General features: G+C 40.7%; 2 pseudogenes; one reads left to right on the top strand and one right to left on the bottom strand.

The window, feature by feature from the left end:
• Positions 1–16,822: 16,822 nt before the first annotated feature.
• On the bottom strand, positions 16,823–17,387 carry LOC147418745 (uncharacterized; annotated as a pseudogene).
• Positions 17,388–42,567: 25,180 nt separating this feature from the next.
• LOC147418746 (chlorophyll a-b binding protein CP24 10A, chloroplastic-like) lies at positions 42,568–110,827 on the top strand (annotated as a pseudogene).
• Positions 110,828–144,179: the final 33,352 nt, after the last annotated feature.

The following is a 144,179-nucleotide window of genomic DNA, read 5'->3' on the forward strand; positions in this document are numbered from 1 at the left end:
TTTGGTGCTACTGACAAAGTGTTGGCCTTCATCCAGCAATTTGATGCGGCCTTTGGGGACGAGGGCTTCACAGAGTCCTCCAAGCTACGCCATGTAGCTATGCACTTCCAAAAATCAGCTCGTCAATGGTGGGCTAGCCTTCGTGGCAATGGAGAAGCCCCAAAGACATGGAAAACTCTATGAGTTTCCATCATGAAGCAATTTCTTCCAAGTGATACTAAAGATAAAGTTCTTACCGAATGGCGCGGCTTGAAGCTTCTCTCTCATGAGTCTATCAACAAGTATGTAGAAAAGTTTTGGGATTTACATCTCAAAGCTACTGTCTTTCAAAAGATAGACTTTGCCGGGCAAAGACAACAATTCTGTGCGGGATTACCTGAAGAGATGGCCGAATACATCAACTCTCAACGGCCCGGTACTATTACCGAAGTAATCCACCACACCATGGTTGCTTCACGCATCAATTTCCATCAAGGGTCTAGACGTAATGTCAAGCCCATGGAAAACAAAGATAAAAATGATGCAAAGGGGAAATCCAATGCTCAAAATAATTCCCAAGGCACTTCCAACAACAACAACAACAATCGGTCCAAGGAGAAGGGAGTTTACAAAGGTAAAAACAAACTCTCTCCTGAAGAGCTTGAAGCTTTTCGCAAGGACCATAAATGTTTCAAGTGTGGGGAGCAAGGACATGGCTATCGTTCTTGCCCCAAGAAGAATACTCGCAATGAGACTCCTAGGGCCTCCACCATCGAAGCTCCAAAAGAGGATGCTCATTGCAAAGGATCATCACTCTCCTATGATTGGGGAAAGGTAAGAGAGCATGATGCCTTCATCTTGTTTGACCCTGGCTCTACTCTCAACTTCATATCAATAGAGTTGGCCACCAAGTTGGGCATTCAAGATTTTGAGATGGGAGATATAGTAACAGCTGATGTAGCTTTCAAGGGACAACAAGCCTCCGTTACTCCCTTGATTGGGAAGTTGAGGCTTCATGTACAAAGCTATGTTGACAAAGAAGATTTCTTCATCTCTCCTCTCCAACATCAGGATGTTATCCTAGGGGCACCATGGTTTGATCGCATGGCTACCAACATGAAGTTCCCTGAAAGGAGAATTTACTTCACCTACAGGGGAAAGAACATGTATATAGATGCTAGTGAGAGTGGTCGGACTATTCCACTTGTAAATCCTCTTTCTTTTGATAAATCAATGAAGAGCTCAGTTTCTGCGTACATGATTTATGTCAAAGAGTCTCTAAAAGCTAATAATGTTTCATCAAATGAAAATGATAGGAATCAAGAAGAGTTAGACTTGTCTACTTTTCTAAAAGGATTCCAAGATGTGTTCATCAATGATATCCCTATGGACCTACCTCCAAAACGAGGGGATGATGACCATTGTATTGAGCTCCTTCCAGGAAGCTCACCGCCTAACAAACCTCCTTATCGAGTCTCACAAGCTCAACAAGAGGAGATTATGAGGCAAGTACAGAAATTGGTAGACAAAGGGATGGTGAGGCCTAGTTCCTCTCCCTTTTGTTCTCCAGTCCTTTTAGTGCAAAAGAAAGATGGCACATACCGTATGTGTGTGGACTATCGAGCACTAAACCATATCACTATCAAAAACAGATTTCCCGTGCCTCGGGTAGAAGATCTGTTTGATAAGCTACAAGGCTCTACCTACTTCAGTAGGATTGACCTTAAGAGTGGCTATCATCAAATAAGGATAGTGGATGAAGATATCCTAAAGACCGCGTTTCGCACAACATTTGGTCTTTATGAATATCTAGTCATGCCTTTTGGCTTGACTAATGCACCAGCTACTTTCAATCGTCTCATGGAGAAAATTTTTAGACCATATCGTAAATTCACTGGAGTGTTCTTTGATGATATCATCATCTACTCCAAATCTTTTGAGGAACATAAGCAACATCTCCAAGTGATTTTTCAAGCCTTGAGGGAAAACAAACTTTTTCTCAACCAAAAGAAAAGTGAATTCTTCCTTCAAGAGATTCAATATCTAGGTCATATTATCTCTCACGATGGTATTCATATGGATCCATCAAAGTTAGAGGTAATAAAATCATGGCCTAACGCAAGGAATCTACATGAGCTAAGAAGCTTTATTGGTATGTGTGCATACTATAGACGCTTCATAGAAAAATTCTCTCAAGTAGCAGGACCACTTCACGACTTAACAAAGAAGAATGTTAAGTTTGTATGGACTGCTAAGGAGAAAAATTCTTTTGAAAAACTCAAAGAGAAGCTTACTTCCCAACCAGTCCTCGTGCTTCCGGATCTCTCAAAGCCATTTGAGGTCCAATGTGATGCGTGTGGTGATTGCCTTGGAGCGGTTTTGCTTCAAGAAGAGCATGCCATAGCATATGAGAGCCGAAGGCTCAATAGTGATGAACGAGTCTTGGGCATTTATGAGAAAGAGCTTTTAGCTGTTCTACATGCCCTAGATACATGGAAGCACTACCTATTGGGGACTCCATTTATCCTACGAACCGACCACCAAAGTCTCAAGTATTTCATGACGCAAACCAAACTTTCCGACAAACAAATGAGGTGGGAAAATTTTCTTTCGCAATTTAATTCCATATTGCTCACATAGCTGGTAAGCACAATCAAGTTGCCGATGCACTTTCACGATGACCAAAAGTAAATGCGGTGTCAATAGCTACTCACAATGATCTATCCTCTATGATAGATGAGTATGCTACTGACCCTGACTTTAGAGACATAATGTCAGCCCTTGCTTTGGGGAGGAAAGAGGAACCATTCACCTTGCAGGATGGTTATCTTCTCCACGGCAATAGGCTATGTGTTACCCATTCCCTTCGTGAGAAGGTTATGTATGAATCCCATGCTCCTCCATATGCAGGGCATAGAGGTATTCAACCTACTCTCCGAGGAAGCAACCTGGATTACTCCATCCATTGCCTATTCCAAATTCACCATGGGAGAGTATATCCATGGATTTCATCTTTGGATTACCCAAGTCTATCCATGGGAATACAGGAATATGGACAATAGTCGACAGGTTTAGCAAGCAAGCACATTTTATTCCTGTCAAAAAGACTATTAAGGCACATCAAGTGGCAACTCTCTTCATATCTCAGATTTTCAAACACCATGGATTACCCACATCCATCGTGTCAGATAGAGATCCTAGAATGACCAGTAATTTCTGGAAAGGTCTCTTTGAAAATCTAGGAACAAGATTGAATTTCTCTTCGGCCTATCACCCACAAACGGATGGCCAAAGTGAGATAGCCAATCTTACGATACTCGATCTACTCAAGACTTATGTTACCGAAGTAGATCAACGCTCACAATGGGAAAAGTATTTACCTCTAGTAGAGTATGCCTACAATAATACTGTACATACTTCTACGGGGAAAGCACCTTTCGAGATCATAGAGGGAAGACCTAAAAGTCCCTTGCTACTCAAAGTACATGGGAAGATCTTCGCCGCCGATGAGTATAGCCGTGACCTACAAGAATATTTTCAAAATATTAGGGAGGCTATAGCCATCTCTCAACAAAGGCAAAAAGCTGTTGCTGATAAGCACATAAGAGCCTTAATGCTCAAAGAAAATGATTGGGTCTTACTCAAGTTTCCTAAGGCTCGATTAAGGCAAACGACGGGCAAAAATCCTACGGGCCATCAAAAGTATTATGCTAAACTAGCAAAAAGATACTATGGTCCTTTCCAAATCTTGAAGCCCATTAATGAGACGGCTTATCAACTCAAGTTGCCCAACCATTGGCTTATACACAATGCCTTTCATGTAAGCCTACTTAAGCCCTACAAAGGAGAGCCACCAACTGAACCAATTATTGAAGACCCTCCCGAAGTTGAAGACCAAGAAGAGGTGCTACAACCCGAAGCTGTCCTTCGGCATGAAGACAAGGTACTACGACATGGTAAGATAATCCGACAGTGTCATAATAATCAATATCTAATTCTCCTAAATGATTTTCTCATATTAAACTGATCATTTAATGTGGGGAAGTGCCAAGGAGAAAAAGCTAGAATATTGGTTAAGCTAGCAGACCAGGCCACAGTAGGGATCCAAAGGAGGGAAAATAGGGATCCAAAGGGGGGGCCATCTGCAAAAGAGCCATGTGAAACAATGGGCCAGAAATACCCTAAGGTTCAGCCCATTAAGACTTCCAAAATGCTAAGGTTCCAAAATTCAAAGGTTGTGTCCAAAGGTCAACCCTAGGGAAAATTGGATGCTTAGTGTGTGCCCTAAAAGTCTTTGCACATCCCTACATGGGAGGGGGCGAGCCCCAAAGGTAGGAGATGAGAGAGAAAGCCACACACACACACACAGGCTCCCTTTACACAAAGGGAATGAGGGACACATGTCAGCTCCCTAGGCCAGATGCCCACAAGGTGTGCCCAATTCCTATTGGAAGACCCTTGAAGTGGACCAATGAGAATTAAGCTAGAGTAAATCTAGTTTAATTAATTTAAAAACATTTAATAAAAGAAACCAATGAGAATTAAGTCTCCTAGAAGACTATTGGGCAGTCTCCCAAGGGGTCCAATGAGCATTCAGGAGCCCCATGGCTTGCATGATTCCTATTGGCCAGGAGGCAAAGGAGTCCAATGAGAGTTTAGTTTAATTATTTAATTACCTGAAGCTCTCACAAAAGGGGAAAGGGGGACACATGTCAGAAGGCTATCACTTATGCTGCTTAATTCCTATTGGCTTGACCTGGGGAGGTCCAATGAGGCAAAAGCCAGACCTATTTAGCAGCTAGGGCTCGCCCAAGAGAGAGGGGGGGCTGATTTTTGCTTGGCATTGACACACACACACTCACACTTGACCATGTGTGAAGGAAGAATACTCTATCTCCTCCCAAGCTTTAATGGAGAGCTCATCACCTACTCCAAGCTTGTGAGATAGAAGCCTACATCAACACTCTCTTGGCATGTGGATGCAAATCCAACCAAGAGCCAAGCTTCAATGCATGCTCATCTTCTCTACCAAGCTAATTACTAAGCTAAGCTATGCTAATATGAGTGATTATGTGAGGAGATGTACATCTTTCTCGTAAGATACTTCTTTTTCCTCTCAATCTACTCTCATACCCTGCTAGCTCTCACCATCTTCGAAGGTGTGTGAGGTCTTGGGTCTGAGAACGGGGATAATTCAAGTTGTGTTTGATTAAGTGTTTTGCTTGGTGTATGAAGCTTCCATCTTCATTGCACTAGCTAGTCTTGAAGGAACACAAAGAATTGTATTGTACAATGTCTCTCTTGATGGGAGAAACCATAATACAAAGCCTTTTGGAGGGGGGACCGGCTCCATGCAAATCCGGTCCTCAACTGTTGTCAATAGCTTAATATCTCTCTCTTTTGAAAGTATTGTCGATGCTATCTAACTAGGTGTTATGCTTTTTGTTGCTCTCTCCACCCAAGCACTCTTGTAATTCTCATTAGGAATCTATTCTAATGAAATGCCCACTATGTTCATGCTAATTTCCGCTACACATAAGATTTTAGGCCATTAAATGTTACATTGGTATCAGAGCTCAAGGTTTCTCTTTTCTTGCTCAAGAAGGGAGGTCCTCAAGCTAGCTACAAATGGTTGGTATTATTAATTGCCTGTGAGTAAGTAGAATAGGGATTTTTCAGCCTTGCAGTGCGCCTGCCTTTGTGCAGTTAACGGGGCATCACCGTCGAGAGCTATGGTCTTAATAGTGGAGTCCTACGGGGCTTGCCTATGGCTTTAACCACTATTGAGCTATTAGAAGCTTGACAGGAGCCGGTGCTGTCTTGGTGTCGAAAGACCCTCTCTTCTATTCCTTGCAATTAATGGTATTCGAGCCGCGGGTACAGTAGCTTGAGTGCTTTTTCTAAAGGGGTAAAGAGGAGTAGCAACTAGGGCTTGAAGTGCCAAAGTACACCTAAAAAGTTTACACCTAAAAGTTGTTAGAATGGCTGACAATAGTAAAGAGAGTGGAATTAATGTTGATAACTTTGATTTTGCTCATGAGCAAGCTACTAATGATGCTTCAATGCTTGTTAACTATCTTGTTTCTAGGCTTCAACAAGCCATGGGCAATCCATCTCTCCAAAGTGAAGTGCAACGGCAGCTCCGTGCTCACGGGATTCTCCAAGCTCATCACCATGACGAGAGAACACCTAGGAAGCCTCCTTGTGAGACTACCAAAAGAGGTCTCTCTCCGATTCGGGAAGAAGAAGAGAATCCATATGAAGGGCTCAAGAACTTACTTCTTGATGATGCATCTCCTTCCCAAAGGAGAACTCAAGAGCCTCCACCGAAGGAACGAGAAAGAAGCGAGTCTCCCGCCACCTCGGCGGAGATGGCTCCACGAAGACGGCGGGCTAAACGCTCTCCATCACCACCAAAGCGGAGAAGACCATCACACTCTTCTCCACGCCATAATTCAAAGAGGGATGATAAAAAGCAAGAGAAGAAAAAGGCGAGAAAGAGGACACCCTCTTCTCCATCTTCTTCATCCTCTTCCTCTTATGAAAGCTATCGTGAAGACGACAAAGATCAAGACAAGAAAAAGGTGAGAAAGAGGTCACCCTCTTCTCCACCTTCTTCAAATTCTTCATCTTCTGAAGAAAGTGATGGTGCAACTTTTGAACCATCGAAAAGAAGAGGCCATAGGAAATCCTATGCCGCATGGAAGAGGTCGTCCAAGCTGAAGAAATTCAAAGAGGGAGGGAAGAGCATCTCTTTCCTTACCTATGATGGCACCTTCGGTGCTACAGACAAAGTTTTGGCCTTTATCCAACAATTCGATGCGGCGTTTGGAGATGAGGGCTTCACGGAGTCCTCTAAGCTACGCCATGTAGCTATGCACTTTCAAAAGTCCGCCAGACAATGGTGGTCTAGCCTACGAGCCAACGGTGAAGCTCCACGAACATGGAAGGCTCTAAGAGCTTCCATTATGAAGCAGTTTTTGGCCACCGATGCCAAAGACAAAGTACTCACCGAATGGCGAAGCTTAAAGCTCTCTCCCAATGAATCCATCCACAAATATGTAGACAAGTTTTGGGACCTACAACTCAAAGCTACTGTCTTCAAAAAGTTGGATTTTGGAGAGCAAAAGCAACAATTTTGTGCGGGCTTAACCGAAGAAATGGCGGAGTATGTCAACTCCCAAAGGCCACGTACTATATAGGCGGTAATACACCATACTATGGTGGCCTCGCGAATCAATTTCCAAACGGGGGGTAAAAGAAATAATAAGCCCCCGGAAAACAAGGGTTCCAATGAGCCTAAGGGGAAGGACAATGTCCAAAAGTCTCCTAAGGGCAATTCCAACAAAGCTAAAGAGAAGGGAGTTTACAAAGGAAAGAATAAACTCTCTCCTGAAGAGCTTGAGCGTTATCGTAAAGATAACCGGTGTTTCAAGTGCGGCGAACAAGGGCATGCGTACCGCGCTTGTCCCCAAAAGAACAACCGCCAAGATCCTCCTAGAGCTTCTTTGGTTGAAATCCAAGAGGAGGAGATTCATCAAACTCACCACAAAGGATCTCCTCTATGCCATGCTTGGGGAAAGGTAAGAGAACATGATGCTTTTATTCTCTTTGACCCTGGTTCTACTCACAATTTCATATCTATGGAGTTAGCCACCAAGCTAGGCATACAATCCTACGAGATGGGAGATATCCTACCCGCAGACAGTGCCTTCAAGGGGCAAGAAGCTTCAGTCACTCCCTTAATCGGGAAATTGGGGCTTCATGTCCAAGGCTATGTGGACAAAGAGGACTTCTTTATCTCTCCTCTCAAGCATGAGGATGTAATCCTAGGGGCACCATGGTTTGACCGCCTGGCTGCCCATGTTAAATTTCCTGAAAGGAGAATCTCCTTTAAGTTCAGGGAAAAGGACATGTATATAGATGCTAAGGAGATGGGTAACACCATCCCCATTGTACATACACCAGCTTTCAACAAGTCAATAAAGAGCTCTATTTCCGTGTACATGATTTTTGTTAAAGATTCTCAAAATGAACCTAATGCTTTAGCAAAAGAAAATAAAAGCAACCAAAAGGAATTAGAGTTATCCAATTTTCTCAAGGGGTTTCAAGATGTCTTTATTGACGACATCCCTTGTGAGCTACCTCCTAAACGAGGTAATGACGACCATGCAATTGAACTTCTTCCAGGAAGTTCACCGCCTAACAAACCTCCTTATAGAGTTTCTCAAGCTCAACAAGAGGAGATTATGCGGCAAGTGCATGAGTTAGTTGAGAAGGGCATGGTTAGGCCTAGCTCATCTCCATTTTGCTCACCTGTGCTATTAGTGCAAAAGAAAGACGGCACATATCGTATGTGTGTCGACTATAGAGCACTAAATAGGATCACTATCAAGAATAAGTTTCCCGTTCCACGGGTAGAAGACCTATTTGATAAGCTACAAGGATCGACCTACTTCAGTAGGATTGACCTAAAAAGTGGCTATCATCAGATAAGGATAGTTGATCAAGACATTGTAAAGACCGCATTTCGTACTACATTTGGTCTTTACGAATACATTGTCATGCCTTTTGGCTTGACTAATGCACCAGCCACATTCAACCGCTTGATGGAGAAGCTGTTCAGGCCTCATCGAACCTTCACTGGAGTGTTCTTTGATGATATTATCATCTACTCTAATTCATTGGAGGAACACAAGCAACACCTCCAGGTAATATTTCAAGTTTTAAGAGAGAATAAACTTTATGTTAATCGAAAGAAAAGTGAATTTTTCTTGCAAGAGATTCAATATTTAGGTCACATTATCTCTCAAGATGGAATCGAAATGGATCCATCTAAGTTAGAGGTAATAAAAGGATGGCCTAAACCAAGGAATCTTCATGAACTAAGAAGCTTTATAGGTATGTGTGCATAATATAGACGCTTCATAGAAAAGTTCTCACAAATTGCGGGACCATTACATGACCTAACAAAGAAAAATTTTAGGTATACGTGGTCTGCTAAGGAGAACAATGCTTTCGAAAAGCTTAAAGAAAAGCTTATCTCTCAACCTGTGCTTACACTACCGAATCTCTCAAAACCATTTGAGGTCCAATGTGATGCTTGTGGTGATTGCCTTGGGGTTGTTTTGCTCCAAGAAGGGCACGCTATAGGCTATGAGAGTCGAAGGCTCGACCCTGTTGAGCAAGCTCTAGGCATATACGAAAAAGAACTCCTTGCAGTTCTACATGCCTTAGACTCATGGAAGCGCTATTTATTGGGGACTCCTTTCATTCTGCGAACGGATCACCAAAGTCTTAAGTACTTCATGACGCAGACCAAGCTCTCCGACAAACAAATGAGGTGGGCAAATTTCCTTTCGCAATTTCATTTTCATATTGCTCACATTGCTGGCAAGCATAATCAAGTAGCCGATGCACTCTCAAGACGACCGAGAGTGAATGCGGTTTCCATAGCAACTCACAATGATCTATCTTCAATGATAGATGAGTATGCTATTGATCCCGATTTTAGAGATGTGATTTCAGCCCTTGCATTAGGGAAGAAAGAAGAATCATTTACTTTACAAGATGGTTATCTTCTCTATGGCAATAGACTATGCGTTACTAACTCACTACGTGAGAAAGTAATGTATGAATCTCATGCTCCCCCATATGCGGGGCATAGAGGGATTCAGTCTACCCTAAAGGGAATTGAAACATATTTCTATTGGCCTACCATGAGAGTGAACATACACGAGTATGTTTCCAAATGTGTGGTATGTCAAAAGACAAAATTTGATAGAGGGAAGCAACATGGATTGCTTCAACCCTTGCCAATCCCTAATTCACCTTGGGAGAGCATATCCATGGATTTTATCTTTGGATTGCCTAAGTCTATCCATGGGAATACGGGAATATGGACAATAGTAGACAGGTTCAGTAAACAAGCTCATTTTATACCTGTCAAAAAGACTATCAAAGCCCATCAAATGGCAACCCTCTTCATTTCACAAATTTTCAAGTACCATGGCTTGCCAATGTCCATAGTGTCGGATAGAGATCCTAGAATGACCAGTAATTTTTGGAAGGGTCTCTTTGAGAATTTAGGAACAAGGCTAAACTTCTCTTCGGCCTATCATCCACAAACTGATGGCCAAAGTGAAATAGCTAACCTAACCATTCTTGATCTACTAAAAGCCTATGTAACGGAAGTAGATCAAAGATCCCAATGGGAGAAGTACTTACCTTTAGTAGAGTATGCTTACAATAACACTGTACATACTTCCACAGGAAAAGCACCTTTCGAGGTAATTGAGGGAAGATCAAAAAGTCCCTTGCTACTTAAGGTACATGGGAAGATCTTCGCTGCAGATGAGTATAGCCGAGACCTACAAGAATCTTTCCAAAAGATTAAGGATGCTATCTCTATCTCACAGCAAAGGCAAAAGGCTGCTGCTGACAAGCACAGAAGAGCCCAAGCCTTTAAAGAAAACGATTGGGTCTTGTTAAAGTTTCCCAAGGCTCGATTAAGGCACACGACGGGCAAGAATCCTACGGGCCACCAAAAGTACTATGCTAAACTAGCAAAAAGGTACTATGGTCCCTTCCAGATTCTTAGGCCAATCAATGAGATGGCCTATCAACTTAAGTTGCCCAATCATTGGCTCATACACAATGCTTTTCATGTGAGCCTCTTAAAGCCTTACAAAGGAGAGCCACCTCAAGAACCAACTATTGAAGACCCACCGGAGATCGAGGACCACGAGGAGGTGCTGCAGCCCGAGTCCATTCTCCGACATGAAGACAAGGTATTAAGAGGCGGTAAGACTATCCGACGATATCTTATTAAGTTTAAGAATTATCCTTTTGAAGATGCTAGATGGATGCAAGGCATACAATTAAAGGATAACCTAAACCTTGTCAATGCTTACAATGCTTCCCAAGAGTAAGCAAATGTACAAAATGTTAAAAATGAACAAAAATTTTTGTCTTATAAGACTCTCTTTTTCTTTATTTGTGCACAAAAATGAAGTAGTATGCATGCTTAGATCAAGTTTGCGGAGACGACGTCTCCCAAACACCAAGTAGAGCTTGTCACTCTACTATGGAAGACTGATAGGACTAATGTGCAGACATGCTTGCGGCAGCCTCAGGCTCTCAAGCGCCAAATGGACTAGTCATCCATTATGGAATGATGTCGTAGGGTAACATAGGGATCCTCTACCCGCTAAGAAAAGGACTCATGCATATGCTTTATCTTCTCTACACCATAGTCGAGGACGACTATGATTTCAAGAGAGAGGTAATGTCATAATAATCAATATCTAATTCTCCTAAATGATTTTCTCATATTAAACTGATCATTTAATGTGGGGAAGTGCCAAGGAGAAAAAGCTAGAATATTGGTTAAGCTAGCAGACCAGGCCACAGTAGGGATCCAAAGGAGGGAAAATAGGGATCCAAAGGGGGGGCCATCTGCAAAAGAGCCATGTGAAACAATGGGCCAGAAATACCCTAAGGTTCAGCCCATTAAGACTTCCAAAATGCTAAGGTTCCAAAATTCAAAGGTTGTGTCCAAAGGTCAACCCTAGGGAAAATTGGATGCTTAGTGTGTGCCCTAAAAGTCTTTGCACATCCCTACATGGGAGGGGGCGAGCCCCAAAGGTAGGAGATGAGAGAGAAAGCCACACACACACACACAGGCTCCCTTTACACAAAGGGAATGAGGGACACATGTCAGCTCCCTAGGCCAGATGCCCACAAGGTGTGCCCAATTCCTATTGGAAGACCCTTGAAGTGGACCAATGAGAATTAAGCTAGAGTAAATCTAGTTTAATTAATTTAAAAACATTTAATAAAAGAAACCAATGAGAATTAAGTCTCCTAGAAGACTATTGGGCAGTCTCCCAAGGGGTCCAATGAGCATTCAGGAGCCCCATGGCTTGCCTGATTCCTATTGGCCAGGAGGCAAAGGGGTCCAATGAGAGTTTAGTTTAATTATTTAATTACCTGAAGCTCTCACAAAAGGGGAAAGGGGGACACATGTCAGAAGGCTATCACTTATGCTGCTTAATTCCTATTGGCTTGACCTGGGGAGGTCCAATGAGGCAAAAGCCAGACCTATTTAGCAGCTAGGGCTCGCCCAAGAGAGAGGGGGGGCTGATTTTTGCTTGGCATTGACACACACACACTCACACTTGACCATGTGTGAAGGAAGAATACTCTATCTCCTCCCAAGCTTTAATGGAGAGCTCATCACCTACTCCAAGCTTGTGAGATAGAAGCCTACATCAACACTCTCTTGGCATGTGGATGCAAATCCAACCAAGAGCCAAGCTTCAATGCATGCTCATCTTCTCTACCAAGCTAATTACTAAGCTAAGCTATGCTAATATGAGTGATTATGTGAGGAGATGTACATCTTTCTCGTAAGATACTTCTTTTTCCTCTCAATCTACTCTCATACCCTGCTAGCTCTCACCATCTTCGAAGGTGTGTGAGGTCTTGGGTCTGAGAACGGGGATAATTCAAGTTGTGTTTGATTAAGTGTTTTGCTTGGTGTATGAAGCTTCCATCTTCATTGCACTAGCTAGTCTTGAAGGAACACAAAGAATTGTATTGTACAATGTCTCTCTTGATGGGAGAAACCATAATACAAAGCCTTTTGGAGGGGGGACCGGCTCCATGAAAATCCGGTCCTCAACTGTTGTCAATAGCTTAATATCTCTCTCTTTTGAAAGTATTGTCGATGCTATCTAACTAGGTGTTATGCTTTTTGTTGCTCTCTCCACCCAAGCACTCTTGTAATTCTCATTAGGAATCTATTCTAATGAAATGCCCACTATGTTCATGCTAATTTCCGCTACACATAAGATTTTAGGCCATTAAATGTTACATCGACAGTATCTTATTAAGTTCAAAAATTATCCTTTTGAAGATGCTAGATGGATGCAAGGAGTACAACTTAAGGATAGTATGAACCTTGTCAATGCTTACAATGCTACATTAGAGTAAGCAAATGTACAAATTTCTTTTAAATGACTCATGTTTTTGTCTTATATGACTAGTCCTCTTTTTAATTGTGCACAAATTTAACTAGTATGCATGCTTACAATCATGTTTGTGATGACGACGTCTCTCAAACACCAAGTAGAATTTGTCACTCTACTTTGGGAGAATGAAATGGACTAAAGAGCAGACATGCTTGCGACAGCTATGTCTCCCAAGCACCAAATGGATTAGTCATCCATCTTGGAAAGATGTCGTAGGGTAAAAAAGGAATCCTCTACCCGCTAAGTACGATTGACTAATAACTAAGGCTTTATCTCTTCTACCTCATAGTCGAGCACGACTATGATTTCAAGAGAGAGGTAATGTCATAAAATCTAATATCTAACCAACCCAAATGATTTTCTCATATTAAATTGATCACTTAATGTGGGAGAATAAACGGGAACAAGTGTTAAGATATAGATATGTGCTTATAGATCTATCTCAACACGGGGCCAATAGTAAAGGGGCCCAAATGGGAGATGGTTTATCAAGAGCAAGGCTAACCAATGGAGCATAAGACCTTAGGGTTAGCTTCATTGAAGACCTCCAATAATGTGTGTAAAAGTCCTTTGACCTTAGGTAAGCTAGGGCTGAGCTTGAGGTGGGAACGCGGCCCAAGCTGAAGGTGCTTGTCGTGCTTGAGGTGCTTGTCCTGCTTGAGGTGCTTGTCATGCTTGAGGTGCTTGATTAAGATGCTTGAGGTGCTTGTCATGCTTGAGGTGCTTGATTAAGATGCTTGAGGTGCTTGACTGGCTCCATGCTTGAGGTGATTGACTTGGTGCATGATTAAGGTGCTTGAGGTGCCTTGAGAAGCTTGCCTGAGATGCTTGTGGGAACACCCCCTACTTCAAGTGCTTTGTCATGCTTGATGACTAAGGTGCTTGAGCTCCTAAAGTCAAAAGCATCCCTACAAGAGGGGGGGCGAGCCCTTTTCCTAGGGATTAGAGACAGAGAACATACACTCACACTCACAAGGGAAGCCCCAGCTTGAAGAGGCAGCAAGGACACATGTCAGGTCCCTACCCATGTTACCTTCATGTGTTGCTTGAAGCCTATTGGCTACGCTTCAAAGGGGTCCAATGATAAATTACTTGAATTATCTAATTGATTTTGCATTTATCAAGTCCTCTCTCTCAAAGGGGAAAGGAGGACACTTGTTCCAAGGCTACCCATGTTGCTTGTAATGGCTCCTACTTGTGATTGGCTAGGCTTGGAGGGGTCCAATGAGCTTCAAGCATGAGCTACAAGGGGGGTTCGACCCAAGCAAGCTAGGGGGGTGCTTAGGGGGTATACTCACCCACACACACTCACAAGCACTCTCATTGTGTACTATGCAAAGTGCAAGAGCTCCCTCTCCTTCGCTAAGCAAGTAGAGGTTGAGAGCCTACACGAACACTCTTGGCTATGGAGTGCAAATCCAACCAAGATCCATGCTTCAATGCTTAAGCTTGCCATCTCCTTCTTCTTCATTACTATGCTATTATGTATGCTAGCAACAAGAGTATGATAAGTGAGGAACTAATTCTTTCTCCTACGAAATGTTTCTTCTTCCTCTTCCCTACCCTCATTCTCTGCTAGCTCTCTCCACCTTCGAAGGTGTTTGAGGTCTTGGGACTGAGGCTTGGGATAGTTAAAGCTTTCTTCAAGTTTATGTTATGTTTGTGATGCATGAAGCCTTCCATCTTCATGGCATCACCTAGGTCACAAGGAACACAAAGACTGTATTGTAACAAGTCTCTCTTTATGGGAGAAATCATAATACAAATGCCTATTGGAGGGGGGACCGGCTCCACATAAATCCGGTCCTCAATTGTTGTCATGTTCTCTAAACTCTCTCTCTTGCAAAAGTATTGTCTATGCCAAGTTAACTAATTGCTATGATTATGTTGCTATCTTCAATTATGTCAATCCGCTATGCTCACAAAATCATTTCTTGAAAGTACTCTCATTAAATTCCGCTACTATCACATATTAAGGAAAATTCCATTACACTCTCTCTCTCTCTCTCTATCTCTCTCTCTCTCTCTCTCTCTCTCTCTCTCTCTACACAGGAATCCCTCTCCCTATTATCTATAGTATAGATTATAACTTGTCCATGTTTTCTTCTCCATTCAATATTAAGATTAAATGTTCGTGTGTTTAATGCAGGTATGGATGTTGATGAGTTTCTTTCTTCTTTGTCACTCTAGTAGAGGAGGTGGTACAAAGAGCGTCATCGCTCTGGAGCACCATCACGTCGTTCCACTCCTGCAGCATCTCCCTCTGTTTCTGAGCATTCTGCACACTCTGAACCTTCGGTGTCGACGAGACAATTTTCACACTCGTCTAGGCACAGACGCTCTAGTGGTGGCAGCGGGAATTGCTGTGGGGATGCCACCGCTAATGCCTCGATACCGCCTCGTGTTCGACGAGGCTCTCTACCTTCCCCTTCTTTGTCGGCCTCCACACCAGCCACAACATTGCCATTTACGCCAGGTTTTGCACAGCGATGGGCCGTTCCTGGCTACACACCACTAGCTACTCCTCCGGGAGTCACCCCAAATAACACTCCTCGCTTCAGGGCCCAGACTCCAATGGAGACACCTGACGTCCGTACCCCCATCGAGACGCCGCTAGAGACCGCTTTCAAACACCCAGGTTCACGCGTCACAGGTGAGAGGGCTTGCCGTACTCGATCGACATCAGCGGCATCATCATCTTGGATGACAAATGCACGAAGGTGATCTCTCTCATGCGTGGTCTTTGCTCTCAGGTGTTTAGACACTACATACTTAAACACCTAGAGTGAAGTGCCAAATGAACTAAAAGAAAGAGTCATCAGCATGCTGCATGACAAGTTTCCCGTGTCAAGTCGGGATGAGCGCTTCAATGAAAACCTGATGAAGGTTCGAATGCGTGAATACTGCAAGCACAAGCATTCTGAAGTACAAAAAGCAATAAAACATGGGTGGAACAGACCAGATTGGCTAGCCAAAGAAGATTGGAAGAATGCGAAGTGAGCAGCGCGCGAGAATCCTGACAAGTAGAAGCAACAAAAGGAGACAGCCAAAGCAGGAGTAGAGGCAGGGAGCTCGCACCACTTGGGGAGCGATGGATGGGCATCGTTTGAGGCCAATTTTGTAAGTGTTTTTGCATTGCTCTTTAGGTTTGGTAGTTACATCTATTTGTACTTTTAAATTCTAACATAATGGGTTCTCTGTACGTTTTGAGAAGTGGTCGATGACAGGACGTGACTGTCAGGACACCGGCAAGGTCGGACTAGACAAAGGCAGGGCCGGGCTAGGTGGTGTGGAATGGGGAGTCCAACTAGGGAAAAGGGCCAGGGGCTTGCCTATATAATGGGTGGTTGGGTGGTGGACTCTTATACCCTAGTTTCCCTTGTCTTACACTGATATCAGAGCTAGGGGAGAAGGAGAGGGAAGCATGCATGGTCGTGCGTGAAAGCAAGGTCTCTCTCTCTCTCTCTCTCTCTCTCTCTCTCTCTCTCTCTCTCTCTCTCTCTCTCTCTCTCTCTCTCTCTCTCTCTCTCTCTCTCTCTCTCTTTGGTAATGGAAGCTCCGACAGGAAGGGGACGAGCAGCAGGCAAAATCGAAGCTATGAATTCACGTTCTTTCTTTCTCTCAAAATTGAAGTGTTCTTTCTCCCTCTAGAAATTGAGGTGTTCGCGGGATGCAGCCCCTGCAGACTCGAAGGGAGATGGGTTTGGTGGGAAACGGTGCTTGCGGGGAGGGAGGCCGCCGGCAGACCTGCACCAAAACCCAAGATGTGGGTGTCTACGACATCGCGGGGCTGTGTGCGGAAATTTCTGTCACTGTGGGGCTCCATGTTGAGCAACCCAATTTGCCCCAGGCCTAGTTCTGCTGACGGGCGCGAGGCCGCCACCACTACGCATGCAAGTAGGTATTTTTGAGTTTTTTTATTTATTTGGTGTTCTCTCCTTGGCCGCCCACGATAGGGTAGAGCCCTTGATTATTAGGATTAAGGAGGGGTGACAACGGCCGGCCCCCCATCCTCTTCTTCTGTGCTTCGACATGACCGTCAAGGCACGCTCTTGCAGAGTTTTTGCAACATCGGCAAAATAAATAAAAAAATTGAATGTGCCGAGCTCCATACTAAGAACCTCGGCTTCGGCTCAAGAGTGCATGGGCAATGGAAGATTTTCAAATCTTTGCAAACTGAACAATTTGCAAAGACAATTCATTGATAATATGGCTTCAATCTACCAATGGTATCATGATATCAAGGGACGTAAGGTTTCCTGTTACCCGCCATCGCCAACAAGGCGAAGCTATGATTTTCACGCCCATCGCTTCATGTCAGACGAAGGTTTTGAAATAGATGTCTTTGATGGCCGGTAAGTACCATGACTTGGGGATTAATGTTTGCGATTAATGTCTTATCTTCATTTAATTTTTTTTTGCTAAAAGCACGATTTGAGACTCTTCCTTATGATAGAAAGGGATTACATGGGAGCAAGGCTCGTCAAAGATGCTCATGGGTATGGTTTGTGTAACACCACAAGAGCATGGCAGTTGCTCACAAGATTCCCAATTATTTGCAAATCGGGCAAGGCCCTTGGCAGTACGAGGTCAAACAGTTGTGAACCTTGATTCCAACTCGTTCGATTCTTACAACGCCCATTTCATCGGTAGGTGTACTTCATGAGGTATGCAATTGGTATTTATTTATTGCACATATAATTTTGTTTTTTCAGCAAATCTACAAGTAAACAAGGTCGATTTTTTGTGCATGAACGACAAGGTCGTCTCCCTTTGCTATGACATCTGTCGTCAATAGCATTTGTTGGCAATGAGGCCAGACAGAGTTCTACAAAGCAAGCCTTCAATTTCTACATCTTGCATTGAAGCTGGTCACGTTTGGCATATGCTATGAGCATACACAATGGGGAAGGAATAGGCAAGGTGTTTGCAGGTGGATTCAATTTTGCAGGTTATGGCCTTATGTACCAGACGGGTGTATAAGACATATGAGGGCGTCTGTGCAGATATGGCTATGGGCCGTTTTGGAATGAGTTTTCCTCCCAACTTTCGTGACAACCGGTTGCAGCAACAACGACCAGGTTAACCAAGTTTAAATTTTTCTTATTTTTTCCTGTTTACACTTTACTTGGCAATTATTGTCATTGTGCAAAGCAAAGTGCTTTGGCAATTTTATATGCAGCAAGGCTTCTGGGAACTGGCAAAATAGGGAATATCAACTCACCAAATCCCTACCAGTCTAAATTGTGCAAGGCACTTATGGTTTTGGTTCTCATGGTTGAGGACATCACTCTCCGCAAGGGCTTACAATCCTTCATGCAAGGCATGCTAGTGAAGTGACTTCAATTCTGCCGCTTCATGCATTAGGCTTCTGCTAACACACTCGCAACTCTGTCAAGGACAGGGTACGGATGGATTGTTGGTTGCTATCAACACTCAACAACACTAAAAAGAACCTAAACTTTTGACTAGATACACCGGGAAGGTGCCCCTTTCAAGTCATCCTCATACAGTCACGACCCTACACGGTAGATGGTCAAGATTTGACTTGTGTTTTCTATTGCCTCTCTGGATGAGAGCGTCATACAGACAGATTGTGGTATGCTTATAGGATAAGGTGCAATTCAGGCATAAGATATCTAAGAGCACACATTCTGGCCACAGGTTCTGCAAATTTAAGGAAAGTTCCCCAGCTCAACATGCTCTTCTTCTCTCTCTTTTTCTTATTTCTCTCAAGAATAATGAAAACTTTCTAAGAAGCTTTTCATACATGTTTTGTTTGGGAGTAAGCATGAGCCAAGGTGCTCTAACTCTCAGCTAGAAATGGCCCAAGATGCCATTCACATTAGTTTTCATCGGTTTATCGATTGAACACTAATTGTCGTAAGAGCTAGGAGCCACATAGGCTGGCTAAGAGCCATTGTCAGATCTTGGGTAAGACGCAACTCTCGCCATTCCTTGGGTGATTGTTCTTAGGATCGAACAGATTTTCCCAGTGGAGTACACATCGAACATCTTGACGTCAATGGATGAGCAAGAGTCTTGTCATTTCGAAGGATTAGGGTGTCATTTTTGCACTATATGTTTCTAGTGCGGCGCTCAAGTTGAGTTTTTGATACTCTTGCACTTACATCAGCTGAGCTATACCATGGAGTCTAGAGGCAACAAACAGTTGAGACAGCATAACTATTGATACGAGCTAGGCATCTCACTTGTGTGGATTTCTTGCTCTCTCTATAGCACTACGAGTGTCTATGGCATCACAGTTTTGGGGTACGACCCAACGGGTGCTTACTAAATCACCCCATACGCATTGAGGATCACAATTTGATCTTTTATACTTTCAAGGAAAGAATTTAGCAATCTACCACGCGATAGAGGGAAAATTCAACTTTTTAAGTTGATTTTCATCATTCTGTACACGGTTAACTAAGTTGGTTATCGTTACCTGCTAGTTGCGCAGTTCTACAAAGGGTCCTACCAAGGCGTTTGACTACGTAGCTTCTACCCAATGGGTTTGGATTGTGAAGGCAACACCCAGGGTTTCTAGTGCAATGTTGCTTGTTTTTTTCACAGGTAGACGACGTGTTCCTCTGTATTTAAATACGGGTAAGTGAACATTCAGTTCAATCTCTAGGTACGCATCTATTGATTTGGTGTTATTCCATTTTTTAGTATGCATTGCTTGGATTTTTGCAAGTCGTTTAAATATGCTTGAATATTTCAGGGCCATGCCAAGGGCATGTCAAAACAAGTATTTTGGGCCGTAGTGTCCAATGTACATTATGTTGTTATGAATCCACTTGTAGGATTCGATTTGGCACATGTTGTCACATGGGATACAACATGGTATGGGGACTCAAGGAGTTTAGTTTAGCCAGTGTGGAGCAATGAATGAGGGTCCCTTGTCGCAGAGTGTTTAGAGTTACCTCCACACACACGTACATCTTGTACTTGACGGATGTTATTTTTTACACATCCTCACATGAGACATATTCCACATGGGGAGAATATGAGTCTTTGGACTGACACTGGCGCCATTATTTCAATTATGTGTCACGACAAAGTCCAACTAGGTGCTGGTCAAATCTGTTTTCTAGACCATTTTCAACACGGCGTATCAGGAGTAATTTCAGTGGCCAGAAATTGTCGGATACTTAGAATGACTTGTTCACGTACAAGTACTCCTAAACAACATTATAGATGGCTGTTTAATACATATAGCAAGGCTCTAAGTTGTTAATGAAAAATTTTCATGGTTTGTACCTAGAAGTGATCAATGTTTCACCTTCTATTATGGTTCAGATGTTTCAGTAAAGCCGACACATGATTGCAATTGAAAGTATTTAGTTTCAAACCTATTTACATTCCTTTTTAATGTGTGCTACGTGCATCACATTTTCCATAAGTATTGGCAAGGATCACCATGGATATACAGGTTCATATCTTGTTTTTGCTAAATGCATGCACACTAGGAGTTATGGGCCCTAGTGTTTAGCAAAGGCTGATTTGGAACGGCATGCATATTCCTCAACTTGTTGATTATGAAGCCTTCTGCACTCGGTGTGCATTATCTCAATGAGTTTACTTTTCGGCCTACCAATCACCAATAGAAGTCATGGCTCGGTTTGAATGCTTGTGGATCTTCCACGTTAACCATGAAGGTTATTCAGCCTAATTGTTGATTCCTCAGCAATATGGTACGATATTGTGATCCCCGTGTACTTGCCATCTAGAACGACTGGGTGTAAATCGTGGGGGAAACACACCTCAGTACTGTCACTTATCCAAGGGGATATGCAGATTACAAAGTGTAATCTTGTGCTAAAAGGATATGCAAGTGTGTACGTTAGCACCACGCGATCCAATTAGTAAGCATTTATTGCTCTAATTGGAGTTTGCTTATAAAGTTAAAGCATGGTTGTGACTAGGTGTAGTCTCTTCATGTATAAATCAAGTTCTCAACGTTGAACACTAGTGATGGTGGGGTTGTTTACTACTAAAATTGGAAAACAAGTCAAGGACTTAAACTTGGATGATGAGTATGTTAGCAAGTTACTTTCATGGAAAGTGAAAAGAGATACTCATTAGGGTACATCTTTGTGTGATAACTCGTTTTGAATACTCATGTGTGTTCTAAATGGAGTCTACACACAATGATCGGATAGGAATCGGTAACACAAGCTGGTTTCTAATGGACAACAATGTGGAAAATCAAGATGTTACTCTTGGTTTCATTGAACCTCCTGCTAAATCGTGTTCCGGTCAACCAAACAATTGGATCCATGAAGGATGCCACTTGGGAAACCATTAGTGTTCTTAAGAAGAAGTTTTCCACTTTTGTTTTCAAGGACAAAAACTCTTCTTAAGGAGGGAGTATGTAAGGTCCTCCTCTTAGCCTTACACTTGCTGAAGTATCTAAGCCATCGACTTTCCGAATACGATCGAGTAAAGCACCCTAGCTACCCACCCACGAGATGCTTTCGGTTTTAACCATGGGAACATGGGTATAATCAATGCAATGTTATCCATGAGACGCTTTCGGTTATCACCGTGAGAATGCGGATATAACCAATGCATGGGATATTAGCTTGTATAAAAAAACAAAGAAAGAATAGGGTAAGGTGAAGAAGTAACTTGTTGAAAAAATAAAAAAATAAAAAAATCCACTAGTTGAAAGTAGCTTGTTGAAGAAGCCACTTGTAGGAAAAGTAGCTTCATGCATAAGCCACTTGTAGGAAATTAGCTTCTTGCATAAGTAGCTTGTTGGAGAATCTTTGAGAAGGAAGAAAGCATATCAAAATATGTAAAGTAACTTATCACGATAAGTTAAAGGCCTTATCAAATTAAGCTTAAAAGGAGGCCTTCCCTACTCATTAACACTTTTTCTCTTCACTTCCCTACATTTCCCTACGCTTCACTTCACTTCATTTCTCTACACATTTTGATAGTGAGACATGAAAAGCCAATGCTAATCCACCTTCACACACACACCTACACATCCCTCTCTCCTCAAGAGAAGCCATAACCATAATCCAAATTACCATTACTCTCTTCACCTTCTCTCTCTTAATCTACAAGCTTTCCATAGCTTGAATTTTCTTAATCTCTTCTATTCCCATAGCCAAATTGGTGATTGTCTGAGAAAAAATAAAGCCAACATCCATTGCAGTGAAGGAAGCATCTCTTTTTCAAACTCAAAGGGTGAACAAGTCTTAGTGCAAGGCAGAACAGGGAAAGCTCCCCTGAAAGTGGTCAAAGCCAGTCGTTTGGTTAAGGGGTTAAAGAAAGGATTGTCAATTTTGTTATAAGTCTCAATAAACCAGAGACAAAATCAGAAGAATCAGAGCCTGAATGGCTAAATGAATATCAAGATATTTTTCCAGAGGAATTGACAACTCTTCCACCACCTAGGGAATTAGTACACGAGATCGAGCTCATTTTTGGTGCCCAACCAATAGCAAGGACTCCCTACAAGATGTCACCTTCCGAATCCATAGAGCTGAAGAATCAGTTGACTCAGCTTTTGGAACAAGGTTTCATCAAACCCACTGTCTCTTCCTTGGGTGCTCCTGTACTCTTCCAAAAGAAGAAAGATGGAACGTTTAGACTTTGCATAGATTTTCGAGGCCTAAATCAGTGCACTGTCAAGAACAAGTATCCCTTGCCTCGCATAGATGAGCTGCTTGATCGACTCGATGATTCCAAATTTTTCACCTAGATTGATCTTAGGTCAGGCTTGGGATAAAAAGGGAGGATATTCCAAAAACATCTTTTAACACAAGATTTGGGCATTATGAGTTCACTGTCATGCCTTGTAAGGTCCCCGTCCTAAAAGACCGGGGAGACTTGATAGATAGCCTTCCTTAATTCTTCTTTTCCGTTGACGACACCCTACTCCGTTTCCACAAAGTAGAGATACGAGCAATAGAAGAGAGGAATTCCTCTATCCATCGTTTACGTGGTTATAAGGATCATACACCACAAGCCAGGTCGATAAATCTAAGATTCCAATGAAAGCTATTTCTTAACCTAAAGTTGAAATCCCATTGACATATTTACAATCCATAAACAACGCCTTTTTCCTCACGTTTAAGAGGCACGGCCGCCATCCATAAACCATAAATATAATAAGAGACTTAGTCTAAACTAGATAGTAATTTGGTGTCACGTAGATTTGGGTCATCTCGACTCTTGGCACAATGAGTCTTTAATTTGAGGGAGTGGAGAGTTTCTTGACTAATCGAGACCACCCATCCTTGACTGGAAACCTGAGCCAGCCCCCACTTTCCACCCCACATGCACACTTTTTTCCACACTGTTTTACATATATAAACAATGTTCCTTAATTAATTCCAAACACAGGTTCTTTTATACAGTCCTTTAACAATACCAAACAATTCAAACAATGCTAATGAAGGCAGCCCTATTATTCAGCAAAAACAACTTTTCCAATTTCTCATGATTTTGCCGCTACCCGTGGACTTTCTCTATCTAACCAACAGAGCCTTTGCAAAGGATTTATTCACTAACCGTGATTTGCGCAACCTTCCCATCTCGCTAACCGCGAGGCATCCCGCTACCCGCGAGACATAAAAGAGAGCCGATAACCTCAGCTTAATCTCCGCTAACCGCGGTATCATCTCGCTACCCGCGAGAACAAAATATATCCTTTCAACAATTCTTCTCATTAAATGATTCATCAAACACGATCTACCAATTCTTCATATCAATCAACACCCACTTATCAAACAATAACAATTTATTAAGCAATAATAATTCAACAAACCGTAACAATTTATCAAATAGTCCTTTCACTAATCTATGAAAACATATGCTTATTTCATGTGATAGAATCACGTTTCTTGGACGGTTTAAGGGGTTCCTATGCTTACCTTCCCAAGTCAAACATGAATAGCAATGCAGAATTATAAATTTGTCTTACTGGATTTGGAGCGCGTGCGGTTAACTCCTGTGCTAGAGGTTGGACGGCCTCGACTTCTTCTTCGATTGACGCTTCCGCATGAGCTACGTTTGGAGTTGACACCTTTCTTTCTACCTTCCTTGGTGGTGCAACGGCATGGGCGTCCTTAGAACTTCGCGTTACACGCTTTGGAGCCATAGCTTCGGCATAGAGAAAAGAAAAGCGCGTTGTTGGAGAGAGAGAATGTGTGTTCACAAATCCGGTGACGGTACATCGACGATTGGAGATGGAGATGGCTTGAAGATGAGAGGTTTAGGGAGAGAGGCTTCCTCCGGCGAGTCGTTGCGAGAGAGCTTCGGCTTTCGTAGATGTGTGTGTTCAAAGTGAGAGGAGAAGGGTCCTTTATATAGGCCCTAGGGGGTGCTAAAAATACTGAGAGGTTTCAAGAATAGGAGAGGAAAAAAGCTCGCGCGTCGTCGCGGCTCTAAAAAAAAAAAAAAGATTTTTTTTTGTTTTTTTGTTTTTTTGTTTTTTTTGTACGCGAATCCTATGCGTGATTCTAAAAAGCTCTATAGTTACAAGTTCCCATTCTATTTTGAAAGAGAGAAAGAAAGAAGTATCTTAATTTTGACTCACCTCTCTTTCTTTCCTAAAAATACTATCTCTAAGCTTTTTCTTCACACATAGACTAGGTTCCCACATAAACTTATTGTTCCACATAAAGAAAGATCATAAATAAATAGATTCTGAACCCGATTTTTAATCCAATTGCTCTGATAAACTCATGATGACTCACAAAATCGAGAATCTCAATTACTTTGCAAAATATCTGAAATGATTTATATGAATAATTGCTGGGTACATTACATGCCTTTTGGCCTAACTAATGGCCCTGCCACATTTAACCGTCTCATGACCGACCTCTTCAGGACAGAGTTAGATGATTTTGTTCTAGTCTTCATTGATGACATCCTTATATATTCAAAGACTAGAGAAGATCATGAACGGCATGTACGCCATGTCTTGGAGATTCTCAGAAAAGCCCAACTCTATGCCAAGCGTAGCAAATGCTCTTTCTTTGTAGAGAAGGTTTCCTTATTGGGATACATAGTTTCAAAGGATGGTCTTTCTCCCGCTAAGGTGGAAGCTGTAGTTCAGTGACCCATTCCCAAGACTGTTTCAAAAGTACGGGGATTTCTTGGCCTCACAGGATGGTGTAGAGTATTTATTAAAAACTATTCCCTCATCGCAGGCCCTCTCACTAAACTCACTAAGAAGGAGGAACCCTTTATCTGGATTTTGGCCAATGAACCTGTTCTCAAACTTCCAGATTTTCAAAAAAACCTTTGAGGTGATAGTGGATGCTTGCATACAAGGTATAGCTGGAATCCTACAGCAAGAAGGCCATCCCATAGCTTATGAATCACGACAGTTCAGGGTTCATGAGAAGAATTATCCCACCCATGACCTCGAGCTACTGGCTGTGGCTCATGCCCTCAAAAAGTGGAGACACTATCTTCTAGGTCAGATGTTTGAACTTGTTACTGACCAAAAGAGTCTCAAGTGGATTTTCACCCAGCCAGATCTGAATATGCAACAAAGGCGATGGGTTGAATTCCTACAAGAGTTCACTTTTGAGATCAAATTTAGACTAGGCAAGGAAAATCAAGCTGCCGATGCTCTAAGCCGACGAGTAGTGGCCCTTGCCATTATGCTAGTCCATTCAACTCTACCCGAAGAAGTTCAAAACGCCTTCCATACTGATGAGCAATTTGGTCCATTGATCCAAGAAATCCAAGCTCAAGTTTAGAAAAGATATCTAGAAGGCTACTCTATTCAAGATGGACTCTTATTCTTCAGGAATCGATTGTGCATACCTACATTCTTAAGGATGCAAATTCTAAAGGAAGCTCATGAAACTCCCCTTGCAGCTCACCCAGGTTATCACAAAATGTTTGACTCTCTTAAACATAATTTCTACGGCCTAAGATGAAAAGGATACCTTAGAGTATGTTAAGAAGTGTTTGGTATGCCAAAAGGTGAAGGCTGAAAGAGTTAAGATTCCTGGAAAGCTACAACCATTGGACATACCTACAATGAAGTGAGAGTGCATCAATATGGATTTTGTAACAAGGTTACCCAAGACTGTTGGAAATTTTGATTCAATTTTTGTGGTGGTGGATAAACTCACCAAAGTAGCTCACCTTGTCCAAGTCAAAACCACTGCCTCTGTAGCAGATATTGCTCAAATTTTTGTAAAAGAAATCATTAGATTACATGGAATACTTGCTAGGATAATCAGTGATCGTGATGCCAAGTTTACCTCTAAGTTTTGGAAGGCCATGTTCCAATCCTTAGGCACTCAATTAAACTTAAGTTCAGCCTATCATCCAGAGACAGATGGACAAACTGAAAGAGTTAATCAAGTCATAGAAGATATGTTGAGATCATACTGCAGTCAGCAACCTCATCTTTGGATCAAGTTTTTACCCCTAGTGGAATTTGCTTATAATTCTTCCTACCATAGAAGCCTAGGAATGTCACCATTCAAATCTCTTTACGGACAAGATTGTATCATTCCACTCAGAATGGCCGACCCAAGTCTCCCAGTACCTACAGCAAAGAATACACTTGAAGAAATGGATCGTCAAAACAAAATAATAAGGGAGAACCTTAAGAGAGCAAGTGATAGGCAAAAGAGTTATGCTGATTTACATAGATCCCCCCTGGATTTTTAAGGCAGGAGATAGAGTTTTCCTTAGGATCAAGACAAAGAGAAGTTCACTCCAATTGGGAAAATACAAGAAGTTAGTATATAGATATATTTTGAGAAGGATAGGGGACCAATCTTACGAACTCGCTTTACCCCCTCACTTGCATGTGCACAATGTTTTTCATGTCAGCTTGCTAAAAAGATATGTTGCAGATCCCCTTCACATCCTAAATGACCAAGATACTATTCTTATTACCCAAGAAGAATTCCAGATGGAGCCATAACAAATTTTAGACATGAAGGAGCGGAAGCTACGACATTGAACAATTCGGGAGGCTTTAGTCCAGTGGAAGGGCTACCCCATTGAAGATGCCTCTTGGGAATATTGGGAACACCTTACTTCTCAGTTTCCTCATCTTTTTCATCAGGATTCTCCTCTTTTTTGTACTCAAACTAAACCATGTTAGCCCATGTAACTACAAAATCCAAGGTTCTCTCTTACTGAACTTTTGTAACTGATCTTTTGCTAAATAATAATGAGATTAGCGTTTTCCTTTACATCTTGTGACTTGGATCTGTGTATGGAATTACAAAATCAATAAATAGATTTAGCTAAGTTTGAAATTATCTCAAGGACTTCTATCAAATACAAGATATAAGAACTCAGAACCAATTTCATTACTCCACTAAGAAAAATCAGAGAAAGAAGGACTTAAGACAGGCACCAAGATCTTAGAACATGGTGAACTTGTTAAGGGATATAACAAAGATACATTTTCTAGAGGTCAATAAGCCCATCCATTACATGAGCACAAAACCAACTATCACAAGCAGGGCACATATTAGGCCTCTCATCAATAGGAAAGATTCGCTCTGAAATTATTGCACTAATCTCTCTAGTATGAGGTGTGAAGTTAAAGGGCCCTCTAAGTGGTAAACCAAAATGAGGGTAAAGATATATCTTTTGATGAGGAAGGAATTGAGCAAACGAAAAGACTCGTTCTAAAAAAGAAAAAACCTCGATGCATTGACCTCATCACGTAGTAATACCGAGGACCCAAACCCATAGCTTCAGTAACCATAGCCAAACGGACATTATTACGAAAGTGATCCCAACCCCAAAGGGTCACCCTTGTTATATTTTGAAATGTCCGCCATTTGGTTTGAGCTACTAAAGTTCCCAAGTGAGGAAATAGCAGGCGCCCATATCGCTCCACAAAATCTCTCCTCACGGCTTCACTTGTTTGTTGTAGATGAGGAATGGCTATAGATAAAACAAGCTCTTGCCACCGATCCATAACGTAAGATAATGAGTAAAGAGACAAACCTAAGGAATTTTGACAAGGGATGGAAAGAAAAGTGAAAGACAAAAGGAATAATACTTGAAGAAATGAAAATAAAATGCACCTTATATAGGCTATCCAGCCAAGGAAGGGTAAATTAGCGTTACCCAGAAGTTGAAAGTGTAACGCGCGAATTAAGATTTTCCAGCTTCCTTATTTATTTCGAGCTGAGGAAAACTCTTTCTTTTTGTTGGGGAGTTTGTAAGGTCCTCCTCTTAGCCTTACACTTGCTGAAGTATCTAAGCCGTCGACTTTCCGAATACGATCGAGTAGAGCACCCTAGCTACCCACGAGATGCTTTCGGTTTTAACCATGGGAACATGGGTATAATCAATGCAAAGTTATCCATGAGACGCTTTCGGTATCACCGTGGGAATGTAGCTATAACCAATGCATGGGATATCAGTTTGCATAAAAAAACAAAGAAAGAATAGGGTAAGGTGAAAAAGTAACTTGTTGAATTTTTTTTTAAAAAAAAAAATCCACTAGTTGAAAGTAGCTTGTTGAAGAAGCCACTTGTACGAAAAGTAGCTTCATGCATAAGCCACTTGTAGGAAATTAGCTTCTTGCATAAGTAGCTTGTTGGAGAAGCTTTGAGAAGGAAGAAAGCATATCAAAATATGCAAAGTAACTTATCACGATAAGTTAAAGGACTTATCAAATTAAGCTTAAAAGGAGGCCTCCCCTACTCATTAAACACTTCTTCTCTTCACTTAGTTACATTTCCCTACTCTTCACTTCACTTCATTTCTCTACACATTTTGATAGTGCAAGCTTGATAGTGAGCCATGAAAAGCCAATGCTAATCCTCCTTCACACACACACCTACACATCCCTTTCTCCTCAAGAGAAGCCATAACCATAATCCAAATTACCATTACTCTCTTCACCTTGTCTCTCTTAACCTACAAGATTTCCATAGCTTGAATTTTCTTAATCTCTTTTATTCCCATAGCCAAATTGGTGGTTTTCAAGCAAAGGGGAGCGGAAGAGATCCGTTCACGTCAATACACTTGCCGTTACTCTTCCAAAGGAGGGAGAAGACCCTACGATCTATACATTAAGGTTCCGAAACCTTAAGCCTCTTTAAGACACTTGATTAATCCTCTCCACTATAGTAAAGGTACGCCTAAATCCCTTCCTAAAGAAGAATTTGTTAATCACTCATACACTATTACATGCATATTTTACGATACACTAACAAGTCCACTCTTAGGAACTTTGCTATTTTACACTACCATGCATAGAAGGGTTTTACTCTTGCATAAGCACTCAAAGGAAGTTTTGATTAGTTGCCAATGTTTTGTGTGTATCACGCATAGATCACACCCAAGCAAAAACTCATTATAGAAAGCATATGCATTGTTCATTTCAAGTTTTGTCTACTTTCAAGTTTGTTTTGCAAATTCGAAGGGGGGAGTAAGGGGATAGCTTCACGGATGTCGTGACCATGTTTCTTGAACATAAAACTCCCATCGCTTCCATGGAGATGCCCCATGGATTGCAAATGATGAAAAGGAACCAAAAATGGGATTCATCGAAGTCAGGGATAACTTAAAACTTACGTAGAGACAAAACCTTAAACTTCCATGAGACTCGTTGTTTTCTTAAGGTCTTGTTTGAATAGAAAATTAAAAGGAATTAGGAATTAAGGGTTTATAACTCAAGGAGCTTAATCTAAAAATTTATACCAGGATTAAAAACTTTACCGAGAAGAATGACGTGGATAGCCCTATCATAACATAACGATTTGAGTGTGAACTTGTCTTCATTGTTTGGAAAAAGACCGGTACAGGTGTTTACCTGTGGGATACAATGGGGGATGGTCCTTTTCGGCTAGGGCTGATAACCATTGGTCTATGTTTGAGCTCAGGGTTCATTCATTGCCCTAGAAATGAGATTGAATGGGAGTGTGTTCCGGCCGGGTGGATGTGACTCGCAGATGCGTCTGAGAAATCGGCTTAGTCCGGGTAGGCCTGATGCCGACGAGAAAAGGAGGAAGGAAAAAGGATCCATGGAGGGATCATGATAAGGGAGGAAGGTGTGATTTAATTAAGGAACTCTTCAAATTGTTTGGGAAAAAAGAACCTTGGAAAGGCTAGGAACCAATTGGGCTATGTGTCATTTTCTATAAGTGCATTATATTCTGATTGCATGGCAACCATCCAATTTTTTGAATTCTGTGCTTCATCAAAAGACAAAGGTTCCTCAACATTATGTAATCTAGACACAGCCAAAGCATAACAATATGATGCATAAGATGCATGGCAAGATCCTGAACGAGTACGACTAGACAAAGGTGAAACCAATTTACTATCAAGCAATGTATGCACCAGCCATTTTGCCATACCTCTAGCCTGCTCTTTTCAGCCCTTTCCTCATCAAGTACATCATGTACATCTGCATCAATAATAGGTTGATCTATAATATTTTTTGAAATCCCCATAGGCTATACATTTGCCTCATTGGAATATACATTTGTATTTCCACCACTGAAAAGAGGCAACAAAATGTCATAAATGTCATGTGAGCTTATATTATTGTGTCTAGTACATGACAGCAAGGACTGAATAGAATCTTCCAAAAACACTACATCCCCTGAAACCAAAATATTCTTTGTTTGTGGATGATACAACCTGTAACCTTTGCTTTTAGCACTTTAACCAAAAAAAAAACATTTGACAGCCTTATCATCCAATTTTTTGCGCTATGTTTGTGGCACCAAAGCATATGCCAAATAGCCAAAAACATGCATGTGATCAATAGAAGGCTTTCTATCATGCCATGCTTCATATGGAGTAATAGACTACAAAGCTTTCATAGGACACCTATTGAGTACATAAGTGGCACACATGATGGCCTCAAGCCAAAAAGAATGCCGCAAAACTTGACTTTTGACCATACATCGAGCCATTTCCATAATTGACCTATTTTCTCTCTCAGCAAACACCATTTTGTTGAGGTGTATAAGGCACTGTACATTAATGTTTTATCCCACGACTAGCCATAAATGCATTAAATTCATGAGACATATACTCCCCCCCTTGATTGGAACGGAGGGTGCCCATAGTACATTTTGAGACATTTTCAGCCATAGCTAGAAATTGTTTGAAGCACATAAAAACTTTGGACTTCGCTTTAAGCGGAAATACCCATGCATGCCTGAAGTAATCATCAGTGAAAGTCATGAAGTAAAGGTAATTTCCCGAGGACGGATTTTGCATGGGCCCACAAACATCACTGTGCACAAGCTGAAACCTGCATGTGGCCCTAACTGAACCATCCTTTGGAAACTTGAAATGCTGCATCTTACCCAAAATACATCCTTCACAAACATGTTTGACAGGTGCTTCAAGAGGCGACAAAGAAGCAACCATGTCGGATTTCTGCAAACGCAACAAAAAAAATTTAGATGACCAAAACGTGCATGCCAAAGTTTTACATATGAAATAGCCCTTGAATCAACAATTGCATTTCCAAAACTTTTTCCACACTTGTCCTACAAAGTTGTCATACAAAGTGAGCTTATACAGCCCATGACACAAAAGCCCAGACGCAACAATTTCATCACCAAAATTGAGATCATGAACTGTACAGCTGTCATCCATAAATTTGACTGCAAGTCCAAGTCTAGCAAGTGCAGATATAGACAAAAGATTCTTCTTGATCCCAAGTACATAAAGTGCATCAACACGTGTGAAAGAACTGCCATTTGCAACAGTAAACACAATCTTTCCAACTCCTTGAACCGGATAAGAGGCATTGTTGGCACAAGTGACTGAATTCCCAGGAGGGACAAACTCGAGAGAGGTGAACATCTCATGATGTGAGGTAATGTGCTTTGTAGCACCACTATTGAAATACCACACATGTGAATCTGCAGCAACTGACATGCATGCATCATGGACAGTAGGATTGTAGGTACACCCTGCAATAAAAGCCCATTCTACATCAACATCAGCATCAGAGTCTCATTTCACAGAAGACTCAACAATGGCTACATTCGTAGTGGAACTTGCATTTGTAGTGGAACCACACTCTTTCTTCTTAGCCTCTTTGGCCTTCAACTTAGGACACAACTTGATCAAGTGATCATTAGCTTTACAAAAATGGCAACGCATCTTCTTTTTTCCCTTGTCACCATAATTTCCAGACGAATTGCTGCCAGCAGAAGCATTAGAAATAGACGTTTTGCCACTCGTAGCAGAACCATAAGAAGTGGTTGCATTGTTGTTACCACCCTTTCTTTGAGAAGTAATAAGAGCCTGTTCAATTGCATTTTGTCTAGTCCTTTTTTTTTTTTTGGAAAGTGGCTTTTGCAACAGCAATGTGCATAATGCATCAAACTTGACAACTTCAGGATTTCCTTGGGTCATAAGTCTCCAAGTACTAGCAAAAGTCTAGAATTTGGTAAGGCATCAAGAACAATCTGCACAAGGGAACTGTCTGAAATGACTTCACCTGCAGAAATAAGTTGCTCATTGATATCCTTGACACCAACAAGGAAAGTGTCCATATCATCTTCCTCATGCATAATCTTCGACTCTAGCTCTTTACACAGCAAAGCAATTTTAGCCTCATTGCGACTTGCATAATGACCAGCCAAAATATCCCAAGCCTGTTTTGCAGGTTTTGCTGAATGAATGTGAGGAACAATGGTGCAATTCACAGACAACGCAATCAATGCATGAGCCTGCACATCCTTTACATCCCAATGAGATTGTTCTGTCGTAGGCAAAACAACTCTAATAGCAGCAATCCTTGCAGCAAGACTTGCCACATCCTCAACATCGCTTGCATCCTCAGAACCAAGACATACATCAATGCCCTGCACAATATTCTAGATGCCCTTTGACACAAGAACATGCTGCATCATGTAAGCCCACATAGGGTAATTGTCCCCATCCAATCTGTCCTCAGCAGCAAACATCTTGAACACATCTGTGTTGTTGTTAGCCATGGTAAATGTTGTCCCTGATGTAAAAATTGCCCAAAAAGAGGAGAAAATAAAGCGAGAACAGCACGTGCTATATAGCACAAACCGTAGAAGATTGTAAGGCACCTGTTATGCAAAAAATGACACTAACAAAAATTATGCACAAAATGATGAAATAGCCTATGCAATACTGCCTGTAGTGAAAACGGAGGCCGAAATGAGTCAGAATAAAAAATTTGAGCAGACTAAGCTCTACACGCTATCTCGAAATATCTGTTGACCTATGAACGCTTGCCAAAGCTCACTGAAATCGGAGAAAATGAACAGGCATGTGCTGGAGCTGCTGACGACTAAGCCCAGGAGGACGAAACCTGGTCTAATACCAATTGTTGGAATTAGGGTTGCAGAGAAACACACACAACTTGAAGAAGACAAAGGAAGCTCAAGGCACACAAAAGAGAGTCTCTTACTTAGTGTGCAATGGCAAGATAGATAGCCCTAGGGTGATGGGCGTATATACAATGCACGGGGGAGAAAACCTCCTAAAGAGGGAAAAAATGCCCCGACGGTCCTAGTGTGTTCACACACATCACTACCACGTGTATATGGTAACAATTCCTCGTTAGGATCCAAATAAATCAGGGCATTGTACTTGTTAATCTTAAAGAAGGTCAAAATATGCATAAACTTGAGTAGGTTCCCACTTCTAATTGATTAAAAAAAGAAGACATCTCAAAACTTGAGTCAGAGTAAGTGTCTGGCACCTCTTCCGCTATATTCATTAAAGGTCTCCCTTGGTTTACGCTCTCTTATGTGGATTCTCTACTTCTATTTACTCCTAATGTGCCCAAATTTTCCATCACTCTAACAGATCTTAAGTTCATACATGGACTCAAACAACTTAATTGAATAGATACTTCAAACCTAGAAAGATGCCTTTTCTTTTAGGTATAGTGCCTCCACTCTGTGTCTAGCCCTTTTTCTGCAAAGATGTGATTTCCTGCACACAGCACGTCAAACCTTATGTGATTCCACAATTGTTAATTTGAAGACATAAAAATATCAAAATTTTTTGAAGGTAAATAGAGAAATGTGAAGCCTTATTCTCAAAAATAGATTTCAATGGTGGCCATTGGCATTTGGAGAAGGATCCAATATTTTTAAAAGAACAGGAAATGGTTTGAAGGATGCTTCAATAAGAGATTACAAAGCCAAAATATTGCAGCATATGCTCTATCTACATGGACCATAATTTGCAAAACAAGGACCCATTGCAACACATAGAAGTCACCTTATCAAGCACAAACTCTATTTTTCATATCAACAAGAAAGGGAGGAGGACAACGAAGAAGCAACACACTAAAATGGAGGCAATTTAAGAGTATGAGATCAAAGAACCAACAACAACCACCTTGTTGAACATCACAATCATTCCAAGGAGGAGACTCTTTAGATGCACCATATTGGAGAGTTAACAATTTGGGAATCAACAATGTCTTAAAGATTTGGCCATATGGAAAAATCTAGACGATTTTTTAAGGCCAAATCCTTTCACAAGGTGGTACTTGAAAAGCTATTTTGAGCCATGCTCTCAAAACTTTGGATAAGATTTGGCCATGTGGTCAAAACATAAGATCATTTTTAAAGTGGGAATTGGAAAACTCTCAAATTCACTAATATGGTGTTCCTTGCAAAACACTATCATTTTAGCAATATAATTCCTTGTTTTGCAAAGTTGCTTTAAGTCTCCTTGCAATACATTCATTTTCACATATATTACCTTGTACAGTTACAACATATGTTCATATAAATATTACAACATCGGGATTGACACTTTATTTCCCCTTTGCCACATAATCATTTTACTCATCTATAAATCCTAATTCAAGTTTCCTTTTAACTATGCTAATATCTGTGTGAGATCAAACTTGAGCTTGAAAATTTTCCACTCTTTTATTAGACTTCCATGTGACCATGATCCTATAACATGACATCTAGGAACCTTGGCATCGACCAGCATTATTAGAAGCTTCATCACCCTCGAGCCCCTTTGCCTTTAAGCTATGTTAATATTTGTAGCTTTAGCTCTTTTGACTCAATTTAAAAGTATAACTTTCAAACAGAGCAAAATGAAAAAAAATTAATATCACAAATGAGTCCAAAAATGCCCAAAACCCCTGGAATCTCACTACTCCTCTCCTCGCACCATACAGAACAATGCCTCCAGAGGCCTTTCTTGGCCATACTGAACCCTCCGAGTGTCCAAAGGACAAAGGATGCATATAGCCAGTTTTTTCTGGGGGGTTTGGGCATTTTAGACTCATTTGTGATATCAAAATTTCTTCAAATAATATAGCTTTAAGTTACAATTATTACATATTGTATGCTTAATAGATTTTCATACAAAAAGAGACCTACAGGGGATAGGAAAGGTGAATGTGCTTGGGTCCAATATGCTTAATAGATTTTCATACAAAAAGAGAACTACAGGAGATAGGAAAGGTGAATTTGTGAATGCAAATAATCCACATGACACGAGGATTTGGGTAATGAGATTCTAAAACTACCCCCTATCCTATTGTGCAAGCAAGGCATAGTGTGGCACCGAATTGGTGTTTTGAAAATAACCCACATAGCACAAGGGTTGGGGTAGTGAGATTCTAAAACTACCCCCATCTTGTTGTGCAAGCAAGGCATAGTGTGGCACCAAATAGGTCTTTTACTAATATCTTGTACATATGAGAAAAACCATAGGAATTTAAATAATAAGGTCACTCAAGATCTTTTTGCATGGTGTGTGCATGGAGCCAAAAAGACGCGATGAGGGGGGGAGTGACAAGCTCTATGATGCCCTTTTTGCGCAACGTGGACAAGACCTAAAATGATGCAATAGTGGGAGCGACAAAGTCTCTGAGCGTCTTTGCACACGATTTAGAAAAACAATATGAATCCATTAACAAGGTGATTCAAGGTTCTTATGTGGTGTGGCCCCACAGAGCTAGAACAACGCAATAGGAGGGTGACAAGCTCACTTGACATGACAAGCGCAATGTGGGAAAGCATTTGAACGGTGTGACAGAGGGAGGAGTGAAAAATTCACTGAGTCCTTTTGCGCACAATGTTGGTACACTGCCAAAATGCGACGAGAGGGAGTAGAGTGACTGGATCATTCAAGCCACAATCCTACGATGTGGGCATTGATCCAAAACAATGTGAGAAAGGAGGTCTTCACGTGTGGTCCCAAGTTGATGTAGATATTATGTACACACGTTATGAGTGCAAGCCCTTGATGTGGTGCCTAGAAGTAGAGGGTAAGTACTGAAAAGTAGAAATTCAAAAAAATAAGAATTAGTCATTAATACGTGTCATCAGCACTATTTGACAATAAATATTTTGTATCTTCTAGTTTAATATTGTACAATATTAAAATAGAAAAGAGTACTTGTACATCGGGCGTAGAATATGATGTTATCCATAAAAACAATAGTAACACCATCAAGTATAGGCTAGCCAAATGAAAGTGACATTTAGACATTTTCTGCTAGAGTAGGAGCACAAAAGCTCAAGCTAGAGGAGACAAGAATTCCATACTTTTATATACATGTCAAGTGAGTATTGGCCTATTTCTTAATCCATGGATTACCAAAAAGCCATTTTTTAGACGTTTTTGGCCCTAATGGAATTATAGTGTTTGGGGTACATTGAGTGTATCTAGTGGTCGGTAGCTCTAAACAAGCAATTTCTCCATTGACACAATGGTCTACCTTCCAAAACCAAGACAAATCTTCCTTACAATTGTTTTGCTTGATTTTCAAATGGTGCACTCTATTGTCAAGTCATCAGGTTTTACATGAGCTCAAAACAAGTTTGGAGGCTTGTTTTCTCATTATGAGGAGCACGCCATTGACTACACATGAGGGATGTGAGAATGGAAGCAGGGTTTCAAAAGTTTATGCCTATTTTCATCCTTGTAGTAATGCATGCCGATGGGCATGCTTACAAACAATGTTTATAAGCATACAATAAATACCTATTATTTAAAACAATTTCAAGCACTATTGTTTGTTGTTTGGGTTTTAAGATTTTTGGGTTCGATTTGGTCTAAGAGTCATACTCTTAACACGTTTATACCAAATTTATGCATGAATTCTTAGTAAACTTATGATTGAATGTTACCTCTAGCTGGCATGCCCATCGGTGGCGCATGTCTATAGACAGTAAAATAAATGTGTACCCTAAACTAGAAAAATAGTTTTGAAGCTACTATAGGTGTGCAAATCATCATTTAGGTTTTAAGATTTGTGGATTGAACTTGGCTTAGGGCGCCCGTTGGGATCCATAGCAAATTAAGTCATGATTTCATGTTACCTCTAGGCATGCCTGTCGATGTGCATGCCTAGAGGTAGTAAATATGAGTCAAATTGACGACCATCTTGAATTTGTCAATATATTTTTAAATTTTTTTATTGTCTGGACATCATTCATAGAAAAATACATATTGAAAATAATCTCTAATCATGCCTATCTACATGCATGCCTAGAGACAATGATGTTTTGGTTATGTAGAGAAGTACTTTTCTAGTTTCATTCATAGCAAGCTTTTGATTGTCTTTTGCCTTTAAGCATGCCTATTTCCATAGCAATAAATGTAGTTCTCTTTCTCTCTCTCTCTCTCTCTCTCTCTCTCTCTCTCTCTCTCTCTCTCTCTCTCTCTCTCTCTCTCTCTCTCTCTCTCTCGCATTAGCAGGGAGGTGGACGATTAAAGAAATTCTAAGGTGATCCATCTACTTGCATCTCCAATGCTCTCTCTCTCTCTCTCTCTCTCTCTCTCTCTCTCTCTCTCTCTCTCTCTCAAGCCTGCACAACCGTGGGAATCGGACCTTGCAAAGCTAAGAACTCTCTACAATCTTGATTGGTGTCAGGAATGATGCTAAGGCTGCCAATTGTTTGCTCTCTCGAAGGAGCCAATGTCAGAGAGAGATTGCTAGTCGGGGGTTGTTGTTGACACAGTACAAGGAGTGCTGGGGAAGGTGCTATGGTGGGTGCATCTTGTGAGGTGCCATAGAGAGAGAGAGAGAGAGAGAGAGAGAGAGAGAGAGAGAGAGAAGACAAGGCTGCAAATGAGCACACATAAAAGAGAGATATCACTTAGAGTTATTTAGCCTTTATAGTCTTCAAATACAAAGAGGTGGCTCTCACTTGGTCGCCCAGTTGGGCTGATCCCAACAATCTCCCCCTTCAGCCAAACTTGGCATAATCTTCATTGCAGTGCCCCCTAGAATTAAAGTCACACTCTCATGACACACATACTTTTAGGTTTACTCCCAACCACGAGTTTCTGGTATACTCATAAACCGTGAGTTTTAGGTTTTGTCATGACCAAGGGTTTGAGGTGTACCCATAACCTGATGCTACCAAGATATCGTTCCCTTTCTTGTAGGTGGAGGTAGGCGTAGCCGCCAAAACACGGAGTTTTTGGTTTACTCCCAAACCCTAGAGTTTTTGGTATACTCTAGTTAACCTCGGGTTTAGGTTTACCCGTTACACACTAGGTTGGTAACCTAACAGGACATAAAAGTGTCCTTTCAGGGTTTTGAAAAAAACCTCCAAAACCATAGTAGATCCACTCATTTTGTGAAATCCTGTCATGAGGTTATAGTTCAAGGCCTACTACACATGGAAAAAATAAGAAACTTGTAAAATTTCTCATCTTTTGGTCACACCAAGCCTCCAAAGTTGATGGACTAGTACATTTTCATCAAAACAGTCATTTCTTACGTTTTGTTGCATAAAAATAAGATTAGGGATTTTTGTAGGACTTGAGATAAATTCCCTAGTTAACTTCAATGGGTTGGTGATCAGAACATATGATTGCTTCTCACTCAGTATTTTTTGTTTTGCCAAAAGAAATAGGTACAAAAAAGTTGAATTTTTACCATTCTGCAAAGCTATCATCAAAGTTTCTATAGCCACGCTCAATACAAATAATATATGCATGTTTTCTTAGTTCTCTATTGTCCTTTAGGTTCATAAGGAGCCATGGAGCATGTCAAAAGAATAATACATCTCTTACCAAGGGGAATCTTGGGGACAAAGATGAAGTGCTAAATACAGCAAACATGAAAAAACTAGGTTCAACATTATGAGTTGTAGAATCCCATAGAAACTATTCAATATCTAGCCAAATTTGATCCTTATGACTAGATATGGTTACTACCTACAAAATGCATGTAGTTTTCACAAGAAACTAAAAATATTGAAAAAGCTATACTTGATATACTAGAATGTTTTGTTTTCTTCTATAATTGAAAAAATCAACCATGGTTGTCTACTATGCAAAATAGGGTATTAGGTGTCCCAAAACTCAAGGAATATTAGCTTTATGCTACAATATGCGACAAAAAATCAAAACTACATTTGGATATCATGAAAGCCACCAAAAAAATCATAGAAGAGCTAAAATTGGCTAAAAAAACAGGATTTGACAATTTTTGTAATTTGGTCATAACTTACAACTTTAACATTTATTTCTCCCTAGAAGCATCAGGACATGTTGAGGACTATTAAAGATAGTTCTCTATCATTATAGACCTCACAAACATGAATTCTAGAGTGGTATAGTTGCAAAAAGTTGAAAAAAGCCAAAAACAGGACCCATTTTTTCACACAGTTTAGGTTGTGAAATGTTGTGCAAAGACAAGGTTAAAGATGGAATTGATATTCCAAAAAAATGTCGAGTTTTTTTCAGCTCATAAGACAACTTTCTAGATAGATAGCATCTCAAAATCCATTTTGAAACTCTTGACATAATTCAAGGAAAATGGTCACTTAACAAGACATACAAGTGTCCCATTACCAACCTAGTGTTAACCTCATGAGATTGGGATTTACAAAACGAGATGGGGCTTTTCAGAGTCGGCGATGGAAGGTCTTACCACCGTCATCATCATAATCGTCGAGGCAATGTCTAATCCCATTACAAAAATATCATCATAATCATAAGGGAATGGCTTGAGGGGTTGGTTTATCATCGTACATCATCAAGCATAATATAGATCATCTCATCATCATACATGTAATCATTATCGTCACCACATTCTCGTGAACCTTCTCTAAGATAAAATAAACCCATTATTTTTTAATGATAGAAAGACTTTCATAAAGTTTTAAAAAAATTGACGTGCAGCCTAGAGTGATGCCAGTGTTTACGTCAAAATGTGTGTGTGTGTGTGTGTGTGTGTCGCTTTGTCGTTGCTTGCTATGATCTCCCACCGCTTTGCCTTGGACAGTCGCCCTCAGCCATCCCCTTTTGGCCGCTTGAGTATTGAGCTCCCGATCGGGGTCGCTCACCAACTGCCCCTCAGAGCTGCTACAGCCTCCTCCTTGACCTCTTTGTTAATTTTCAAATGGGCTGTAACAATTTTAGCCAAGTCACCCTAGAACTCTGATAGAACCAGCTGTCTTCTTTAACAGGGCGAGTGACTTGAATGGAAGAATTAGCAATGATCTTGCTCGAATCAAGCTACCGAAGTCTGACGTTGCTAATTACCACACCAATGAAGGTGGCTTTGTTGGTGGGCATCTTTTCCGCCATTCGATCACTTCAGGCTTCTTGAAGCCCCGATGAATTTGGCAAAAAACTCTTGTCAACGTGGCGTGAAGAAAGCCAAAGAGAGTGGGAGGGTATGGTGAATGCGCATCTGCATGAGGAATGCTGCAGCTGATGTGCACGCAATGCTAGCGCAGCTGAATGTGTCATCGCCATAGCTCCTTCTCCACAAGGACAAACTCTCGCGTTTCCATTTCTGCTGCTTTTGCCAAAGCTGTGATACCTGTTGCTGGGGAAGGTGCTATGTTGGGTGCAGCCTGTGAGGCTCCATAGACGCGCGCGCGCGCGCGCGCGCGAGAGAGAGAGAGAGAGAGAGAGAGAGAGAGAGAGAGAGAGGACAAGGCTGCAAATGAAGCACACGAAAAAGAGAGCAATATCACTTAGAGTTCTTTAGCCTTTATAGGCTTCAAATACAGAGAGGTGGTTCACACCTGGTCGCCCAATTTGGGTTGACCCCAACAGGGAGGCATGCAGTCATGAGGGAGGGGGGAGACTGGGGTGCAGGTACAAAGGCACACCGAGGTGCAAGAGCCGGGGTAGGGAACTCATTTTTAATACTAATGAAATTCATTTTGGTTGGGCTTCTTGTAGGAATTATAAATGGGGTCAATGATTGCGCATTCAAACAATGGTTAAACAAAGCTCTCAATACGCTTCACCTTCATGGACCCAAATAAACAGCAGCTCCAAACAAAAAATAGGCTAAAGCATACATTTGCAAGACAATAACCCCTTCGTGGCATTCAGTATGTTCTTGGGGCCATGTCCAACATAAGTACATGATTATTGAAGAGACTGGCTCATAAAGTGGGTTGGTGAAGATACTAATGAAGTTCTCACAGATGTTTTCCAGAGTCATTTTGTCTATTATTCAGTGGTTATAAATGGTCTCAACCTTTGGCCGAGTAAACCGAGTAAATTCTACTGCAAGTGACAGTGACAAAACAATGAAGTGACTATAGTGGCGTTGTTGCCATTAGGATTGAGTAGATAGAAGACTACTCACAAAAAAGAACCTACAATCTTTAGTTAGTACCAAAAACTCCATAAAATATTCATGTAGCTCGTGGGATCTATAGTGTACTGAGTATTACGATTTTGTTCATGAATTGAATGCACACAGGCATGTGTTCTTGAAGGAAGGTGCGATAGGGGAGGAGGCAATTGTGGCAGAGGAGGAGGCAACTATGGTGGAAGGAGGCATCTAAGACGAGGGAGGAGGCAATTATGATCATGGAGATGGGTGAAGTGGGAGAGGAGGCAAGTGCAGTGGGAGAGGAGGCAAGTGCAGTGGGGGAGAAGGCAACTCTGGCACATGGACAACATAGGAGTTCACAGGGAGGGCCAGGGTAGAGATACACAAAGAGTGGCCTTTGAATTCTAGGATTCCAGAGAGGAGTGCACGCCAGCATGGCATGCGCTCATAGGTGTGTCCAGTTTAATTTCTAATGCTTCATTAGCAAAGTATAGTCACATGCAACAAAGAAAGAGAGAGAGAGAGAGAGAGAGAGAGAGAGAGAGAGAGAGAGAGAGAGAGAGAGAGAGAGAGAGAGAGAGAGAGAGAGAGAGAGAGAAGGCAGAACACTCGCATTTGTGAGAGAGAGGGAACGAGGGACAAGTGGGGGAAAGATGGAATTGGAGCAAATAGGGAGTGCATTTGTGGATCTCTATTACTCCATCTTTGACACCAACATGCCATATTCTTCGAGAAAAACACCAAGGAGATGCACGAGATGGAGCATCGATATTCATGGTGGTCAAGAGCATTATAAGTTGGATGTGCTACTATATGGGTCAAGTTTTGTGAGGGTTACAATAGGTGCTAGTGAGTTGAGATGGGAAAGTGATGGGCTACTAGCAAATGGGTTTTCTACAAGAGGTAGAGAAAGTGGCTACGGGAGGGGGTGGTGCTATACTACCTGTGAGTGATAACAGTGATGCGGCTAAGGAAAGAGAGCACCAAGCCTAGAGGAGTTCATATGTGCTAAGAATCCCTCTCATCAACCAAGTAGACCGTGCATACTACTATATGTTCGCCCCCTTCAATGTCTCTCACCTTATTTGCATGGCCACCAAGAAGGTATCTACCCGGTCCTCCTCCGAAAAGAAGCCGTGGTTTCTTGGGGTTAGGGGAGGTGGCAACATTGTTGATCCTAAATGGCTTGATAGATTGCTCCCCGATGACTATGAATTTGATCCCCTCTGACATGGAAAGGATACAACGGCCAGTGACGGTGAAATTTTTGTGGTGGGGCAAGCATGATATGGAGTCCCCTATCTCCAAGCTAGAGCTCAACCTAGAACATTATTTCCATTATCTTTTGGAATTTTGGTTGGTACTCAATCGTTGTTGATGCAATAGGTTGATAGCAAGATATGGGGTGATGACTCCTTTGACACTAATTCCCAATCTATTGAGTGGCTACCCTCTGTCTCACAAATCAAAAACTTTGTGAATACCATAGGTCTCCAAGGATTCTTTGACTCTCTTGCATTTGTTGGTGAATTGAAGAATGGCAAGTAAATTCTTGACTACTCTAATTTTGAGAGGTTACAACTCAAAGAGATCAATGATGCTCACCTTGTCATGGTCACTATGGCCGCCTTACTACATAGCACAACATGGGTTCATTCCATTTTGATCTTTGCCTGGGTTGTAGTTTGTTCAAAAAATCTCGCTCGGGCTATGGTAAGACTCCCACACCTAAAACAAGGTCCCAAAGGTCTACGTTGCTTAGGTCATTGTGCATATGGTCTCTGAGGATATGTCTTTGGTTTGGATTCACCTTGGTTAGCTATGAACATCAGAGTCCCTTGACTTAGGGTAAACCCCTCGCCTTGATTTAAATTGCTCTTCATCAACTCTAAGCTGTAGAGGAAGAGATTGCACTTTCTTGGTCATAGGTTTCCATGGCCCTTAGTGAGTAAGGATCATTATGATGATAATGTCCATGGTGTTCCTCCTCGTGAAACATTTTTATTGGCACTAAGATCTCTCTTCACGATATTTTTTTGGATATACATACCTCACAATTGCTTGATTATCTCCCGATAGTGGGGGTTGATGGCCTAACACTAGTCTTGGTCTTTCTGATCCTGGTTGCAATTTCATTGGTGCTGAGGCATACCTCAGTGGTGGTGGTGTTGGACTATTGGGTTGATACTAAGGATTTGCTGGCATATTTTGGACTTTCCTTAACTTGTCCCCAATTATTATAGCATTCCTCAGTGGAATTATTCATCCACTTATTTTCAATAGCACACCATTTTGGCTTAGGATATGGCTACAACAACATAGAGCAATGTGGTGTTGGATGATCTCCTCCACAGGTTAAGCATCACCTCAAGGGTGGTATCCTTTGGTTTGGAAATCCCAACTTTGGCCCCATTCTTCTCACGAGCTCCTCCACAAGCTCTTCAATGATCATTGATGTTTGTTGGTGCTGTGTTGTTTTCGTAGTGCTTGGTCCACTGGCCACTGATCTAGAATTTGTTGATCCTACATCCACATCCCTTGATGCTTCTTTGTAATTCTGGAAGTTGTCCATTGAGTAGACAAATTTCTTTGTAACCTTGTCCAGAATCATACAAATTTTCAAAAGTAAATTGTTATTGCAGTGTTCGTTCTTGAGCCCTTCTATGAACAATACTACCTGACGATCTTCCAGAGATTTCTCATGTAGTGGAAACTCTTGATGTATTGCTTGAAGTGCAAAGAGGCTTCTCAATATTTCTCTCCCTCTTTTTGTTCGAAGGAATGAATCTGCAACAAGGTATTGTGCTTGATTCGCCTCATGGAAAACTCTTCCACAAAATTCTGAAGTAACACGTCTATATTCCCATATTCTTCTTTTTTCAAGGTTTGGAACCAAGTGAGGGTAGTGCCTTCCAAGGTCAACCCGAATCCTTCAAATAGGATGTGAAAATTCGTGACATATTCAGCTCTCAATACTTGTTTAGAAGAACTTGAGTGTGCATGGGGGTCCCATGATCCCTTATATTTTGAAGCCATGCATTTTGCAACTTGGGACGGGTGCATGGGTCTTGGATCATTGACATACGTCATCATTCCAGGAGTTCCTACGAGAGATTCCTCATATGGGGAGGTCGTCATTCTAGGTGTGGATCTATGTTTCTCCCTTGTATGAACATTTGGTCTTGCCCTCTCAATATGATGTGGTCTAGATGACCCTGTAATGGTCGTATAACCACCTTTGATATGCTCTATTTTTGATAGGCTATCTCTTCTCATCCATGGATCTTGAATCTTCGTTCCTGTCCTATGGACATTCTCTACATGGGGTGGAATTTATGTGTTTTGATCCATGAAACTCACCTCTTTCTCAATCGAATTTGTAAGGGTTATTTGATTCAAATAGATGACAGAAAACAGTTCTCCCTAATCGGAAAGCCTTTCCATTAGCATATAAGCGTGCCTATACTCATGCCCCTTGCAAATTAGTCATTTCCCCACGTCAAGATGGTAGACATACATGTATATCCGCTTGTGGGATGGGTGTCTAACCTCACTCATATCTTATTGCAGACATAGCGACCGGGGGGATTCACCATGTAAAACTTACCGCACCACGTAAGTGTAGGGGAGGGGGGTTTTTTTACAAGTTACATAAGCGTATAAGTTAGGGGTAGTCCCCCAATAATTTATCTTCCAAGCTTAAAGATAAGGGAGGGGATATCATATTTATGGGATGGGAGGGGGGGGGAGTGAGAAAAGGGGAAAATGAGAGGAAGTATTTGTGTTTCAAAATCATGGCTTCCCAAAAGAGTCTGCCCTCAAACTTGTGAGGATGGGAGGGGTTGGGCAGCATAGACGCCTTGGAAAAAAATCTTCATAGCACGCCCATGACATGGCTTCCAGCTCACCAGAAGGGAAGCTTATCCACCGCTCCATGTGACAGACGATCAAGAAGGCGGAATGCAGGATTGGTCTAGCTCACTGCGGTGCATGGCCGTCTGGATACGTCTGACAGAGGCCTTAGATAAGATAGGGGTATGATAGTTTTTTGCATTGATTGTCGTATAAGTGTAGAAAGGGGAGTCATATTCCCTAATATGAATCGTATATAGGGGTTTTATCAAAGTTGTCCGCTCGCAGGTGGCGTCCCATTTTGTATATAGAGTGAATCCCCCGGGCATAGCGAGAACCACGAATATAATTTTCAATCATGGGATGAAGCCAACTCAACTAGTGCATAAAGGCTACAAGAGTTTGTCAATCTCTTGGAAAACAACAAACAACTCGCATCTAACTCAGGCTACACTCAAGTGACTGAAATCACCAAAAGTCAATCACTCATCGGCAAACAAATCACATCTGTTACAGCATCAAATGACATCCAAACATAACAAAACTTCTAGGACATGTTTATAAGAGCTAAGCACACATGCTTATGATCTTAAATCTCACTTTAGGTCAAGTGCAAAACTCGTGATTATTAACAGCAGTGGATTTTTGACCTAGTCGTTTTCGACCCAGAATGCATCTAAATGCTTAGCAATGATGCCCCAATACCCCGCTATGCTTAGTTTTTTATTTTGAATTGTAAATTCCTACTTATGATGAAATTAGGCCGTGGGTCGACGATGCCAAAAGCTATGAAATACCATGAAATGCTTACTTCAATGCGTAGAGCTCTTACTTGCGGTTGCAACGCAATAGACATGACTGCAATGTGACAATCGGGGAGGGAGTAGGAAGCGCGAGAAGGAGAGAAGTGAGCGTCGTTAGCTCACGCTGTGTATTTCATTATCCAAAACTTAATAATAACTTTATAAAATTGGCTTTTATACCTTAGCCAAGGTTTTTAGTGGTCAAAACTAATAATCTGGGAGCTCTAACTAAAGACAAGTAAAGACAGGTTGATACAATTTGGAAGCTTGTAGCCCCGGCTCATCAATTACAAAGTTTATCCGGAAAACAGGAGTTACAATATTCTTGATTCATCAAAATAATAAATGTTTTTACAATGAGAGCTCCGAAAAATGATATCCGAGTTAGCTTGTTGCTAACATTCCCCCCTCCTCGCGTGTGTCGTCCCTTGACACATCTTTATGGGCTGAAATAATCTTTGGGTTGACGGCTGGTGAGGTGGTCTTTAAGTGCATGTAAAGCTTTCTTATATCTGATCTTTCTTTCTTTGTCTAGAACCTACAAAAATTGCATAATGATTTTGTTCTCTAGCTCGATGGCGGAGTAGCCTACAAATCTAGAAGTTGGGTTGTTGATCACTGGCCCAAAAATCTTTGTTCGCGAAATGTAAACCCTGTGTAGAACGTTCTTCAAACGACAACATATTATGAGATGGCAAGAACATGCAACGGGCGTAGAAGCCATAAAGGACTTCTTCGAAAGGTTGGCCATTGAGGTCGTAGCATAGACCCTTATTGCCCTCGAGGAAAGACATCCACGGTGCTCCTGCTTGCTCTGGCTCATGAAAGGCTTCAATGCATGTGAATAGCATTCGGCAAATTTTATAGAGCATAGCATATGAGAGATCAGGGAGACTTTTGAAGAATGCCATGGCACCCGTTAGGGTTTTTCCCATGTATTCCTCAGTCGGCATTCCCTTTTCTGGAGCTGGCAATCTTGGATAATTCGGCCATGTAGGCCGCTTTTTTGTGATTGCCTCATGTGCTTGCCACGTCCTTACTCTTAGTACATGACAAAAAGTCAAGTCTTTTTGAAGTGCCACAGGTGCTCTTCTGAAGAGAATCAAGTATCTAGAATTCTTGTTCAGCCAGCTCTTTCTCCACATGGGGTGGACTTCATCTGCGTCTTCTACTTGCATATCTTTATATAGTCGTTCCTTGACCTGTATTAGCTCTACCTTGATCAAGGGATATGGCAGTGATGTTAATGCCATTGTGGATTGATTTGGTTGGGAGTGAGTTGAGTGACATTGACAGAATGAAGAACTCTCAACTCCCAATACATCACTGCTTTCATTGCTCATCCGTCTCCTGGGCAACCTTCTCCTTAAGTGCATCTTCTTCAGCTTTTGAGAGTTGGACCATTGGCACTTCATCTTCTTCTGTTAATGGTACCTCAAAGCTATCTTCTCTGCCTAGCCCTTCTTCCGGCTATGTTTCATCTCAGTGAAAGAGACTGAGGGAATTTCAATGTGGGATTGTTCTGATGTACCTCTTCTTCCTGCATCTCTTGTTGTCCATCTCGTAGTAGCTGATTAACTCTCTTGCACTCTGCTATCTCCTTGAGTAGCTATTCTTCTCTTTGTGTTTTGAACATTGTAACCATCTTTGGTACAGTAGATGATGTTTTGGGCACCCAGATTTGAATCAGCTTGTCCTTAAGCTGTGCTTTTGGTACCCAAATTTTCCTGACTGCTTGCATGCTACTTGTAGCATTTGCTTGTCGATAGGAGGGAGAAGATTGATTGCTTTGTGGTTTTCTCTGTTGGTAACTCCCTTTCCATTTCTCATTGCTTGATGCAATTAAAACAATGAGCTATTCGCCTTTAGGTGATAGCTTGAGCTGATTGGTATCCCAATCTAGTACTGCCTTGTATGTCCGCATCCATGAGATTCCAAGAATCATTCATGTGTTCATCTAGTAAGCATACAAACTGATGAGGACATGAACATCCATGTACTATCACATTTAAGTTGACTACTCTCAATGTTGGTGTTGGGTTCTTGTTGCGTCCTTTGATAGTCGTTATTCCTGCTGTCAAAGATTGACTTTTTGCTTTCTTATACGTGGAATAATTGACTGCATTTACTCGAGCTCCTGTGTCGACCAATGCATTCGTACTATGATTGTCCAGTTGTACTTTGATGCGAAGTTCCATCCCATCTAACCATTCATCATCTGTTGTGACACTGCATCTTTCTGCAATTCCCATTGTCGGTCATCTATTTCCAGAGTGTTGATGAGAGCAGCTTTCCTTTTGAATACCAAATCCAAGCTTCTTCTTGGGCTTCATCAATAAGCTGCTGTCATTTTATCTTTCTTTGCTTAGCTGCATGCATCCTTTCTAACAATTCATTGGTTAGTGGCAAATCGTACTTCTTTAAATGACATCCACTAATCCAGTTAGCCATTGGTTCACCATCTAGGGTGGACAACTTAACTGCTCAACTTGGAGATACATCTTCAATGATAAACTATTCGTTTCTTTTTTCTTAAACTTGGAAATGTGTTGCTTAAGGAAATAGACTAAAACTAAGTCCCCTTTTTTGAAGATTTTTGTAATTAGAGGGGAATCAAAAAACTATTTTTGTTTCCGCTTTTGTTCATAGATGTGAGCTACATCAGTTAGCCTCTGCTCATCTAGCTTTTCTAAATCTTCAAGTGTCTCTTTGACAATTCATGTCCAGTCCACTCAAGATCCTTAGCTACCCTTAGTGTCGGCAATAGCAATCCTATGGGCAGTATTGGCATCAAGACCATAAACAAGGTTAAAGGGTGTAGCGTTTAAAGTTGTTTTGAATGAAACTTGATAAGCCCATACAGCAGCATGGAGATTCATTTCCAAGTCTTTCCTTCCTGAACTAACCACTTTATTCAATACCGAGCTAAGAATTTTATTTGTATGCTCAGCTTGTCCATTTGCTTATGGGTGATACGGAACTGATTTGTTATGGATGACCATAAATTCGTTAAGCAGATACTCGATTACCTCATTGAGGAAATGAGTTCCCCTATCAGTGACTATTTCTATTGGTAGTCCATATCTTGTGAACACATACTCATATAAGAATGCGGCGGTGGTTCTGGCATCATTCTTTTGAGTTGCTTAGCCTCGGTCCACTTGGTCAAATAGTCCGTAGCTACAATGATATATTGAGCTTGGATTCTATAAGCAGGTGGCTGTATTGGCCCAACAAAATCTATACCCCATTTTGAGAAAGCTCTAGCCCCCATCATTGGTCTTAAGGGCATGCTATCTACACGAGTTGGCATTTTTGCTTGTTGACAAGCATCACACCTTCGAACATACTCTTTGGCATCTAGAAAAAGTGTTGGCCACCATATGCCTTCCATTAAGATTTCTCTTGCAGTGGTCTCACTAGAAAAGTGACCTCCAGCTAATCCAGCATGTACTTGTTCCATAATGGGAATACATTCGTCTTCATTTGCACAAAGACTCAAGTGTTGATCTTTACCTCTCGATGCAGTTGGTTTTCGATAAGAGCATAATCTCTTGCTTCAGTTTCAATTGCTCTTTGACGGCATTTACTCATATCCTCAGGAAATGTTCGGCTTGATAAGTAAGAAACTAGATAGTTACTCCACTTAGGAACATGCGACATTTGGAACAATGTTACATAAGGTATGGGTGTTTTTTTTTTGACAGTGAAGACAATTTTTCACAAAAGAATGAACATCACTCCTCATAGTTGGCCAAAATACTCCAAGTCTCAAGATCCGTTGCACAGTTTGGTCTTCCGCAAATTGAAGGCCTACTATGGTAATATGTCCTTGACCTAGGTATTGGGCCGAGGGGATTCACTCTATATACAAAATGGGATGCCACCTACGAGCAGACAACTTTGATAAAACCCCTATATATGACTCATATTAGGGAATATGACCCCCCTTTCTACGCTTATACGAAGACAATCAATGCAAAAAACTACCATACCCCTGTCTTACATATAAATTTTAGGTCTCACATGATCTAACTGAGTAAAACTAGCCAGAGAGCGTGTAGCATAGTGACTGGCAATGTACTAAAGAACCTCTTTTGGTGATAACTAGATGTACCCTCAATGTGTCTTAGTTTGACTTTCAAACTATGTGCCCATTCAACCTGCACTCTAGCTACTCGTCCAATTCTTACGCATCTAAATTACTCAAAAGACATGGTTATAAAGTTATGTTAGGTTCTCCATGTAACTTTGCATCTATACAAACTCTTTAACTATAATCACAAAGCAAGCAATTGACACAAGGCAGTGTTAGTTTCTGCATGTATCTTTGTAGCTATTGACTCACAAGTTCGAGGGAACACTTTTTTGGGAAGCCATGATTTTGAAACACAAAAACTTCCTCAGCTTTTTCTCTTTTATCACTTCTCCCCCCCCCCCCCCCCCCCCCCCCCCCCCCCCCATAAATATGATACCCCCTCCCTTATTTTTAAGCTTGGGACATAAATTATTGGGGGCCTGCCCCTAACTTATACGCTTATGTAACTTGTAAAAAAAACGCCCTCCCCTGCACTTACGTGGTGTGATAAGTTTTCCATGGTGAATCCCTTGGGGTATTGGGTCTTCTCCTCAGGATTAATGCATAAAAGCAATATTCCATCTCGATTTTTTGTATAGGCTTCCAGGTAGTAGTTGATACATAGTCGATTGCTCAATTAATCCGATTGTAATAAGAAGTGGTATTTGTGAATCCACTTGAGCTATGGTCATCAATGATACCATGTTTTTTGACCATTAAGGTATCATTTCTACGGAGAATAGATATTCATCTGGTAGATCATCGTCTACTCCTTTAGGTGGTTCTCCTCAAACAATCCTTGACAAATGATCTGCTCTTTGATGAGTGGTGCCCTTTTTTACAACTACAGTGAAATCAAATTCAAGAAGAATGATGAACCATCTCACTATTCTTCCTGTGTTGCATGGCTTGTTGACCAAGTACAATAAGGCTTGGTGGTCCACGAAGAACACAAATTTGTTAGCTAATAGGTAATGTCTATACTTTTTCACGACATAGATCATTCCTATTCCTTCCCTCTCGGTGGTGATATAGTTCTTTTCTGCCATGTTCAACTGTCGGGTAGCATAAGAAATAGGAAAATCAATTTTCTCGTCTCCTGGTTGAGCTAGTATACACTTGATGGCAAAATTGGAAGCGTCTACATGTATGTGGAATATCTTATTCCAATCTAGTGCTTTCAATATTGGAGCTGAAGTGAGAGCTTGCTTAAGCATCATGAAGGATTCTTCACACTCATCAATCCATTCAAAGTGTGTAATCAAGTTGTACATGGGTTTTGCAATTATAGCGTACATGTAAATGAACCGTCTGTAATATCCACAATGTCCCATGAAGGCTTGAACCCCCTTGACTGTTGTCGATGTAGGCAAAGCAGCAATACCATGAATTTTATCCAGGTCAGTAGCTATTCCATTTTTAAACACTATATGTCCAAGAATTTTTCCTTGTCTACCCATGAATGTGCACTTCTCAGGATTTAAGCAAATCCTATAAAGTCTACATTTTTCAAATACTTTTTTTAATTGTTCAAAATGATCAGCCCGAATTGATGAATGTACACATAGATCATCCATATATACTTCCAAGAAATTCCTAAGATATTCTTTAAAATAATGGCTCATCAATATTTGAAAAGTGGCAGAAGCATTGGTTAACCCAAAAGGCATAACCCGATAGGCAAAAATAACCCATTACGTTGCAAAGGTAGTTTTATGATGATCTTTTAGGTCAACCAAAAGTTGATTGTATCCCGAAAATCCATCTAAAAAACTGTAAGCTTCTTTTCTTGAAACTCGTTCTAAAATATGCTCAGTGATTGGAAGAGGAAATTTGTTTCTAATGATAGCTTCATTCACTTTCTTGAGGTTGACACATACTCGTAATTTTCCATTTTTCTTGGGTACTATCACAATTGGAGACACCCAATCTGTGTGTTCAATTTCACAAATGAATTTGGTTTCCTTTAGCTTTTCAATCTCTTCTTTGATCTTCCTGGAAAAATTTTCATTATATGTGTATGGCCTTTGTCTACTTGGTTTCGCATCATCTCTCATGGGTATGATATGTTGACAGATTTCTGGATCCACACCCTTGAGATCCTTACAAGACCAAGCAAAGATATATTGGTATTCCTTGAATAAGCTTAATAGAATCTCTTCTTCTTCTTCCGTAAGGTCATTTGCAATGTAGGCTGGTCTAAGCTCTTCTCTTGGTTCGGCAAGATCTATTTTTTTTGGCGTTTTCAGGTCCTTCGTAGGACTCGCCCTATTTTCGTAGTAATCTGATAGGTAAGTTCGACTATGATTTTTCGATCTTGGAGAGTATGTATCTTGTAATGGGATGGAACACTCATTACATCTTTACCATCTTCTTCAGTGGTTTCCATTTTTGTTGTATATATCTCCTTTAGAGATTTTTTCAACTCTTGATATTTCTTTTTTTGTTCAACTCGTGTCATGGTTGAACCCTTGTCCTGGTTTTTAGGTTTTGCTTGAGTTTCCTTTCTCGTTTTTCTCATTGTTTTTGACATTTTGGATTTTCATTTGAAGGATATCTACCAGTGATTTTGTCCTCGACACAATCATGTGCATCTATCTGCATCAGGAGCTGTGTTCTATTGGAGACTGATGGCATAGGTTGAGCTTTCAAATTTCTAGTGTCTATTTTTTGTCTATACCATTTTTGTCTTCTCGGTTTCTGGTTAGGAAAGTCAGAAAACTTTTCCTCCCCTCCTTTCATGAGTGTCTTAGCTCACATGTTTTTTTTCGGACCCCGAATCAGCTGAGGTAGCTGAGTGTTCTTCTAACTCATTTGTTGCATCATATAGAGGTCTGAAAAGATTTGTTGAGCTTTCATCAAGTCCTTGGATTCATGAATTTTGTCTTCAATGTGAAGGGTTGAGATTATTTGGATGGGAATTATGTCATAGCCGTCCTCATTGCAACGCTAGAACACGGCGCACAAAAATCGAGGCAAATATTGACGAAATAAAGTTAGTTTTAAAACTAAAAAGCGTTGAAATAGGCCTCAAAAGAGATGTCGGCATAAGTATCGATATATTATGCATCGAAATAAATTATGAAATGAGCGTCGAAATACGCAATGAAATAACTACGATAATATTATAGCATATTGTGACGCCTCTATCGATGTCTATATCGATGCTTATACCGTACTCTATACCGACGACCAAACCTGCAAATTTTTTTTGGGCAGAGAGGGCTGGGAATTGATGTTGCATGTACTGCAACAAAAGAAAACAGTCGTCTATACGCAAAGGAAGAGTGCACAAGTAACCGCACTCCACCTACAAGCTAACACTAAAGAGCGAGTGTATGGCAATTGGAAAAATTGTAAGAAAAACATAAACCATAAAATCAAAAGCTTGATCATGGCATAACGCCATAAAGATTTTATCACCATAATTAAAACATGAGTCAAAAACTGCAAAACCACAAACATAACCTGTTTGCCATACCATAACCATTACCATAACTTTCTTGTCATACCATAACAATAAAAAACCTTACCATCATTGCACAACCATAACCATAAGCATCACATGATTTCCATACCATCATAGAAAAAACATAACCTTAACTTGATTGCCAAATCTTAACCATAACATCTGTGCCATACCATAAACATAACCATAAACCATAAACATAAGCACCACAAAATCGTTCATATGCAAACAATCACTGAATGAGAAGACCCTCATGGTAATGCCTCCTAGTCAACGTCCTCTCCCTCCTCCTGCTCAGCTGGGTCAAAAGGGCCACAAGTCCATGCTTGTACCCATACTTCTCCTCTCGGCGTGTCCGAGGACGCTTCACGACAACTTTCTGCAAAATTATGGTTTAATCATCATTAGATAAAACTTCAAATAACATATATATTTCAATAATTCAAAGCATACGTATAATACTTACAAACTCATGTCAAAGCGTATCATAGCCTCCACTCCCAAAATGTAGTCCCGGGCGTAGGGTCGGCCGTAGTAGGTCTAGAGGGACCTGCTACCCAAAGGTGTTGTGCCATCTCGATCTACTCTAGTGTGAACTGAAACAAAAACGAGCCCATCTGCTCGGGTGACATGCTGGCCGGAGTGACAGGAAACTAAAACTAGGAGAGTATGGCTCATCTTCATCGGCCATGGCTAATCATACACAAACAACACCCACAAAATACGTTAGTTTATAGAAGAAATGTTTAATCAATACAAATAACAAATCAATGAAGCTGCTACACAAATGAATGAATCTAAAGTGTATTGTAGGCTAATAAAAAGAGTTTTACAAAAGAGTTCCTAGCAAAAATCATTATTTAATCTCTCATCCTCTATGAGATTCGATGAACCAAAGATGTCTCCACAACTTTTTCACAATGCTGCAAAAGTACAAATGTATCCACGCATATGTCCACACCCGTCTAGAGTTTACTTGAATCAATACACTCTTGTCTTTACGCACACTTTCATTAGGGCCGCTGGTAATAATTTTGAACCACTTGACATCAAAGATAAACATATCAAACTTTCTAAAGCATCTCTTGGATTTAGCCAAAGTATTCAAGCTGGCTAGTCTCTGTATTCTCATCCTGGCACTACTCCTACTTTCTTGAACAAAGCTTGCCCTAACACCACTGTCGAAAGTGACCCTTTGTTCGTCGTCGATCCGTTGCACTCTGAAGTGTTTCCCATGCGACCACAAAGCTTCATATTTGTGATACTGCAGCCACAAAATTGAAACAGATTAAAAGTTATTTAAGCAATGTGATCGTGCGGAGCTCAAAAAGGAAGTTGTGAAATATACATGCCAATCGCAACCCCTTGACATCTCCTCTTCCTCTTCAGTAATCAACACTCCATTCTTCTTTGCCTCTGAGATTGTCACATCTAACCACCGCCTAGTTGGAAAGTCAGGCAATTTTTGAAGATGATCTAGAAACGGAAGGTTTTAGTGGCAGGGTTGCACTTGAATTGAAGGAGATCTGTAAATCGTTGTTGCTTTTTCCATTTATACCTCTCTAGATAGTTTTGCATGATGTCTGAGTTGAGAAGGCAAAATCTCATAACCTTTTCTCGCATTGTGATGTCCATCTTCCTAACGATGCCTTGTCCCTGCGGCTCGTCTCCTGTCACCTTGATGTTGACCTCAATAGTCCAAATTCGGGGCATCTCTGAATCAATTGAGATAAAAAATTCACTGATGAGGACAAGAGACTCTTGTACAAGCCATCCTTCGGCCATACTACCCTCAGGGCGAGCCCTTTGACGAACAAACCCCTTTAAAGTCTTCATAAATCTCTCCAAGAAGAACATCCACCTACTACAGACCACCCCAGCAACTGCAAGTTCATTGATCACATGCACAAGTACATGCATTTAGATGGTAAGAATGTTTGTTGGAAAGTAGTTCTCCACCATGCACATTGCTTCAATAGCATTTAAGCGTGTTGCATCGATGTTGTCTTCTCTTATCTCTTTTGAATTGATCCAGCGTACCAGCTCATTGATTTTGTAGATTGTTCTTCTAATGTCATCTATCAATCAACCCTTTATGGCAATTGGTAAGATGAACTGTAAAGATTTGTGCCAATTGTGGTACTTAAGACCACTGAGATTTTCATCCCTTGTAAAAGCCGTTTTCAAACATCGCATGCATCTTGTGGGAGTCTTGAATGAAGATATAGTCTTCTTTACTTGTTGTTCTTCTGCACAACTCAGAACCCATGGACCTTTTGGTATAGCAAACTTTCCATTGGGTTTAAGTCGAGGCCACATCTCTGGCATTCGACTCATAGCCTACAGGTCATCTCTTTGGGCCTTGCTCTCCCTTTTTCTAGTGATGGTTTTCCATACGATCTCCTCCACATTCTTGAAGATGTGCATTGGGTTGAGCAAATGATTAATCAGCTGGTCACTCGAGTATGGGAGTTCATGGAAAATAGAAAGTCTTTTTATTCCAGGTGGCATCCAATCTCCCCTCTCCAGCCACATGTTTTTCCAATCGCTCGTTTTCAGTGGATGCATGTCATGTTTGCATATGTTTGGTCCACGTAGCTCATGTCCTTCATGTAAAAATCCATCATGATCCTTGTAAACTGTCTTGCTCAAATGCTCATAGTGGTGGAAGCCAAGTCGAGGACCACATTTCGGACATGCATGATTGCCCGAGTAACTCAAGCCTAAAACATCAAAAATTAAAATATAAAAGCATTGGCATAGCTAGGAATCACATGTGTGTGAGGATTTTAAAGGCACTTACCGCAGCCTGGCCAATGGTGCATGGTCCACATGAGAATGCATTGCACATGTACATTCCGTCAATTGATTGGTTGGGACATCTGAACCACATCGATTCCTGTCCACAAAATTTGGATCTCTTCTATAAGTGGTGCCAGATAGACGTCCATGTGCTTTACTCTGTACTTTCCTGGGAGAATCAATGACAACAACAAATGGACCTTCTTGATAGCTAGCCATGGTGGAAGATTATATTTAACCAGACAAATAGACCACGTGCTCCATGACAAACTTCGTAATCCGAATGGATTTACTCCGTCCATTGCCAGACCAAAGCGGATACATCGAGGCTCGTTCTTAAATGTAGGCCAACTTTTCTCTATTGATTCCATGCATGAGAGTCAGCAGGTACCCGCATCACATCATCTGTGGATCTAGTATTTGAGTGCCATGTCATCAAAGCGGCTATGGACTTGCACCTGAACATGCTCTTTATTCTTGGAATGATAGAAAAGTGTCGAAGAACGTTTGTAGGGATACATTTTCCTTGTGTGTCCTCCATGTACCTATTTGATCCACAATTGGAACATTGTTCCAAGTTTGTATACTCATTGCGAAAAAGCATACAATCATTAGGACATGCATATATTTTGTGATAATCCAAGCCCAAATTAGTAAGAAGGTTTTTAGCGGCTAGATCGATAGGGGGTCTGTGATTCCCTTCGGGCAAGATTTGCTCATTGAGAAACGTGTCATTACATGAACAAGTCAGCCCTTTGATCACTTTATATGAACTGTAATTTGCACTTTATCATGATTAGGAGACAATGTATTTACCTGAAAAGCTCTGTGACAGAGGCGTCAGACAGATTGCAAATTAAGCATTACCAAGGCGGTACGGAGAACTAAGATTTTTGCACCAATGTAGAGCGGTATACGTGTAAGACTTTGCATCATCTTGCCCTCTTTATCATTGCTATCATGCCGTCGATATGAAGATGGCTGAGGTTGGTCCACAGTACTGCATTCAATGTTGTCGCCTTCTATGTTGGAAACCATGTCAAAGAACGCATCCAACATCTGCTCCATTCTACTTCTTGAACTGCCGCATTAGGCATTAGCTGGGAGGACTCAGTCGATGGCTGCTTGTTTGAAAATCATCTTCTCTGGGATGAAGTTGAAGCAATATCTACTTATGGAGTTTGACCTTCAATCTCTAGACCATGAGATCGATAACGCAGGTCTTGTAGTTGCACTATAGAAAAGAGACTGTGATTGCATATGTGTTGGTCACAAATTTTTTGTTTTCAAAAGATCTGATTCTTGCAATGCGCACAAGGACACACCATCCTATCGTCCATACTCTATCTACCAATGATGCAACAAATAATTAAAAACACTCTAGTTGTTATAACTACACACTACTAAGTACATGACAATACAAGACAACCTCACATTCTCTAGCCAGGCCCGATCCCCCCACACCTCGGTCTAGAGGTGCACGGAGATTAGGACCACAGGGTAATAATCTCGTCTTTGTTGGTCAATGACTATAATTAAAGTTCTTGAAGTTTGTGTGCACTTTTGAAGTCCGATTGCGTTTTTTCAACTATTTGCTGCTAGCTCTAACAACCTCACATTCTCTAACCAGGCCTGATCCTCGCACACCTCGGTCTAGAGGTGCATGGAGATTAGGACCACAGGATAATAATCTCATCTTGATTGGTCAATGACTATATATTAAGGTTCTTGAAGTCTATGTGCACTTTTGAAGTCCAATTGCATTTTTTCTACTATTAATTTGTCACTAGCTCTAAACACCTATAACCTAAACCTAACCTAACTTATAACCTAAACCTAAACCTAACCAAAGTCCGTTTGTGTTTTTAGAAGTGCATGAGTCATCTTCGAAGTCTGTTTGCATTTTTTCTACTATTGATTTGTCACTAGCTCTAACCTAACCTATAATCTCACCTAACTTATAGCCTAAACCTAACCTAACATAAAAACAACACAATGCTGAGGTGTTTGGCAAAACGAAAAGCCATACAGCTTGCCCACAATGCATATGCGATGTCGGCAAGCTCTATGGCTTGCCAATTTGGCAAACGGCTCACCATTGTGTTGTTTTAGGGTTGAGAAGCGATTTTAGGACGTGAAAACTGCTTGTAGACATATAGACAACACAATGGCGAGCCGTTGGCAATGGCAAACCATAGAGCTTGCCCACAATGCATATGCCTTGTGGGCAAGCTTTATGGCTTGCCATATTGCCAAACGGATCGCCATTGTGTTGTTTTGAGGGACACAAGACAATTTTAGTGCTTGAAAATCACTCACAAACATATAGACAACACAATGGCCAGCTGTTGGCAATACGGCAAGCCACCATTTTGCCAAACGGATCTCCATTGTGTTGTTTTTAGGGCCGCGCGGCAATTTTAAAGCTTGAAAATTGCTCGCAGACATATAGACAACACAATGGCTAGCCTTTTGGCAATAGGGCAAACCATAGAGCTTGCACACAATGCATATGCATTGTGGTAAAACTCTATGGCTTTTCGTATTACCAAACAACTTGCTATTGTGTCGTTTTTAAGGCTACTTAACTATTTTAGGGCTTGACAATCGCTTGCAGACATAAAAACAACACAATGGCAAGTTGTTGGCAATACAGCAAGCCATACAGCTTGCCCTCAATGCATATGCATTGTGGGCAAGCTTTATGGCTTGTCGTATTGCTAAACGGAGTGCCATTGTGTCGTTTTTAGGGACACGAGGTAATTTTTGCGCTTGAAAATCACTCGCAAATATATAAACAACACAATGGAGAGACATTTGGCAATACGACAAGACATAAATCTTGCCCACAATGCATATGCACTGTATAAGCAAGATCTATGGCTTGCCGTATTGCCAAAAGGCTTGCCATTGTGTTGTTTTATGGCCGTTTAGCTATTTTAGGATTTGAAAACCTCTTGCAGACATATAGAAAACACAATGGCGAGCCGTTTGGGTCAAGTCATAGAGCTTGACCACAATGAATATGCATTGTGGGCAAGCTCTATGGCTTGCCATATTGCCAAATGGCTCACCATGGTGTTATTTTCAGGGCTGCTTAGCTATTTTAGGACTTGAAAACCGCTCGCGGACATATAAACAACAATGGCAAGCCGTTGGCAATACGGAAAGCCATAGAGATTTCCCACAATGCATATGCGTTGTGGGTAAGCTTTATGGCTTGCCGTATTGATGAACGGATCACCATTGTGTTGTTTTTAATATGCACTATGGGTAAGCTCTATGGCTTGCTGTATTGCCAAACGTAACCTAACCTAATGTAGCTTAACCTAAAGTAGCTTAACTTAACCTAACCTAACGTATAAGATAACCTAACCTAACATAACCTAATGTAGCTTAACCTAACCTAACCTAACCTAACCCAAAGTAGCTTAACTTAACCTAACCTAACGTATAAGATAACCTTATCCAACCTAACTTAACCTAACCTAACGTATAACCTAACCTGACGTAGCTTAACTTAACCTAACCTAACGTATAAGATAACCTAACCTAACTTAACTTATAACCTAAACTTAACCTAAAACATAAACCCCATTGATTGCATAATTTAAAAAACAACATAATTCAAAACAAAATTTCTTCAAAACAAGATTTTTTCATACACCAAATTTAAAAAATTTCATAATTCAAAATGAAATTTCACATCAAAAACCATAATTTCTTTAAAAGTATTGAAATTTTAAAGCATGAAATTTTCTTTTATTAATATACAAATTAATTTAAGTAAATTTAATATACATTTAAAGGTTCGAGCACTCACATTCGTCCTATTTGAGCAAAAAAAGATGTTGTAAACGTCCTGGAACCTGCAAAAATGCACACACAAACACAAAGTTAAACCCTAAACCCTAAACCTATAAGTAAACATGAAAAAAATCTCACCTTAGTGCTATGGGCTAACCCACAAGCAAGATTAGCACTTCCGACAGCTTGTTTCGCACCAGATCTGTAAGAGGTGAGGAAGAAGAGAGCTTGAGAAAAGGTGCAAGAAGAAGAGAAATGCGTAGAGAAAGCGCGTGGTTTTGTTTTTTGTAGGTACCATCAGTACAAAAATTGGTATAGGTATCAGAGAGTGCGCCAGAGAAAGTGTCGGAAAGTGCATGCAGCTGACAACGAAACAAGCGTCGGAAATTTGAAAATCAATTTTTTTTTAAAAAATTATCTCCCTCCATACATACCTACACATATGCCAACGCCCGCCAGTGACGTCGATAATGTGGCGCCGAAATTTAAGTGACCTCTTGTAGTGAAAAATTGAGTAGGCATAGACATGTTTACACCTACATCCATTATCGCTAAAATTTGAGTCCAGTCAAATGGCTCAAACAAATGCTGTAGAAAGGGTTCAGGTACATAGGCTTTGTCTGTGAAATCCCTATATAGGATACATTCTTCTCGTTTTAAGATCCCGTTTTCTGAAGCTCCGTACATCCAAATAGGAGTATCTTTGGTCAACAAAGATGGAAGCTTAGTTTCAGCCGAAGAGACTGATTTGAATTCTTGTATGGGCGTTTTCATGACATCTCTATAAGTGTGATCTTTTAGATTAACCCTTGTTATTCATCCCACTTGCTTCAAGTACAGATAATTGTCTCCCCAATCTTGGATGAGTTGTACTTGTCACATGAAAGGTCTTCCTAATATGATTTTGTAATTGAGTTTCTTTCCAAAGTCTATTATGGCAAAAGTGTGTTGATATTTAATCCCACAGAAATTAACTATCACTTTTTCAAGCAGTTCTAAGGGTCTTTTGATGTGTCCATCAACCAATTGCAATTTTCTTTGAGTTTGTCTAATGGCTGGTTGTCCCCGGGATTCCCATACTTCTTTCATGGCTATGGCTATGCCTACCCCACTATCCAGTATTGCCATGGTTTCTATATCATTATATCTCATTGGAAGGGTTGTATTTCCTTCTTCCCCTTCGTAGTATTCTCCAACTTTGGTCATTGGAACAGATCTAATCTCCTTGTTATCCATTTCATGTTTCAATTTTCCCAAATTTCTTGCAATTAGCCCCGTTATTCCCACCTTCTCTAGAGTTTTTTGTAGATCATTTCATAAATATGGCATGATTTTCAACAGGTCTCCTAAAGTAAGAGTGCATTGGATGGGTGTAGACATGATTGAATGAATATTGTCTACTTCTAGAGTCTGTTTTGCTATTTTTACTTGTGTGGTTTTACACACTATGGATTCATCTTCATTATCCCCCAAGTAAGAGGGTAGTGTTTTCAAGGTCAATGGTGTAGACATTCCTGAAGCTTCAAATCCGCAATGCCCATGCAAGGATTGTACATCCATGTCCATAAGGAGGTAGGTTGTCTAACCAAACTTCCTCTATAGGAGCTAACTTTAGAGTTAGGCTCCCATCATTAATCTCTCTAACTTTTTTCCATAAGTGTCATAGCCAGTCTTCTTCTACGAATGGAATTCCATCTAAGGCATCTTTATTGTTCGGCACTCTATCTGGCTCTTTTGTTTCAAGGTGGGTTTCTACCACCACTTTGGAATTTTCTTTATTGGCTCGTACGACAAGCTCCTCAAGTTTTGCCATACTCTCGAGCTTGGGTTTTTGTTTTTCCAGCATCTCTTGCGTGATTCTTACCAAGTTTTGATACGCTTCAAGCTTAACTGCTTCCATGTCTGGAGAAGGATAGCTTTTCCATTTGTTTTCATATTTTGGCCTACTTTAAGTCCTGCTTGGTAAGCTTCCAAGGCTACATTAATTGGCTCCAAAATTTTGTCAACCAAAATTGATCCTCCATATTTCACGGTGGTTTCTTTGATTTCGCTTCCAGTTTCTTTCACCTTTTCTTGGAATAGCTTCTTTGCTATCTCCTCAATTTCAACACTTAATTACTTAGTTTCCTCCCACCCCTCCTAGATGGAGTACTCCGGGACGACTGTGTGCATGGGTTAAACAATCGTGTCTATGCATAGCCTTGGTTGGCTCTAACATGATTTGAAGATCAATGCAATTAAAACCATTATGTTGTGCAAGAGTTGGGTCTTGAGTAATTAGCGCAAGGGTTTCTGATGTCGAGGTTTTCAAATGCTATCTTCCAAAGAGAAAATCTTGTAGCTTGTGTGCTCTTTGGTTTCTGATGTCGAGGTTTTCAAATGCTATCTTCCAAAGAGAAAATCTTGTAGCTTGTGTGCTCTTTGTTGGATTGTCCCATCAGGATGCTTTGACATGCTAATTTCTTGAGCTGCTCGTATCAATAATGACTATTTTTGAGCTTTTACCCACCATTGATATCTTGGTTTGCTTTGTGTAGAATGGTGTGGTGGAGTCTTCTAAGACTTAACTCTCCATTGCTTGATCAGTTTTACAGTTTGCGGAGAAGATAAGTGCTCCTTTTTCTTCCAAATCCATTTCATGTTAGGTTCCTTGCTTGGAGATGCTCCTCTTTGTGTTTTGAACCTTGAAACTGTCTTTGTTACTATCGATGATGTTAGCAGGTTGCCTCGACCGATGCCTACAGCATAGCTTTTTGATAACATAATGTCAATACTCAGGGAAGTGACTCGAATGGGGCACAGAGACTCTTTGAGAGCGTCAATCTCAAGAAGTGAACCTTAACAAGAAACACAACAACTCTACAAGTAAACCAACACTCAATGATCAGGAGCCTATGTCCTTTCTCACAACTCTAGGTCATCACGCCATTTTGGCACTCGAACAGACTCGAAATGCAATGAAACTTTAGGAGGAGGTCTAGGGAATCTAGGGGCACTATGCTACCAAGTTTAGTTGCAATCCAGAAAGGTATCAAAATCATGATCCATCATGAAAAGGGTCCTAAAACCTATAATAGATCAGTCCAGAAAGGTTGGCTTATGGTCTAAGAACACTCTCCTTTGGTCAAAACGACTATAAACAGCGATATGAGCACTCAAATCCGCAATTATAGCTCACAGACGTGTAGTTGCAAACCACGACAAAAATGACAATGCTTACACTTGAATTAAAGAGGAAAGAGAGAGGAACGCAATGCAAGTTTTGGAATTGAAAATTGATTGCCCAATCATCAAAAAAGTTGATTACAAGTTGGAGCTGCTTAGTAGCTTGAGCGTACATACAACAAAGCTCTTTCTTCTTCTTTAAAATTAATCCTCCTTTTACATTAAGGTTATTGACCTTTATACATAGGGCATTCTAAATGGCCAGTGGCCGATTCACATGGACCTTTACAATTGTCATGACAGCATGACAACACAGGGGATTGATCCACTACTCTGTTATCAGGATTTACACAGATTATTACCACACTATCTCGGAAAACTAATAGAGTAAAAATGTGGTGTCCGGTTACGTGTCCGATCAATTGGGTGTCCGTTCGATCTGTCAAACAAAAGCATGTATTGTAAGGGATGGAGTTGATGGGTGCTTTAAGGAACAAATGTAGCACAATGGACATCAAAGGACGCCTCAATAGCTTTCATGTTTGCAAGAAGGGTTTTCAATGTAGAAGCTTGTCCACTCATACCTCACTGTGATGAGTGTGTGTGTCTTTCGGACTTCCTCCTTCACTTACCACTATACTACAATGACTTTGACTCTTATGCTCACCTATACCAGCATGAGCGACACAATGTAATTATGCTCAACTCCTCCAGCTTGAGTTGTACCTAGAATAACTAGAATGCTTAGACCACAGAGAATATAACATGAAGGTTTAGGACTAATGCTTCGCTTATTTAGTGGCTTAGATGCGCGACTTTGATTTTTATGCTAATGGCCCCTTGGACTTACATGTTCAAGGCCAGAAACCCAATTCCATAAGGTTTGAAAATTTAGGCCTCTTCCATTGTGTTGGACTTTGGATGCCACAATTTTGTCTAGTAGGTTGGCATATTTTGGCTCCTCTTGACTTGCTTGTTGAGTGATTGATGTAGCCTTTACTTTATCCTGCATGAGAAGCGGTTGTCGAGATGTGTGGGCTCTCTGTGATTGAGTTTCCACAAGCAATTTTGGAACCCACCTTGTCTTTGGTCCATGTGTGACCGTTTTTTGCATTTGATTCTTTTACTCGATGACGTGATGGACACTAGGCTTTGGTAGCCATATCTGTTTTTTTTTTTTTTGTAGAAGCCCTGATCCTGTAGTTGATGACGAGGTATCCATCTGTAGATTGCGAAAGCCTTGGTTGCAATTGGCTTCTATTGGCTGTTGGTTATCATTGCTTGCCTTTGGGTAGAAGCTTGTGCTGCATGATTTCCTAGATTGGGCTACAATTTTTGGTAACCATATTTGAGTGTTACCCTCATAAAATGCCTGTGCTTCAAATAGCTTGACCGTAATCATCCACTGCTTCAAATAGCTTGATCGTAATCATCCACTGCTTCACCTGTCTTTCTTGGGTAATTTGACTAGAGATTGACTTTGGCACCCAAGCTTGATGCATTGTTTGCTTCTTTGATATTTTCTTTTGATGCCTTCTAATGTTGTTCTTTCTCCTACTTGAGTTTTTTGCCTTGTATTGATAGTGGGTATTATTTTTTGTAGAACTTGCTAGTTGAGGTGGGTAGGTGTTTTATTTTCTTTTGATGCCTTCTACTATTGTTCTTTCTTCTGCTTGAGTTGTTTCCCTTGTATTGATAGTGCATATTAATTTTTGTAGAACTCGCTGGTTGAGGTGGGTCCAGGCTATTACTTTAGGCTTTTTGGCCCAAACATTAGTGTTTCCTTGGAAGTAGCCCTAAGCAATGATTGACTCGTTTGATGCTACCCACCCTGTCACTTTACGTTGTTGAGGTTGAACTGGTGTTTGTTGCATCCAAACTGGGTCTTTGACATGGATGTGCTCTTTGGATAGTAGGACTTGGTTGATTCTTTTTGGCTTCTTTTGGATGCTTTTTTGTGATGGAAACTTTGGTTGATAGACTTTTTGTTTCGGTTTCCATTGCATTGTCGATGGTTTGGCTCTTGATATAGAGTTTTTGCAGGAAGTTTGAAGGAAGCTCGTTGAGGGTAAAATCATCTTGCGAGCTTGATATACTTCAATGTTTATCTTTGCTTTACCTTTTTTTGTTATGCTTGGTTGCTCCTTTTTTGCATTGACTTGAGGTGCTTTTGATGGTGTTGTTGTTGATTTTTTCCCTTCTGATTGAAAGAAGATGTTCCTCCAGCTTTCTATCAGGACCAGACTCTCTTTGATATGATGGGAGTCAATTGTGTGGAAAGTATCTTTATATTCCCCGGTACTCAATTTGAGTACAGCTTTTGCCATGCCAAAGCTAGGAATCGGCATTTTTGAACTTGTGTACACTATCTCCTCTAGCTGGGTGATTGGCGGCTTTCCCATCATTATCCATGTTCTATAAGTCATTAGATTCTTTGTCTCTTTTGGATCTATCATAGCTGAACATGTGATTTTGAGCCTTGTTTATCCACGTATGCTGAATTTGATTATCGTAGGAGACAGTCGATCTTCTTCCTTGTCCTTGTTCTTCTTTTGATCTTGCGTTTGTTGAAGATATGCCACTGAACTTGGAAACGTTTCTCCTTCATGTGCTTTCATTTGCACTTTTTTTGGAGCCGGATTTTTTGACAAAGTTTTGCCGATTCTTCAGGTATGTCAATGATGACATATTCTCGTTGTTGCTCTGCTTCCTTCATTTACACTTTGTCATCATGCTCCATGACGTAGCTATCTATTTTGCCTTTTTTGTTTTCACATTCACAAACCTCGTTAGCTTCATTCAACACCTTTATCATAAACAAGGGAGTTATATCATACCCATCTTCATCACAAAATTTAGACAAGGTCACCTCATTCACACACACATCAAGAGTGGCGAGTATTTGACCCCATCCAAAGGGTTCAAATAACTCCTTTGGAAAAGGCTCTGGTACATACGCCTTGTCTTGTACTCATCTACCATGAATGCAATCCTCTTTTTTCAAACTGCCACCCTCAAAATCACCACATGTCCAATTGTGAGCTTTGTTTTGCAGCCAAGCCAGTATTTCTTCTTCTTGGTCAATTGTGGAGTTTAATTTTTCCCCCAGGGTTCGTTCTACATCTCTATAACTATGATCTTTGACATTGATTTTTGTAGTAATTTCCTTGTGTCTTAAGTAGATATAGTCATAGCCCCAGTCTTGTACCATTTTGAGTTGACGCATGAATGGTCTGCCTAATATGATGTCAAAGTTATTGCTCTTGTCAAAATTCATTATAGAAAAGGTATGCTCATACTTTATGCCACACGAGAATACAATGATTTGTTCTAATATTCCTATTGTTCTCTCAACGTATCCATCTGCTAATGGCAGTTTCATTTGAGTTTTTGTAAGAGCAGGCTTTCCCCATTTTTTCCCATATTTCTTTGGTTGCAATGGCATGTCCTGCCCAACTATCTAATATAGCAACCGTCTTTACACCTTTGTACTCAAGTGGTAAGGTGGTGTTTCCTTCTTCTCCTTCACAATAGTCACCCACCTTATTTACTGGTATTGGCTTTGTCTTTTGTTTCTTAGGTGAGGTGTCATCCATTTTTTTGTATGCAAGCTGGTCATGTGAAGGGATTTTCAATGCCATCTTTTCCAGGTTTTTTTCCATTTGGCCCCATAGATGCAGCCTAATTTCCAGTAGCTCTGAGAGATAAAGTGTGCATTGTATAGGATAAGACATCAATTCATGCAAGATCTTGGATCCATCATTTTTGGTGTGGCTTCCCACTGAGAAGGTACCATTTTAACCTCCAATTTTGTTTCAAGTTCTCCTATGAAAGATGGCAAATTCTTTAGAGAGCATGGTTTACTCTCTTCAGATGTGACAGACCCGACATCTCCATATAAAGATCTTATATCGGCTGGGAAAAATTCATGATTCATGTTTATCTCAGGGATAGGTGTTGATTTTAAAGTAGCACTACCATCTTTTTGGTTTCTGATTGATTCCCACAAGGATTGTGGCCACGGTTCTTCTACCACCGGAATAGGCATCACTGCTTGTGAGCCCACCCCATCTATGGTATTGGCTATTTCCTTTGTATCTAAAGGTGCCTCAACTCCCAGCTCTTCCTCTTTGTTTACAATACCACGACTTTCCATTTCCTAGATTTTTTTGTGGATTAGCACCTCCGTTTTTGGAGCATCTGGAACATGTGGTTCCATAGGAGCTTGGGCTACCTGGATGGGCTCCTTGCACATTTGCAACCTCTCTTTTTCATACCCCGGATGAGGATACATTATCCATCTATCCTCCTCGGTTTGGTTGGTGTTTAACCTAACATCATAAGCTTTCAAGATCACCTCCAAAGGTTCAAAGACTTTGTCGACCAACACTGAACCTCCCGAGTTAGTCTTTAACTCTTTAGGTCTCTTTGCATTTTTCTTGCTTTGTTGCTCTCGTCTAAGCTGTTCTTTTGTTTGATTTAGTTCAGGTTCCAAAGCAGCTTTCTCTTGAAACCTCTTTGCTTTCATTTTATCTCGTTTGGCTTTCCGCAATTTTCTTCCTGTTCTCATCGATAAGTTTTTGTTTTTTGTTTGAACAAGCAATGTGGGTTCCTCCTCAACGATTTTGTTTTTAGCAGCTTCTTGAGCTTGAGATCAAGTCATCACGTTTAAAGAAACGGCGGGTTCTACCTCGGATCCACTTGAAGAAGGCATTACACCTACAACGTTCATTGTTGCTTTCCCCCTGTAGTTTGGATTTTTAGCACAGTGTTGGCGTAGATGTTTTGTCCCACAACCATCACTGAACAAAAATAATTCTATTTGTGGACCCTTGTTTGGACAACCTCATGCCCAATTATCACCTCCACACTCATAGCATGGAACTTCTTGTTTCATAGCTGGTGATCCAGGAAATGGTTGTTCTTGCTTGGTAAGAATGTTCTTTAAACCATACTCCTGATTGGCTATGAACATGAGCGTATTTGCATCCATGGAGTCTTGGTTTCTTGTAGGTTGTGGCACGTGCATGGGCTGAGAGTAGTTGATGTCAACCCAAATCCCTCATACTAAGTAGGGAAATCTATAATTTGTTCAGCTCTCAAAACCTGTTTGAAGAGTGATACATGAGCATATGGATCCCCTGACCCATCGTATTTTGTCTTGACACACTGGGCCACTTGATAGGGTTTAAATTGTTGTTGTTAAGCCACTAATCTAACCAATTCGTGGTCTCTTAGAAAGAAATCTATCATGCTCTCGTCTCATTTGGAAAAGAATCCTGGTGAAATCCTCTTTAATGTGTACTCTGGCATTTCTTTTGACTGAAAGTAAGTAGAGATGGGAGTACCCTTGTATGTGTATCGTTCTAATTCAATTGGATCAACAAGTTTGTACTCACGTCCATACTTATCTACCATCAAAACTTGCACTCCATTGGCATCCGTATACGTAAATGCATAGAGGTTTTTCTGGATGGTCAACTCTCTAGCATAGACTGGCTCTACACACTTGTAGAAGATATATGGATCCCCATTTGTAAACCTATACAAGCCCTCACGAGTGTAATCTGTAAGCACTCTCATGGATTCATTGGCTTTGATGAATCCCACATTTGGTTTGTTGATTAGAGGATGCCTATCCTCTAGGTATTCTCCCAATCCCACTTTTGTTGGCATTGCAATTTTTTTCATGTCTCTGAGTGGAGTAGAGAACCCTGGTGGTCGATGATTTGTCATGGTCAATACTCACTCAAAACTCTCAAGATAGTCTCTTACAAGCCCACTTTGGCTTAGTGCAACTTATCCCTTTTTGCCCTTGATCAAGTCTCTCAGAAGTCAGGTCTTTGTGTCTTTTTTGTCTCTAGAAATTGGTCTTGGGGTACCCTAAAAGTTTGGAATTAGGAAACCTACTGCCCACAAGCTTTCCTCCTGGCTATACGTGACTCAATTTGGAGTTGTCTATCAAAAGTTAGAGCACTTTTAGTGAACTGAACTTGAAACAGCACTCAAAACAGTCTCAGGACCAACACATGGGAATTTTGGCTTGTATCTTGGCCTTCAAAAGGTATTTTTAGCTCAAACCTGAGATTTGGGATGTTCTCAAGTAGTCTACAAGATCATCAATTCAGAGAACCCCCACTATGTTGAGGTACATGGATCGCGATCCATGTTCCTCTGTCAAATTTTTTTCCTCCAATTTTTGATAGTGTGTAGACAAGGTCATATGCAAGCTATGTAGCAATTTTCATCAAATTCTGAGGTTGAGGTACATGAATTGCGATCCATGTTCAACTACATCTGGACTTTATCTCTTGGCAACTTGTTACACTCTATGTCCATAAGCTAAATCTCAAATCTTTTTGGATTTGGACTTGGTTTGATAGGTCAAATGGAAAATACTAGGTCTACACATTAGTTTTTAGTTTGTCACCTGTTTTTCTCCCTTTTGATCCAAATTTGCTCAACTTTTTCCAAAACTGAACTTGGATAAATGTTTCTTTATGTATGCACTACTGATCTGGAAAGTTTCAGGTCAGCTGTATCACTATGGGTACACATGTTTGGAGCCCAAATTCACTTCTCTTGGTACCATCACATTCAACATGACTAGTAAGCCCTATGGTATCATTTTTTTTGAAAATGGACCTCTGGATCAAAAGTTTAGTCAATTCTGGCACTTCGTCAGAGTGCTTGACAGTTTAGGGCTTTTGATTTGGTTTTTGATATCCAAATTCAGTTTTGAAAAGACCACTAGATTCCTTGTGATGTCCTCTAGCTATGGTGCAAATATGGTATCAGTCTGTGACAAAGGAACATGGATCGTGATCCATGTACCTATGTGCCAAATGGTAATGAAACTTGACTCATAGTTTCCCTTGGTCTCCTACTCCCTGCTATATGGGTTTTGTGTGATTTGGACTTGTTTAGGTCAGGCAAAAGTCAATTTACAGGTCTGTTTTAGGGTTTACACGTTGATAAATTTATGGCACTTTTGATAACTTTTTTGGACTTTTTTGACAAAATTTCTTTGGGGACTTTTGTTCACAATGGTCTCTGCTACAAGCTGGAAAAGTTTCTGCCCAAACATTTCTAAGGGGTACATAGATCGGGATCCATGTTCTGCCACTTGGACATTCTTCTCGTTTTAAGCTCCCGTTTTCTGAAGCTCCGTACATCCAAATAGGAGTATCTTTGTTCAACCAAGATGGAAGCTTAGTTTCAGCCAAAGAGACTGATTTGAATTCTTGTATGGGCGTTTTCATGACATCTCTATAAGTGTGATCTTTTAGATTAACCCTTGTTATTGATCCCACTTGCTTCAAGTACAGATAATTGTCTCCCCAATCTTGGATGAGTTGTACTTGTCACATGAAAGGTCTTCCTAATATGATTTTGTAATTGAGTTTCTTTCCAAAGTTTATTCTGGCAAAAGTGTGTTGATATTTAATCCCACAGGAATTAACTATCACTTTTTCAAGCAGTTCTAAGGGTCTTTTGATGTGTCCATCAACTAATTGCAATTTCATTTGAGTTTGTCTAATGGCTGGTTGTCCCAGGATTCCCATACTTCTTTCATAGCTATGGCTATGCCTACCCCACTATCTAGTATTGCCATAGTTTCTACATCATTATATCTCATTGGAAGGGTTGTATTTCCTTTTTCCCCTTCGTAGTATTCTCCAACTTTGCTCATTGGAACAGATCTAATCTCCTTGTTATCCATTTCATGTTTCAATTTTCCCAAATTTCTTGCAATTAGCCCCGTTATTCCCACCTTCTCTAGAGTTTTTTGTAGATCATTTCATAAATATGGCATGATTTTCAACAGGTCTCCTAAAGTAAGAGTGCATTGGATGGGTGTAGACATGATTGAATGAATATTGTCTACTTCTAGAGTCTGTTTTGCTATTTTTACTTGTGTGGTTTTACACACTATGGATTCATCTTCATTATCCCCCAAGTAAGAGGGTAGTGTTTTCAAGGTCAATGGTGTAGACATTCCTGAAGCGTCAGATCCGCAATGCCCATGCAAGGATTGTACATCCATGTCCATAAGGAGGTAGGTTGTCTAACCAAACTTCCTCTATAGGAGCTAACTTTAGAGTTAGGCTCCCATCATTAATCTCTCTAACTTTTTTCTATAAGTGTCATAGCCAGTCTTCTTCTACGAATGGAATTCCATCTAAGGCATCTTTATTGTTCGGCACTCTATCTGGCTCTTTTGTTTCAAGGTGGGTTTCTACCACCACTTTGGAATTTTCTTTATTGGCTCGTACGACAAGCTCCTCAAGTTTTGCCATACTCTCGAGCTTGGGTTTTTGTTTTTCCAGCATCTCTTGCGTGATTCTTACCAAGTTTTGATACGCTTCAAGCTTAACTGCTTCCATGTCTGGAGAAGGATAGCTTTTCCATTTGTTTTCATATTTTGGCCTACTTTAAGTCCTGCTTGGTAAGCTTCCAAGGCTACATTAATTGGCTCCAAAATTTTGTCAACCAAAATTGATCCTCCATATTTCACGGTGGTTTCTTTGATTTCGCTTCCAGTTTCTTTCACCTTTTCTTGGAATAGCTTCTTTGCTATCTCCTCAATTTCAACACTTAATTACTTAGTTTCCTCCCACCCCTCCTAGATGGAGTACTCCGGGACGACTGTGTGCATGGGTTAAACAATCGTGTCTATGCATAGCCTTGGTTGGCTCTAACATGATTTGAAGATCAATGCAATTAAAACCATTATGTTGTGCAAGAGTTGGGTCTTGAGTAATTAGCGCAAGGGTTTCTGATGTCGAGGTTTTCAAATGCTATCTTCCAAAGAGAAAATCTTGTAGCTTGTGTGCTCTTTGGTTTCTGATGTCGAGGTTTTCAAATGCTATCTTCCAAAGAGAAAATCTTGTAGCTTGTGTGCTCTTTGTTGGATTGTCCCATCAGGATGCTTTGACATGCTGATTTCTTGAGCTGCTCGTATCAATAATGACTATTTTTGAGCTTTTACCCACCATTGATATCTTGGTTTGCTTTGTGTAGAATGGTGTGGTGGAGTCTTCTAAGACTTAACTCTCCATTGCTTGATCAGTTTTACAGTTTGCGGAGAAGATAAGTGCTCCTTTTTCTTCCAAATCCATTTCATGTTAGGTTCCTTGCTTGGAGATGCTCCTCTTTGTGTTTTGAACCTTGAAACTGTCTTTGTTACTATCGATGATGTTAGCAGGTTGCCTCGACCGATGCCTACAGCATAGCTTTTTGATAACATAATGTCAATACTCAGGGAAGTGACTCGAATGGGGCACAGAGACTCTTTGAGAGCGTCAATCTCAAGAAGTGAACCTTAACAAGAAACACAACAACTCTACAAGTAAACCAACACTCAATGATCAGGAGCCTATGTCCTTTCTCACAACTCTAGGTCATCACGCCATTTTGGCACTCGAACAGACTCGAAATGCAATGAAACTTTAGGAGGAGGTCTAGGGAATCTAGGGGCACTATGCTACCAAGTTTAGTTGCAATCCAGAAAGGTATCAAAATCATGATCCATCATGAAAAGGGTCCTAAAAACTATAATAGATCAGTCCAGAAAGGTTGGCTTATGGTCTAAGAACACTCTCCTTTGGTCAAAACGACTATAAACAGCGATATGAGCACTCAAATCCGCAATTATAGCTCACAGACGTGTAGTTGCAAACCACGACAAAAATGACAATGCTTACACTTGAATTAAAGAGGAAAGAGAGAGGAACGCAATGCAAGTTTTGGAATTGAAAATTGATTGCCCAATCATCAAAAAAGTTGATTACAAGTTGGAGCCGCTTAATAGCTTGAGCGTACATACAACAGAGCTCTTTCTTCTTCTTTAAAATTAATCCTCCTTTTACATTAAGGTTATTGACCTTTATACATAGGGCATTCTAAATGGCCAGTGGCCGATTCACATGGACCTTTACAATTGTCATGACAGCATGACAACACAGGGGATTGATCCACTACTCTGTTATCAGGATTTACACAGATTATTACCACACTATCTCGGAAAACTAATAGAGTAAAAATGTGGTGTCCGGTTACGTGTCCGATCAATTGGGTGTCCGTTCGATCTGTCAAACAAAAGCATGTATTGTAAGGGATGGAGTTGATGGGTGCTTTAAGGAACAAATGTAGCACAATGGACATCAAAGGACGCCTCAATAGCTTACATGTTTGCAAGAAGGGTTTTCAATGTAGAAGCTTGTCCACTCATACCTCACTGTGATGAGTGTGTGTGTCTTTCGGACTTCCTCCTTCACTTACCACTATACTACAATGACTTTGACTCTTATGCTCACCTATACCAGCATGAGCGACACAATGTAATTATGCTCAACTCTTCCAGCTTGAGTTGTACCTAGAATAACTAGAACGCTTAGACCACAGAGAATATAACATGAAGGTTTAGGACTAATGCTTCGCTTATTTAGTGGCTTAGATGCGCGACTTTGATTTTTATGCCATGTATTTTTAATGGCGGCTTGGACTTACATGTTCAAGGCCAAAAACCCAATTCCATAAGTTTTGAAAATTTAGGCCTCTTCCATTGAGTTGGACTTTGGATGCCACAATTTTGTCTAGTAGGTTGGCATATTTTGGCTCCTCTTGACTTGCTTGTTGAGTGATTGATGTAGCCTTTACTTTATCTTGCATGAGAAGCGGTTGTCGAGATGTGTGGGCTCTCTGTGATTGAGTTTCCAGAAGCAATTTTGGAACCCACCTTGTCTTTGGTCCATGTGTGACCGTTTTTTGCATTTGCTTCTTTTACTCGATGACGTGATGGACACTAGGATTTGGTAGGCATATCTGATTTCCTTTTTTTGTAGAAGCCCTGATCCTGTAGTTCATGAGGAGGTATCCATCTGCAGATTGCAGAAGCCTTGGTTGCAATTGGCTTCTATTGGCTGTTGGTTATCATTGCTTGCCTTTGGGTAGAAGCTTGTGCTGCATGATTTCCTAGATTGGGCTACAATTTTTGGTAACCATATTTGAGTGTTACCCTCATAAAATGCCTATGCTTCAAATAGCTTGACCGTAATCATCCACTGCTTCACCTGTCTTTCTTGGGTAATTTGACTAGAGATTGACTTTGGCACCCAAGCTTGATGCATTGTTTGCTTCCTTGATATTTTCTTTTGATGCCTTCTATTGTTGTTCTTTCTCCTACTTGAGTTGTTTTCCTTGTACTGATAGTGGGTATTATTTTTTGTAGAACTTGCTAGTTAAGGTGGGTAGGTGTTTTATTTTCTTTTGATGCCTTCTACTGTTGTTCTTTCTTCTGCTTGAGTTGTTTGCCTTGTATTGATAGTGCGTATTAATTTTTGTAGAACTCGCTGGTTGAGGTGGGTCCAGGCTATTACTTTAGGCTTTTTGGCCCAAACATTAGTGTTTCCTTGGAAGTAGCCCTAAGCAATGATTGACTCGTTTGATGCTACACACCCTGTCACTTTACGTTGTTGAGGTTGAACTGGTGTTTGTTGCATCCAAACTAGGTCTTTGACATGGATGTGCTCTTTGGATAGTAGGACTTGGTTGATTCTCTTTGGCTTCTTTTGGATGCTGTTTTGTGATGGAAACTTTGGTTGATAGACTTTTTGTTTCGGTTTCCATTGCATTGTCGATGGTTTGGCTCTTGATATAGAGTTTTTGCAGGAAGTTTGAAGGAAGCTCGTTGAGGGTAAAGTCATCTTGCGAGCTTGATATACTTCAATGTTTATCTTTGCTTTACCTTTTTTTGTTATGCTTGGTTGCTCCTTTTTTGCATTGACTTGAGGTGCTTTTGATGGTTTTGTTGTTGATTTTTTCCCTTCTGATTGAAAGAAGATGTTCCTCCAGCTTTCTATCAGGACCAGACTCTCTTTGATATGATGGGAGTCAATTGTGTGGAAAGTATCTTTATATTCCCCGGTACTCAATTTGAGTACAGCTTTTGCCATGCCAAAGCTAGGAATCGGCATTTTTGAACTTGTGTACACTATCTCCTCTAGCTCGGTGATTGGCGGCTTTCCCATCATTATCCATGTTCCATAAGTCATTAGATTCTTTGTCTCTATCATAGCTGAACATGTGATTTTGAGCCTTATTTCTCCACGTATGCTGAATTTGATTATCGTAGGAGACAGTCAATCTTCTTCCTTGTCCTTGTTCTTCTTTTGATCTTGCGTTTGTTGAAGATATGCCACCTAACTTGGAAACGTTTCTCCTTCATGTGCTTTCATTTGCACTTTTTTTGGAGCCGGCTTTTTTGAAATAGCTTTTGCCGATTCTTCAGGTATGTCAATGATGACATATTCTCGTTGTTGCTCTGCTTCCTTCATTTACACTTTGTCATCATGCTCCATGACGTAGCTATCTATTTTGCCTTTTCTGTTTTCACACTCACAAACCTCGTTAGCCTCATTCAACACCTTTATCATAAACAAGGGAGTTATATCATACCCATCTTCATCACAAAATTTAGTCAAGGTCACCTCATTCACACACACATCAAGAGTGGCGAGTATTTGACCCCATCCAAAGGGTTCAAATAACTCCTCTGGAAAAGGCTCTGGTACATACTCCTTGTCTTGTACTCATCTATCATGAATGCAATCCTCTTTTTTCAAACTGCCACCCACAAAATCTCCACATGTCCAATTGTGAGCTTTGTTTTGCAGCCAAGCCAGTATTTCTCCTTCTTGGTCAATTGTGGAGTTTAATTTTTCCCCCAGGGTTAGTTCTACATCTCTATAACTACGATCTTTGACATTGATTTTTGTAGTAATTTCCTTGTGTCTTAAGTAGATATAGTCATAGCCCCAGTCTTGTACCATTTTGAGTTGACGCATGAATGGTATGCCTTATATGATGTCAAAGTTATTGCTCTTGTCAAAATTCATTATAGAAAAGGTATGCTCATACTCTATGCCACACGAGAATACAATGATTTGTTCTAATATTCCTATTGTTCTCTCAACGTATCCATCTGCTAATGGCAGTTTCATTTGAGTTTTTGTAAGAGCAGGCTTTCCCCATTTTTTCCCATATTTCTTTGGTTGCAATGGCATGTCCTGCCCAACTATCTAATATAGCAACCGTCTTTACACCTTTGTACTCAAGTGGTAAGGTGGTGTTTCCTTCTTCTCCTTCACAATAGTCACCCACCTTATTTACTGGTATTGGCTTCGTATGTGGTTTCTTAGGCCAGGTGTCATCCATTTTTTTGTATGCAAGCTGGTCATGTGAAGGGATTTTCAATGCCATCTTTTCCAGGTTTTTTTCCATTTGGTCCCATAGATGCGGCCTAATGTTTAGTAGCTCTGAGAAATAAAGTGTGCATTGTAGAGGATAAGACATCAATTCATGCAAGATCTTGGATCCATCATTTTTGGTGTGGCTTCCCACTGAGAAGGTACCATTTTAACCTCCAATTTTGTTTCAAGTTCTCCTATGAAAGATGGCAAATTCTTTAGAGAGCATGGTTTACTCTCTTCAGATGTGACAGACCCGACATCTCCATATAAAGATCTTATATCGGCTGGGAAAAATTCATGATCCATGTTTATCTCAGGGATAGGTGCTGATTTTAAAGTAGCACTACCATCTTTTTGGTTTCTGATTGATTCCCACAAGGATTGTGGCCACGGTTCTTCTACCTCCAGAATAGGCATCACTGCTTGTGAGCCCACCCCATCTATGGTATTGGCTATTTCCTTTGTATCTAAAGGTGCCTCAACTCCCAGTTCTTCCTCTTTGTTTACAATACCACGACTTTCCATTTCCTAGATTTTTTTGTGGATTAGCACCTCCGTTTTTGGAGCATCTGGAACATGTGGTTCCATAGGAGCTTGGGCTACCTGGATGGGCTCCTTGCACATTTGCAACCTCTCTTTTTCATACCCCGGATGAGGATACATTATCCATCTATCCTCCTCGGTTTGGTTGGTGTTTAACCTAACATCATAAGCTTTCAAGATCACCTCCAAAGGTTCAAAGACTTTGTCGACCAACACTGAACCTCCCGAGTTAGTCTTTAACTCTTTAGGTCCCTTTGCATTTTTCTTGCTTTGTTGCTCTCGTCTAAGCTGTTCTTTTGTTTGATTTAGTTCAGGTTCCAAAGCAGCTTTCTCTTGAAACCTCTTTGCTTTCATTTTATCTCGTTTGGCTTTCCACGATTTTCTTCCTGTTCTCATCGATAAGTTTTTGTTTTTTGTTTGAACAAGCAATGTGGGTTCCTCCTCAACGATTTCATTTTTAGCAGCTTCTTGAGCTTGAGATCAAGTCATCACGTTTAAAGAAACGGCGGGTTCTACCTCGGATCCACTTGAAGAAGGCATTACACCTACAACGTTCATTGCTGCTTTCCCCCTGTAGTTTGGATTTTTAGCACAGTGTTGGCGTAGATGTTTTGTCCCACAACCATCACTGAACACAAATAATTCTATTTGTGGACCCTTGTTTGGACAACCTCATGCCCAATTATCACCTCCACACTCATAGCATGGACCTTCTTGTTTCATAGCTGGTGATCCAGAAAATGGTTGTTCTTGCCTGGTAAGAATGTTCTTTAAACCATACTCTTGATTGGCTATGAACATGAGCGTATTTGCATCCATGGAGTACTGGTTTCTTGTAGGTTGTGGCACGTGCATGGGCTGAGAGTAGTTGAATACTACTCTACCATCATTCATAAGAGGTGGTTGTATCCCTAGCACATGTTGCGGTTTTAGTTGAGTGCTACACCATGGAGTGGGGTGATCCCCTCCACAAGTATTACATCTCCTCAATGGAGGTTGTCGTATATTCAGGTTTTGTTTGTAGACTTTTTTTATTCTTTTAATCACCTCCTCGACCACTTGATCAATGATTGGTTCCCAAGGAGTTTGAACATCTCTCTTTGTTGTTGATTCGCTCTTTGGAGATAAAACACTACTAGTCGTGTTGTTCGTATCTTCAGTCACCTCTTTGTAGGCCTTGCAATTTTCAACAAGATATAGAGCTTCTCCAGTGACTTGCTCAAACATCGGGCATCCTTTTAGATGTAGGTCCTTTTTGAGCGTTTCATTCCTCAAGCCCTCTATGAAGAGAACTGATAGCCTCTCATCTTGTGGTATCTCTCTCACAGGACATCTATCTATGTATTGTTTGAAGCGAAGCAGAGCTTCCTTCACTTTCTTGTTCTTTTTCTATTTCAAACCGTAGATTTGGGACACTGTGTTGTGTTTGATTTCCCTTTTTGAGAACTCCTCCGTAAATTCTTGTAGGAGTTGTACTATGTTGGGAAATTCATCTCTATTCAATGGTTGGAACCACGTCAAGGGTGTTCCTTCCAATGTCAACCCAAATCCCTCATACTAAGTAGGGAAATCTATAATTTGTTTAGCTCTCAAAACCTGTTTGAAGAGTGAGACATGAGCATATGGATCCCCTGACCCATCGTATTTTCTCTTGACCCACTGGGCCACTTGATAGGGTCTTAATTGTTGTGGTTAAGACACTAATCTAACCAATTCGTGGTCTCTTAGAAAGAAATCTATCATGCTCTCGTCTCATTTTGGAAAGAATCCTGGTAAAATCCTTTTTAATGTGTACTCTGGCATTTATTTTGACTGAAAGTAAGTAGAGATCGGATTACCCTTGTATGTGTATCATCCTAAGTCAATTGGATCAACAAGTTTGTACTCACGTCCATACTTATCTACCATCAAAACTTGCACTTCATTGGCATCTGTATACGTAAATGCATAGAGGTTTTTATGGATGGTCAACTCTCTAGCATAGGCTGGCTCTACACAATTGTAGAAGATATATGGATCCCCATTTGTAAACCTATACAAGCCCTCACGAGTGTAATCTGTAAGCACTCTCATGGATTCATTGGCTTTGATGAATCCCACATTTGGTTTGTTGATTAGAGGATGCCTATCCTCTAGGTATTCTCCCAATCCCACTTTTGTTGGCATTGCAATGTTTTTCATGTCTCTGAGTGGAGTAGAGAACCCTGGTGGTCGATGATTTGTCATGGTCAATACTCACTCAAAACTCTCAAGATAGTCTCTTACAAGACCACTTTGGCTTAGTGCAACTTATCCCTTTTTGCCCTTGATCAAGTCTCTCAGAAGTCAGGTCTTTGTGGGCTTTTTGTCTCTAGAAATTGGTCTTGGGGTACCCTAAAAGTTTGGAATTAGGAAACCTATTGCCCACAAGCTTTCCTCATGGCTATACGTGACTCAATTTGGAGTTGTCTATCAAACGTTAAAGCACTTTTAGTGAACTGCACTTGAAACAACACTCAAAACAGTCTCAGGACCAACACATGGGAATTTTGGCTTGTATCTTGGCCTTCAAAAGGTATTTTTAGCTCAAACCTGAGATTTGGGATGTTCTCAAGTAGTCTACAAGATCATCAATTCAGAGAACCCCCACTATGTTGAGGTACATGGATCGCGATCCATGTTCCTCTGTCAAATTTTTTTCCTCCAATTTTTGATAGTGTGTAGACAAGGTCATATGCAAGCTATGTAGCAATTTTCATCAAATTCTGAGGTTGAGGTACATGAATCGCGATCCATGTTCAACTACATCTGGACTTCATCTCTTGGCAACTTGTTACACTCTATGTCCATAAGCTAAATCTCAAATCTTCTTGGATTTGGACTTGGTTTGATAGGTCAAATGGCAAATACTAGGTCTACACATTAGTTTTTAGTTTGTCACCTGTTTTTCTCCCTTTTGACCCAAATTTGCTCAACTTTTTCGAAAATTGAACTTGGGTAAATGTTTCCTTATGTATGCACTACTGATCTGGAAAGTTTCAGGTCAGCTATATCACTATGGGTACACATGTTTGGAGCCCAAATTGACTTCTCTTGGTACCATCACATTCAACATGACTAGTAAGCCCTATGGTATCAAATTTTTTGAAAATGGACCTCTGGATCAAAAGTTTGGTCAATTCTGGCACTTCGTCAGAGTGCTTGACAGTTTAGGGCGTTTGATTTGGTTTTTGATATCCAAATTCAGTTTTGAAAAGACCACTAGATTCCTTGTGATGTCCTCTAGCTATGGTGCAAATATGGTATCAGTCTGTGACAAAGGAACATGGATCGTGATCCATGTACCTATGTGCCAAATGGTAATGAAACTTGACTCATAGTTTCCCTTGGTCTCCTAATCCCTGCTATATGGTTTTTGTGTGATTTGGACTTGTTTAGGTCAGGTAAAAGTCAATTTACAGGTTTGTTTTAGGGTTTACACGTTGATAAATTTATGGCACTTTTGATGACTTTTTTGGACTTTTTTGACAAAATTTCTTTGGGGACTTTTGTTCACAATGGTCTCTGCTACAAGCTGGAAAAGTTTCTGCCCAAAAATTTCTCAGGAGTACATAGATCGCGATCCATGTTCTGCCACTTGGACTTGATCTTTGGTGTGCTGATAGCTTATGATGTTTGTAGCTTGCTCCACCAATATTTTTGAATTTGGATCAATTTTGCTCAACCAAAACTGACTTCTACAGTCTACTATGATAGTTTTGACAATGTTCAGTTTTTGGCTCTTTTGACCACTTTTTACAACTTTGTTGCATATGGTTCTTTTGGGAAAAGTGTTTGTCTATGTCTCAGCTAACTACTCCTCAAATCTCAGCCAAAAAAATTTCAATTTTTTTCATGAGGTACATGGATCGTGATCCATGTTTGAAAGCCAAACTCGCAGTTCTTGGTACCATCAGAATCAACATGTTTACTAGATGCTATGGTATCAAAAGTTTTGGATTTGGACTAGTTTTTGTCATTCAAAAGCAAGTTTTCATGTCTGTCCTGCGATTTTTGACTAGTTTTTGTATCTGGCTATTTTGACCAACTTTTTTTAATTTTTGACATTGTCCCTTTTGGCAAAGTTGTTCCACTAGTTATCAAGGATGTACTTGTCAAATATCAACCCCAAATGTCAAAAAGGTACATGGATCGCGATCCATGTTTGGTAGCATTTTTTCATGAATTTTGTTATGCAGGTTCTCTATGCCCTGTAGAAGCCAAATCTCATCCCTTTTTGAATTTGGATCCCAAAATCTCAAGATTTGCCCAATTTTGTGTCTAGATCCTTGTTTTTGCTCTTTTTGCCCTAAAAGTCAATTCTAATGTGATTTTTCAGTCTTTCTTTCAAGCAAACTTGATGAGAGCAATGTCCCACTGATGCACACTGTAACTGGTCACTTTTCACCAAAATGGTCTCTGGAGTACATGGATCACGATCCATGTTCCTCCACATAATTTGGCCAAACTTCTCAGATTGCTTCTAGAGAGTATGTTGATGCCCTTGATTGACAAATTTGTGAATTTGGATCACTTTTGAGGTTTCTACCATCAAATTTTCACAGTTTCAGAGTTATGATCATTTGAGCCAAAATATGATTTTCACCCCTTTTTTCCCTCAATCTTTTAGCCCAAATTTGATGGTGGTAGTTTCTGCTTACCCTACTCCTAAGTACTAAAATGAAATATGAAACAAAAACAAACTGAATGGTACAAAATAAAGTCGTAATGTAAAATGGTATAGCACTGTGAAAGTAATAGGAAAATCAAAGAATGAAATGCTTTTGGCTATCTCACTCATAACCCTCTTTACCTCTCGAGAATAGATCTAGCAAGTCCGTGACTTCTAGACTTTATCAAGCACTAAACCTCGTGTCTAGCTGCTTCACTGCTAAAGTGTGAATGGAATGGAAGACAAATCTTCAAAAAAAGAACGCTCTAAATATGCACTAGGTCACTCACCATTTAAGTATCATATCCCCGGCAACGGTGCCAATGTTAGCGGGTCACCGTGATGGACGTTTGCAACATAGCGTTTTGGTACTAACATAATATCAATACTCAGGGAGGTGACTCGGATGGGGCATGGAGACTCTTTGAGAATGTGAATCTCAAGAAGTGAACCTAAACAAGCAAACACACTAACTCGACAAGAAAACCAACAATCAATGATCCGAGAAATCTACCTATGTCCTTTCTCACAGCTCTAGGTCATCACACCATTTGGGCACTTGAATGGACTCACGAAACGTTAGGAGGAGGTCTAGGACACCTAGGGACACTATCCTAGCAAGTCTGGTTGCAATCCAACAAGGTACTAAAATCACGATCCATCATGAAAAGGGTCCTGAAAATTGCAACAAAACTATCCCGAAAGGTCGCCCTATGGTATAGGAACACTCTTCTATGGTCAAAACGACTAAAAACAATGATTTAAGCACTCAAATCTAAAATTAAGGCTCACGAATCACAACAAAACTAACAATGCCTACACTTAACTTAAAGAGCAAAGAGAGAGGAACACAATGCAAGTTTCAAAACTGAAATGTGATTATCCATTCATTAGTTATGTCGATTACAAGTTGGAGTAGCTTATAGCTTGAGCGTACGTTTTCAGAGTTCCCTTCTTCTTCTCCAAAGATAAGCCTCCTTTTACATTAAGGTTATTGACCTTTATACCTTGGGCATTCTAAATGGCCAGTGGCCGACTCACATGGACCTTTACAATTGTCATGACAGCATTACAACTCAGGGGATTGATCCACTACTCTGTAATCAGGATTTACACAGAGTATTATGACACTAGCTGGAAAAACTAATAGAGTACAACTATGGTGTCCGACTACGTGTTCGACCAATTGAGCGCCCATTCGATCTGTCCGGGCATAGCTTTTTGGTACTAATACTCAGGGAAGTGACTCGGATGGGGCACGGAGACTCTGAGATTGTCAATCTCAAGAAGTGAACCTTAACAAGCAAACACAACAACTCTACAAGCAAACCAACACTATTTGATCAAGGAAATCTACGTATGTCCTTTCTCACAGCTCTAGGTCATCATGCCATTTTGGCACTCGAACGGACTCAAAATGCAATGAAACTTTAGGAGGAAGTCTAGGACACCTAGGGACACTATCCTAGCAAGTTTTGTTGCAATCCAACAAGGTACCAAAATCATGATCCATCATGAAAAAGGTCCTAAAAACTGCAACAAAACATACCAAAAATATTGCCCTATGGTCTAAGAACACTCTTCTATCGTCAAAATGACTAAAAACAGTGATTTAAGGACTCAAGTCTATAATTACAGCTCACAGACACGTAGTCACAAACCACAATGAAACTGACAATGCTTACACATAAATGAAAGAGCAAAGAGAAAGGAACACAGTGCAAGTTTTGGAATTGAAAACGGATTACCCAATCATTAGCTACAATGATTACAAGTTGGAGCAGCTCGTAGCTTGAGCACATGTTTTAGAGATCCCTTCTTCTCTAAAAGATCAAACGGGCATCCAACTGGCCGGACACGTAGCCGAACACCACATTTATACTCTATTAATTGTTTGAGCTAGTGTAGTGATACTCTATGTAAATCCTGATTCCAGAGTTGTGGATCAATTCACTGAGTTGTAATGCTGTAATGATATTTGTAAAGGTCCATGTGAGTCGGCCACTGGCCATTTAGAATGCCCTAGGTATAAAGTCCAATAACCTTAATGTAAAAGGAGGCTTATCTATAGAGAAGAAAGAGCTCTGTTGTACGTACGCTCAAGCGACTATGAAGCTCCAACTTGTAATCATCGCAACTAATGATTAAGTAATCCCTTTTCAATTCCAAAATGTGCATTGTGTTCTCTCTTTGCTCTTTCATTCAAGTGTAAGCATTGTCAATTTTGTTGTGGTTCACGACTACGTGTTTGTGAGCTATAATTGCTTATTTGAGTGCTTAAATCATTGTTTTTAGTCGTTTTGACCATACGAGAGTGTTCCTAGACCATAGGGCGGCCTTTCTGGATAGCTCTGTTGCAATTTTTAGGACCTTTTTCATGATGGATTGTGATTTTGATACCTTTTCAGATTGTGACCAGACTTGGTAGGATAGTGCCCCTAGGTGTCCTAGACCTTCTTTTAAAGTCTCATTGCATTTCGAGTCCGTTCAAGTGCCGAATTGGCGTGATGATCTAGAGCTGTGAGAATGGACATAGGAAGATTTTCCTGATCATTTAGTGATTGATTTGCTTGTAGAGTTGCTATGCTAGCTTGTTAGGTTCACTTCTTGAGATTGACGCTCTCAAAAAGTTTTTGTGCCTCATCTGAGTCACTTCCCTGAGTATTGACATTATGTTAGTACCAAAAAGCTATGCTGCATACGTTCGTCGTGGCGACCCGCTAACATTGGCACCATTGTTGGGGATATGATCCTTAGATGGTGAGTGACCTAGTGCGTACTTAGAGCGTTCTTTTTTGAATATTTGTCTCTCCATTCCATTTACACCTTAGCAGTGAAACAACTAGACATGGGGTTTAGTGCCTTGATAGAGTCTAGAAGTCGAGGACTTGCTAGATCTATTCTCGAGAGGTAAAGAGGGTTGTGAGTGAGATAGCCAAAAGCATTTCATTCTTTGATTTTCTTATTACTTTCACAGTGTTGTACCATTTTCCATTACAACTTTATTTTGTACCATTCAGTTTGTTTTTGTTTCATGTTTCATTTCAATACTCAGGAGTAGGATAAGTAGAAACTACAACCATCAAATTTGGGCTAAAAGATTGAGGGAAAAAGGAGTGAAAACCATATTTTTGTCCGGAATGACCATAACTCTGAAATTCTCAAATTTGATGGTAGAGACCTCAAAAGTGATCCAAATTCAAAAATTTATGGATCTAGGGCAACAACATACTCTCTAGAAGCAATCTAAAACGTTTGACCAGATTTTGTGGAGGAACATGGATCGCGATCCATGTATCCCAGAGACCATTTTTGGTGAAAAGTGATGAGTGACATTGAGCATCAATGAGATACTGCTCTGATCAAGTTTGCTTGGAAGAAAAATTCAAAAATCACATCAGAATTGGTTGTTAGGGCAAAAACAGCTAAACAGACATTGCAAACACAAAAGTTTGGATTTTTTAACTTTTTGGAATCCAAATTCAAGAAGGGGTGAGATTTGGCTTCTACAGGGCATAGAGAACTTGTAGAACAAAATTCATGAAAAAATGTTGTCAAACATGGATCACGATCCATGTAATCTTTTTGACATTTGGGGCTGATATTTGACAAGTACATCCCTGATATCATTTGGAACAACTTTCCCAAAAGGCACCATGTCAAAAAATTAAAAAACTTGGTCAAAATAGCCCAATACAGAAACTAGTCAAAAACCGGAGGACAGACAGAAGAACCTGCTTTTGAATGACAAAAACTAGTCCAAATCCAAAACTTTTGATACCATAGCATCCAGTAAACATGTTGATTCTAATGGTACCAAGAAATGTTAGTTTGGCTTCCAAATATGGATCGCGATCCATGTACCTCATGAAAAAACATTGAATTTTTTTTGTTGAGATTTGAGCAGTAGGTAGCTGAGACATAGAAAAACACTTTTCCCAAAAGAACCAAATGTAAAAAAGTTGTAAAAAGTGGTCAAAAGAGCCAAAAAACAAAACATTGTCAAAACTATCACATCAGACTGTAGAAGTCAATTTTGGCTGGGCAAAATTGATTCAAATTCAAAAAGATTTTTGGAGCAAGCTACAAACATCACAAGCTATAAGCACACCAAAAATTTTGATCCAAAAGTGGTGGAACATGGATTCTGATCCATGTACCCTTGAGAAATTTTTGGACAGAAACTTTTCGAGCATGTAGCAGAGACCATTGTGAACAAAAGTCCCCAAAGAAATTTTGTCAAAAGATTTTAAAAAGTGGGTCAAAAAGTGCCAAAAAAAGCTCAAGGTGAAAACCCTAAAACAGACCTAGGGATTGACTTTTGCATGGCCTTAATAAGTCCAAATCACACAAAAACCACATAGCTAGCATCAAGAGACCAAGGGGAAGCTGTGTGCCAAGTTTCAGTACCTTCTGACACATAGGTACATGGATCGCAATCCATGTTCTTTTGTCATATATTGATACCATATTTGCACCATAGCTAGAGGACATCACAAGGAGTTTAGTGGTCTTTTCAAAAGTGACTTTGGATACCAAAAACTAGGCCAAAAGCCCAGAGCTACCAAGTACTTTGAGCAAATGCCAGGATCGACCTAACTCTCAAATCCAGAGGTCTGTTTCCAAAAAAATCGATACCATAGGACCAAATAATCATGCTGGATCTGATGGTACCAAGAGAAGTCGATTTGGGCTCCAAACATGGATCGCGATCCATGTACCCATAGTGATAGCTTGACTTGAAATTTTCCATATCAGTAGGATACACATAAGGAAACATATCCCCAACTCCAATTTTGGAAAAAAATCAGTAAATTTGGGTCAAAAGGGAGCAAAAAAACCGTTATATAGACCTAGTGCTGGGCATTCACATATACAGATGCTCACGGAGTGTAATTTTTGATGGTAGATAAGTATGGATGTGAGTACAAACTTGTCAATCCAATTGACTTAGAATGATATACATACAAGGGTACTCCAATCTCTACTTACTTTCAGCCAAAAACGATGCCAGAGTACACATCAGAGAGGATTCCATCGGGATTTTCTCCAAGACGAGAGGAGAGCACGAGAGATGTCTTTCCAAGAGACCAAAAATTGGTTAGATTGGTGACTGAACCACAACGATTAAGACCATATCAAGTGGCTCAATATGTCAAGACAAAGTACAGTGGGTCAGGGGATCCATATGCTCATGTCTCACTCTTCAAACAAGTTTTGAGAGTTGAACAGATTGCAAATTTCCATACTCAGTATGAGGGATTTGGATTGACATTAGAAGGAACGGCTTTGATGTGGTTCCAATCTCTAAACAGAGATGATTTCCCAAACATAGCACAACTCTTACAAGAGTTTGTAGAGGAGTTCTCAAAAAGGGGAATCAAGCACAATACAGTGTCACCAATCTACGCTTTCAGACTTACACAAGATGAGAGATTATCAGCTCTCTTCATAGAGGGCTTGGGGAATGAGACTCTCAAAAAGCACCTACATTTAAAAGGATGCACAACCTTTGAGCAAGTCACTAGAGAAGCTCTATATCTAGTTGACAATTGCAAAGCCTACAGAGAGGTGACTGAAGATACAGACAACACGACTAGTATTGCCTCATCTCCAAAGAGTGAATCAACCATAAAGAGAGATGTTCAAACTCCTTGGGAACCAATCATTGATCAAGTGATTGAGGGAGTGATTAGAATAATAAACCAACGCTACATATAGAACCCAATTGTACGACAACCTCAATTGAGGATATATAATACTTGTGGAGGGGATCATCCCACTGCATGGTGTAACACTCAGTGAAATCCACAACGTATGCTAGGGAAACAACCACCTCTTTTAAATGATCGTAGAGTGATAGTCAACTATGCGCAACCAACGGATGTTACACAATCCATGAGAAATCAGTACTCCATGGATGCGAATACGCTCATGGTCATAGCCAATCATGAGTATGGGTCAAAGAACATTCTTACAAGGCAAGAACAACCATTGGCTATATCACCAACTATGAAACAAGAAGGTCCATGCTATGAGTGTAGAGGTGATCATTGGGCACAAAGTTGTCCAAACTAGGGTCCACAAATATAATTAGTTGTGTTCTGTGTGACGGTTGTGTGAAAGACCATCTACTCCAACACTGTGCTAAAAATCCAGACTACGAAGGGAAAGCAACAATGAATGTTGTAGGCATGATGCCTTATTCAAGTTAATCCGAGGTATAACCCGCCATTCCTTTGAACGTAATGACTCGAGCTCAAGCTCAAGAAGTTGCTAAAAACACAATCTTTGAGGAGGAAGACACATTGCCCTATTCAAAGAGAAATAAAAAATTTATCGATGAGAACAGGAAGAAAATCATGGAAAGCCAAAAGGGATAAAATGAAAGCAAAGATCTGCAGGAGAAGGCTGCTTTGAAAACTGAACTAAATCAAACAAAAGAACATCTTAGATGAGAGCAACAAAGCAAGAAAAATGCAAAAGGACCTAAAGAGTCAAAGACTAACTCAGGAGGTTCAACCTTGGTCGACAAAGAACCTTTGGATGCAATTTGAAAGCTTATGATACTAGGTTAAAGACCAACCAAACCCAGGAGGATAGATGGCTAACGTACCCTCACCTAGAGTATGAAAGAGAGAGTTAAAGATGTGCAAGGAGCTCATCCAGAAGGCCCAAGCTCTTATGGAACCACATGTTCCAGATGCTCCAAAAATGGAGGTGCTAATCCGCAACAAAATCCAAGAATTAGAGAGCCATGGTCTTGTAAATAGAGACCAGGAAGAGTCAGGAGTTGAGGCACCTTTAGATAGAAGGGAAGTAGCAAATACCATAAATGGGGTGGGCTCACAAGTAATGATGCCTATTCCAGAGGTAGAAGAACCGTGGCCACAATCCTTGTGGGAATCAATCAGGAACCAAAAAGATGGTAGTGCTACTTTAAAGTCAGCACCTATCCCTGAGATAAACATGGATCACAAATTTTTCCTAGGGGATATAAGATCTTATATGGGGATGTCGAGTTTTTCGCATCTGAAGAAGTAAACCACTCTCTCTAAAGACTTTGCCATCTTTCATAGGAGAGCTTGAAACAAAATTGGAGATTAAAATGGTACCTTCTCATTGGAAAGCCACACCAAGAATGATGGATACCAAGAGCTTGCATGAATTGATGTCTTCTCCTATACAATGCACACTTTATCTCTCAGAGTTGCTAAAAATTAGAACGCATCTATGGGGCCAAATGGGCAAAAACCTAGAAAAGATGGGGTTGAAAATACCTTCACATGACCAACTTGCAGACAAAAACATGGATGACACCTTGCCTAAGAAGCCACATACAAAGCCAGTACCGGTAAATAAGGTGGGTAACTACTGTGAAGGAGAAGAAGGAAACGCCACCTTGTCACTTGAGTACAAAGGAGTTGATGGGGGCTTTTCACAAGCCAAGCTCCCATACCCCTCTTCTTTCGTCCCCACCCCATGAAAACCCCCTCTTAGGGAGGGAGTGATAAAAGGAATTGGAAAAAGTAAGAAAAAAATAAAGTATGATTATGTAAATATATGAGAAAGGTAAAATAGGCCACCTCATGCCTGCGGGGCAGCCCATCCCCACCTTGCCTCCTTTTTCTTCATTGTTGCCCCGCCGTGTGTCCCTTTTCCTCTCCTCCACTCAAAAGGTCAACCCCCTCTCTCTTCCCCTTGTCCTTTCTCCTTTATCTCTCCCCTCAAGCTACCCCACCTCTCACCAATAATGCATTCTAACTCACCAATAATGCACCCTAACTCACATGCAACTTATCCTATCTTCCAAAATAGTATACCCCACCCCCCCTTTCTCTCTCCTATCATATCCCATGACCCAAATACCCCCTCTCTCTCTAAAGGGCGCCATGTCTCTTGTCTTGTAGCTAAATAACCTCCCCCACACTCACACACACTCAGTTTCACTGAAAAAGGTGCCCACGGACCCATCCCCACCCGGTGGTTACCTGATTTTTCTTGTGTTCACAGAAATCTGCACACAGATTCACCTCTGAACACACTCCCCTCTCTCCCCTCTTGTAATTACTTTATTCTCCATGTCACCTCTCACTTTTTTTCATCAACCCATCTCTCTCTCTTAGTCTCTCTCTCATGAGACTGCTGTTCTGGCACATATACACACAGCTAGACAAGTGGGGCCCACAGTCACATGGCCTATGTAGATAATGATTTCTTCATTTCTAAATTCTAGAATTTCTCCCCCCTCCTCCCCTATATAAAGAGGGGTCACCATCACACTAAACACACACACAACATCACCAAAGAGTACACTATGCACTGTGTGTGCCTAGTGCACACACACACACACACACACACACACCATCACCATCACCGCAATCACCATGCTCGTCTTGAGCATGACCTCTACACCCTTGGGATATGGAAGATGAAGGGCATCTAAATGAAGGATGATGGCCGTAACCCTCGTGCGAGTCTTCGCCATCAGCTCCCACCTATCCGCCATGTGCTCTACCACTCTCTCCCTTCTCTTTCCCCTACCCTATGCTCCCCATTTCATCACCTTATTCTCTAAATAAAGCTTTAGGTTTTGTGAGTATGTTTTCTTGCAATGTTTTGCCCATGTGAGGTGTGCGGAATCGCCACCTAGTCTTGTGTGTGGAGTGAGCTTGTGTATGTGTGAAGGGTGTGCGGATTCGCCATCCTTCTGTGGTGCCTAAGTACTAAGCCGCTATACTCTCTCTCTCTCTCTCTCTCTCTCTCTCTCTCTCTCTCTCTCTCTCTCGCCACATTCCAAAGATATGTCACATATGTTTTTCAACCGTTCTTTGGAACATCCATCAGAGTGTTCATTGATGATTTTTGTATATATAGCTCCCATATTTCACATTTAGAAAAGGTAACTGAAGGTTTGGCAAGGTTGCAGAGCCTAGGTGGGCAATTAAATGTGGATAAATGCCACATTGGGGAGAGTAAAGTCATTCTACCAGGTCATGAAATTTCAGCAAAAGGTATCAACGCCGACCCAAGTAAGGTGTGCACACTCATAGCCCTACCTTCACCAACGACCGCACGTCAACTGGTCTCTTTTCTACAGAAGGTGAGGTACTTAAGTAGATTCATACATCTACTATCACAACTTGTTCTACCACTGCAACAACTCACTCAAAGATCAACTTTCACTTGGGACGAGGAAAGTGAACATCACTACAACAAGGTAAAGGAGGTCTTAGCCACTCTGCTAACTATCTCACCACCTAAGTGGGATGAAAAATTCTATGTCACCTCAAGTGTTGGTGATGACTCATTGGGGGTTGTGCTACTCCAAAAGGATACGATGACATCTTTCATGAGGCCAATCTACTTCTCTCTAGTCGAATGATGACAGCAGGAGAGAAAGGTTTCACCCATGTGGAACACTTAGTCCTAGCTCTTAGATTTGCAACTACAAAGTTTAGGTCATATTTGTTGCCTAAGCAATTTTTGATTCTAACCACGGATGAAATATTTCCCTATGTTGTACAACACATGGATGTGTCTGCTAGAATTACTAAATGGCTAGTTCGTCTGCAAGAGTTTGACTACACGGTACAGGTAGAAAGCACGACAAGGGTAAGTTTAGGGGGACTCATGACCTACCAAGTCTTTGAAGGGAAGGAGAAGCAATCTAAGGAAGGAGAAGTCCGATTACCTCCAGTACCACCGATGGTAGAAGGAGCACACTCTCTCTACTTTGATGGAGCCTACAAGCGAGCGTCCGACAAAGCAGTTGCAGGCATAGTGCTCTTTGATGACAAAGGGACAAAGGTATTTTCGTTGGGCCAATTGTTAGATTCACATTCTAACAATGATGCTGAGTATGCAGCACTAAACAAGGGTCTACAATGGTGCGTCTCGCAAGGTGTACAATGCCTTAATGTATTTGGGGATGCTCTACTTCTGGTAAGGCAAGTAAATGGAGCATGGACATGCAAGAATCTTAGTTTAAGGACTCACTTAAGTGGTGTAAAAACCTTGTTGGGTAATTTTGAAGAAGTTCAAATACACCATATCCCAAGGGCTCAAAACCAGGAAGCAGATGCCCTAGCAAGTGAAAGACTACAGGAAGTGGTGGTTGGAGCAATAAAACTAAAGCTCCCTCTATTTCAAGGCAGTGATGCCTTGCCTAACATCATGCATTTTTTGGAAACAGGGGAATGCCCATCAAATTTAACAAAGGGCCAGAAGCAATGGCTGACGCGGAAGGCCACAAGGTATCGACTCATCAATGATGGTTTGTACTGTAAGGGTAAGGACCAAATACTCAGGAAGGTCCCTCTCTCTCAGGAAATCACGGGAGTAATTGCTAGCTGTCACGACGGGGTTTGTGGTGGTCACTTTGCCCTAGACATAACAAGTAGGAAAATCTTGCAGGCAGGCTTCATATGGCCTAGCCTCAACCTTGATGTACACCATTGGTGCAAAACGTGTAAGTTGTGTCAAAAGTCCGGCACTAGGTCACTTATGCCTGAACCACAGACACCTATTCTCTCATATGGCCCATTTGAAAAATGGGGTATCGATGCCATTGGGCCATTACCTAGGGCCAACTCAGGAAAATTCTACATTATCATGGGGGTCGACTACATGACTAGATGGGCAGAGGCTACAACCACCACTAGAATCACACCGGTAGAGGTAGCTAAATTTATCTACGAGCACATATGTTGTAGGTTTGGCACACCTTTAGAGATCATCTCTGATAGAGGGCCAGGTTTCAGAGCAGACTTGGTAGGAGAATTAATGCAGAAACTGGGCATTACAAGGAGGCACTCTTCACCATATTACCCTCAATGTAATGGCCTAGTTGAAAAGGTAAATGGAATGGTTTCTAAAATTATTACCAAGCAGGTAAACAATCATCCTGGAGACTGGGATAAGTACCTACTACCAGCTTTATGGGCCTACAGAACTTCATTCCGTACATCCTTGGGATTCACACCGTATCATCTAGTATTTGGTAAGGAAGCAATCTTGCCCATTGAAGTGCAACTACAAAGTCTCAGAGTAATGGCAAGCCAACTTCAACAGCCCAACATGCATTTGAGAGATCACATCATCAACTTGGAAAGACTGCAGCTGGACAGAGAAGAAGCAATAAATTATTATGCGGCACAAGCAGAGCATAGACGACTTAGCTTTAACCAGCATCTCCGGAAAAAAGAATTGAAGAAAGGAATGTCATAATAATCAATATCTAATTCTCCTAAATGATTTTCTCATATTAAACTGATCATTTAATGTGGGGAAGTGCCAAGGGAGAAAAAGCTAGAATATTGGTTAAGTTAGCAGACCGGCCACAGTAGGGATCCAAAGGAGGGAAAATAGGGATCCAAAGGGGGGGCCATCTGCAAAAGAGCCATGTGAAACAATGGGCTAAAAAGACCCTAAGGTTCAGCCCATTAAGACTTCCAAAATGCTAAGGTTCCAAAATTCAAAGGTTGTGTCCAAAGGTCAACCTTAGGGAAAATTGGATGCTTAGTGTGTGTGCCCAAAAAGTCTTCCTGCATCCCTACATGGGAGGGGGCGAGCCCCAAAGCTAGGGGATGAGAGAGAAAACCACACACACACACACACAGGCTCCCTTTACACAAAGGGAATGAGGGACACATGTCAGCTCCCTAGGCCAGATGCCCACAAGGTGTGCCCAATTCCTATTGGAAGACCCTTGAAGTGGACCAATGAGAATTAAGCTAGAGTAAATCTAGTTTAATTAATTTAAAAAACATTTAATAAAAGAAACCAATAAGAATTAAGTGTCCTAGAAGACTATTGGGCAGTCTCCCAAGGGGTCCAATGAGCATTCAGGAGCCCCATGGCTTGCCTGATTCCTATTGGCCAGGAGGCAAAGGGGTCCAATGAGAGTTTAGTTTAATTATTTAATTACCTAAAGCTCTCACAAAAGGGGAAAGGAGGACACATGTCAGAAGGCTATCACTTATGCTGCTTAATCCCTATTGGCTTGACCTGGGGAGGTCCAATGAGGCAAAAGCCAGCCTAACTTAGCAGCTAGGGCTCGCCCAAGAGAGAGAGGGGGCTGATTTTTGCTTGGCATTCACTCTCAGACTCTCACACTTGACCATGTGTGAAGGGAAAAATACTCTATCTCCTCCCAAGCTTTAATGGAGAGCTCATCACCTACTCCAAGCTTGTGAGATAGAAGCCTACATCAACACTCTCTTGGCATGTGGATGCAAATCCAACCAAGAGCCAAGCTTCAATGCATGCTCATCTTCTCTACCAAGCTAATTACTAAGCTAAGCTATGCTAATATGAGTGATTATGTGAGGAGATGTACTTCTTTCTCGTAAGATACTTCTTTTTCCTCTCAATCTACTCTCATACCCTGCTAGCTCTCACCATCTTCGAAGGTGTGTGAGGTCTTGGGTCTGAGAACGGGGATAATTCAAGTTGTGTTTGATTAAGTGTTTTGCTTGGTGTATGAAGCTTCCATCTTCATTACACTAGCTAGTCTTGAAGGAACACAAAGAATTGTATTGTACAATGTCTCTCTTGATGGGAGAAATCATAATACAAAGCCTTTTGGAGGGGGGACCGGCTCCATGCAAATCCGGTCCTCAACTGTTGTCAATAGTTTAATTACTCTCTCTTTTGAAAGTATTGTCGATGCTATCTAACTAGGTGTTATGCTTTTTGTTGCTCTCTCCACCCAAGCACTCTTGTAATTCTCATTAGGAATCAACTCTAATGAAATACCCACTATGTTCATGCTAAATTCCGCTACACAAAAGATTTTAGGCTATTAAATGTTACATTGGTATCAGAGCTCAAGGTTTCTCTTTTCTTGCTCAAGAAGGGAGGTCCTCAAGCTAGCTACAAATGGTTGGTATTATTAATTGCCTGTGAGTAAGTAGAATAGGGATTTTTCAGCCTTTCAGTGCGCCTGCCTTTGTGCAGTTAACGGGGCATCACCGTCGAGAGCTATGGTCTTAATAGTGGAGTCCTACGGGGCTTGCCTACGGCTTAACCACTATTGAGCTATTAGAAGCTTGACAGGAGCCGGTGCTGTTTTGGTGTCGAAAGACCCTCTCTTCTATTCCTTGCAATTAATGGTATTCGAGCCGCGGGTACAGTAGCTTGAGTGCTTTTTCTAAAGGGGTAAAGAGGAGTAGCAACTAGGGCTTGAAGTGCCAAAGTACACCTAAAAAGTTTACACCTAAAAATTGTTAGAATGGCTGACAATATTAAAGAGAGTGAAATTAATGTTGATAACTTTGATTTTGCTCATGAGCAAGCTACTAATGATGCTTCAATGCTTGTTAATTATCTTGTTTCTAGGCTTTAACAAGCCATGGGCAATCCATCTCTCCAAAGTGAAGTGCAACGGCAGCTCCGTGCTCACGGGATTCTCCAAGCTCATCACCATGACGAGAGAACACCTAGGAAGCCTCCTTGTGAGACTACCAAAAGAGGTCTCTCTCCGATTCGGGAAGAAGAAGAGAATCCATATGAAGGGCTCAAGAACTTACTTCTTGATAATGCATCTCCTTCCCAAAGGAGAACTCAAGAGCCTCCACCGAAGGAACGAGAAAGAAGCGAGTCTCCCGCCACCTCGGCGGAGATGGCTCCACGAAGACGGCGGGCTAAACGCTCTCCATCACCACCAAAGCGGAGAAGACCATCACACTCTTCTCCACGTCATAATTCAAAGAGGGATGATAAAAAGCAAGAGAAGAAAAAGGCGAGAAAGAGGACACCCTCTTCTCCATCTTCTTCATCCTCTTCCTCTTATGAAAGCTATGGTGAAGACGACAAAGATCAAGACAAGAAAAAGGCGAGAAAGAGGTCACCCTCTTCTCCACCTTCTTCAAATTCTTCATCTTCTGAAGAAAGTGATGGTGCAACTTTTGAACCATCAAAAAGAAGAGGCCATAGAAAATCCTATGCCGCATGGAAGAGGTCGTCCAAGCTGAAGAAATTCAAAGAGGGGGGGAAGAGCATCTCTTTCCTTACCTATGATGGCACCTTCGGTGCTACAGACAAAGTTTTGGCCTTTATCCAGCAATTCGATGCGGCGTTTGGAGATGAGGGCTTCATGGAGTCCTCTAAGCTACGCCATGTAGCTATGCACTTTCAAAAGTCCGCCAGACAATGGTGGTCTAGCCTACGAGCCAACGGTGAAGCTCCACGAACATGGAAGGCTTTAAGAGCTTCCATTATGAAGCAGTTTTTGGCCACCGATGCCAAAGACAAAGTACTCACCGAATGGCGAAGCTTAAAGCTCTCTCCCAATGAATCCATCCACAAATATGTAGACAAGTTTTGGGACCTACAACTCAAAGCCACTGTCTTCAAAAAGTTGGATTTTGGAGAGCAAAAGCAACAATTTTGTGCGGGCTTAACCGAAGAAATGGCGGAGTATGTCAACTCCCAAAGGCCACGTACTATATCGGCGGTAATACACCATACTATGGTGGCCTCGCGAATCAATTTCCAAACGGGGGGTAAAAGAAATAATAAGCCCCCGGAAAACAAAAGTTCCAATGAGCCTAAGGGGAAGGACAATGTCCAAAAGTCTCCTAAGGGCAATCCCAACAAAGCTAAAGAGAAGGGAGTTTACAAAGGAAAGAATAAACTCTCTCCTGAAGAGCTTGAGCGTTATCGTAAAGATAACCGGTGTTTCAAGTGCGGCGAACAAGGGCATGCGTACCGCGCTTGTCCCCAAAAGAACAACCGCCAAGATCCTCCTAGAGCTTCTTTGGTTGAAATCCAAGAGGAGGAGATTCACCAAACTCACCACAAAGGATCTCCTCTATGCCATGCTTGGGGAAAGGTAAGAGAACATGATGCTTTTATTCTCTTTGACCCTGGTTCTACTCACAATTTTATATCTATGGAGTTAGCCACCAAGCTAGGCATACAATCCTACGAGATGGGAGATATCCTACCCGCAGACAGTGCCTTCAAGGGGCAAGAAGCTTCAGTCATTCCCTTAATCGGGAAATTGAGGCTTCATGTCCAAGGCTATGTGGACAAAGAGGATTTCTTTATCTCTCCTCTCAAGCATGAGGATGTAATCCTAGGGGCACCATGGTTTGACCGTGTGGCTGCCCATGTTAAATTTCCTGAAAGGAGAATCTCCTTTAAGTTCAGGGAAAAGGACATGTATATAGATGCTAGGGAAATGGGTAACACCATCCCCATTGTACATACACCAGCTTTCAACAAGTCAATAAAGAGCTCTATTTCCGTGTACATGATTTTTGTTAAAGATTCTCAAAATGAACCTAATGCTTTAGCAAAAGAAAATAAAAGCAACCAAAAGGAATTAGAGTTATCCAATTTTCTCAAGGGGTTTCAAGATGTCTTTATTGACGACATCCCTTGTGAGCTACCTCCTAAACGAGGTAATGACGACCATGCAATTGAACTTCTTCCAGGAAGTTCACCGCCTAACAAACCTCCTTATAGAGTTTCTCAAGCTCAACAAGAGGAGATTATGCGGCAAGTGCATGAGTTAATTGAGAAGGGCATGGTTAGGCCTAGCTCATCTCCATTTTGCTCACCTGTGCTATTAGTGCAAAAGAAAGACGGCACATATCGTATGTGTGTCGACTATAGAGCACTAAATAGGATCACTATCAAGAATAGGTTTCCCGTTCCACGGGTAGAAGACCTATTTGATAAGCTACAAGGATCGACCTACTTCAGTAGGATTGACCTAAAAAGTGGCTATCATCAAATAAGGATAGTTGATCAAGACATTGTAAAGACCGCATTTCGTACTACATTTGGTCTTTACGAATACATTGTCATGCCTTTTGGCTTGACTAATGCACCAGCCACATTTAACCGCTTGATGGAGAAGCTGTTCAGGCCTCATCGAACCTTCACTGGAGTGTTCTTTGATGATATTATCATCTACTCTAATTCATTGGAGGAACACAAGCAACACCTCCAGGTAATATTTCAAGTTTTAAGAGAGAATAAACTTTATGTTAATCGAAAGAAAAGTGAATTTTTCTTGCAAGAGATTCAATATTTAGGTCACATTATCTCTCAAGATGGAATCCAAATGGATCCATCCAAATTAGAGGTAATAAAAGGATGGCCTAAACCAAGGAATCTTCATGAACTAAGAAGCTTTATAGGTATGTGTGCATACTATAGACGCTTCATAGAAAAGTTCTCACAAATTGCGGGACCATTACATGACCTAACAAAGAAAAATGTTAGGTATACGTGGTCTGCTAAGGAGAACAATGCTTTCGAAAAGCTTAAAGAAAAGCTTATCTCTCAACCTGTGCTTACACTACCGGATCTCTCAAAACCATTTGAGGTCCAATGTGATGCTTGTGGTGATTGCCTTGGGGCTGTTTTGCTCCAAGAAGGGCACGCCATAGGCTATGAGAGTCGAAGGCTCGACCCTGTTGAGCAAGCTCTAGGCATATACGAAAAAGAGCTCCTTGCAGTTCTACATGCCTTAGACTCATGGAAGCACTATTTATTGGGGACTCCTTTTATTCTGCGAACGGATCACCAAAGTCTTAAGTACTTCATGACGCAGACCAAGCTCTCCGACAAACAAATGAGGTGGGCAAATTTCCTTTCGCAATTTCATTTTCATATTGCTCACATTGCTGGCAAGCATAATCAAGTAGCCGATGCACTCTCAAGACAACCGAGAGTGAATGCGGTTTCCATAGCAACTCACAATGATCTATCTTCAATGATAGATGAGTATGCTATTGATCCCGATTTTAGAGATGTGATTTCAGCCCTTGCATTAGGGAAGAAAGAAGAACCATTTACTTTACAAGATGGTTATCTTCTCTATGGCAATAGACTATGCGTTACTAACTCACTACGTGAGAAAGTAATGTATGAATCTCATGCTCCCCCATATGCGGGGCATAGAGGGATTCAGTCTACCCTAAAGGGAATTGAAACATATTTCTATTGGCCTACCATGAAAGTGAACATACATGAGTATGTTTCCAAATGTATGGTATGTCAAAAGACAAAATTTGATAGAGGGAAGCAACTTGGATTGCTTCAACCCTTGCCAATCCCTAATTCACCGTGGGAGAGCATATCCATGGATTTTATCTTTGGATTGCCTAAGTCTATCCATGGGAATACGGGAATATGGACGATAGTAGACAGGTTCAGTAAACAAGCTCATTTTATACCTGTCAAAAAGACTATCAAAGCCCATCAAATGGCAACCCTCTTCATTTCACAAATTTTCAAGTACCATGGCTTGCCAATGTCCATAGTGTCGGATAGAGATCCTAGAATGACCAGTAATTTCTGGAAGGGTCTCTTTGAGAATTTAGGAACAAGGCTAAACTTCTCTTCGGCCTATCATCCACAAACTGATGGCCAAAGTGAAATAGCTAACCTAACTATTCTCGATCTACTAAAAGCCTATGTAACGGAAGTAGATCAAAGATCCCAATGGGAGAAGTACTTACCCTTAGTAGAGTATGCTTACAATAACACTGTACATAATTCTACAGGAAAAGCACCTTTCGAGGTAATTGAGGGAAGATCAAAAAGTCCCTTGCTACTTAAGGTACATGGGAAGATCTTCGCTGCAGATGAGTATAGCCGAGACCTACAAGAATCTTTCCAAAAGATTAAGGATGCTATCTCTATCTCACAGCAAAGGCAAAAGGCTGCTGCTGACAAGCACAGAAGAGCCCAAGCCTTTAAAGAAAACGATTGGGTCTTGTTAAAGTTTCCCAAGGCTTGATTAAGGCACACGACGGGCAAGAATCCTACGGGCCACCAAAAGTACTATGCTAAACTAGCAAAAAGGTACTATGGTCCCTTCCAGATTCTTAGGCCAATCAATGAGATGGCCTATCAACTTAAGTTGCCCAATCATTGGCTCATACACAATGCTTTTCATGTGAGCCTCTTGAAGCCTTACAAAGGAGAGCCACCTCAAGAACCAACTATTGAAGACCCACCGGAGATCGAGGACCACGAGGAGGTGCTGCAGCCCGAGTCCATTCTCCGACATGAAGACAAGGTATTAAGAGGCGGTAAGACTATCAGACGATATCTTATTAAGTTTAAGAATTATCCTTTTGAAGATGCTAGATGGATGCAAGGCATACAATTAAAGGATAACCTAAACCTTGTCAATGCTTACAATGCTTCCCAAGAGTAAGCAAATGTACAAAATGTTAAAAATGAACAAAAATTTTTGTCTTATAAGACTCTCTTTTTCTTGATTTGTGCACAAAAATGAAGTAGTATGCATGCTTAGATCAAGTTTGCGGAGACGACGTCTCCCCAACACCAAGTAGAGCTTGTCACTCTACTATGGAAGATTGATAAGACTAATGTGCAGACATGCTTGCGGCAGCCTCAGGCTCTCAAGCGCCAAATGGACTAGTCATCCATTATGGAATGATGTCGTAGGGTAACATAGGGATCCTCTACCCGCTAAGAAAAGGACTCATGCATATGCTTTATCTTCTCTACACCATAGTCGAGGACGACTATGATTTCAAGAGAGAGGTAATGTCATAATAATCAATATCTAATTCTCCTAAATGATTTTCTCATATTAAACTGATCATTTAATGTGGGGAAGTGCCAAGGGAGAAAAAGCTAGAATATTGGTTAAGTTAGCAGACCGGCCACAGTAGGGATCCAAAGGAGGGAAAATAGGGATCCAAAGGGGGGGCCATCTGCAAAAGAGCCATGTGAAACAATGGGCTAAAAAGACCCTAAGGTTCAGCCCATTAAGACTTCCAAAATGCTAAGGTTCCAAAATTCAAAGGTTGTGTCCAAAGGTCAACCTTAGGGAAAATTGGATGCTTAGTGTGTGTGCCCAAAAAGTCTTCCTGCATCCCTACATGGGAGGGGGCGAGCCCCAAAGCTAGGGGATGAGAGAGAAAACCACACACACACACACACAGGCTCCCTTTACACAAAGGGAATGAGGGACACATGTCAGCTCCCTAGGCCAGATGCCCACAAGGTGTGCCCAATTCCTATTGGAAGACCCTTGAAGTGGACCAATGAGAATTAAGCTAGAGTAAATCTAGTTTAATTAATTTAAAAAACATTTAATAAAAGAAACCAATAAGAATTAAGTGTCCTAGAAGACTATTGGGCAGTCTCCCAAGGGGTCCAATGAGCATTCAGGAGCCCCATGGCTTGCCTGATTCCTATTGGCCAGGAGGCAAAGGGGTCCAATGAGAGTTTAGTTTAATTATTTAATTACCTAAAGCTCTCACAAAAGGGGAAAGGAGGACACATGTCAGAAGGCTATCACTTATGCTGCTTAATCCCTATTGGCTTGACCTGGGGAGGTCCAATGAGGCAAAAGCCAGCCTAACTTAGCAGCTAGGGCTCGCCCAAGAGAGAGAGGGGGCTGATTTTTGCTTGGCATTCACTCTCAGACTCTCACACTTGACCATGTGTGAAGGGAAAAATACTCTATCTCCTCCCAAGCTTTAATGGAGAGCTCATCACCTACTCCAAGCTTGTGAGATAGAAGCCTACATCAACACTCTCTTGGCATGTGGATGCAAATCCAACCAAGAGCCAAGCTTCAATGCATGCTCATCTTCTCTACCAAGCTAATTACTAAGCTAAGCTATGCTAATATGAGTGATTATGTGAGGAGATGTACTTCTTTCTCGTAAGATACTTCTTTTTCCTCTCAATCTACTCTCATACCCTGCTAGCTCTCACCATCTTCGAAGGTGTGTGAGGTCTTGGGTCTGAGAACGGGGATAATTCAAGTTGTGTTTGATTAAGTGTTTTGCTTGGTGTATGAAGCTTCCATCTTCATTACACTAGCTAGTCTTGAAGGAACACAAAGAATTGTATTGTACAATGTCTCTCTTGATGGGAGAAATCATAATACAAAGCCTTTTGGAGGGGGGACCGGCTCCATGCAAATCCGGTCCTCAACTGTTGTCAATAGTTTAATTACTCTCTCTTTTGAAAGTATTGTCGATGCTATCTAACTAGGTGTTATGCTTTTTGTTGCTCTCTCCACCCAAGCACTCTTGTAATTCTCATTAGGAATCAACTCTAATGAAATACCCACTATGTTCATGCTAAATTCCGCTACACAAAAGATTTTAGGCTATTAAATGTTACAGGAATGTTGGTGCTCCGCTACAACAATCACTTCGACACGCGCAACGATAAGAAACTCCTACTCCGATGGGAAGGCCCTTTCATCATCAGGAAAAAGTATGCCAATGGAAGCTACCAGCTTATGGAGGCTGATGGAAAACTTCATAAAACCAAGGTAAATGGTTGGCGACTTAAACCTTATTTTCTTCGATTTGACCAGGCTCCACCTATTGACATTCCAGATGAGGACACACCATCAGCCTCCACCTCCGACGATAATGATCAAACAGATGAGCTAGAGACATGAATGCCTCTAGCCAAAAGGGGAGGGCTGATGATGGGGGGCTTTTCACAAGCCAAGCTCCCATACCCCTCTTCTCTCGTCCCCACCCCATGAAAACCCCCTCTTAGGGAGGGAGTGATAAAAGGCATTGGAAAAAGTAAGAAAAAAATAAAGTATGATTATGTAAATATATGAGAAAGGTAAAATAGGCCACCTCATGCCTGTGGGGCAGCCCATCCCCACCTTGCCTCCTTTTTCTTCATTGTTGCCCCATCGTGTGTCCCTTTTCCTCTCCTCCACTCAAAAGGTCAACCCCCTCTCTCTTCCCCTTGTCCTTTCTCCTTTCTCTCTCCCCTCAAGCTACCCCACCTCTCACCAATAATGCATTCTAACTCACCAATAATGCACCCTAACTCACATGCAACTTATCCTATCTTCCAAAATAGTATACCCCACCCCCCCTTTCTCTCTCCTATCATATCCCATGACCCAAATACCCCCCTCTCTCTCTAAAGGGCGCCATGTCTCTTGTCTTGTAGCTAAATAACCTCCCCCACACTCACACACACTCAGTTTCACTGAAAAAGGTGCCCACAGACCCATCCCCACCCGGTGGTTACCTGATTTTTCTTGTGTTCACAGAAATCTGCACACAGATTCACCTCTGAACACACTCCCCTCTCTCCCCTCTTGTAATTACTTTATTCTCCATGTCACCTCTCACTTTTTTTCATCAACCCATCTCTCTCTCTTAGTCTCTCTCTCATGAGACTGCTGTTCTGGCACATATACACACAGCTAGACAAGTGGGGCCCACAGTCACATGGCCTATGTAGATAATGATTTCTTCATTTCTAAATTCTAGAATTTCTCCCCCCTCCTCCCCTATATAAAGAGGGGTCACCATCACACTAAACACACACACAACATCACCAAAGAGTACACTATGCACTGTGTGTGCCTAGTGCACACACACACACACACACACACACACACCATCACCATCACCGCAATCACCATGCTCGTCTTGAGCATGACCTCTACACCCTTGGGATATGGAAGATGAAGGGCATCTAAATGAAGGATGATGGCCGTAACCCTCGTGCGAGTCTTCGTCGTCAGCTCCCACCTATCCGCCATGTGCTCTACCACTCTCTCCCTTCTCTTTCCCCTACCCTATGCTCCCCATTTCATCACCTTATTCTCTAAATAAAGCTTTAGGTTTTGTGAGTATGTTTTCTTGCAATGTTTTGCCCATGTGAGGTGTGCGGAATCGCCACCTAGTCTTGTGTGTGGAGTGAGCTTGTGTATGTGTGAAGGGTGTGCGGATTCGCCATCCTTCTGTGGTGCCTAAGTACTAAGCCGCTATACTCTCTCTCTCTCTCTCTCTCTCTCTCTCTCTCTCTCTCTCTCTCTCTCTCATTCCCCTTCCTCTTCATCATTACTCCCAAGCATCCATCTCTCTTGGATGAAAACTTTGTTATGGTGGTGTGTCGTTTGCGTCCTAGACGCTCAAGCTAGGTGGTGCCCCCTGTTTGCTTTACCATGACAGGCTCGAGGCGCTCCATTCGGTCCCCGGTGTTTTAGAGGCCGTCGGGGGTTCGGGGTTCGCTTTGCTCCCGTCAGAGTAAATATGGTTGCTAGATTAGATAGTGGGACACGAATTTCCATTGCAACCAAAGAAATATGGAAAATTTGAGGAAAGCCCGCTCTTACAAAAACTCAAATGAAATTGCAATTAGCAGATGGATACATGTACAAACCAATTGGAATATTAGAACAAATCATTGTATCCTCGTGTGGCCTAGATTATGAGCACACCTTTGGCATAATGAAGTTTGACAAGAGCAGTAACTTTGAGATCATATTGGGCAGACCATTCATGGCTCAGCTCAAAATGGTACAAGACTGGGGCTATGAATATATCTACTTGAGACACAAAGATGTGACTACAAAAATTAGTGTCAAAGATCATAGTTATAGAGATGTAGAGAGAACCTTGGGGGAAGAATTAAACTCCACAATTGATTTCAAAAGCAAAGTGCATATTTGGATGTATGGAGCTCTTGAGAGTGTAAGTCCGAGGAAGGAAGATTGTATTCTCGATCAACCTATGGAGGACACACACTATATTCCAGAACCATTTCCAAAGGAGTTATTTGAGCCCTTTGGATGGGATCAAATACTAGACACTCTTGATGTGTGTGTGAATGAGGTGACCTTGACTAAATTTTGTGATGAAGATGGGTATGATATAACTCCATTGTTTATGATAAATGTGTTGATGGAATCTAACGAGGTTTGTGAGTATGAAATTAGAAAAGGTGAAATAGATAGCTACGTCATAGCATGATGCCAAAGTGAACATAAAGGAAGCAGAGCAACAACAAGAATATGTCATCATTGACATACTTGAAGAATCGACAAAAGCTGTTTCAAAAAAGCCGACTCCAAAAAAGTGTAAATGAAAGCAGATGAAGGAGAAAAGTTTCCAAGTTCAATGGAAAATCTTCAATAAACGCAAGATCAAGACAATAACAAGAATAAGGAAGAAGATCGATTGTCTCCTATGACAATCGAATTTAGCATATGCGGAGAAACACGACTCAACATCACATGTTCAGCTATGATAGATTTAGAAGACACAAAGAATCTAATGACTTATGGAACGTGGATCATGATGGGAAAGCCACCAATCAAAGAGCTAGAGGACATCATGTACACAAGTTCAAAAATACCGATTCCTAGCTTCGGAGTGGCAGAAGCTATACTTAAGTTGAGTACCGGCGGGGAGTATAAGGATACTTTCCACATAATCGACTCCCATCACATCAAAGAGAGTCTGTTCCTAACAGAAAGCTGGAGGAACATCTTCTTTCCACAACAAGCAAAAGCTTCAACAATGACAACGGTAAGACTCCACGAAGCTTCTCGAATCCCTGCGGAGAAAAAATTGCCAACCATCATGGAAAAAGGTAAAGCAAAGGTAAACACTGAAGTATATCAACCTCTCAAGACAACTTTACCCTCAACGAGCTTCCATCAAACTTCTCGTGAAGCCTCTACATCAAGAGCCAAGCCATCGACAATGCACATTAGGAAAAGTTTGGACTCAAAAATGGGCCTTGTAAGAAATGCCAGGTCAACTTAGAGAGAGATAGTAAAAAGTCCCTAATTTCATTTTTGATATTCACTTTAAAAAAAAATCGGATATCAGATTTGGGGGGTACGTTTATTAAAACTCTCAAAAAGTGTTCAGACAATGATAACATACGATGGCTCCGAATTGAACACCGATTATCTCAATCTTTTGGATTTTTCAAAACTAAGATTTGGCGCTCAACGAGGTGCATTGAATGTTATTCTTCTCCTCAGTTTTGCGTCTCTCTTGATTTTCACGTACGCGCAGTCTCTTCCCTTGAGCTCTCTTCCATTTGCTCCACTCTTGCGCTCTCCTCTGTTTTGAGGTTTCTCATTCACCAAGTCGTCTCAATGTCATTATCATCTTCACACAGAACTTAGACGAGGAGTCAAAACGATGTGTATCATATGTATATCGAACTGTCCAGAGAATACGAGCCCCTCCACAAGAAGAATAAGAGAGGCATCCTATCCGCACCTTCAAAAGAGAACTTCAGATTTCAAGGTAAAAAAAGCGTCGATCTTTGGGTGGATGGCAAGATATATCTTGAGCATCCTATCACCAACTCAACTCCACTGTTCAGAAACATATTGCTGAACTATGTAGGAGACGATTATTCTGGTTTATATGGCTACACCAAGCATTTGGCGGCCAGAAGTGATATTCTTAAGCTTGAGAGAGACCTTGCACACAAAAAAAACTTTTGCTTGAAGCAAACTGTGACAGAGTGCGTTGAGCAACTGAAAGGCAAGGACGAAAGCATCATGCAGCTCACGCAGGATCTCAGAGAAAAAAATATTGTCTTGGGTCCTCGGTTAAGAGAACGACGCTTACGAGACATTGAACAGCTGAAGGTTGGTTCTGGGGGTTTGAAGAAGAGGGTTAAAGCAATCAAGTAAGATTATCATTCAAGCAGGTTTAATTCATCTTTACATTTGTAGTTTATATCTTAATTTTCATATTTATGCTTAGATCGTTGCTACATCCTCAGTCAAATATTGACAGCAACACACCAACTTCTTCAATTCCTTATGGTCTCATACTAAAACACAAAGATGTCGCTGTACTTTTGGACGATAAGCGCTACTACAAGATTGTTGCTAAGCAACTTGACACTCTTTTGAAACAGAATCAACTCCAAACACATGATGTTCAGTCAATTCTGGATGAAGCCGGAATATCCAACAAAGGTTATTCTGTAATTTTTAGGTATGTATGGTGTTTGAATCAATTGTTTTCACCTGTCAAATCAAATGTCTGCAATTTTAGGTATATTGGATATGTGTAGCATTTGAAAAACTTGGAAATAGTCCATTTACTTAATTTTCTGTTTACAAAACTATGCAGCAACAAAGTAAGAAGTTCAATCTCAACCACATGTTGCTGCCAAATCCTTTCTCCATTCGAAAGACAAGATTGGAGGTCGACCAGGAAGTGCTTCGGACATTGGGCACTCCTTTTCACATTGAAGCAATATACAGATCGCCATCAGCAGAGGAAGTGGTCTATGACAAATACAATAATATATTTTATGATTTAGTAGCTTTGCAGACATATATTGTTCAATTGTTCGAGGTTTCTCAAGAGGAATGCAATGGAGTCTTGAAGTTTGTGCCTAAACTGGATGAGTGCGAGCTAGTGAAAGAGACAAAGGTTGAGAGTGTCACAATAACACTTATGAATAGAGCGTTAGATGAAAGCATTGCTTCAGATGACCCTAGAAACTTTAGCGTGCAATCCGAAAACAATATTTTCTTCTTAGCCACATTCAAGGTTTGATATCAACAAGTTTTTTCTTTAAAAAATGGTTGGACATGTTTCATTTGATTGGTTTGGTTTTCCCATTTCAGGTGCCTGCAGAGAATTTCGATATTCTTGACTGGGTTTTCCATCAAACAAGTATTCCTGAAGTCATAAGCAAACAGAGAAATGGAAAGACACTCGATGTATTAGGCATGGGTTCATACACAGTAGAGTGGCATATGGCTGGAGATCTCAAAACCCTAAAGTGTATGTACAACATCTCAAAAGGAGCAACAAGTAAAAGCCCTTGTTTGTATTGCATGGGAGGAGTCATTGGTCTTGACAAAAGAAATTGGAGGAGAGCACCGGACAGGCACTTGCAGGACCTTAACTTCCGCCCAGTGTTGGATATTCCACTATCCAGAGTACATATTTGCACGATGCATGCACTCTGCAGAATCATTGAGAAACTTATGTTTCTGTACATTTGTGTTGCTTGGACCACTTGGCCAGCATCAACAAAACAAAGGGCTATATTATCATTGGAAACAGTTTTCTCAGATATGGGCTTGCATGGAGGACATGTGAAAATAGAGCAGGACGAGAAGAGGTCTAAGAATGGTCGAGATGTGCGAAAGAAGTTGTCTATTGGCGGTGTGAAAGCCCGTCTCTTCTTGTCGATGCCAACAAGTGGCAGACAACACAAAAGCCAAAGTGCTTAGGAAAGGTTGAGATTGAGATACAACCGGTGGAGAAACCTGCACAATGCAGTGGTTGACCATGCAGACAATGGTGCAGCAAGGACTCGCAAAGCGAACGTGTGGAAAAGTTTGGATTCCATATTCAAGTTTTGTGAGCTCAATACTTGGAGAGATACTGACTATACATTGTTTCAAGACACTCTGGAGACCTTCCACAGGTCTTTCATAGCTGCATGGACAAATCAACACATAACTCATTACATGGTATATTACTTTATTTGATAAAATTGTGATTATATATTTACATATAAACGATAGGCTGGTTTTTTCTTGCAGCATATCATATGCAACCACATGCCTTGGTTTGCTAGGCAGGATGGTAGCTTGGCTATATGGTCTACATAAGGTATGGAGAAAACTCACTCCCAAGCCCGTACTGGCTATTTCAGCCACACTCATCACAGAGGTGGTGCAAACAAAGCCAACAGTTTGGAGGAACTACATCAATGGACTTATCAAAATCTTATGCATAGAACACACCGAAAGGAATGTGTCAAAGACAGTCAGATTTTCCAAGCAATGAGATTAGCAAGCAAACGACAGAAGAAGGAAATATGGGAGGCATCTTCTGCGGCATCGCGACATGCAGAGTGGCGACTTCAAAAAGAATGCATTGGAAAAACTTGGACAACTCCAACCCAAGTTGTTTGAGACTTCCTAAAGATAGCGCATTGTAACACAATATAATTTTTTGTGCTAAGAGAAGACAACCAGTCACAAAAGTGAGAAACATAATGTACTCATTGTTTTGATAGAAAATGTACTATTTTTTGGCATCGACAATATACATTGGAGCTTCTCTATTCTTCATCTTCGTCAGGAAAAGTTACAAAATATTCTGGCCTTTTTTCCTGCTGTGTGTTATCGTCTTCTTCTTGCCTTGGTCTTTTGCATCCTAGTCCTGCAGGTTCGTTTGTCGACAGTACATTTGTCTCCACCTCCACAGCCACAAGAGACATTTCTTCAGTAGGCAGATGCGCAATAGGTTGTTTATTGCGAAACATAGCATGCTTGTCATACTCTAGTAATTGCACAGGGTCAGTGATTCCGCATGCCAAACCATATGCTGCTTGGGTCAAAAAATAGCGACTACGCAAACCATACATTCCTTGCCCTTGGCCAAACATATACAATGAGGCCTTTTTTTCTAAAAGCATTATTTTATCTGCGTTCCACCTAATGACGGCCCCTCCTAAATATCTTGAAAGTGTCTTCAACGTCATCAAGGGTAGCTCCGCGTTGTCATTGGAGAAGGACGAATGGAAGACCAAAAAACTCGGATACTTAAGATTCTTTAAGTATTGGCCGAGAGAGGAATTCTTCCCTAAATCTCCCACCCATCGTCCACGAGGGTGAGGAATGAAGGTATCATCATAGACCACCAAGTGCAACAAATTAAAGTTATGAAATGAGATAAGTAGAAACCAAAAAGGTAAGGCAAATAAAAAAATATTACCTTCTGGTTTTCATCTTCCTCAAGTAAGTCTTCATTCTATAGGTTGATGCCGCCCTGACCTCCAGTGGGCGCATTGGAGGTTGAGGCCAAAGATGATGAAGAAGTGCTTGCCATACCCATTTCTTCAATCCCTAGCTTTTTTTTCACTTCCATGAACTCCTTTTCTGTTGGAAGCGTGCGCTCATACCTAGAAACATCATTGTAAATCATCACAAGTGCACTTGCCAGGTCAACGAACTCATCGTCATTTACATGGGCATCTATAACAGAATACTTATCGTGCTCAGGGTCAATGACAGCATCATCCTCTTTGAGATTCTGTGCCACAATGGCAAGGCAATAGTCCTCTCGAAGGTCAAAAAGCTCCATAATGTCGTTAAGCATGACATATTGCAAATCACCAATAGGTATGGTAGGTAGAACACTAGTAGGCAAAGCACCCTCCTGAAGCTGGACTCCCTCTGAAACGTGCAAGGCAAGGCTTCCCCGAGACTTGGGCTCTTGACCCTCCCCAGTCTGATCCTCTAGCAAGGCCTCTACAGCATCAACATGCTCATCCAAAATTAAATGCAAATATAAAATAAAACCTGCATAATATTCAGCCACTGGACACTTGCGGTTATGAAGTGTACACTTGTAGTCTGTTATCCGCAAGTGCACTGGCAGCTTAAGGCAACTCCTAGAAAATATGTGTTTCTTGGAGGAGTTCGAATTGATATCCTTCATGTGAACAAAACGAACTCCTTGTATCTCGACAATGTCACCAGACATTTGCTGCTGGTAGGTCTGCTCAAAACCTGATAGGTAATGTTGCGCGGAGACAATCCACTCATGCAAAGAAAAATCTGGATTGAACATCGGCCTGATCTCTGTCTCGCGCTGTTGAAGCCCAATGCGGTATAGAAAATGAGATAGTTTGTCTTGGGGGGCATCCTCAGAGCAAGGCACTTCCTCCTCTGCTTCAACATTGAAGGGGTCCATAACGAAAATTCAAAAGCGAAGATAGACGAAAGAGCACAACATCCAAACAAAGGGCAAATGGGGGAGCAAGTCATATTTATAGGACTCCCGAGGACAATGATGACATCGATTGACATGCATCATGGGGCCGGCGTGCATCATGTAGCCGCCATGATGATTATGCCATGTGTCAGTCGCCGTGGAACAGTCGCGCCACAATGCGAAACTGGTGCTGCCACACCAGAAAAGCACCGCTAGTGCGTTTTGGCGCGACAATTTGTTGTCGCGTCATAACGCGATACGGCCAGTCCAGAGTACTCAGGTCAGCCTCCTCGCGTTGTGCCGTGATGCCTTTTTGTCACGCCACCCGTGCATCATGCAGTCGTCGTGATGATTACGCCATGTGTCAGGCGCCCTGGAATGGTCGTGCCACAACGCGAAACTGGTGCCGCCGCTCCACAAAGGCACCGCTATCGCGTTTTGGCATGACATTTTGTTGTCGCGTCATAACGCGATACGGCCAGTCCAGAGTACTCTGGTCCGCCTTCTCGCTTTGTGCCGCGACATACCGTTGTTGCTAGGGCAACCCGTTGGGGCGCTTCTTTCCTCGTCGTGCCACACCGCGAATAGGCAGTGCCACTAATTTCGGCACCACCAATATCGCTTGAGTCCCGATGTGCCACGTGGCGCATAATCATTATGCTCGCACGCTTCCTGTCATACCTTGCAATGTCATGATTAATGCAGCCGCCTCTTCTCATTATACTTATTCCGCTAATATAAACACCCTCCCCTTTTTTTTCTCATCATTTTTTCCGAAGTGTCTCTAGTCACTCTGCATTTTTACCCACATCCAGATTTTCATATTTCCTCGCATTCTCCTCGTTTAGGTCATGGCCCGCACAAAGCAAATAGCAAGGAAGGTTTATCTTGGCCAGTCTGGTCCGCAAGGCCAGGCTAGCTCGTCTATAGTGCAACCGTCAACATCGCAGGTGATTCCGGGCAAGATCATGTCGCAATTACGGTCAACAATCCAAAGAAGAAGATACGAGCAGAATAGGAGCGTTCTAATCAAACTTCGTAAGCTCCAAAAGCACATTTCATTGGCAATACCTAAACTGCCATTCCAGAGAGTTGTTCGCGAGATTTGCAAGCAACAGAACCTGAATTTCTGGTGGTCTCGAAGTGCAATGGCGTGCTTGCACGAGGCCGCCAAGGATTTTTTTGTAGAGCTTTTCTCGTCTACATTCTCTCGGCCCACGCCCATAGGACAACATTGATGCCGCGAGACATCAACACACTTCGCCTTCTCAGGTTCAGGTATGACAAAACAATACCGCCTGCCGGTATTTCAGACCGAAAGATGGACAATATTCTTAGAATACCACTTATTGACAAGGTCAAAGTTCATGAAGTGTCTACACAAATGCATCAATACAGCACCCGTCTCAACACCGAGCGGTACACAACAGAAGACGATAGTGAAAGATTGGAGCAGTTACGCCTTGAGATGATGGAGGAAAAAATGGCAGATGCCATCAGGGACGCCAACGCTGATGATTGGTCATTGTTGTTTCCCGATTTCCATGTTGGCCTTCCTGTGTGGGGACGCATTCTGTATTTTCCCTATCACCCCACGAGATTGCAATTTTACAGAACCGAACGAGGGAACTCACAGTCTCAATCATCAATTCCTTGCTTTGGTGCGTGCTATTCTTTTTTTCACAATAAATTCTTTTAATATATTCAATTTTGTATGACACGAATTTGTTTATAGTTTTATAGTTTCAAATTTGCCTTGGAATATGCAAGATGATGTCGCCGTCCTTGACTCGAACCTCTCGATCGTTTTGACGGCCGAGGATACATCTTTAGTGGAAGTAGTTGACTGGTTCCAGTCAGTGAACATGGAGACGACAAAATTTTTTGTTCTGGCTTATCATGAAGGGTACGCAATGTTTTCAATAGTGAAATTATTTTATCTTGAACTCTAATTTGTTATGATGACATATGTTTTGCTTATGTTTATTTGTAATAGATCTCATTGGAGTCTTGTTCTCTTACACCTTGAACGAAACCGGTGCTACCTTGCTAATTCATCCCATGGATTTCATGGTGAAGTACGTAGGTAAGAGGTTTTGTATTTTGTTCGACATCGCATAGAATTTTGTTAAAAGTCTCTTATGAAATTTAATTGTATTTTGCGCAAATCTGTTCGAAAGCTTGTGTCTGCTCTTGAAGCTTTAACGCAAGAGCAGATATATGAGAATCTTACGATTATTAGTTGCAAAGTCCCTAAGCAGGACGATGCCTACTCTTGTGGATGGAGGGTCTTAATCAATGCAAAAATTTTGTTAGGGGTCATGCTTGATGGAAGTCGTAGAAGTGTAAGCATTTGACACTCGTTTACAGATTTGTATCTTAATAAGTTAGTAGCTATGTTAATAAACATGAACACAGGTAAGAAATTTGATAGATTATTCAAACGCTGATGTTTCTTCGTTTAGAAACAGAATGATTGAAAACTTGATCAATTGCGCGACCATGCGTCCAGACGGAGCACGTGATGCTTTTATCCCGCTAGCACCAAGGCCCACGCCTAGGCCTCCGCCGACAAGATACCCGTGTCTGCCACAACAACACAAGCACATATCAATATCTCCCCAGATGCCTCCCCAACCCAAGCTCCCACCAGCTCTCGTCCTGAAGAAACAGCTCCACAACCCTCAAACCCCCCACCTAGCACCTCTCCTGCTCATGAAGCAACTCCAGAGCCCCCAAACCCCCAACCCAGCACCTCTCCTACTCATGAAGCAGCTCCAGAGCCCCGAAACCCCCAAGCCACCACCTCTCCTCAACCTCAACCAACAGCCCCCACATCACGCACAAGATTAGAAAGAGATTATGAAATGTACTTTTGACAAATTGATTACAAGCAGTGGATCGAAATTTGACTTTTGTTTTGATTATGGTTCAAAGTTTACAAAATGTTGTGTACAGCTTTCCAAAAAAATGGGAGAGTGAGGATCCAATGGTGTTTGATAATGTAGAGAGCTTCCTTTGTCGAGTAATCTTTGAGAATAGTATTTGAATCATTGTGTACAGTTAGTTCACTATTTCAAGTTTGTCGTTGGTAATCTGTGCACAAAGAGTCGTATTTTCTTGTCTGTGAGGTACCTGCAATGCATTGGGATACATGAGCATGATAGAAACATCAACGTATAAAAGTAATACATGTAGCTTAGTACCTTTCGCATGTTACACTTGAAAACAAATTTTGAAGGCAAATTGAGATCGGACTCATTTAACAGATCCTCTCGAACCTGTCTTAAAGTGACATTTGATCTGACCACACAACTGTAAGTAAATAAGTTGAAAACCGTATCTCGATGGACATCAAGGGATTAAAAGCATTGTCACTTAAATCTTCATCCATAGCTACCAAGTGACCATTCACTCGATGCCACCTCATGTAGTAGAAAGAAACTATAAAATTCTGTGATGCTATCATACACTTGCACACAACCAGCGCTTGTCAAATTTGCACAAAATGCCTTCAGAATCATTGACATCCCAATTATTATCCAAAAAATCACGGCAAGTTTGGGATTTGCAGATGAACATAGTTTCTGTTTTTCTAACCTGCTCATCGTGGAAGAAATCTATAAAGACATGTAATGGCATAAATAGACTGACTCGTACTTGCCTGCTTACAATGTTTGGTCGCAAACACTTCAAAATTTCCTGGTGAAGCTTGAGTTTAAAACACTCAGAGGTTTCTGAAGTTGGAACTGGCCACTTTGGGGAATCTTGTTGGGGAAGAGGGAAAGGTTTCAAAGTGCCAAATCCATGGACAGAGCAAGGGGCGTTGTAAAAGTAGTCGTAAAAGAAAACTCCCCTCTCTGCGAGAGCTCTTCTCGCACTAGTTCTGTACATAAGTTCTCCCACCGAAGCATGAAAAGCATCAAAAATACCAATTATGCACTCAATTGGTTGCAAGTCTTCTTTGTTAGAAGGATAAATATGTGCAAAAACAAAAGATAAGAGAATGGTCACAAGAAATAGTCAACAAAATAACTTGAAGGATCTTTAAAGACTTTTTAGCAATATAGTAGTCACACAGTTTGGTCTATGAGCAGGAAACCCCAAAGGTGACTGTTGTAGTCGTAGTTCGGAGTGCATATATGCATGCTCAATGAGCACCTCTTTCACTGTCTTTCCCGTTTGAAACAAGCGAAAATCTTTCACACGTCCTTTGTAGCTGTTGATGAATTCATTTGACATCCATTTTCTTCTTCTTGTTTGAAGCAAAACCCAACTACCAATGGTGACTGTGGTAGACATCCAACGACCATGGTCTAAGTCAAAGTTAATGAATAGTTCCACAGATTTAACAAAGGCGGATAATCGTCGTGGTCGTCTTCCTTCCATCTCTGCTTCTATTAGCTGCGAAGTGACACTACGCAAAAACGATAAAAGAAAAGAGGCTCACTAGTTTACACAAGAAGTAGTAGCTTGAAAAGTGTTCATCAAAAGGTGTGCCTCATTGAATGTGAGTTATGGCACATTCGGCGTTCGTCGCCCATGGCAGGGGAATAATTTTCACAAATCGCGTCGTATCTTCTTATTCAGATCTTTTTAACAAAAAAAAACTCTTTTTTGAAAACTCAAAAATTTGAGATAAAAATCAAATAAATTGGAGCTACCGTTGTGGTGACTCAAACTCTATTGGTCAAACAGCATTCTCTCTCTAGCGCCAAAAAGTCCTTTTTTGAGTCCAAACTTTTCCTAATGATGGAAACCAAAACAAAAAGTCTATCAACCAAAGTTTCCATTACAAAAAAAGAATACAGAAGAAACCGAAGAATGTCAACCGAGTGCTTGTATCCAACGAGAACATCCAAGTCAAAGACCCAGTTTGGATACATGAAGCACAAGTTCAGCCTCAACAACAAAAAGTGACAGGGTGGGTAGCATCAAATGAGTCAATCACTGCTCAAGGCTACTTCCAAGGAAACGCTAATGTTTGGGCCAAAAAGCCTAAAGTAAGAGCTTGGACCTACCCACCTCAACCAATGAGTTCTACAAAGAGCAAGACGTGCTACCAATGGAAGAAAAACAACTCAACCAGGAGAAAGAACTACCACAAAAGGCAAAAGCAAAAATCAAAGTTGAAGCACAAGGATTCTATGAAGGCAACACTTGCATATGGTTACCAAAAATTATAGCTCAATCTGAAACAGCTAAGAGAAATCATGCAGCACAAGCTTCTACCCCAAAGCAAGCAAAGACAAACAACATCCAACAAAAGCCAATTGCAACCAAGGCTATTGCAATCTCCAGATGGATACCTCATCTTCAATTGCAAAAGCAAGGCTTTTACAAAGAAAATCATCAGGTCTGGATACAAAATCCTAGTGTCCATCAAATTATAGAAGAAGGTGAAATGCCAAAGACGGTCACACAAGGACCGAAAACAAGATGGGTTCCAAAATTGCTCGTGGAAACTCAAACACAAAGAACCCACACACAGATTCAACTGCTTCTCATGCAAGATAAAGCAAATGCTACATCAATCCCTACAAGAGCGGAAGGACTTGTTTCACAAAGCAATGTGAAACTACGACAAGCAAGTCAAGAGGATCCAACATATGCCAACCTACTGGACAAAATGGCATCCAAAGACGAAAACAATGGAAAATGCCTAAATTTCTTGAACTTATGGAATTGGGTTTTTGGCCTTGAACAGGTAAGTCCAAGTCGCCACTAAAAATACATGGCATAAAAGTCAGAGTCGGGCAGTTAAGCCACTAAATGAGCGAGGCATTAGTCCCAAATCTTCATGTCATATTCCCATTGGGTTTTTTCCCTTTGGTCATCCATGTTTTAGACCCTAATCTAGAAACCATCATCATCAACTTCTTGTATATATTCCTTCTACATCAACAGTAAGGAATTGGCTACCCAAATCAATCGACAACGACTTGGAGCAAAAATTGAAGGTCTCCATATGCTTATCAAGAGAATTTTTTATCTTCAAAGTTGACAACAAAGCTCCATTACAAAAAGGGACAACAATGGCAAATTAAAAACTGGCCTACAATGACAAGCAATGATGACGTCACCAAGAGATCTCTCCACAACAAACCATAAGGAGATCAACAATGTTGCAGCTAATGAAGTATTTCAAGTCAACCACAAAGGCAGACACATCAAGAGAAATCTTCACAGGCAGCCAAAAAGACACCAACAATAAGAATGAGCAGCAGATGCAACATTCCCTCGACAATTGAAGTCCAACACACGCATCAAAAAGAACACGATAGATGTGAATCACTCAAGGAAGGGGGGAGCGTCATGAATGACAAAGCACTTCCCAAGCTGAAGTCCAACCTTGAAGACAAACCTGAAGACAACCCTATGACAAGACTGCACAAGGTCGTGTCAAGGGACGACACGATTTAAGAAGGGGGGAATGTTTGATGACAAATAGGTTTCTATTTGCTTGGTTAATTGAGAAACTTATGACATCTGAAGGAAATACTACAAAAAGTTTTTACATTTCATAATTTTCTTAGCAGCATTTTTTCTTTTTTTCTAGTGCCTAGGTGACATGGATGACAACTAGGGTCACACTTGTCACCTGCAAAATGCACAAACATGTTGGAATTAGGGTTGCAGAGAAACACACACAGCTTGGAGAAGATGAAGGAAGCTCAAGACACACAATAGAGAGTATGTAACTTAGTGTGAAACGGAAAGATAGATAGCCCTAGAGTGATGGGCGTATATACAATGCACGGGGGAAAAAACCTCCTAAAGAGGGAAAAAATGCCCCGGCGGTCCTAGTGTGTTCACACACATCACTACCACATGTATATGGTAACAAATCCCCCCTGGAGTGATGCGGTGAACGAGAGCTGGCACATGAGTAAAGGAAAGTGCCATGCCATGAGGACATGATCAGTCCACAAAGGGGAGTAAGCCCAAAGCTTTTCGGAAAGCTTCAAGCTTCTCACGAGACAATGCCTTTGTGAAAAGATCTGCAAGGTTGTCTTGTGTTGGTACATAAGCCAAGCTGATCTCTCCTGTTGAGAGCCTCTCCCTGACATAGTGGTAATGCACCTCAATGTGCTTTGTGCGAGCATGAAAAATTGGGTTCCTCGCAACTGCCAATGCGCTCTGACTGTCAGTGTAGATAGTGTTGGCAGTTTCCTCTCCAACACCCAAATCAGCCATAAGGCGTCTGAGCCATACACACTCAACCGTAGCTGTGAAGACTGCTCTATACTCAGCCTCACAACTTGAAGTGGCCACAGTAGGTTGCTTCTTGCTCAACCATGATATACATGAACTGCCAAGCATGAAACAAAAACCACTTGTGGACACTCTCATGTCAAAACAACCAGCCCAATCTGAGTCCGAAAAAGCATGTAAGTCTGGCGGCAATGATCCCCCCTTTGGATAAAACAAGCCAAGATGTAAAGTGCCACTAAGGTAGCGAAAAATCCTCTTGACAACCTGCCAATGCTTAGACCTTGGGCTATGCATAAATCTGCTGACCTGCGAGACTGCAAACTGAATATCCAGCCTCGTGTTGCATACATAAATGAGGCAGCCAACAATAGTTTGATAAAGAGTGACATCAGCAGGATCGCCAGCATCATGTAGACTCAACTTCAAACCTGTTTCCATGGGAGTGGCAATAGGTTTGCAATCCTCAAGTCCAAACTCACATATCAATGTCTCTATGTAACTTTTCTGACACAAGGCAATACCACCATCGCACTGCTTAAACTGTATACCCAAGTAATGATGCAACAACCCCAAATCTTTCATCTTGAAAGTAGCATTCAAATCAGCCTTAAATTCAGCAATATGTCTCTCATTTGGTCTACTGATCAGCAAATCATCAACATAAAGAACCACAATGAGAACTACATCATCCTCACGCTTTACATACAATGTGCTTTCTGTTGGACTGTTACGAAAGCCTCGTTTAACCAAATGAGTGTCAGCTTTCTCATACCAAGCATGAGGAGATTGCTTCAACCCATACAAAGCCTTCTTACATCTGCACACTTTGTCCTCTTGTCCTTTTATGACAAAACTGCGAGGCTGCGCTACATAAACTTCCTCAAATATGTCACCATTCAGAAAGTAGTAACAATGTCTGATTGATTTACATCCCAACCAAAATGAGTTGCCAATGCACATAGAAAACGCACAGTAGTCATATGACAAGTGGGAGCAAAGGTCTCTTCATAATCTATGCATTTTTGCTGTACATAACCCTTTGGAACAAGTCGAGCCTTATGGCGATCAATCTCACCATCTGGCTTGCGTTTCAACTTGTAAACCCACTTTGTACCAATGGCCTTTTTGCCAGGAGGCAAATCACATAAAGTCCATGTGTCATTTTCTATGAGTGCATCATATTTTGATTGCATGGCAGCCATCCAATTTTTTTAATTCTATGCTTCATCAAAAGACAAAGGCTCCTCAACATCATGTAAGCTAGACACAGCCAAAGCATAACAATCTGATGCATAAGATGCATGGCGAGAGCCTGAACGAGTGCGCCTAGACAAAGGTGCATCCAATTTACTATCACGCAAAGTGTGCACTAGCCATTTTGGCATACCTCTAGCCTGCTCATTTTCAACCCTTTCCTCATCAAGTACATCATGTACATCTGCATCAGTAATAGGCTAATCTAGAACATTTTCAAAAACTCCCATAGGCTGTACATGTGCCTCATTGAAACTTACATTCGTATTTCCACCACTGAAAAGAGGCAACAAAGTGTCATAAATTTCCTGTGAGCTTACATTACTGTACATGACAGCAAGGGCTGAACAGAATCTTCCACAAACACTACATCCCGTGAAACCAGAATACGTTTTGTTTGTGGATGATACAACCTGTAACCTTTGCTTTCAGCACTATAACCAACAAAAATACATTTGACAGCCTTATCATCCAATTTTCAGCGTTGCACTTGTGGCACCAAAGCATATGCCAAACAACCAAAAACACGCATGTGCTCAATAGAAGGCTTTCTATCATGCCATGCTTCATATGGAGTAATAGACTGCAAAGCTTTCGTAGGACACATGTTAAGTACATAAGTGGCACACATGATGGCCTCAAGCCAAAAAGAATGCGGTAAAGCTTGACTTTTGACCATACATCGTGCCATTTTCATCACTGACCTGTTTTTCCTCTTAGCAACACCATTTTGCTAAGGTGTATAAGGCACTGTACATTGGTGTTTTATCCCACGACTAGCCAGAAATGCATTAAATTCATGAGACATATACTGCCCCCCTCGATCGGAACGGAGGGTGCCATAGTACATTTTGAGACATTTTCAGCCATAGCCAGAAATTGTTTGAAGCACATAAAAACTTCGGACTTCACTTTAAGCGGGAATACCCATGCGTGCCTAGAGTAATCATCAATGAAAGTCACGAAGTACAGGTAATTGCCCAAGGACGGAGTTTGCATGGGCCCACAAACATCACTATGCACAAGTTGCAACCTGCATGTGGCCCGAACTGAACCATCCTTTGGAAACTTAGAACGCTGCATCTTACCCAAAATACAGCCTTCACAAACATGTTTGATAGGTGCTTCAAGAGGCGGCAAAGAAGCAACCATATCAGACTTCTGCAAATGCAGCAAACTGGCAAAATTCAGATGACCAAAACGTGTATGCCAAAGTTCTGCATCTGAAATAGCCCTTGAATCTGCAACAACATTTGCAAAATTTTGTCCACACTTGTCATACAAAGTGAGCTTATACAGCACACGGAACAAAACGCTAGATGCAACAATTTCATCACCAAAACTCAGATCATGAACTGTACATCTGTCATCCACAAATTTGACTACAAGTCCAAGTCTAGCAAGTGCGGATACAGACAAGAGATTCTTCTTGATCCCACGTACATAAAGTGCATCAACAAGTGTGAAGGCCCTTGAGGGATCAAGGGCCTCTATTCGCTTGGTACTGACCTCATGAGGCCCTAGGTTAAAAAATGCTATATCTTGAGCTAGAGACGTCAGATTTCAGTGTTTTAAAGAGCTATCCTATGGTTTTTGGACGTTCCGGACGCATCCATGGGCTTGAAAAGTGCTATATCTAAATCCTAGGGCCTCATAAGGTCAGAACAAAGCGAATAGAGGTCCCACAGACCCCTCAAGCACCCCTATTCGTTGGGTTGTGACTCCTTCATAGTCTTAAATAGTACCTATCAATCACTATCAAGTACAATCTGTTCAAATTTAAATTGCGAGTACTTCATAAAAAGGTGATTGATACTTGTGCCTCTATTCCGTGGCATTATTTTTGTATTTTGAAAACAACTCTTATGTGTTTTCTCTCATCGCACATCACATCACTCATTAAGATTCACAGACATGGAATTTTGTGTACACTTAAGTTGGGCTCTCGAAAAGCATTTTGTATAATCATGCATTTAAGTGATTGAGCAAACTTTTACGTTTGTACTATGAGAAATATAATTCCAAAAAAAAACTTTTTCATTTTTCATAATTACCTCTCTCTATGTTGAGTTGGTGTTTCTTACAGGGGCCAAAATTGAGTCCAAGTTTCTCCTAATGTTGATGTGAAAACTGCCCGAAAATAGGAGAAATGGAGCGGGAACAACATGTGCTATATAGCACAAACCGTAGAAGACTATAAGGCACCTGTTATGCAGAAAACGACACTAACAAAAATTCTGCACAAAATGACGAAATAGCCTGTGCAGCACTGTTGTAGTGGAAACGGAGGCCGAAATGAGCCCAAATCAAAATTTTGAGCAGACCAAGCTCTACGAGTGTACCCGAAATATTTTTCGACCTGTGAACGCTCTCCAAAGCTCACTGAAATCGGAGAAAGTGAGCAGGCGTGTGCTGGAGTAGCTGGCGACTAAGCCCGGGAGGACGCAACCTGCTCTGATACCAATTGTTGGAATTAGGGTTGTAGAGAAACATACACAGCTTGGAGAAGACAAAGGAAGCTCAAGACACACAATAGAGAATATGTAACTTAGTGTGCAATGGAAAGATAGATAGCCCTAGAGTGATGGGCGTATATACAATGCACGGGGGAAAAAACCTCCTAAAGAGGGAAAAAATGCCCCGACGGTCCTAGTGTGTTCACACACATCACTACCACATGTATATGGTAACAAAACATAGCCAGTTTTAACTGAATGTTTTTGTATGGATGCATGTAAGGGTGCTCTTTCCTTGGCTGTTGATTAAAAAGGAGTGTTGTACTTTGTACTTTTGACTTTCATACTATACAGGACCATCTTATTGTTTCACTGTTTTTAGTCGTTTTGACCATAGGAGAGTGTTCTTAGACCATAGGGCGACCTTTTTGGACTGACCTGTTGCAGTTTTTAGGACCTTTTTCATGATGGATCGTGGTTTTGGTCCCTTCTTGAGCGTACGTTTCAGAGCTCCATTCTTGCGCTTCCTACTCCCTCCCCGGTTGTCACATTGCAGTCTGCAACCGCAGGTAAGAGCTCTACTCATTGACGTAAGCATTTCACGGTATTTTGTAGCTTTTGGCGTCGCCAACACAGCCTAATTTCATCATAAGTAGGAATTTACACTTCAAAATCAGAAACTAAGCATAGGGTGGGGTATTGGGGCATCATTGCTAAGCATTTAGATGCATTCTCGGTCGAAAACGACTAGGTAAAAAATCCAATGGTATTTATAATCACAATTTTTGCACTTGATCTAAAGTGAGATTTGAGACCATACGCAGCAAAACTTGAAATTTTTTTGACCTAAACATATTTAATACACCTAAAACAAGTCCTAAATTGAATTTGGTAAAGTTTCATCTTTCCGGCATCACTTCGTGCTTTGTCGAATCTGAAATCACCGATTTTTGTGACTACATGGCCTGTGGGGTTGGTCACTTTTGAGGCTATGGACTTGTCTGCTACATAATCCTGAAGCAACTCATCCAATTTTGGCCCATTTGGAGTCAGTTTGACCTCGTATGACTAATTTGACGCTTTGTAGCCTTCGAGCTGTTTTCTGCTTTCCAAGGGCTTGCCTTGATTGATTTTATGAAACCAACCATATACATTGTATATATACCCAGTATATAAGTTGTATGTGGAGTCAGAATCTAATTCTGACATCTACCAAAAACCTAGCTTTTCTACTTGGGAGCCCCCTCGACCCCTGTCGAATGGTCAACTATTGATATAGAAGTGTTCTATTATATGGTGGCATGCTACAGTTCAAGTCTCGTCTGATTTGGTTGAGCTGAGAGGCCGCTATGGTCAATTTTTGGTCGTAGGTCTTCGTACACTGCTCGGATTCTAGGGTTTTTTCCTGGGGTTTAGACAAGCTATCGATTGTAGGAATGGATCATTGATAAGTATAGAACTTACCCCTCATGTCTCGTATGAGACGGTGCTGAAAATAGGCAACTGTGGACTCCAGAAAATGCGCACGAAGAAGGTAGAAAAGCTCTCTCTCCAAAGGCAACAAGTAGAAATGAGGTGATTTTAAACTACCTTGGGTATCTATACTTGGACTTCCCGAACCATTTCTCCCCAATTTCCCTTGCTAGTCCTACTAGGCCATGAGATCTATGTTAGACTTAAAAATATTCCCAATCCGATTTCTGTACCTCATTCTGCAAGAATTCTACAAAAGTAGGTTTGGCCGCCTAATTTAGGCTTCCCGCTTTTATCTGCCGATTTGATTGAAATTTTTTGTGCCAGTCCGCCTTGTCCTTCTGATGATCAACGTATCTTCAATTTTTCTATATGAGCTCATTTGCTATTTATTAGTAATTTTTTACCTCTTTATTAGAAAAATCAAAGAAAATAACAAAATGCGCTAAAAAAGCAAGTAAAAATCCAATAATTAAGAAAATACATTAAAAAAACAACTTTATTGTTTTTTGCTGGATTTCTCCGTTTTTAATTCTCAATATCAAGATAAATGATGAAAATTAACCAAAAAAGACTTTTTTTAAAAAAACATTCTGCTAGTATATACAGTATTTACACTCCTCGGGGAGATATTATCAGTTAATTTTCCCTGCTGATGATTTATAAGGACATTATTAGGTAGTTTTACAAAAAATCACACGTTAACATCAAACTTTTCTCTCCCTCTTCAAACATTTTCCTTAATTACTTACTTCCCTTCCACCCCTCCTAGATGGCGTACTCCGGGACGACTGTGTGCATGGGTTGAACAATCATGTCTATGCATAGCCTTGGTTGGCCCTACCATGCTTTGAAGACCAATGCAGTTAAAACCATTATGATATGCAACAGTGGGTCTTGAGTAATTAACTCAAGGGTTTCTGATGTCGAGGTTTTCTGATGTTGTCTTCCAAAGAGCAAATATTGTAGCTTGTGTGCTCTTTGCTTGATTGTTCCATCAAGATGCTTTGGCATGCTGATTTCCTGAGCTGGTTGTATCAATATATACTATTGTCGAGCTTTTCTCCGCCACAAATATCTTGGTTTTCTTTGGTCAAAATGGGGCGGTGGAGTCTTCCGAGACTTTACTCTCCATTGCTTGATCAGTTTTACAGTTTGCGAAGAAGATAAATGCTCCTTTCCTTCCGAATCCATTTCGTGTTAGGTTCCTTGCTCGGAGATGCTCCTCTTTGTGTTTTGAACCTTGGAACCATCTTCGGTACAATAGATAATGTTTTGGGCACCCAGATTTGAATCATCTTGTCCTTAAGCTGTGCTTTTGGTACCCAAATTTGCTTAACTCCTCGCATGCTACTTGTAGCATATGATTGTCGATGGGAGGGAGAAGATTGATTGCTTTGTGGTTTGCTTTGCTGATAACTCCCTTTCCATTCCTCCTTGCTTGTTGCAATTGGAACAATGAGTTGTCCACCTTTAGGTGATAGCTTGAGATGATTGGTATCCCAATCTGGTACTGCCTTGTACGTCCGCATCCATGAGATTCCAAGAATCATTGTCTCATTAATGTGTTCATTTGGTAAGCATACAAATTGATGAGGACATGAACATCCATGTACTATTACATTTAAGTTGACTACTCCCAATGTTGGTGTTGGGTTCTTGTTGCATCCTTTGATAGTCTCTATGACTGTTGTGAAAGATTGACTTGTTTCTTTATGTGGAATAACCGAATGCATTTACTCGAGGTCCTGTGTTGACCAATGCATTTGTGCTATGATTCATTATATGTACTTTGATTACCTCATTGAGGAGATGAGTTCCCCTATCACTGACTATTTCTATTGGCAATCCATGTCTTGTGAACACATACTCATATAAAAATCCGGCGGTGGTTCTGGCATCATTCTTTTGAGTTACTTTAGCCTCGGCCCACTTGGGCAAATAGTCCGTAGCCACAATGATATATTGATCTTGGGTTCTATAAGCAGGTGTCTGTATTGGCCCAAAAAAATCTGTACCCCATTTTTCAAAATCTCTAGTCCCCATCATTGGTCTTAAGGGCATGCTATCTACACGGGTTGGCATTTTTGCTCGTTGACAAGCATCGCACCTTTGAACATACTCCTTGGCATCTGCAAAAAGTGTTGGCCACCATACGCCTGCCATTAAGATTTCTCTTGAAGTGGTCTCACTAGAAAAGTGACCTCCAACTAATTCAGCATGTGCTTGTACTATAATGGGAATATATTCGTCTTCATTTGCACAAAGACGCAGGTGTTGATCTTTACCTCTCTGATACAGTTGGTTTCCGATAAGAGCATAATCTTTTGGTTCAATTTCAATTGCTCTTTGACGGCGTTTACTCATATCCTCAGGAAACGTTTGGCTTGATAAGTAGGTAACTAGATAGTTACTCCACTTAGGAACAAACGACATTTGGAACAATGTTACATGAGGTATGGGTGTTTGTTTTTACAGCGAGGACAATTTTTCACAAAAGAATGAACATCACTCCTCATAGTTGGCCAAAATACTCCAAGTCTCAAGATCCGTCGCATAGTTTGGTCTTTCGTAAAGTGAAGTCCTACTATGATAATATGTGCTTGACTTAGGTATTGGGTCTTCTCCTTAGGATGAATGCATAAAATAAATATTCCATCTCAGTTTATTTTGTATAGCCTTCCAGCTAGTAATTGATACATAGACAATTGCTCAATTAATCCGATTGTAATAAGAAGTGGTATTTACAAATCCACTTGAGCTATGGTAATCAATGATACCATGTTTGCCAACCATCGAGGTATCATTTCTACGGAGAATACATATGAATCTGGTAGATCATAGTCTACTCCTTTAGGTGGTTCTCCTGAAACAATCCTTGACAAATGATTTTCTCTTTAATGAGTGGTGCCCTTTTTCTACAACTACAGTGAAATTAGATTCCAGAAGAATGATGAGCCATCTCACTATTCTTCCTGTGTTGCGTGGCTTGTTGACCAAGTACAATAAGGCTTGGTGGTCCACGAAGAACACAAATTTGTTAGCTAATAGGTAATGTCTATAATTGTTCACGGCATAGATCATTGCTAGTCCTTCCCTCTCGGTGGTGGTATAGTTTTTTTTTTGCCATGTTCAACTGTCGGCTAGCATAAGGAATAGGAAAATCAATTTTCCCGTCTCTTGGTTGAGCTAGTATACACCCGATGGAAAAATTGAAAGCATTTACATGTATGTGGAATATCTTATTCCAATCTGGTGCTTTCAAAATTGGAGCTGAAGTGAAAGCTTTCTTAAGCATCATGAAGGATTCTTCATACTCATCAATCCATTCAAAGTGTGTAATCAAGTTGTACATGGGTTTTACAATTATAGCGCACATGTAAATGAACCGTCTGTAATATCCATAATGTCCCATGAAGGCTTGAACCCCCTTGACTGTTGTCGGTCTAGGCAAAGCAGCAATACCATGAATTTTATCCAGGTCAGTAGCTATGCCATTTTTGGACACTATATGTCCAAGAATTTTTCCTTGTCTACCCATGAATGTGCACTTCTCAGGATTTAAGCAAATCCTATTTTACCTCTAACCCCTGCTTGTCTATCACGTCAGGGTTTTCAACTTGTAAATACTGAGTTCCGTTTCTATCCATGTACATTTTTCCTTGTTTGTTTGCCCTCATTTCCTCTTTGAACTCAATACCATGGTCATCAATGCGAATAACATACTCTTCATTGGGATCTAGGTAAACATGAGCTCCATGGTGATTGGTCTTATAAAAAGAGAGTATATGCTTATAACGCATTGTCATTCCGGTTTCTGAGTGAGTAGCATAGGAAGACATTTCAGATGTGTGTGAGACTTCTTCAAGGATAGTGCCCAAGTGCTTGCCTTGATTAACACTCTCTTCGGTGGATATTCTACTGGAGGTTTCTCCAAATATGCCTTGGTTTCCTAGTATACGACCAGATCTAAGGTTCATAAAGACTTGTGAAGCCCTGGATATAGTACTTACCGTCAGATTGACTTGTTAATTTCTTCCACTTGACTTGATTGCAACTTCTGTCAAGCTGTGAATTCCTTGTCTGCAACCTGATTCCTGTATCAATTTTGATCTAATCAGTTATTCTTTCACAAAGACTGTATAGTTTTTGCTAACTATTGTGATTGGTCTATGTGTATCACTTCAAATCGACCTATATGAGTCAGCAGTTGGAGACTTTCAGATTCTACTTTTGCAAAAAGCAAAAGGACTAATCTGCAACCTAAAAATTGAGTGAACATGTACCAATTTGGATCCGATTGAACCCAAAATTGCTCGATGACCTTGTATTATGTTGGTCTAACACTGTACAAGTTCAAAAGTCAAAAATGGTGTCTCTATGTAGTAGTAGTAAATAATCGTGATTATTTCCTTTTCTCAGTTTTTTGCACTTTCTGGCTTGATTTGCCAAGTATACAACCTATTAAGATCCCTGGAAAAGTTTCACTATGTTTGGATTAAATTTGTTCAAGTTTTCAACTGTTTTGTGTTCGCAGACTCGATTTTCAAGAATCTAACTTAAGTCTAACTTTTGTGATCCAAATTTCACCAAAATTGATTTGTGTGGTCTACTTGATATGCTTGACCTTGTGGTATACTCAAATGTGTAAGATTATCAATTTTTTTAGCAGATGTAAATAATCGCGATTATTTACTCTAGCTATTTTTTTTCAAGTTTTTGTCCCAATCTTGACAGAGAGCTGCTAAGTATTTCAACTTAAACTCCCTAGCCAAGTTTTATCAAGTTTGGATAATTTTTGGTTCAAATGTTCATCAGGTTTGTATCTGCAGATTGACTTTGCAAATTTGGCCACAATTTCCAATCCAATGATCCAAATATTAACAAATTTGATTTGTGGGCTTATTACAACATGGTAAAGCTAGTGGTATGCTAACTTGGTCAAAAAAGTTGAAAAATGGGGTAGATGTAAATAATCACGATTTACTTCTGGTAAATTTTTGCATCTTTTTGGTCAACTGAGCATGTACATATGTCTATCACATCAATATAAGCCTATGAATCAAGTTTCATTGAGTTTGAACAAAAAAAATTCCAATTTACACTCAAGTTTCCGAAAGTCAGTACAGACTTTAACTTTTACCCAGTTTTTGGTCAATTTGGTGATCCAAATTCTATGATCCTTTCCAAAAATTGTTTGTACACATGCATAGAGTCTCCGGTATCAACCTTGGTCAATTTTGAGCTGAAAATAAATAATCATGATTATTTACTTTAGGCTTAAAATGAACAATTTTTTGAACTTTTTCACTGGACAGTCTTTTCATGAGCTATTTTAAGCCTCTAAGTCAAGTCAAAACTTAATTTGGCCTAAAATATCAAGAAAAAGTAAATAATCTGAGTTTTTGCAAACTCTTGAAATTTTTACCTCAATGTATCCTTGAGCTTACCCCACTGGTTCATACATTTTTTAAGCATACTCTCCAATTTATTGAGTGGTTGGCAGTCTTATCGTGCTATTTTTAGCCGTAGTCCTGAAATTTTGCAACTTCACATAACAACTCACAATTGATTCTTTTGGAGAGAGCAATGTTCGGAAATCCACCTCGGATTCTACTTACCCTACTCCTAGGTTCTACTGCAATGGGGTTCTGGAAAGTGTCCACAAACACTCGTTTACTTGTTTTTTAATGGTTTTCTGAGCCTTGATCTTGAGACTTGTCTTGTTCGTCAATCATTCTCAAAACCCTAGTCTAATTCTACAATCTAGGACATGTTTATAGGACCTCAGCACACATGCTTATGGTCTCAAATCTCACTTTAGGTCAAGTGCAAAAATCACGATTGTTAACAGTAGTGGATTCTTGACCTAGTTGTTTTCGACCCAGAATGTATCTAAATGCTTAGCAATGATTCCCCAATATCCCGCCTATGCTTAGTTTTTTATTTCAAAGTGTAAATTTCTACTTATGATGAAATCAAGCCTTGAGTCGATGATGCCAAAAGCTGCAAAATACCATGAAATGCTTACGTCAATGCGTAGAGCTCTTACCTGTGGTTGCAATGCAACAGACGCAATTGCAATGTGATAACCGAGGAGGAAGTAGGAAGCGCGAGAAGGAGAGAAGTGAACGCCATTAGCTCACGCTATGTATTTCATTATCCAAAACTTAATAATAGCGTTACAAAATTGGCTTTTATACCTTAGCAAAGGTTTTTGGTGGTCAAAATTAATAATTTGGGAGCTCTAACTAAAAACATGTAAAGACAGGGTGATATAATCTGGAAGCTTGTAGCCTCGGCTCATCAATTACAAATTTTATCCGGAAAATAGGAGTTACAATATTCTCAATTCATCATATTAATAAATATTTTTACAATGAGAGCTCCAAAAAATGGTATCCGAGTTAGCTTGCTGCTAACATTCCCCCCCTCCTCGCCTGTGTCTTCCCTTGATACAGCTTTATGGGCTGAAATAATCTTTGGGTTGACGGCTAGCGAGGAGTTATTTAAGTGCATGTAAATATTTCTCATATCTGATCTTTCTTTCTTTGTCTGGAACCTGCAAAATTTGCATAGTGACTCTGTTCTTTAGCTCAATGGCGGAGTAGCCTACGAATCTGGAATTTAGGTTGTTGATCAGTGGACCAAAAATCTTCGTTCGCCAAGTGAAAATCTCTATGTAGAACGTTCCTCAAATGCCAACATATTATGAGAGGGCAAGAACATGCAACGGGCGTAGAAGCCATAAAAAACTTCTTCGGAAGGTTGGTCGCTGAGGTCATAGCATAGACCCTTATTGCCCTCAAGGAAGGACATCCACGGTGCTCCTACTTGCTCTGGCTCATGAAAGGCTTCAATGCATGTGAGAAGCATTTGGCAAATTTTGTAGAGCATAGCACATGAGAGATTAGGGATACTTTTGAAGAATTCCATGGCACACGTTAGGGTTTTCACCATGTATTCCTCTGTTGGTGTTCCCTTTTCTGGAGCTGGCAATCTCGGATAATCTAGCCATGTAGTCCCCTTCTTTGTCATTGCCTCATGTGCTTGCCACATCCTTACTCTTGGTACAAGACAAAAAGTCAAGTCTTTTTGAAGTGCCATAGGTGCTCTTGCGAACAGAATTAAGTAGCTGGGATTCTTGTTCAGCCAGCTATTTCTCCATTTGGGGTGGACTTCATCAGCGCCTTCTGCTTGCATGTCTTTATATAATTGTTCCTTGACCTCTCTACCTTGGTCAAGGGATATGGCAGTGATTGTTGATGCCATAGTGCATTGATTTGGTTGTGAGTGAGTTGAGTAACATTGATAGAATGAAGAACTCTCAACTCCCAATCCATTGTTGTTTTCCATTGCTCATTCGTCTTCTAGGAAACCTTCTCCTGAAGTGCATCTTCTTCAACTTTTGACAATTGGACCCTTGGCACTTCATAGGCTTCTGTTAATGGTACCTGAAAGTTGTCTTCTCCGCCTAGCCCTTCTGTCGCGGTTGTGTTTCCATCTCAGTGAAAGAGACTAAGGGAATTTCAATGTGGTGTTGTTATGATGTACCTGCTTCTTCCTGCGTCTCTTGTTGTCCATCTTGCAGTAGCTGATTAACTCTGTTGAGCTTTTCTATCTCCTTGAGTAGCTCTTCTTCTCTTTGTACCTGCATTAATGTAAGGTCTCTATGTTGTGACTGCTCTAGCTTTAGTTCTAGCTTGAGATCTTTATTCTTTTTCTCCAGTGCTTTATACACTTTGTCTATACCTTTGATCGAGGCAACTGTGGGATTTTCTCTTATCTGTCGTAAGAAGGTTGCCTGATCATTGATCCTCTGCTCTGAATATTGTAGTGAAGCATTCGCCACGTCCAGTTGTACTTGGATCTTTTGAACTGACAGAGTTGTAGTTAAGATTTTGTTGGTCACCTCTATCAGTTGTTCGTCTTTTGTTTTGTAGGCGTCTGATAACTTCATGACAAGTTTACCTAGTTATTCTATTTTCTTTTGTTGCTTTTCTCTAGACAGTTGGTGTTGTTCAAATTCAGCTTTCAACTCTTGCATTTGTCTCTGTAGATCGGTGATGACAGTCATCCTGTCCTCTAGTTCTCCTTGTAGAGCATCTATCACCATCTCCAACTCTCTAGCCTTAGCACTGCAGCTAAGTGCTGTTGATCGCATCTTCTCTATCATCTCCTACATCTACTTTGCATATTTGTTTACTTGGAGAATTACTTCATCATTTGTTTGCCAGTCTTCAGTTTCTATGAGTTGCCTAGATGTTTCGGTAGTCTCTATGTGTAGCTCCTTAGGTGGTACTGTGGCAGTTACTGGTTGTGGTGGGGCTTCTACCTCTATTTGTGGCTGTGTGGATGCCTCGATCGTTTCCTGTTGGGTGGTGGTAGATGGTGTGGCCTCTGTTTCTTGTGCCTTTGGTTGCTCAAAACGTGTTGCCTCCTTTGGTTCAAGACTTGCTGCCCTTTCTGGTTATGGCTCTTTTTCTTTAGTTTGCTCACCCTTAGTCGATCTAACTATTGGTAATGGTGGAGGGCTTGGCATGGGGTGGTCTTGTTGTTCCGTAGCAAGTGATGAGGGTCTGAGAGACATCTCACCGTGTTCATGCTGGGATTCACTTTGTTGTGTCGCTTCAGCTTGTCTCTGCTGCTTCGCCACATCTTCCTTAGCTTTTCTCTCAGCTTCTTGAGATTCTTCTAGCTTTAATGCTTCTACTTCTGCGTACATGTGTTCGAAAAAAACCCGTGGGGTCTTCAGCCTCTTTCCTTACAGGGTGCTTTGTTCTAGGTTCTTTTACCACTTTACGTACCCACTTTTCAGGGTCCTCTCCTGCAGCTTGGCGGCTTCTTTCATAGGTGTGGTTTTCCCTTTCAAACCTTGCCTTTTTTTTGTTGCGGCTCCTCTTGATGTGCAGCCACTACTTTTCTTTTCATCTCTTCAATCCGAGCTCTTGTTTCCTTGTTGTCTGAGCTTTTGCTATTATGTGCTTCAAGAGAGCTCTCTGCAGATTCTTCATCGGATTTGTAAGCTCTTTTTGTGGACCTGGTGTCTCAAGGGGATGGCTGTGCCGATGCAATCCATGTATCATGATTTGGGACAGGCGGAAAATTATCTGCCATGCCTATATTATGGTATGCTATTCTTGTGAGTACCTCCGGTGCTCCCATATATGTTATCTTGCCCTCTTTCTTGGTACCCTTCAGCATCGATAGCACATACTGTGCGTGATCAATGGGTTGTCTGGTTGTTGACCTTAACACTTGTGTGAAGGTAGTCGCAACTACATGATTGGGTGTTGTGTACCTTGGTGGTCTCTTTGCTAGAAAGTGGAAGTGTTGGTGATATAACCATATTGGTTCTTCCACTTGCTTCTAGATGAGATCAGCAAAGGTTTCCACAACGGTTTCCTTGGTGAAGGTACCTACTGCATGATGTAGACCGTGTGTATGTGATATGAGGTGATTTGGATCAAAAAATGTGACTCATAACTCAAAAATTGGTTTGAAAGAACTTCTTTGCGTTTTTTGATAATTTTCCAAGTTATCATTAATCAATTTGTCTCATACATGAAATGTGGCATGTAATAGGTGTGCACAAGTGATAGGTGAGGTGATGATATCATTTTCAAGCCACAAAATTGCAGAAGTAAATAGTCGTGATTAATTACAGCAATCAACATTTTTTTTGCAAAACTTGAAAATTTTGACCTAAACATATTTAACACGTCTAAAACAAGTACTAAATTGAATTTGGTAAAGTTTCATCTAGCCGGCATCACTTCGTGCTTTGTCAACTCTGAAATCACCGATTTTTGTGATGACATGGCATGTGGAGTTGGTTAGTCACTTTTGAAGCTATGGACTTTTCCGCTACATAATCCTGAAGCAACTCATCCAATTTTGGCGTATTTGGAATCAGTTTTCTCATCTCATACCTTTTGTTTCTGCTTCTCTTGGTCTTTTGAGAGGAAATTTTTGTATTCTCCGAATCATCAGAGGAGTTATATTTCTTTTTCTTAGCCTAGGCTCTAGTGATTACCTTGATTGGAACAATCGGTTTACTTTTAGATGAGGTACTAGGTATCACTTGGACTACGTTCACTACTATTTTACCCTTATTTAAAGGATTTTTTGGACAATTTTCTGGGAAGTGTCCTCCTTTTTTGCAACGGTGTATGCAATAACCTTCAACTAGCTTGAGGTTCTTATCAGGCTTTGAGCATTCATTTTTTCAATGATCATCTGCACCACAGTTATGACAGTTTCTAGTTCGTGGCTTAATCATAGGTCTTACCATTGGAGGTCTGAAACCTTGATTAGCTACATAGTACATTGGTGCAACCTCTGGTGTAGTATAAGTCACAGTTTCTTCCATTGGTGGTGGATGTGAATTCTACCACTCTCCTTCTACCATTACTGTAGATGAACTAGGCTCAGCATAGGGTGTAACAGGCACTAGTGCTTGTTCATCTATGACTCCCTCTGGATGCATGTACTTTACAAGCACTACATAATGTCTTGGATATTGAGTTTATTGACCCAACATGGGTTGAGTTCTTTTCATACCCATTGGTGGTCTTTGAGCTGGGGCCATATTAAGCTGATATCTATACATGGGTTGTCCTTGTGGCCTCATAGGCACATATTGAACATTCCCATAATACTTTGGTCGGTAATAGCACTCATTGGTCTCATGGTTGGTCCATTTACCCTCGATTGCACACCATTTCTGTGGCGTAATTGGTTGTCCCTATTGAGATATCCCTTGTCCTGGTCCCCTCATAGGTGCTTTTTGCATGTTATTCATCATGTCATTCATCCTTTTGAGCATGTCTTCTCTGGCCGAAAGCGGTGATGCAGCAGCCGTTCCCACTTGTGCTGGTTTGGTGGATGCTATTTTTTCACTTTGGTTATCCTTAGGGACATCTTCTTCATTGAAAATATCACAATTGTCTCCTAAGTCAATAGTATTTGACACACACTCTTCTAGGGTTGTATGCTTCTTGCTATACAGTATAGCATGAAGTTCTTTGTTTAGCAGTCCCTCTAGAAACAATGATACTAGTCTTTCTTTTGCAGGTATCTCTAACTTTGGGCATCTTGCAATGTATTGCTTCATTTGAGTTGCACAATCCCTAAGATACTCACCTTGTCTCTGTTTAAAGCTGTAGATTTGAGCTAATGTATTGTGTTTGATCCCCGTTTTGGAACAAGAAGCTACAAATCCTTGATCTAATGTATTTAGTCCATGATTGACCTTGGTGGAATGTTTTGGAACCATGTCAATGATTTTCCTTGTAATGTCATTCCAAACCCCTTGAATTCAGTATGAAAATAAAATATGCATTCTGCTCTTAACACTTGCTTAAAGCTTGCTAAGTGGTCGTATGGATCCCCAGATCCACTGTAATTTTTGACCCATTTCTGAAAATCAGCTAGTTTGACACGTCTATTTGGTTCAACTCCAGGACTCCTAGCAGTTTCTCCTGTTCTGAGCCCTTCAAACTAGTCTGCTGGAAATAGTGGCTTATGTAGCCCTAGACTGGCTTTAGTGTCGCTTGGTTTTCTTCGTGATGAGGGGGTTTCTAGTTTCTTAACATTACTCTCAAAAGAAATCTCTTGGAGTTCATCTCTTAAAATAGTTTCTGGTCCTTGGTCCAATATCCAATCCCTTATGGAGTGCCCTTGGTATTTGGTTTGTTCCACCTCCTCAGAAGTCATCATAACAAAGTTGTTGTTATAAAAATCTCTAAACAGGTAGGTTGGTAGTTGAACCCTTATCTTTGTTCTTGAACATATAGATGATCTTCATGGATGTTAGTTGTCCTGATTTGGCATGAGAAGTCCACACGAGATCTTTTACATTTCTATCCTCTTAACAATAGACTCTGATCCTAGGATTATATGTGCTAAGCCGTTTCAAAGGCTTCAAATCAACTTGATTGTATCCCTTGAATTCTAAATTTGGTGGTCCTTTTTTTGCTACCATATTTGGAATTATGGTATTTATCTCTAACCCCCACTTTTCTATCACGTCAGGGTTTTTAACTTGTAAATATTGAGTTCCTTTTATATCCATGTACATTATTCCTTGTTTGTTTGCCGTGATTTCCTCTTTGAACTCAATGCCATGGTCATCAACACGAATAGCATACTCTTCATTGAGATCTAGGTAAACCTAAGCTCCATGGAGATTGGTCTTATAAAAAGAGAGTATATACTTATAGCGCAGTGTCATTCTGGTTTTTGAGTGAGTCGAATAGGAAGACATTTCAGATGCTGATTTCAAAAAAGTGTTTGAAACTTCTTCAAGGATAGTGCCCAAGTGATGGCCTTTATTAACACTCTCTTCGGTGGACTCTACTGGAGGTTTATCCAAATATGCCTTGGTTTCCTAGTATACGACCAGATCTAAGGTTCATAAAGACTTGTGAAGCCCTGGAGAGAGTACTTACCAGCGGATTGACTTGTTAATTTCTTCCACTTGACTTGATTGCAACTTCTGTCAAGCTGTGAATTCCTTGTCTGCAACCTGATTCTTGTATCAATTTTGATCAAGCTAGCCATTCTTTGTGATTGTGATTGGTCTATGTGTACCACTTCAAATCAAGCTATCTGAGTCAGTAGTAGAGACTTTCAGATTCTACTTTTGCAAAAAGTCAAAGGACTAATCTGCAACCTGAAAACTGAGTGAACATGTACCAATTTGGATCCGATTGAGCCCAAAATTTCCCGATGACCTTGTATTATGTTGGTCTAACACTGTACAAGTTCAAAAGTAAAAAATGGTCTCTCTGTAGTAGTAGTAAATAATCGTGATTATTTATTTTCTTAGTGTTTTGCACTTTCTGGCTTGATTTGCCAAGTATACAACCTGTTAAGGTCCCTGGACAAGTTTCACTAAGTTTGGACAAAGTTTGTTCAAGTTTCAAATTGTTTCGTGTCCACAGACTGGATTTTCAAGAATCTGGCTTAAGTCACTTTTGTGATCCAAATTTCACCAAAATTGATTTGTGTGGTCTACTTGATATGCTTGACCTTGTGGTATACTCAAATGTGCAAGATTATCAAATTTTTTAGCAGATGTAAATAATCGCGATTATTTACTCTAGCTAATTTTTTGCAAGTTTTTGTCCCAATCTTGACACAGATCTGTTAAGTATCTCAAGTTTAGCTCCCTAGCCAAGTTTTATCAAGTTTGGACAATTTTTGGTTCAAATGGTCATCAATTTTGTATGTGCAAGTTGACTTTGCAAATTTGGCCACAATTTCCAATCCAATGATCCAAATCTTACCAAATTTGATTTGTGGGCTTATTACAACATGGTAAAGCTAGTGGTTTGCTAACTTGGTCAAGATATAAATAGGGGTAGATATAAATAATCAAGATTATATACTTCTGGCAAATCTTTACATCTTTTTGGTCAACTGAGCATGTACACATGTCTATCACATCAATATAAGCCTATGAATTAAGTTTCATTGAGTTTGAACAAAATTTTTTCCAATTTACACTCAAGTTCCCGAAGTTAGTACAGACTTTAGTTTTTACCCAGTTTTTGATCAATTTGGTGATCCAAATTCTATGGTCCTTCACAAAATTGTTTGTACACATGCATAGAGTCTCTGGTATCAACTTTGGTCAATTTTGACCTGAAAGTAAATAATCACGATTATTTACTATAGGCTTAAAATGAACACTTTTTTGAACTTTTTCACTGGACAGTCTTTTCATGAGCTATTTTAAGCCTCCAAGTCAAGTTAAAACTTAATTTGGCCTAAAATATCAAGAAAAAGTAAATAATCTGAGTTTTTACAAACTCTTGAAATTTTTAGCTCAATGTGTCCTTGAGCTTACCCAGTGGTTCATACATCTTTTAAGCATACTCTCCAGTCGGATTGAGTGGTTTACAGTCTTTTTGTGCTATTTCTAGCCGTAGTCTTGAAATTCTACAACTTCACATAATAACTCACATTTGATTCTTTCGGAGAGAGCAATGTTCCGAAATCCACCTCCGATTCTACTTACCCTACCCCTAGGTTCTATTGCAATGGGGTTGTGGAAAGTGTCCACAAACACACGTTTTCTTGTTTTTTATGGTTTTCTGAGCTTTGATCTTGAAACTTGCCTCGTTTGTTAATCATTCTCAAAACCATAGTCTAATTCTACAATCATACGATCCTAAAGGCACTTAGCAAGTACAATTACTTCCAAGCTACCTCTACACAGCAAAAGATGACAATCTTAAGTGATGCGGTTTTAAAAAGAAAGCTTTTACTCTAGGAGATACTAGAGGAAGTTAAATGATAACTTTACAAAACACTTGTGTTTTTTCCTAGTTTAGGTATCTATGATCCCTGAAAACGGTGCCAAAGTGGGACGGTTGTGTATCCTCACTCCTATCTTATTGCAGACATAGCAAGAACCACGAATATAATTGTCAATCCATGGGATGAAGCTGACTCAAGTAGTGCATAGAGGATACAAGAGTCTGTCAATCTCTAGGAAAACAATAAACAACTCGCATCTAACTTAAGCTACGCTCAAGTGACTGAAATCACCAAAAGCCAATCGCTCATCGGCAAACAAATCACATCCGTTACAACATCAAATGACATCCAAACGTAGTGAAACTTTTAGGAAATATTTATAAGACCTAAGCACACATGCTTATGGTCTCAAATATCACTTTAGGTCAAGTGCAAAAATTGTGATTATTAACAGCAATGGATTTTTGACCTAGTCGTTTTCGACCTAGAATGCATCTACATGCTTAGCAATGATGCCCAAATACTCTGCCTATGCTTAGTTTTTTATTTTGAAGTGTAAATTCCTACTTATGATGAAATTAGGCCACAAGTTGGTGACGCCAAAAGCTACAAAATACCGTGAAATGCTTACGTCAATGCGTAGAGTTCTTACTTGCGGTTGCAAGGCAGCAGATGCAACTACAATGCGACAACATGGGAGGGAGTAGGAAGCACAAGAAGGAGGAAAGTGAGCGTCGTTAGCTCACACTGTGTATTTCATTATCCAAAACTTAATAGTAACTTTACAAAATTGGCTTTTATGGTCAAAACTAATAATCTGGGAGCTTTAACTTAAGACAGCTTGTAGCCCTGGCTCATCAATTACAGAGTTTATCCGGAAAATAGGAGTTACAATATTCCCAATTCATCAAAATAATAAATGTTTTTACAATGAGAGCTCCAAAAAATGGTATCCCAGCTAGCTTGGTACTAACACCGCTTGATGTTAGTGAGTTCTATCAGTCTCACATCCTCCCTGATGTAATAGTTATCCCCTTCTTTGGTCAATAACTTGTATAACCCCGCTCGAGGACCATCTACCAGAATTCTCTCCAGCTCTTTCATAGACACAAATCTCACTCTTGGGTCATTCTCAAAAGGAGGTCTCTCAATTTCCTTGTAAAATTTATCCTTGGTTCAGTCATCCCCACAGCATCAACATGGTCAAGATTTTCCATCCTAAGGTAGGCAACCCCTCTCTCATTGATACATTTGTCTTCATAGTCAACAGACTCAACTTGTTCACAAAACTTAGGGTTTCCCAAGCCTTCCCAAACATAACACTTATGCTGGTGTTTGGATCCCTTACTATTAGTGTAGTAGTAGTTCAATTGTTTAGTGAGGGGAAATTCAAGCTTTTGTGATGTTCCCTGTCCATGTTTCCCACTATGGTAACTCATTTCAGGTACTTTCTCTACCATAAGCATAGTGAAGGCTGACTCAAAAGAAGTGTATGAGATGACTTCCTCCTGCACAGTCACTAAGGGTTCTATGTTCACTGTTGCCTATGAAGTTTGGAATTAGTTGGAAATTATTTGTGAAGGATTTTCATGTAGTTAGGTGAGAAATCTGGAGAAGAGGATGACAAAATTTGGTGGATTGACATCGAGAATTGTAGTGGAATGTGTTGTGCTTAGACAAGAGCCTGACAACCTCTTGGCGTGTCTCCATGCCCTACTCGCGTCACTTGCTTCCTAGTATTGACATTTTGTCTTTGTTTCGTCTCTTTTAGAGATGTGATAGGTGTTGACCTATGTGGACCCACAAATATTGGCATCGTTGTCGAGGAACAAGTACCTAAACTAGAGTGAACACAACCAACTCCAACATAGTGACCTTAGGTAAACTCTTATGTCAAATAGGCTAGGAAAGGAGACCAGGGTCTCCTTGGTCTTTGTTTTGTAGACAAATGTGGTGAGTTTCTCGCTACAAAAGTGTTAGACAAGTTATAAGCAGTGTTTTAAATATGGTAGGAGCTTAGTACAAGACTTTTTCAGTGGATAGAATGGTAAATCTTGCACTAGGTGATCAAAATGCAAGAAAATGGGAAAAATTCAGAGTTCGTTCAAGAAGTGTAGATTAAGCGCTTTGAATGTGTTTTTGGTTTGTTATTGTTGTTTTACGAGTAGAGTAAGTAAGCAAGATTGACAAGTAATCTCTGCATCTCATTGGAATTGCATATCACTTGAAGAGATCCTGCTACCAAGGGTAGGGAAAGCTAGAAGAATGATAGTGCATCCAAGGAGATGAAAGTGTTTGGACTTGAAGTGTGTGAAAAATAGTGTGTAAAAGCACAACCATCACCAAAATTCTCAAAAAACTCTAAACCAACATGTGTTACAGAAAATCACAATTTTCTCCTACAGATGAAGACAAAGGCTACGAATGTTCTTCATACCTCATCAGTATCTTTGACTAATGTGCTTAAGCTACTGTGTGAAGTTTGGTACAAACTGAATATCAACAAGTGATTCTAGAGCCAAAACTTAGTCTTTTTTCCATAAAAGTTTTGAAATAGGGCTTGGGACCAATTCAGTTGCTCAAATTGTGGTGCAAATTGGCCAAAGCACTCTTGAAGAAGAGTATAGCACTTGGGACTTGTCAAATTTGGAAAAAATATGGCCAAACGTAGGAGTTAGTACAAAAATTGTGATTTTTGCATCAACTTGTACTAGGGAAGATTGTTTTGGACAATTTTAATACCATGGACTTCTCTCAAGTAGTGCAAGATGCCCATATTTGCATCAAAGGAAGCCCTCAAGGTAAGAAGCACACTTGCATAGCCAAATCTAGAGTTACTATCTTGAGCATGAGAATAAGCTATACTCCACTCTGAAACCAAACCAAGAGGAGACCAAGGGACTCCTAAGACCATCAAAAGAGTTAGAACCCTAAATTTCTTGCTAATACAAGTTGTTTTGACTGGGTATAAGGTCTCTGAGACAGTTGGAGGGGAAAAGCACCTCAAAAGACTATAGGCAAGAAAAAATCAGGATTTTTGCCCATAGAGTGATAGGATCAAAAAAATTTAGTTGACTCTAGTTCCACCTTATGGTGTAAGACTTGTAAGGCATTACTAGGTCTAAAGATCATTGAAGTTGTGCATGAGCCCTTAATTGACCAATTTTGTGTTTATCAATTGCTGGTTTGAGTAAACTACTTTCATGTTCAAGTTTTTAATGATCCTTGTACAAGAAGAGGTTTTTGTAAAAGAGGAGTTGGAATACTAAAGGAAGCTTAGAAAGTCCAAAAACTTCTAGGTAACAGGTCAGGGTCAAGATTTATTAACGATACCGCTCAAGTGTTAGATTATGCAGAGACCAAGTGAGTAGGGGATCCACAAAATAGAGATTGGGACTATGTGGAACATGACTAGGTCATCCAACTCGCAATAAGACTTATGCAAAAATCACAATTTTCTTATGTCAGCCTAATGCAGGTCAGCATTTCATAATTTAGGTATGCCTACAAGGTTCTCCTTAGTACCGAGAATCACATGTAATTGCTATATTCTCAATACGACACTCGGATAGAGAGAAAAGTCACATGGAAGGTCGTAGACAAAGTTTCTTGGTTTTAGTGCAACGCTTGCACAATGTAGTTATTCACACAGAGAGCTTGATGAGACAAACACAATGGTGCCCTTGAAAATCCAATGCAACAACCGTGTGGTGTTGGTTGAGCAATTCGACAACATAGTAGAAGAGAGAACACACGCCGCAGAGTGAAAAAGCTTATCTCCTCCTTCATAATAATAATAATCGTCCCAAAAACATTACAAGATTTTCTTTTACACAGTGGCTTGGGATTTTATGGTACAAAATCAAGATTTGTGATAATATCATCAAAAATTACATTCTCGGCTTCACATTACATTTGGATATAGATGCGAATTGTGGACAAAATTGATAGCACTTGAGATTACACTTGCAATTACATGGGAGATAGGATTAGTCAGAGAGTCTCTGTTGGAATCTTCCAACACCCATCCATGCAACCACCATATGATTTCCATGCCATGTATAGAGTATTTTATTGGACAAATTAGCCCAGCAAGTGTGTTTAATTTCTACCTCAAATTCTTTGTTCAATTCTTGCCACAAGGGATCCCATGTCTGCCATATGTCATCATTGACATCAATAGTAGGATGTCCCACTTCTTATAATGAGTATATAAAGCATCCTTTTGGCTCATAATATCCTTCAAGTAAGAATGTATCGGCCAACAATTGTAGTCGCTTGGGGTCCCAACTGACGTGTCTTCTTTCTCCCACTTTGTCAATCAACAAAGTGGAACCCAAGGCAATGGAGTCTCTCTCTCCTCTTGCAGGCAAGGGTTAAAGATGTTAAAACCCTATACACTTCTATCAGTAATACACCATTGCCAAAGACTCTCATAAGCACCTTAAGGTTTTTAGGATGCTTGGATATCAAATATTGACATAGTATAACATCTTCATTTATAAAAAATTCATCTCTAGCATTTGCTCCAACAAGAATGTATGCCTCTATTTCTCTGTCATTGATTTCTTCTTCTGAGTTGTCAACATAAGCAACTTTGGAAGATTCTCCCTCCCTTACTTTTGCCTTGCCTTTGGCACCTTTCTTTGTTGAAGTTTTTGATGAAGCAATGGGAGGCAATGTCACAACACTTGGAGATGTTCTTTTAAACAGGGAGACACTAGTAGATAGAGAAATTTTTTTATTGTTCTTTCCTAGTTGTCTTTGACTCAACTTACTGCAACAATCAACACAATATTAGTTTACATGATATAAATACATTAGAGATAGCAACACATAATACCAGGTTGCTTTTGGGCCATGCAATGATACTTTTCTCTACCTTTGTTAGGGTGGTCATTTCTTTGTTTGTCAAAGGGACATGAGGAAGCGGAGCATCCTTTCCATCAACACTTCTATCACAGCAATAGAATAGTATCCAGCTGGTAATCTTCTTTCATGAAGACGAGCCAAGTTGGATGACTTATCAATCTTGCCTAGACCAATTGCTTCTCCATTGTAGATGAAATCAACGTATGCTCCAATATTTTATTGTCATATATTTAGGTCATATTTTTCTTAACTTAGATCAAACTTTTTTGAAAATTCCATTATTAGGTATGTAGTAGAGTTGTGAAGCTTCTACAATGTCTCAATAAAGATTGATGGAATCCAATACTCATTTAAGCTCAACAATAAATTGCAACTTAATGCATAAACTTCTCCTTTAAAATTTTTGCCTTTTTTGGGTCCTTGGAAATTAAATCTGAGTTTATGCTTTACATATTAAAACTATACTTCTATGAATACTTCATATTGTATATAGAAGTTATGGTCAAATTACAAAAATCTACCATAAGCAATGTGGCATAAGCCACAAACCTAAAGTCCACCAATAACTTAGCCCAAGGAACTTCCATACATACATCTTAAGACTAGTTTTAACACACCCCACCATTCTAGTCTTTGGTCAAAGATTGATTAAGTGCTTACTTAAACTGCTAAATAAAGATGGTCTCCTATATCCCATTCTCTTTCCAATTTCTATAAGGTTTGATTGTACTACATGTTTTATGTCCACATTTTAGATTTAAATGTACTTTATTTAGGATTACAAATAATGAGCTTTTCTTTGTCTTATGGTGCCTTGTGACCATCCGTTCACCATCACCGTTGATATCCAGTTATGCACAAGAACGTGTCAACTACAAGAGTTCTTGGCTAACCTCAGCCTTGACACAAATTTATGTGGGGCCTAGAAAATGGGGGAGACTTTATTATTTCAAGACAAGTGCAAACAATTAACCACTATTTGAATGACAACATAAAGTACTTCAATACAATAATAAAGATAAGTGCAAGGAAAGAGATTACATTGTAAGATGGTAAAGAATGTATTGCATTAATGAAGTACATAAGCCCATTGGCTTAGCATAGAAATTGTCTACATGGGAAACAAAGCTAGGCCAACAAAGAGTGCTCGATTTGTAAGCAGAAACTCCAGGAAGAGAATGCCCTTAAGATCCATATTGGTGGGCTTCCCTCACCATGGTGCACTACCGAGGCCACTCTCGAAGAGGCAATCATCAAGCTCAACGATATTATTCAGCCCATCAACATCAAGCGAGAAGACATTTCCTGGATTAATGACACACACAGGAAAGTACCACCGAAGCACTGCCTTCTCACTTTTAAGGACAAAGAGGAGCGAGTGAGGCTATTGCTCATAAGTGAAGGGTGAGTTTAAGAAATGAAAAGATAGATGAAGGTGGAATTCAAAAGAACTTTTTTCTAGGGTCGAGGGCTATGGAGGGTGCAGGTGGGAAGCCATGGCGTGCATCAGAGAGCAAGAGAGAGAGAGAGAGAGAGAGAGAGAGAGAGAGAGAGAGAGAGAGATCAACTCAACTTGAAAAAAGAACACACTACATCTTTTAATTAAGTTATCTTTACATATATATCTTTTTGTGAAATGCTATCAACCATTCTTTGACTCATTCAAACTCCACTAAGCCTCTACATGTGTGAAGAGGTGTTCCCACAAGCTAGACATCATTGCAAAGGGCTTGGATACCCAACAACCCCCCCCTCAAGCCCAAACCACTGACAATGGACTCGAGATAGACAGACCATGGCAGAATTCATTCACTTGAAACCACTGAGTAGAAGTCCCCCCCTTGACAATGACATAGGTGTGTGTGTGTACTTCCCTCAAACAACTATCAGTGTGAGATGTACTAGAACGCGACCAAACAACAAGGGTGGTCTTACCATTTTATTTTATGGAAGTGTCTATAACCCATACAATTATTGAGAAAACTGACATAACAGAAACGTAAAGACAGACTAAAGAAAAACAAACTACAGGATATCACTTTCTACAAAACGCATTGGTGCTGCATCGTCTTCATCACCTTCAACCATATTGATCTGTCGCTTGTTCTTCTTAAAGCATTTGTCCGACAGATGATTAGTCTTTCCACAATGGGTGCAAGAATT

This window comes from Adiantum capillus-veneris, chromosome 29 (genome assembly GCF_014529385.1).
Source record: "Adiantum capillus-veneris isolate H3 chromosome 29, ASM1452938v2, whole genome shotgun sequence".
Lineage (NCBI taxonomy): Eukaryota > Viridiplantae > Streptophyta > Polypodiopsida > Polypodiales > Pteridaceae > Adiantum > Adiantum capillus-veneris.